This window comes from Eutrema salsugineum, unplaced genomic scaffold, assembly GCF_000478725.1.
Source record: "Eutrema salsugineum unplaced genomic scaffold, Eutsalg1_0 scaffold_11, whole genome shotgun sequence".
NCBI classification, from domain to species: domain Eukaryota; kingdom Viridiplantae; phylum Streptophyta; class Magnoliopsida; order Brassicales; family Brassicaceae; genus Eutrema; species Eutrema salsugineum.
In genome coordinates, this window is record NW_006256901.1 from 5,734,735 (window position 1) to 5,851,349 (window position 116,615).

The window sequence follows — 116,615 nt, forward strand, 5'->3', positions numbered from 1 at the left end:
AGAGGGAGAGAAGAATGATAGGGAGGGACATAGGGAGAGAGAGAGTTAAGATTTTCAGGTACATATATTTGATTGATATTAAAGATTAAGGTAAACCAGAAGACCATGAAGTCTCAGAGAACAAAGAAGATGAATGTGATGAAGAAGAAAAAGCATAAGAGGAAGATAATGAGGAGAAGATGTGGAAAACACAAAGAAGAAGGCATGACAAAGAAAAACTTGAAGAATAAGAAGTAAGAGAACACATAGAGAATAAAGAAGAGAAGGAAGAAGAAATACCTGAAGAAGAAATTAAAAACGAAAGAAAATGTGAGAGAATAAGGAGAAATAAATGTGGAAGAAGATGAAAAAAATTAAAGAAAAGACGACAAAGAAGAAAAACCAAAAGGTAAATTAGAGAAAAATAAAAGAAGATGGCAAAACGAGTATAAACTCATGTTTGTCTGTTCAGTTGGTTTGTGAGTTTCGTACATTTATTTACTATTGCATTTTGGATTTTTAATCTTGGATCGTGTTTACTCTTTTGGGTTTGCTCTATTTTTCTTTATGTATGTCTTAAATAGTTGTTAAATTTTATTTGGTTTACAACATAATATTTTGTTTCATATTTTTAAATAATAGTTATTTTTTAGGTGCTCTTACGATTTGTTGTAGACTATTTGCTCTGTTTAAAAGTTTCTTACATATTATGTAATTTTTCCTGTAAAATTTATGTATTATTCTCACCAAATTAAATATTTACTAGTGAATCAACTTCTAACTATATATTTATCTATATGATTGCGAAGAGTGTTGAAAATCTCTTGATCAGAAACTTTATGATCATGATCAGAGAGCTTTTGACGATAAATTTTATACAATTAAAAAATGTATTCCATAATAATTTTAATACCACATAATCAATTCGTTAAGATTTTGAAACCCCGGGTGCGAGCAAACTATCTAGTAAGTAATGACGCCTAAAACTAAACCTACACCAGACGTTGCAAAACCTAGAATCATAAGGATCTGGTTTTCATGCGAAACCAATATTATAATGGGTAGACATCTGAATTTTGATGATAGTTTAATTTAAATAATTTGACAAAAAAATTAAGAGTATATGAATACATTTTTTTGGTAAAGGTCTATGAATACATTGTTACAATTCAGTAAAAATTTGAAATAAGAAAAGAAATTAAAGAAAATAAGCATAACATCAGAAAAATATGAGCAAAAGCGGATAAAATAATAATAAATATTATCATCTTTTTATATATATATTCTCATCTTTAATTAAGAATGATAATAATTCTATGTACTAATTAATAAGAATTGTAAGAAATAATATTGTATTTTTCTGGAATGACCCGGTTTTGACATTAGGGCTCAGCATACAATGTATTTTTATCAGCTTTTGCTCATAGTTACACCAAAATTACAAAATTTGGTAATAGTTCAATTTTCATATCTGACTTGATTTCTTGTTAGTAAGTAAACCAATATTTATTCAAGAAAAAATCACAAAAATTTATTTTCGAATTGGAACGTATGGAGTAAGTTTTGCCCTTTTATTTTCTGTTATCTTAACTTTACATTGGTGATATGATACTGTACATAGTTACACTAATGTATGTACATATCTAAAGGATCAAAATTGAACCAACGCAAGATACACAAGTATAGAAGGTTAAAAGGTCAGACTCTTTTGGTCACATATACCACTGCATTACCAAAATAAGTAAACGACTCTGTATTTGCGTGTCTTCAAAGACACAAACGTACTGTGTTCTGTTTAGAAAAGAAGAAGAAAACAAAAACAATTACTTTCTTTTTCAAATAAACCCAAGTTTTGAAATTAAAGAAAATAGATATATGAAATTCTCATTACCAAAGCAAGAGATAGAAAGAGAGAGCTCAAGGAAGAGAAAATCTTGTTGCTAATCTTAGAGACAGAAGATTAACAATGGCTACAAACCCTGATTTTCTTATGTGCAAAGAAGAAAGGAAGAATGAGAGCTTCTTCAAAGTTCTTCAGGGTGCAGATATCTATTCAGAAAACATGGTAACTCTGCTTTAAACCATTCCTGTTTCTTAAATTAGGCGACTTCTTGTTAGCTTGTCAGAACGTGTCTGGAAAGTTTGAATCTTTTTGGTTCATTGTTAAAATGGGTCTGAGAAAATTGAATCTTTCGGTTCAGCGGGTCTTAAAAAAGTTCAATCTTTTGGTTCATTGTAACAATGGTTATTAAAGATGTCGAATCTCTTAGTTCTGTGTTTCAAAAGTTGATTTCTTTTGTCCTCTGTCTTTCTCAAAAATGGCACTGGTTTACTCTCTTCAACAAACTTTCTTCATCTTTTATTTATGTGTTTGAGAAGTTGAATCTTTTTTATTTCTGTAACAATGGGTTTTAAATAAATTGAATCTGGTTCACTGTAACAATGGGTTCAAAATAAAAGTTGAATCTTTAGGTTTACTGTAAGTCTGTAACAATGGTTCTTAAAAAGTCGAATCATTTAATTCTTTGTTTCAAAAGTTGAATCTTTTTGTTCTGTCTTTTACGGATATCAAAATTGTCACTGATTCTCTCGCTTTATTAAACTTTCTTCATCTTTTAGTTATGTGTGTAAACAGTGGGTCTTCAAGAAATTGAATCTGGTTCACTGTAACAATGGGTTTAAAAAAAATTGAGTTTTTTTAGGTTTCACTGTAACAATGGTTCTTACAAAGTCGAATCATTTAGTTCTTTGTTTTAAAAGATGAATCTTTTTATCTCTGTCTTCTACGGATCTTAAAGTGTCGCTGATATTCTCTCTTTAACAAACTCTCTTCATCTATTTGCTCTGTGTTTGAGAAATTGAATCTTATTATTAGCTTTGTTTTAAAGATGGGAACTTAATTACATTACCTCTTCATCTTCCTTGTATAACCACAGAGAACAATTCCTTATGATTTTCATGAGAAGCGTCTCCGAACATGAGCTCTCTGGTAAGATGAAGATAAGAGCTGAATGGGGCAGCTCTTGGGATATAGGAATCTCCAAAAATCCGAGATTCTACTTCATGGAGAAATCGGGATGGGAGAAGTTTGTAAGGGAAAATTATCTTGAAGAAGATAATTTCCTTACATTTACCCATAAAGGCAACATGGGTTTCAATGTAAAGATCTTCAAGAAAGATGGCTTGGAGATCATCAGTCCTCCACAATCCATGGATCTTCAAGAAAGATGGCTTGGAGATCATCAGTCCTCCACAATCCATGGCTTTCTTTGCTTCTTCAAGTAAGATTTTGAATTTTATGGTTATGAATCAGTCAACGTGATGAAGACATTGATTCTTTGCTCTTGATTGTGAAACAGGTCAGGTTAAGAGAGAAGGAGGTGAGGTTGTGTCTCCTGATCTTGGCCCGACAGCAACTGAAACTAATAGAGAAGGAAAATTCAAGAGGAAGGTTAACTCTGGGAAGAAGAAAATTAAAGAATCAGAAAGTTCCCCGTTGATCAAGGAAGCGTTTAGTGCCCGGAGAGATTGTGCAGGCGCTTCTTCCTCTTCTAGTGCAGAATTTACCGTCTTCATCAAGGGATCACACCTCAAAATACTGGTAAGATAAGACAAAACAAAGAGTAAACACTAAACAGTCTTTCTTTGCGTTTTGATTTTGATTTTTATAAATGATATGTGAATTGAAAAAATTTGTTTGCCTTTTTTTTTTTTCAGAAGATCTCGGTATCTGCTTCAAGGAATCTTTTGCCGAAGGAGAGAACTACGTTTAAAATACATCACCCAGACATGAAGAAGTCATGGAATGTGGTTTACATTCCGAGGCATGAACAGGGTTTATCTGGATACTTCTCTAGTGGATGGAGAATTTTAGTGCAGGAGTATCCTGTCTTGGTTGGGGAAGCTTGCAAGTTTACGTTCCTTAAACCGACCGAGCTGCTTCTCATTGTCTCCAAACGCGCAAAGGAGACTCACTAATGACATGTGAGATTGTTTTGGAAAAGTTTTATGTAATGACTTAGCTACTGAGTATAAAGACTGATTAATGGTTTAAGTTTTATGTAATGACTTAGCCTGGTTGTGTAAGTTTCCAATGGATGGATCTTTGAGCTTAATGTGTTTGGACCATTATTAATATGTTGTGTTTGTTGTTTCCATGAGGCTTTAATCTGCCTTCTCTCTACTCTTAATTATATTCAGGAACCAAAATGTGTCGAATTTGTTAACCAGAGTAACCACTAACCAGACTCAGAACAATAGAGTTTCTCAGGAAAATTTGAGTCTCAAACGACCAAGTTTCAGTATTCATCACAAGTAGTACAGATCATTCAAAGCTGTCATGATAATGATGAGAGGTTATGGCCTAAAGCTTAAAAATGGTCTTTAGTTTAGCTTGCCATGATCAATCAAGTATCAGACTTTTCTGCATTATGTTCCAAATTAGACATTGCCTCAATTACAGAGCAGTAGGTGCTGTCATTAGGAGTAATCCCTTCACTTTTCATTTCCCGAAGCAATTCTTCTGCGAGTTTCCCGTCCTGGTTCTTACTCAAACCCTTCAACAGAGCATTGTAGGTGAGAAGAGTGGGATTAAACCCCAGACTCAACATCTCATCCCGAACCATGAAAGCATGCTTTGTATCCCCTTTCTTACTATACCCACTTATAAGAGTGTTGTAACTAATGTGGTCAGGTTTGATTCCTCTTCTCTTCATCTCTCCCATCAGCTCACGAGCTTCATCAAATTTTCCTTCTCCACAGAGCCCCCTCATCAAGCAATTGTATGTCACATCATCAGGATCGATTCTCATCTTATCCATCTCCGCAAGAAGAGAAAATGCACGGTCCATGTTGCCTGTAGAACAGTGACCATCCATCAAGGCATTTATCATCACAAGATCAGGCTTCATTCCTTTGCTTACAACTTTCTCGAACAACTTATCTGCTTCCTTCGTTTTCTTTCTTCTACATAGGACATAGATAAGCGATGTATAAGTAAACTGCGTAGGCTGAATCCCATCGGTCATCATTTCGTCATGCAAATCAAATGCTTTCTTTGCATCTCCATGTTGGCAATACCCATTTATGAGTATGTTGTAAGTGACAGCATCCAAGGCAATACTTCTCTCTCTAATCTCCTTTATCAATATCTCAGCGGCTTCGATCTTGTTCTCCATAAATAAACCATGAATCAACGTGTTGTATGTATAAAACGTTGGCGTGAAACCTTCTTTCACCATCTCATCCCTGCAAGCAAAAGCTGACTCCAAATCTCCTCTGTTACTACAACCACGGATCAAAATATTGTACGAGACAGAGTCCGGAACCAAACCCAACTCCTTCATCTCCCTCAGAACCTCACTGGCTCTTCCTTCATTACACATCCAAGAAAGAATCGGGTTGTATGTCTGCAAATCTGGTTTAAAGCCTTTTGATTTCATCTCATTGATAACCATCCGAGCACCTTCGACTCGTCCTCTCGACGAATACCCTTGAACCAGAGTGTTGTAAGTGACGATGTTAGGCTTAACTCCAAAACACTCCATGATTCCCAACATTCCCTTGGCCTTTTTCAACTTCCCTTCCTTGCACAACACGTTGATCATAATGTTGTAAGTGTATAGATTCGACTTAATATCCATCCTATACATATCAGCGTAGAAGACCCAAGCGCTCTCTGTTCGGTTTAGCCTCGATAACGAACTCAGAATGCAATTACATGTCTCAGTTTTTGGAACAAAACCTTTCTCCTTCATCAAGTAAAAGCACTCTATACTTTCTTCAACCATATTCAATTGACAGCAACACCTGACCAAGAAATCGAAAAGAATGGTGCTTTTAGTCTCTAATTTATCACGAGCAAGCACCAATTCATCGAAAACGTCTCTAACACTAAAACTGCTCTTACTTCTACTAACAACGACTTCATTAAGTAGCTGAAGAGCTGGTTTGGGAGAAGATAGCTTAGAGACAACAGCAATGGCTAGGCACTGTGTTGAGAAGTCCAGGAAACGAAGATCTATGTGTTTGACGAAACTGAGTGCTAAATCTGGAGTCTTGACGAGGTTTAGCAGAGTTGTTGATACAACGGAAGGTGTGATCTTGTCCGAAAGCTGTTCGACGAAATGCCACTGAGAAGATCGTACTGATTCAAGCAAAATATCAGAACTTATCGGTGGTTGTGAGGACTCCTCGGTGGTGGATTTTAGGGGTAAAGAAGAAAGACGTGCGGCGATTCGAGAATTTCCGGCGCCGGAAAGAATTGAGATTCGGTGGCGTAAACGACAGGGGCAAGTGAACTGTCTCATGGCTAGGATTAGTTACACAGAGCACAACAAAGTTGGATATGTCGATAGAAAGGTTTTGCTTGTCTGGAGCAAATTGAAGAAGAAGGAGGGGTGTTATTGGAGAGTTGATTTATAAAGATTTTTAGAGTTTAAGATTCTATAGTTATTGGTTGGTGGATTTTTACATTCTTAATAGATTCCTAATCAGTTGTTATTGATATGATGATTTTTATAATCTAATCAAAATTTATTATTATTTAAAAAGTCTGCTTTTAAATGATTCTATGATTCTGTTATAATCTAGTGTTATTAGCATAATGATTCTTTATAATTTAATTCATAAATCATGATTCTCAAAATACTATCTATATCCTTTGATTTTTAAAATCTTTCATATTAAAAAATTCTTAATAGATTTTTTAAATTCATAGAACTCTCTCTAAATTTTACAAATCCAACAAAACTCTTAAAAATTTGACAAATTTCATAATTTTTAAAATCAACTAAAATCTTCATAAATCTAACTCACAATAACCCCGGGAAGAAGAATGGATTTGAAGAGTGACGACGATACGATCCCTTGGTCGAATTTGCGGTATATCGTATAACTACGGTTTATAATTGGAAGTGGAATTTCGGTTAAGTTTGGTTCAATCGGATTTCGATTTCGACTTCGGTTACTACAACTGATTTGACTTTGTTGTGGATATTTTCAATGAGTACAAAGTATTACGATCTCTTGGTCGAATTTGGCAATTTTTCGGTATATGCCGTATATGTACGTATAGCTATGGTTAAAATTGTAATTGTTTATTTCGGTTTATTTTGGTTTAATCGGATTTCGATTGCTTACATTGGTTAATTCGGATTTAAAGGGTTTAGTTTGGTTAATTTGGATTTCAATTTCGGTTACTACAATTAATTTGTAGGTTGAATGAAATAAACAAAATGTGTAGGTTGAATGAAGACAAAAACAAATATAACTTCATTTTATAAAATTTATGGCAAAGAATCAGAATATTATAACTACATTTATAAAAACAAGATATTACAAAACAACCAAGAACCAATGTTACAAGTTACAACAACAACAAGAGCTACAAAACCCAAAATTATGGGCACAAACACGAAGTATCAAGTAGAAAAAAAAATGCTGAAACCAGAGAGAATCCGAGAAACCATTATAGTCCTTATTAAAGTCCAAAAAGCTTTGAATCAAACAATCAATCTTCTTCATTCTCTTCTCTCTCTCTAGGCACAGCACCAAATTCTTTGACTAGAATCTCAGCCACCAATGGAACCAAATCCGTAACACGAACACCTTTCTTATAAATCTCTCCCAAATGTGAGTCGCTTCCTATTCGTCCTCCGACGTACACGTCAGCACCCTCCACAGGCTTCCCGTTCTCGCCACGTGTTAAGCATCCCATGAATCCGATATCCGCCACTTGGACTTGACCGCATGTGTTGGGACATCCTGTCCAATGCATCCTCACCGGTTTTGTCACAGCTACAAGTCTCTCCACTTCTTCTGTTACCTTTAAAGCTCTTTGTTTGGTCTCGATTATCGCTTGCCCGCAAAACTGGTTACCGGTACAAGCAACTAAACCCTTCATCAAGATCGATGGTTCAGGAGAGAACCGGTTCTTGAGAAACGGTTCTTGAAGCAAAGCTTCGGTTTTCGAGGTTTCCACATTTGGAATGATGATGTTTTGCTCTACAGTGAGTCTCAGCTCGCCTGAGCCGTAAGTGTCAGCTAACCGAGCAAGCTCGTCCATGTCATCGGCTTGTAGCCTACCAACAGGGACATGAAGCCCCACGAAGCTAAGACCTTCTTGTTTCTGAGGGTGGACACCGAAATAGTCTCTCCTCTCCCATTGTTTATTCACAAGATCCTCTGAAGATCCTCTCTCGAGTTTCCCGTTTGGCATTCTCTTCTCAACTTCAGCTCTAAATCCTTCAACACCCTTTACAATTTTGGCAGAGAGAAAAAATCAACTATCAAGAACTTCAATACAAACAAATACGCAATCTAAGTGTTACTTACAAGTTCGTCGATGAGCCACATCATTCTTGTTTTCTGTCTGTTTCCTCTAGTTCCAAGATCTCTGTACGCCTCAAGAACAGCTTTGCAGAGTGGAAGAACATCATCAGCCGGGACCCAAGCATCGAGAGGAATAGCTTCTTCGCATCTTTTGGGACTGAAGAATCCTCCCACAAGCAAATTAAATCCAAACCGGCCATCTTTAGTAGCAGGCATGTAAGCTAAATCATTGATATGTGGATGCTCATAGAGATCATGAGTCCCAATCACACAAACATTCCACTTTCTCGGCCTGCAACAAAGAAACCCTCTTTAGCATATTCATTCAACACAAACTCAATAATTAACATCAACAACGGAGATAACAAAAGCTCACAAGTTAGTGAAATCGGGATTTCCACGGGAATTAGCAGTGATAAACTGCGAGAGAAGGTTTGTGTAAGGCCTTGTATCGACGATCTCTTCTGGGTCAATCCCAGCTAGAGGATTCCCAACAGGGTTCCTCACATTATCCATTCCACTCTGGAGACTAGTTAACCCTACAGAAGCTAAGCCTTTCAAGATCTCAGGCACATCAGGCAACACAACACCACGGATCTGCCAGTTCTGTCTTGTTGTCACATCTGCACATCCATCTTCACCATACTTCCTAATCACACTCGCTAGGTAACGAGTCTGTGCACTTGTGGTCACGCCATTTGGTAACTTCAACCTCATCATAAACTTTCCATCTGTAAACAACAACGAGCCAAGATGAAAACATTTAGTTTTAATCAATATCAAGCATAGATTTCACAATTTTAATCACTAACTAGAACACAAAATTTAAAAAATTTCCCATTTACATCACAAAAATCAAAAGAGGATCAGAGAAGAAGATGAATCAAGAGATTAGAGGCTTTAGATTTTCACTATTTGGTAACTTCAACCTCATCATAAACTTACCATTTGCAAACAACAGAGAGCCAAGAAGAAACCTTTTTAATTCTAATCAAGAGAAAGCATAGATTTCATAATTTTAGTCACTAACTAGGACACAAAATCTTTAATCTCAATCAAAAGATGAAACCTTTAGTCACTCACCCTAAGTTCATCACCAAAAGAAATCGAAAGAGGGATTTAGAGGAAGAAAAGTCTACATACAGTGATGCTTCCTGCGATGGAACAAACCAAGCCACTTGAGTCTAACATCGATATCTTCTTTGGAAGACTTTTCGCTATCGATCTCTTCCATAGATTTCTTCGCGAGCTCTTCGATCCCATTCTCCATGAACAGCTTCATCGGCTCTCTCTCGATCTTAACCTTTTCCTGTGGATTGATCCCTTTTCGAAACTTCTCCTTGAGAATGAAGAACCCATCTCTTAATTCGACTCTAGGCTCGAGCCGATCCGCGTCTAGGGCGGGTGAAGCGGTGGATTCCGCCGGAGGAGCGGTCTGTGCGGCGACGATGACGGATCTTCTGGGTTTTGAAGGGAGAGGAGGAGCTGTGAAACGGAGAGAGAGAGAAGTAGAAGAAGAAGAAGCCATGGCGGAAGAAGGAAGTGGAAGAATGTTGGAGACGTGCGGCCATTTTTGTAGAGGGAAGAGATGAGCTCTTGAGCAATCCAAAGGGTCAAGTCTCTTCTGATCATCTGTTGTGAGGAGGAAACAGACACTTCCCGATTTCTATTTGTTTTTTTTTTTTGTTTTTGGTTTTAAAATTACACTGAAATCAATTCTTTAAAAAATTTGAATGATTTTTTTCTTTCATTTTCTCCATTGTTTTTTCTTGATAGACAGCTTTTGACTTCGAACCAAAATAAGCGGTATAATTTGTTTCATAAAACTATAATATTTTTTTTTTCTTACGTCAAATGAAAAACCTTGCGGACATTACTGTAGACACAAATATTTATAGTTCAGTGGACAACACAACACTGTAATATATTTAAATATTCGAGTATTTTAGTTAAACTATAAAATATTCACACTTCAACGTCTCTGAGATATTTATGGTAATTAATATTAATCATTGCTAATTACGATTAACGATTAGAGAAGACTCAAGTTTGATGTGCCTTCATTAGGAATTTTATAAAGCAACGTCTTCATTAAGCTAATAAAACAAGTTGTGTAGCATCTTAGTCGTAGGAAATTATGAAGCCTAAACTATGAATGGCCTAACTTTATATGAATAAAAATTATAAAATTATTATATATTATTGATTGTTTGACATAGGCGTTCTTTAGCGTTATGCTAGAGACATGAACAAAAAATTATCTCAACGTGTTTTATTTTTTGTCGACATCACTAGGTCTGGGCAAAATGTTAGATTTGCTTCTATCCATTATTCATCTCAATTTAATAAAAAAGATTCAGATATCCATAATTTTATAAAGTAAAAAAATACTAAAATTTAATATCCGTTAAAATTAGAATAAATCATAAATACTAAAAAAAATAAAACGGATATCCGCTCTGCTCCGGTATAAGTATATATATATATAATAATTTATATAAACTATATAATTATATATATATATAATTTTGTGAATTTTTATTTAGAAATTTGATTATTATAAATATTAAAACTTAATAAGTTTAAAAAAATATTTTTTTAAAGAAAATATTGTTTTTGGCTAAAGTTTGAAATTTTTGTATTTTTATTTTAAATATATTATTATTTAAATATTTTTATGGAGCGGATCAGATATTTGACAAATATTCGGATTTTGGCGGATATCTGAAAAGCATATATCCATATAATTATGGAGCAGACGGATTGGAAAATGATAATCCAGACATAATGGAACGGATTACGAATATCCCCAAAATTCAGGATATCCGCTCTGCGCCCACCCCTAATCACAACGTTATATTAGAGGTGGCATGGAGTGGATATTCTATTTTTTGAATGGTATTCATGATTTGTTCTATTTTTATTGGATTAACAATTTCTAATTAGTATTTCATTCGCAACTGATTGAATATTTAGCCGGATATGTGATCTATTCCGTCAAAATTTATTTAAAGTATAATTAAAAGCTTAAAAATATATATAAAATCATAATATAACCCAAAATGGTAATATACTTCGTTAAAAAGTTTCATTCGTAAATTATTATTTTTAAATAAAACTAGCTGTTTTCACAAATTTGTCTTATCTGTTTATTCAAGAACTTTATCATATTGTTTACCTTTCCATGTAGAGCTACAGATTACAAATATTCACTCTCTGTCTTGTAAAGATCACTAAATATCTACCAATTTCTTTATTTTCTAAACAACTTTACTATCCTATATATTAAATGAGAATGTAGTTTAATGAAAAAATCCGATTTGTTTTAATTTGATTGGCTTAGAAAACCTCCCTTGCCAACGTCAATGATGACGTTTATTCCACGTCAAATGTGACATAGCAAGGTCGCTAGCTCTGCGCAATTTCATTGGATGATGATGCTGATATGTAAATTCTGTCCAAGTTTTTTATGATATAAAATAATTAAGAAAAGAGAAAATCACAAACGGATAAACACGCAGATCTTTATACCCGATCCGGCCCAATTATCTATTTTTAAGAATATTATTTGGCCCTATACGTCTGAGAAGCCCATTTCTAAAATTATTGAAATTATTGATTTTTAAAAACTTTTCCGCGTAAGAAAATAGAAATGATTCCTAAAATAGAAGATTACATTAACTATTAGCAGGATTTATCGGAATTAATGTAACAAAATATACAGAAATCTTAATTTTTCAAAAAGAAACAAGAATTTATGTTACAGTTTAATACTAGACATCAATTTTGGCAATTAAATCAATTTAAATATATTGATTCTCAAATATTCCCGCAATAATACCTATTTCTACGCACATTCCGAATATCCATATTCTTCATTTCATTCTCTTTTTCAAAATAATTGAAATCCCGCCTAACATCATTTTAAAAATGTTTTCATTCACTTCCTCTCCCTATATATACCACCTATCGTGAACCCTAAAACTCTACCATTCTCATTCACTAAAATGGCTTTAGTCCGCAGACGTTCAGCTGCTATAGTTCCATTTGCCAAATTAGATCAATCAAGTGAAATTCAGAAAGTTAGAGCTACTGTATTTTCACTTTGGAAAGTCAAGAATAGGCAGTCTGGCTTTGTTATAGAAATGGTATTGGTTGACGAAGAGGTTTGTATGCGATCTTACGTATTTTTCTTATTGTTATTTTAATTAATCTATAGATTATATAGTAATACTATTTACGTGTGATTCACAGAGCACTAGGATTCACGCTACTGTTGATGAAGAATTGATCGCAAAACATAAAGGGATCCTTATAGAAGGAAAATCACTTTCTATTAATTGCTTCATAATTAAAGAATACTATGGTGATTTTAGGACGACTCCATTACCATACAAGATCGCTTTGTGCAGGACAACTCGTGCTAAGGAGATTAATGATTTTCCATCAGATTTGCCAGAGAGAATATTTGTCTGATTTCAAGTCAATCAAGGAAGACAAACTCGACAAAAACATCCTCATCGGTATGTCATCATCTTGATTATGAAATTTATATTATAATAATGTACATATTTATCATTGAATACAAATATTTTTTCTTGAAGATGTCATTGGACAAATTATCACCGTTGGGAGTATGGAAGTTATAAAAACTAAAAGAAAAAGTGGGATCAGCGAGAAATTGATGGTAACACTTCGGGATACCAAGTAAGTGGTTATGATATCATACCAATATAAACATAACAATATTTTTTAAAACTTTAACGCTAATATGTTTACTGATGAAGCGATGTCCAACTGAAATGTACACTATGGGGACAATATGCTAAAGCAACTGTTGAGTACACTGATAAACATATGGCTGCTATTGTTGTGTGTGTAATGCGATTTGTCTGTATAAAAGAGTACAAAGGTTAGATCACTATATCCCTATTCATATATATACAGTTTTTAGAGATTTAGGGTTTGGATTAGTTTGTTAAATTATTCTTTTTTTATGTTTTCCGAATATAGGTGACATTTCAATATCAAATGCTTTCAACTCCACCAAATTTTTTTTTGATCCTGACTTCAAGATCGTGAAAGACTTCAGAAAAAAGAATGTTATGTGACAATTTAATATCATTTTAAAATTGTAGAATTTATATAATTATATGGTTATCGTTTTTGTAGGTTGCCAAAAAATAATCAAATGATTGTGCATGCTGAACAGAGTTATTCGACTTCTTGGGGTGGTGCTATTGACTACCGTGAAGAATTTTTAAGTGTGAAAAATAGGAGGCGGACGATAGCTGGAATTCGTGATACAAAAGTGGTATGAGCTATATATTTTGAAAATGGTATAAATATATTTACATTTAACTATATACTTATTAATGGTTTTGTTTAGTCTGGCAAGATTGTAACATGCGTTACGGTCAAAGACATTGACACTTCAAAGCTGTGGTATTATTGGGCATGCAAACCTTGCAACATCAAAGTTTTAGAGCATGAAATTATGTCTGATGATGAAGATTACAATAAGAGGATTCCTCTTTTCAGTTGCAAGAATTGTGGTGATATTTATTCATATGATACCATCGTCGCAAGGTAATACAATGATTTGTCCCATAAAGTCAAGAAAACATTACTTATTTCATTAAGTATTTCTTAGGTAATATATTTAGCACATATAGCAGAATTATAAATATTGACTTTCTCTGATTGACTGGATTAATGTTCGCCTTATTTTATTACATTGATTCGTCTCATCATACATTTATTTCGGCACTACATTACATGTTTATGATTGTAACGTTTAAATAACTCATTCTTTTATTATATTTCAAACAATGTAGGTACTACATTATATTATTTGTAACTGATGATTCAGACGTCGATGTCCGCTTCTTGATGTTTGATGACACTGCTTAAAGGTTGTTAGGTCATTCAGCTGAGTCTATAATGGAACAAAATGATGAGGTTAGTTGTGTAATAATTTTGTACATTATGCAATTTTGACATTTCTTAAATAATATTAATACATTATATATAATGTTGCGCAGGATTTACCAAGAGGACTCCCTGATGGCTTGACAAAGCTCCTAACTATGAGGATGCTTTTCAAAATAACAGTTTCAGAAGAACATATAAAAGGAAGTCACTCTCCGTATGTAGTAGAACTATGGTCTCAAGATGTCGACATTATGACTGAGTGGGATTCTCGATCAGAGGTAATATATGATAAATTTTTACAAACTTCTAATGCTCGCTTTTTTCATCGTTTAGTTAAATTAAGACATCGACAATGTACCTATGTATCCAGCAACCGTTGATGCTTACGAGTTCAGACGAACTTGAGAATCCATCGTCTGGATCTTCACTCACTCCTCCTTCTAAGAAGGTAATTAAGAGTCCCGACTATTTGGATGAAGGTGAAAGATCTGTTAACAAAAAGCGACCGAAGCAAGAGATCCCAATGAAGTTATGAAGAAGCAAGACATCGTAATGAACTTATTGCAGAAATGCATTGCTGGTGATTGATTATTGCTTTTGATATTTGTAACCAATTTGTCCCACGGGTGGATAACGTTTGAACTCTATTCCTTATTTTGTTTGGGGTATTTGTGGAATCTTTTGGCGTATTTTATTTAATCGTGGCAATTTAATGTTGCCCTAGATTGTTTTTCCCTAATTATATTTTTTTTTGAAACTTTTTAATTTGTGATTTTTTATTTCCAACCAACTGTCATAAATTTACACGAGAGTTTCAATTAAGACGACATTAAAACAGTAACTGTTTTACTCCATCACATAGAAAACTATTCATTTCCTCATACTCTTTCATCTTCCATCTTCACAAAATTATTAAAACAAAGAATGTCTCCTTGTGAAAGACTTTCCGATCTTCAGATTTCAAACGGTGGGTATCGTATTTGTGTTCAGACACTGAGAGATTATTATGATTATACTTTCTTCGATCGACCTAATCGGATGTTAGTTCTTGCGGATGAATTTGTAAGTTTTTCAAGTTTGAAAAGATTTACCGTTTATATGTTTTAGGAATGTTTTCCTAAATTATTTATTTTTATAAACCGTGTAGGGCAATCGCATCCTGTCTACTATTCAATATGATATTATGGACAAAGTCGAGTATGAATTGGTTGAAGGAGATTGGGTTTTTCTTTGTAATTTTGAAGTTACTGACAGAGTGATTCGTCCAAGTATATCATCAAACAACTATCATATACATTTCCTCGAGGATACTATTGTTGAGAAAACCGATCCGAAGTCTTCAAGAGGAATATACTCTTTTTATAATTTCATGAATATTTTATATAGATTTATTCATACAGATAGATATCTTGGTGTGTTTCTTACAACTCTTTTTAAAAAAATTGTTTATCTAAGGAACTCCAACATGTATTTAAAGGCACACCTTTATTGTTGCAGTTGATCTTCTTGGCGTTGTCACATTTGTTCAGAAACTTCAGTTAGGAGTTCCTATGTCCGATACATCGGACACACCCACGGAACGTCCATTTATTCGTTTTAAAATTCAAAATTTCAGGTCTGTATAACTTATTCTGAGAACATCTGTTATTTGTATATTTTTTATTCTGAAACTAATTTTAAAGTATAATAATAATGTTATAAATGATGTAAATATACAGTGGAGAAACTTTGAAATGTATTGCTTGGGATAACTTGGCAAGGAAATTTGAAGATCTTTGGACGAATCGTGAAAGGTCTTCTAGGCATATTATTGTATTGCGATTTTTCTCTTTCACTAGATGGAGAAGTAACTATCTACCTCATTATTTGATATTTTTAATTAATTAAAAGTTTTACATATATATTTTTTCCAAATAGTGAGTATGTCTATGTATTTAGATGAATGGATAGTTGAATCGGAAAGATTCATATATGATATTGTCGAGGATCCTCCTACCCCAGAAGTGGAAAGTGCAAGGTTGAGGTATGTTTATTCCATCTTTGATATTGTATCCTATATTATAATCTTTCTAAATATATGATAGTTATATTTCTTATATTGACATAACGCTTATAATGATTAAAAAATCCTAATATTATTTCAGGCTTGCATCCTTAAATGATTTTCCTCCGGTCAACGATGAATATGAAGACCAGTCTCAGTAAAAGAAGTTGTTGTTCCTTTTTTCTTATTTTTATAGTGTTAAAACATACTTTAAAATTATTCTGATTGAGATAACTTATCCAATGAAAATACTTTATATTTTTTAAATAACAATTTCATTTTTTTGGGTATATTGTCGAGAATCGTACTCTATTATTTTTATTACAAAAAACAACAATGATATTCAAAATTTGGATGGTCCGTGATTTTTGTCTGTATTAACAAATATAATACATAAATTCCGGTTTTGTACTCTCATTAATGATTTGTAATTAATGAAATGAAGTAATTAACTTAATTAAAAAGAAGTAGTCAGTACAAGATATGACATTTTCCTACAATATTTACATATTTCACTATATATATTTAATCAATATAAAAGTCAAATATACCAATGAATTGAATGTAACCATTTTGGTTTGTTCGTAAGTCACTTAATGCAATAAATGTCAAAGGTTGCTATTTATTCGGATTTTACAAAACGACACAACCTTTCAAACCCTATACTTTCTATTGTTTTCCTATACATATAAAAGGACCAAGTAGAAAAACTTCTCGTCATCTTAACAAAAAACAAAAAGTCCCAGAAAACAACCACTTTCCTCAAACATGCCTCGCTATTGTACCATTGAGTATCTTTCTCCCACAAAATCTGACTTCAGAATCCTTATAAAAGTTATACGAGTTTGGGAACAATTCAACTACCGTAATCATCGCGAGGAATTGCATCTTATCCTCGGTGACGAAAATGTAAGTTCATATTTTAAAATTTTTTTATTCTGTTGCATGTTATGAACATTTAAACACATGAATATCTGAAATAATTATTTGGTTCACAAATTTAGGGTTACAAAATAGAGGCATCGATAGATCAGGATCTTATTCCTTCCCTCGGTCCAAAGTTTAAAGAAGGAGAATGGAATTATGTCAAATTCTTCAACGTTGTCAATGCGTTCGGATCTTTCAGAAATACTATAAACTACCACTTCATCAACATGAACGCCGATACTGTTGTAGAGAAGACGTTTCAAGTCAATTCTAAGCATATGATGGATTTTATGCCATTTGATGCCATTATTCGAGGGAATTTCACTACTGAGTACTCTATCGGTTAGGCTTCTCACCTTTATTCAATTTAATGTATAGGGTTACAAATATTTTTAATGTTTCTTTGTAGATTTGATTGGCGTAATCATCTATGTTGATGATGATCTAAGTACTGACATTGATGACCCATATGAGATGATTTTCGGACCTTCTCACAAATTGGACATTCAGATAAGGGACATGAAGTAAAACATTTTATATTATCATCTATATATGTAAAGGCCAATCTTTTTGTCTTATCATTCAGAGTATTTATATTTTAGTTAATGTTGTTGTAATATAATTTTTGGTTTAGTTATAATGATATGGATATCGAACTCATTGGAAAGACTGCTCTGTATTTCTGGAAAAAGTGGGAAGACATAGGTACTTATGAAACAGTCTTGACTTTGCTCATATTTCGTCTGACCTATGATTCCGAATGTTAGTAATAAAATTTTATAATCGAGTGGGAACATTCATTTCGACTTTGTTTATATGTTAGTTTGGCTTCTAACATTTCTGCCCTTTATATTTCTAAATCATACAGGGAGATATCGTATAAGGAATGCTGGAGACCATTCTGTAATACTTTTCAATCCTCACATAAAAGAGGTTTCTGATTTTCTTGACTGGTAATTTTCTAATTGGTATTAATGTATATAATAAGTTTTATGGGTTACTTTATTCTTTTTTCAATTGTTAACTTGACATTTATTTTCTGTCAGGCTTCCTTTTACCGATATCCATGGAGATCCGAGCTGGCCATAACTTTTATGCCTCTACTTATATTTTAATACCAACTGTTAAACGTTCAAACATTATGTAATATTTACCCATAAAACTGGAATGTATTTGAACCTATTTTTGTATATTTGTAATGAAATATTTAGTATTTATTTAACTGAGAAGGTTTAATTGCCATTTTACTTATGTCCTTTAATATCATTGTATTTATTGTTTATATATTTTACATGTATATATGTATAGTTTTGGATAAAACATATACCATCTATATATATATATAATTCATTTGAATTTAGAAATGTTACTTCCTTTATAGACATTTTCTTCCATCCAATATTTCACATTTCCATAATAATAAGATATTACCAAATTATACAACTACAATATTTTAATGGCCATTTTTCATATTATGCCAAATTTAGTACTATACTAATTTGTTACGGTAGACTTGGAAATTACATTTATTAGGAGCCTTTATGAGTTTAACCGAGAGATGTTTATGTCACGCGATGCAATTATAACGTTTCTTACGCAATTGACAACGTTTGCTCAGTATTGATTTTCTTTTTCTTTTTGGTCCAATGCTCAAAATTGATCTATTAACAACTTTACATGTAAGAGTAATTTTAAATTAATTTCGATTGACGTTTGCATTTCAGTGCTGACAACTACTGTTAAGCTTTTCTCATTACCTTTGGACTTGAGTGTAAAATATTATATCCTGTTGCCTATGTTTTAATGTTTGTGGATTATAATCAATGTTTAAGTTGAGCTTATAATCTTACGGATCAATACACATATATGAGAAAGTGAATTGGGAGAATAATTAATTTTATTTTATTGAAGATAATTAAGATACAAAAAAAAAACAGAGATAATATTAGCTAAACTTCGAAGTTTCTCTTTCCACGTTTATTCTTATGTGCCTACAATATCCAAAAACATATTATGTAGTTAACTTCAAACATATTAGTTAAACAAATCAATGTATTAATGGAATATTAATAGCTTACCCACGGAGATGTATCTAGGTAGCGGATTTCTGTCTTAACGACCGCATTCTATACATTTCAAACCTATCTCCAGATCTAGATGGAGATCGTGTTTTCCGTTCTTGCAACGTTCCTTTGGATCATGAGTCGATTTTTCTTCATTAAGCTGCAGATATTACATATTGATATGAACATCCAATAATACAGAAATCATCAATAAAATGGAATAATTTAAAGTTTAAATTACCTCAGAAGGAACCTCGATGGCTTTCGCAGTTGATTTGCTCAGGAAGTCATTCATCTCTTCCCACATATTATTTTGCTCCATCTCTGATTCAGAAATTGGAGGAGATGATGGTGTTTCTTCGACACCAAATCTCATGTTCAATGGTGGTGGATTAATTTTTAGTAATCCGTTTTCATCAAAACGTTTTTCTTGGTGATTTTCCATTTTTGTCTCATCTCTTATCAGGCGTTTAGGATTGCAGAGTAAATTTTATATGTATTTTTGTAATAGAAGCTACCTCATATTTTATATAGGATATGGTAGTTATAAAATATTCAATGTCACCACATTTCTATGTTTTATTGGGAATACTGTTTCAACCAACCTGTTTGACTTTTTCACTTTCGCTTTTGATAAATAGACATAATATTTACTCAAGTCTTCTTCGTCTAATTCACATAACTTGTCTCATACAAAAATGTTTAAAAATTTGGATTTTCCTCTTTACAGTTTGATTTAAACCGCAATATATGGTAACATAATTTTGTGATCCGATAATTTCGAACTAATATTCTTATGAAGCAATTATTTATAAATTGAATTATCTAACCACATATTCTGGATTTTTAAAAATATAATATGAAGGATATTAATATATTGTTATTACTTTCTATAACGAGATGCATATTGCAATCTTTAACTTATTCGTATATTCGTGTATGCCCTATTTAATCTATCTATATATTCACATCATACTTTTGTGAACTGCAACTTCATTTGTTACACTGAAAAAAAAATTCTCAATATCCTCCATTTCTACTGCTATGAATAGGATATGTAATCCTTCTGCGTCTAACTTTATTCTATTAAGAATCCTTGGTATAGAACTATAGAGACTAAACCTTTATAACTTCTTATCATACATTATTTGTTTCTTTTTAAGTGTTTTAACAAGTTCTTATGATTGTTTCCAGAAATTATTCAATTTCATCTACCAAGAACAAATTCTCCCAAGCAAAACAAGGTGGACAAACTAATGAAAAATACAAAATTTATTGCTTGGATGAAGTGTAACAAGATATACCCAACTACCAGATTCCTGCTCTACACTGAATTATTTCATCAATTTTTCTGGAATGCCACATTGCATGAGTGGAGGCCATGAGTGAAGGGTTCATGAAATCCAACTATTCTTCAACAGTATTCAATTTATGATGGGGAAATTTTTTATTTGAGTTGTCTGTTGAATATCATTAAAGGTCCTCGCAGTTATGAAGATATCCGAACAGTTAATGGTGTTGTATACGACACATTCAGAGAAGCTTGCTATGCAATGGGCTTATTCCCGGTCAATTAGATTTATATGTCTTTTTTAATATTAGTTTTAAAATTGCATGCTGAATCTTTATTTCAATAAGTTACTTTCATTTTGTTGTTTTTCATCGTCTTAGTTTTTTAAATTACCTTTTATTTGAATATCAGAAATAGTAAGGTAAATCATCTACTAAATACTACATTTTCCATCGTAACATATTACATAATTAATACAACAGTCAACCAATTAAATTTCATTAAATATACCGTAACTTATAATTTATAATTTAGTTAATAAACTGTTATAATTGTAAGTTTAATGTATTGTTGATGCGGATTAATCGTAACTTAGTTGTTAATAAGATAAAATATATCTCAAATTTTGGAAATCTCTAATATAATTTATAAACTTTTTAAATTTCAAATTTAAATGAAATACATAATATAGAAAAATGTGATTTGTTGTTATTTTAGATAATTGCTGCGATGAGATATAAAAAAATCTAACATTCCTGATAATTTGGAAAATTGTAATATTTTCAAATTAAAAAAATATCAATTAAAAGGTTTTTATGTCTTACACAATATTGGATCTCATTCGATATAAATAACAATTTCCTACATAAAGCAAGGACAGTTTTTCTTAAAAATTCCATTGAATAATAAAAAATCAATAATAGCAAAAACTTATGGAAAACGGTATACATTTCTCATTACCTACTGATCAAAATTACTTGTATTTCTACTCTATTCAGATTTTGGTATAAAGTATTAACAGTATACTTCCTGTCGAAAGTGAGCATTCACAAGTAATATAATTATAATAACTCTGTGGCGACACAATGAATATAACAACTTTTTCTGATGTGATTCTCGACAGATGCACAAGAAATTTTATGTAGGAAAAAGTGTATTTTTCTTTCATGTAAACATATTTTTTGTACGTCTGTCTGAGGATCACATCAGAAGAATAATTGAAGTATGGGTTTTGTTTGAGTAAGTAATTGTTTGCTTGGTTAGTTGATCAAAATTTTCTTATGGGGTGTATATATAGAATTCTTAGAGAGTGATTCCTCATTTTTCTTCGCTCTGTTTCATATTCCCCAAAAGTCGTTTATAATTACAACATATTAAATAACATTTGACTGATTTATCACCATTTCCAAATGAATTTACATTTCCAAATAAATGAATACATCTTCACATATAATTTATAAAATATGTTCATATATGTCACATTTCGATGAATAACTTACGATTTACGAACATAAAATAATGTTTGTATTCATAGTTACATGTATTCTTCATCTACACTTTCTTCATTATACATACCTAATTATAATTACTTAATCAGTTATACATCACTTATTGTTTATATTTACATCAAACAAATTATAGCCAATTGTAAGACACAATCTAATTCTTGAACTAATAACATACCATTCGACCCAAATGTGGTAACATTGTACCCACACAACACTGTCAATTATCAATTTTATAAAATTTGACCCAATAAACTTAACAATATACCCAATACAAATAAAATTTATAAAAACATTCAAGCCCGCACCAATATCCTATTTTTTGTTTATGATTTAAACATCGAGAATTCATTGAATAACACTATATTGTACCAAAATTTTCTTATCATTATTCTCTATACAAGCTCTTTTTCATCCATGCAGTGTTCAAATCTAATCCATTTTTTTTTTGTAGCCCTTATCAAAAAATGAAGAAAACAAATATAATTATAGTAACATGTTTTTTTTTTCCTTTTATAAACTTTGGAAATTCCGACCTAGAATCTCTTCCGGTGCCATTAGAATTATTAAAAAAAGTTGTGTACCATTTTTTCACTCTGATCTACACCAAGCTAATCAATTAATAGTTTTTTTCAGTTTTTCTTTCCTTTTACATCTGAGTTTTATATACTAATATTTTCGACTAAATTTGAATTAAATTTCATATAAATATATCATTCAAAACTACTTTGAGGGAAACTACTTTTTTGGGTGAAGATACAAAGGGCTGTTGGTTTTAAACTTATAAAACGTTTAGTTTAGTTTTTTTTACAAATTAATCAGATGAAAAGTAATTAAGGATTAGACTTAATAAGCCCAAATGGATAAAAAAAGAGAGAACATTATCATTTTGTAATATCCAAACTAAAATCTGCAAAGACTAACTATCGTGAAAATTTCACATCGGTAGTTAGAGAATTTATGAGATAATATATTAAAGGTAAGAGCCAATCCATTTATTGTCAATTGGTTTTAATTTGAAAGCCCATAAATCCATATTTAACATGGTATCAGAGCCACTCAATCTTTTGGTCCTTCCAGATTGGAGGTCTCCCCGTGGATGCTTGTTCCCACAATGTTGAAGTGGACCAATAAAAAGTTAAAAAGTTTCCGAATTCTATTATTATTTTTGAAAATTATTAAAAATAAAGAAGTTATATATAACATTTCTATTAATAATAAAAAATAAAATAAATAATATTAAATATGAAATTTTAAATTTAAATTAGATATATACACACATATTAGAGACTCTTACATTAGCATCCAATTTTTCTCACATAACTATAATAAATTTTAAGTTTTTTTTTTCTGTGTGTGCAACCATTTCAAATAAAACAAAATATTTAGGTTTCACTAACGAAAGAGTCATTACAACGTAAAAAACCAATTTGACTAAACTATATGTTTAACTATTAGCTAAATTACAAGGAATATAATGAAAAAAATATATAAACAAAACCACTACAAACCGCTTTAATATTGAAAAAACCATAAAATTTCCAAAATTTGGCCACCGAATTTGAGAAAAACTATACATTCCAAGCAGATAAACACTTTTGAAAAACGAAACACTGAAAATAGAGAAAGAGGTTATGTCATTAGGAAGAATGAGACTAAGATATCCAAGGAAGATTTTTGAAATAACATTGCATATGATAGAATTTTAATAACCAAACCTGAACCACAAAAGTAACAATTATCTGATCAAGCAGCATTCAAATACATTCGGTAAGCCTCAAAACAAGGAGGAGAGACTAACATCACTTATCGCAACGTGCCTCGTGTGAGATTTTCTAGCTTTAATTTATTAATCTATTACTAATAAAAGTTAAAGATATATGCCTCTAAGAGTGTCCACATATGATTTAAAAATTCAATTATATTGGTTCACATGAATATTTAAAATTAAAAAAAATATAATTTAAAATATATTGTTTAACAAAAAAATATATTTAAAAAAAAATTAAAGCTATATGCCTCTAAGGACATCCACATAAGATTTAAAAGGATAATTTGATTAGTCCACATCAATAACTAAAATTAAAAAGTTTCTAAATTATAAATTTACATTGTTAATACAAAATAATATAGAAAAAATTGTTAAGTAAAATTATTCTATTATTAGTAACAAGTTAAAGCTATATTATTTTCAAGACATTTACATCAGCATTTAAAAAATTAATTTTAGTCATATATATTAAAATTGTAAATTAAAATTTTTTCATAATTCTAATATTATGGTTAAGAAAATAAATTTAAAAATAAAGAAATCTTTATTAACAACCAAAAAACTAACATGATATTAAAATATCAATTTTCACTGTATAAGTTACAAATTTAATTTATTATCAAGAAAAAAATATATGCTACTTATACAAGTTTAAGTTACTTGATTTTAAAGTTTTTCACGTAAAATTTTAAATAACTAATAATTATGATTTATATTCATCTAATTTTTTCACATATGCAAAACATATTTCTACATAATCTCATGTAATATATTATGTAAAAATGATCGAAAAATACATTTTGTATATTCGACTTGGAATTGCAATAGATTAATGTAGAAGTTCTTAGTTTTGAGTTGTTCAATTTGTTATTTCATTTTTTGAAATTTGTATGTATTAAATTGTACCGGTTTCGCCTACTTAATAATTAGTGGAAATGAGAATGAAAATGATGAGACTAAATATAATCATACAAAAAGTCTTTAAAATAAATAAATATAATATATTCAATGAAAAAACAGATATAACAAGAATAAAAGTGAACAAAATGAAACAAAACATTCTTATTAAAAGAGATGACGGATAATCATTGAATTTTTTTTTAAAAGTTTACACAACCAATTGACAAAAATATATATTTAATTTATAAAATTTGTGTGATTTTATTCATTTCATATTCAACTTTTTGTTTTGGTTAAAAATTTAAAGTTGTTATTAATCTAAAAAAAAACATTTTATTTATTATTATTTTTTTAAATTTAATATATTAAAATAAAAAAAATTTATTGGTTAAACAAGAGAACAAAAAAGATTAAATTTTAAAATTATTATTTTTCTTTGTTTTTAAAGAACACATATATAATTGGAATAAAATAAAAATGATGAAAAAATATATCTTTTGATTTAAAGAAATGAATGTATAATATTTTATCATCATGTCAATATTATGTTTAAAAAGTAGCATTTGATTAATTTAGAAAATTTTTAGTTGGTTTGGGTATACTAACTTATAAGTATTTAACCAAATAATACATTTTTGAAATATGAAATTTTGTATATAGATTCAAAACAAAACCGTTAAAACTTCATAATTTATTTAAAAAATTATTAGATTAACATCATAATATTTTTAATATATTATTAAAACACTAATATATATATATATTTATTTTAATAAATATAATTAATTGCATATAAATTTTATCAACAAAATACCTACACATAGCATGACAATATTTAGTGATATATAAAGGGTAAGAGTCAATCCATTTATCGCCAATTGGTTTTAACACTACCAACATTTTTTAGACTGGATATTTTAATGTTAAAAAATAGCTAGTGGCCCTTCTAGCTTTTAGAATCTTGACGAGGAATTAACTTCTCACGATGACTAAGAAACAAAAAAATAAATGAGAAAGACAGTTCCCGGTTTGGTCCAAACCGGCGGCATCCAAATTATCCTTCACCGATACTTCACCTGTGGCTTCCAGACGCCTTCTCTCTCTCTCCTATATAATCCTACTCGCGAGTTAACTAAATATCACATCTTCTAAATAATTGATCGAGTGAATACTGTATGTCCATAAATCAAATCCAACAAAACTAAACTACAACCTCAAATTTTCACATATCTACTCTTCAGTGTTTTAATATCTGGATTAGTCTTCGATTAAACTTGTATATCTGCTAATCTGCTATCTAGTTGATAATTCGATCTGGTTAGATTTTCTAATTTTTTTTTTCAAAAATTTATGACAACTTCACTATGTGCGGTTATGTTTTCACATATTTTAGTATAATATTGCAAGGTGACCTTTCAATCACTCACAAACAATTTGGCTTGAAAAAAATAGACTCAAAGCATGGTAACTGTTCTAAAGATAGGAATCAGCTATTTAAGCTAAGAGAGAGTGTTAAAAAGGGAGTTTAGCTCAAATATATTTAGTATCCACAAGTTCATTCAAGCATGCATCATATGATAATTTCAAATCAAGTTAAAACTCTACTTGCTAAGACTGAGTTTAATTCACAGTTTTGCTTTAATCAAGACCTAAACAATGGTGTACAAAATCCAAAATTTGTTCATCTTTAATTTTAATTTCTTGAGTGCATTAGAAAACTAAGAATTTGAGCATTGTACAAACTAGCTAATTGTGGGTTGGAGAAAAAAAGAAAGCACAAAAATGTCGAGTGTCGAAATACTGAAGGCCAAGTTCAACGCAGCGGTAGCTGAGTTTATTCATCATGTCTTGGTCTCTTTTGACGAGTATTTCTAGGGATAGACAGATCTAACCGAAGCCAGGGAAGCCATATCCACATTACGGAATGAGATAAAATTGTCCTCAAGTTTCAGGGCCATGAGTACTTCACCAAAACTCCGTCCTCCATCGATGTTTCTCTGCTAGCTCCGGCCGATGGTTCTCCTCTAGCTCCAGCCGACGGTTCTCCTCCAGCTCTAGCCCAGTGAAGGATTTGTGACGGTTCTCTTTTTCTTTATATGAAATAATGGTGTGTGTGGCTTTTTTTTTAATATTGAATAAAATCTGTGACTTTTTATGGAAATAAAAACTAGCTAATTGTGATACTTATGCATGGACAACTCATCATAACTCCCAATGCATAATGCAAATTGTTGATATGTAATATCACACTAAGGGGTAAAATAGTAATATTCGAATCAAAAGTCTCGTTTTATTAGAAGATAGTTCGGAAAAATACAACTTGAGTTAAGGTCGTCGTAATTCCGACGACCTCGTTAGCAAAGGAAGAACTCGAAATAAAGTTGACGATCTCAAAGTTCTTCAAAGGTCTCTCTCTGCTGTTGATTTGCGGATGCCTCGAATGAATGAAATTCTCCCCTATTTATACGAATTCTAAAGCGGTTTGAGAAGAACTTTCATTTTCCTTCTCGATATGGGATTTAACATTTTCTTCCTCGATATTTTCGGAAATCCTCCGTGAAATTCGGGAAAGTCGGCCAATTTTTGTAAATTGGGCTTTAATGGGCCTTCTAGAAAGTCGTATGTCGGCCCATCCGATTTAACGTCGATTCCAATCTTCGTAAACCGAGGTCTCTCCGGGCCGGTCTCGATTAATACCGAGTTAAACCGGGGGTGCGAAGTACACCACCAATAGTAGGTCCCCCCCTCAGTTCGTCGAAGGAGTTTTTTTTATATGAGTTCGGCGAAATTCATGGATTCTTTTAACTCGGTTTGGATTGAGACCGGAAATAACTTAGCGGAAAAAATCTCGTACCGCTTTTATCTGGTGCCACTTGGCATAACCTCCATCTTTTGACTGCTTCCTTGTACGGACTCTATTCAGTGCGGGCTTTCTAACGGGCCTCAATCCTCTATAAATACTCCTCTTCATTTTCACTTCTTCACTTCTTCTCCACCATTTAAGGTATAAAGTTCTACCTTCTCTCTAGAATTTTCTCTCTCTATTCCTTTTTTTTTAGTTCGTTTTTCTTTAAGTTCGGCGATTTTAATTGTTTGTATCACAACCCAAAATGGGCGACCTGCCCCATTTTCTTTTAAAGCTTAGTGGAACTCATTTTATGAAGCCCACTTTGTGAAGCCCAATACCGAAATGGCTGACCTTCATTATCAGCGAACTTACAACCCAATATTTCCATCCGACCTTCATTTTGTGAAGTCCACTACGTTGGAGCCCATTTCTTTTTTTAATTTGCTGACCCTTGCAACTTGCCAACTCCCTTTTTTGATATAATTATGCTGTCTCCTTTTTCCTTTATCTACGTCGCCTTTTGTCTTCAAAACTAGATTTACTTTTTTTTTAATGAGCTGTCCTCCACTTCCACTTGCTTTTTCCTTTTTCTTTTTTACAGAGACTCAACTCCTTTCTTCAATGATAATGATCGCCATTCCTCTTTTTTTATTGAGCTCCCTTCTTCAAAAATGATGGCGATCTTCTTTTTTTTTTTTAAATAGTGTCATCCTTCTTCTTTCCTTTACCTAAGTCGCCTCTTTCTTCAAGACCAGATCTCCCCTTTTTTTTTAAATGTCGCCGACCCTTCCTCCCTTGTTCGCCGAGTCTCTCCTTCATCTTAATTAAGCTCACCTGCTTTCATTGAGGTCAAAGCAAATTATCCGACCTACTCATCGCTGCTATTTTTAAAGTCGCCGGCGACCTCTTTGGAGCAGATCTGCCTTGTCCGTTTTTGAGATCTCTAATTACAGACCGACCTCCGTTACATTCAGCTGCTGCGGTTCGACCTGCTATCGAGGTGTATGCTTATAAATTATCTTTTCTCCCTTCCCTTTTGTATGTTCTTCCAAAACTTTGCTGAACTTGCTCCTATATCTGACCTCTCTATTATTTTTTTTATCCGAGCTTGAATCCATCCGATCTGTCTTCTGTTTTTTTTTAAAACTTGATTTGCTCAAGTTTCTAGACTGATCCGATCCCCTTATCGGTCTTCTTTGTTAAGCACCACTTTGAAATCAGCGTTTTTTTGTTGTTGAGTTCCATTTCGCCAAAATTGATTTGTTCATACTTCCAGAACTCTCTTCCTCACCAGCTTATGGTCTCCATTTTTTTGTCGACCTTGTTTCTACTTACCCCGAACTACTGTCCAATGAAACCTTCTGATGTTTCCTCTAAATTTCATTCATCGATTCTCACAGATGTCTCCAAACTCGACCGATTCTACCAGTTCTTCCAGTTCAGATTCTTCAAGCTCTTCCAGCTCGCCTGATTCCTCGCCGAGCCAGAGTGGTCCTACTGAAAAACGAGTGGCTTCTCCTGCACCTGCTCCATCCGATCCGACTTCGTCTAGTTCCTCCAATTCTTCTCAATCCTCGCCGAGCCAGAAAGATCCAAAAGGAAAACGTGTAGCTACCTCGGGTTCACCGTCCTCGTCTAGTTCTTCCCCGACATCTGAGGAGGTCAGCCCATCCCAGCCTAATGACGAGATTGGAGTGGGCCAAGTCTCTGACGATCTTGACAAGGCGCTTAATGTCGAAGTGAGTCAGCTTAACTAGACGGAGAGCGAAGGAATGGTTCAGTTGGACGGAGTTGATCTTGAAGCTTGGCGAGAGATCGTCTTAGGTATTCTTGCGATTCGTCGTCAAATTGTTACTCCTACGGTCAAAGCCTCTTGTTCTGATAATAAGAGCATTCTTAGAGCTTTAAAGGATGCTGGGGCTTCAAAGATCGGTGTCAAGAAACCAAAAGATTTCCAAAGACCATGGGATGCTCCCGAAGGTTACATATACGTTTAAGAGGACTATTTCCGAACTTGCGGACTTCGCTTTCCAATTCCCAGTCGATTGATTGGATATTGTAATCGTAGAGGAGCCGCCTTGTCTCAGTTGATGCCGGCCTCTGTTACTAATTTCGTTGGACTTCAGACCCTTGGGTCAGACATCGATTTTGAGGTCACAATTTCGGTATTCGAAGACTTGTGTCAAATGAAGAAGAACAAGAAACCATGGTACTTCTCTGCCTGTACGAGATCGGGTTTCAATCTTGTTACTGGACCTAAGAGTAGCAACTACAAGGATTGGGAATCAAAATACTTATCTTCGTGTTGATTCTTCATCCTTCGAGAACCCTCACACGCGTTTTCGAACCGATTGGACGACTTCTATTGGTATCTGATTGTTTGACTGTTTTTCTTTGTGCTTTAAATCGCTTGCTAATCTTTTGTACTTCTTGCAGGTCGCCATCAGTCGAGCTGGATTAGTCACTCTGGTGTTACACAAGCGGTTATCGATCGTTTTAGTGCAGCCGGGAAGAAACGTTGGCCTGCTGCTTACGAAGATTCGATAGCTCATCGGGAAAAATGTCGTGGTAAGTCTTTATTCCTCTTTGCTTTATATGGTCGGCCTGAAATATTAGAACTAACTGGGTTTCTAAATTTTTGCAGCGCAAGCAACTCAGAAGCCAAAAACTTCCAAACCTCACAAATCCTGCAAGAAGATGAATCTTGACAAAATCCCTAATCTCTTTGCAAAGAAATCAGACGAGGCTCTCGCCGAGACCGTTGTTCCAACCGGTTCCGAACAGAAGAAGGAAAGTCTGAAGAAGACGAAGAAGTTGAGAAAAGCTACTTCATCCAAGAGGATTGATGACGAAACAGCTGCTGAGGCCAATGTTGGGAATACTGGCGTCGAAGGTGATCCTACCGATCTTCCTACTCTCGAGGTCTCAAAGAAGAGGCCATCTCGGAGTGATAGATCCGGGGAACTTCCGCAGTCTGATCGTGCTGAGAAGAGGACGCGAACACTTCCTCCGGCGAACGCTTTCTTTTTCTCGGACAGATACAAGACGATTTCCAAGTTGTCTTCTGATGTAAGTTTAAGTTCTCATCTTTTCTTTCTTCCACTTTGTTTTTTTTTTTAGTTTACTCACCTACTGTATTGACATTGCTTTCAGCTTACCGCTCGGGCGGACGAGATCATTGCTGAGTATGACCATGCTTCGACTGTCTCGAAGACTAAGATCTCCGAACTTGAAGGTCGTGTGGCTAACATGAAAAAGATTGCCGTGGAGAAGAAAGCAGCTGCTTCGAAGAAACCTCTGAGTTGCAAGCCGAGATTTCTGATCTCAAGGGACAGATTGTCGAACTTGACGCCAAACGAGATTTGCTATCAAAAGAGTTGAAGGAAGAACAAACACGGCTTAGAGGGGCTCGGAACAGAGCACTTCGAGGGTGGAAAACGGCGACTGAAAAGTGCCAAGTTCGAGTCGAGAAGTCGAACCGGCGTCGTTCCGAGATTGAAGCGCAAATGGAACCATATCTCGAGTATAACCAGCTTTGCGGGATTCTTAGTTTTTGTGATGAATACGGTCTGAAAGGCGGTGCGATTTCTCCATCTGTTATCAGCGAGCTTGAGAGGCGCAAGGCAGACATTATGTTATGAGGTCGGATTTTCTAGGATCTTGTGCTTTTCATTAAATACTTGTGCTCGAGTTCAGTTTAATGATTCTGAACTAGGGAGGATTTGACTTTTCGAACTGTGAGTTCGGCCTATTTTGCAAGTGTTGAAAACTTGGCTTACATTTTGCGAGTGTTGAGAACTCGGCTTATATTTTGCGAGTGTTGAGAACTCGGCTTATGGTGCGAATCTGAGGTGTTCGGCTTAATTTTTTCGAGTTCAATGAACTCGGCTTGAAACCCAAGGGATCGAGTTCTCTCGTGCTGGAAGGACGGAGTTCGAAAGAAGCGTTTCCTTGTAAACACACGATAAAACTCCAGGTTTCCTAGATCGAATCGGAGTATGCGGGATGAGCCCGGCTTATTGTTCTCAGATGACCTAGGAGTAAGTAATGTGGGACTGGCCTCGGCTTTAAAAATTGTGGATTCTTTCACCACGGCGCCATGTGGACGCTTGCGAGACGGATCTCGGCTTTTTGAGGTTGCATTGTTGAGAAATGCTATCGAATGTCTGGCCAGGACATCGATGTAAATACCGATGAGTTTGGTTGCGACTGCGAACATAGGAGTTCGGCTTAACAGATACTTAGAAAAATTAAATTTTATTGATATCATAGCTGAACTCTTGACGAGCTGCCTACGTACCCGCGAAGGGATCAAGCCATTCGTAGTTCATGTTACAATGTTTAGAGCTCGTAGAGTGTTCTTTTTTTCTTTTTTTTTTGATCGGGTTACCGACCTAATAGTAGACCTAATAGTAGTATCTCTTCAGATTCATCGAATTCCACGATCTCGGAATTGAAGTTCCATCCATCTTCATGAGTTGATAAACACCTGGTTTTACGACCTTCATTATCTGATACGGGCCTTCCCAATTGGCACCGAGCTTACCAACGTTTTTTTCCTCGAACTTTCTTGTTGTAGTATCGCGCCGCCATGTGTTGATAATTCTGAATTCGGAGTAATGCTTGGTCGCGTTGCTCTTCTAGTTCATCAAGTTTGTCGTACATCATTTGGTCGTTAGTTTTGGGATCTTGAGTGAGCATTGTCCTTCTGATGGTCGGAATTGAAATTTCAGCTGGGCAAAGAGCCTCGACACCATATGCTAAGGAAAAGGGAGATTGTCCTGTTAATCTTCGAGGTGTTGTTCGATGCGACCATAATACTCCGTCGAGTTCGTCAGACCAAGTTCTTTTCTTTTCAGCGAGCCGTTTTTTTAGGCCGTATATAATAGTTTTGTTTGTCGCTTCTGCTTGACCATTGCCCTGAGGGTACCTAGGTGTAGAGAAGTTCAATCGAATTTTCCATTCAGCGCAAAAGTCTTGAAAAACGGCCGAAGTGAACTGAGATCCGTTGTCGGTGTCAATCTCATAAGGAATCCCTTGTCGACAAATGATGTTTTTCCAGACTAATTTCTTGACCTCGTTTCCGTGTATTTCTGGGTAGGCTTCGGCTTCGACCCATTTGGTAAAGTAGTCCGTCATGACGAGGACGAACTGCTTTTGAGTAGTGGATCGGCAAAAAGAGCCTATGATGTCCATCGCCCATCGCATAAACGGGTAAGGAGCTGTGGAGGTTGTTAACAGTTCGGTAGGAAGGTTGATTATTGGGCCATGCCTTTGGCACCTTTCACACTTAGCGACAAATTTTTCGCAATCTGAAACCATAGTAGGCCAGAAGTAGCTTGCCTTCTTTATCTTCAGGGCGAGAGACCGACCTCCAGAGTGATTCCCACCTGATCCTTCGTGAACCTTTTTCATAATTTCCTTAATCTCTTTGCTGGATACGCAGATGAGAAGAATTCCTGCTGCGCTCCATCGGAATAGGCCGTCCTTGATCATCATATACCGAGCCGCACACATTTTTAGTCGGCATGCTTCCCATTTGTCCGGTGGTAGCTCTCCATTCGCTAAGTATGCTATAATTTCTTGCGTCCAATCTGGAGGTACTTCCTCATCGTTTTCGTCCACATTTAGTGGGTCGTGACGACCTTTGGAAGGAAGTTGAGAATCGCAGAAAGCGTGAAGGTGTTGTGCGCCGATTTCCTTTGCAAGACGGAGGCCGGCGATAAGTGCCTCGTATTCGGCTTCGTTGTTAGACGCTGGAAAGTCTAAACGAAAGGATTGTTCCAACAGTTCGCCGGTCGGTGTTTTAAGCCGAATACCAATTCCAGATCCTTTGTAGGATGACGATCCATCAACGTGAAGCACCCATTTTTCAGCTTCGGTTAAGTCGGCTTTGACGAGTTCGGGTGAAAGTTCAATCAAAAAATTGGCTAACACTTGTGATTTTGCGCTAGTCCGGTTTTTGTACTCAATGTCGTACTCGCTTAGTTCGATAGCCCACTTCGCAAGACGTCCTGACTGGCTAGGATTGTGCAAGATAGCGCGGAGCGGTTGGTCGGTGAGCACCGTGATGGAGTGTGACTGAAAGTAGGGTCGGAGTTTTCGTGCCGAGGTGACAACAGCCAACGCCAATTTTTCTAAGGTCGGGTATCGTGACTCCGCGTCGTTGAGTGCTTTGCTTGTGTAGAAAATTGGCTTCTGCTCGCCACGATCTTCTCTGACACGAACGCTACTGACAGCCGAGACAGATACTGCGATGTACAAATACAGGGTCTCGCCGTCCTCTGGTTTGGCTAAAATCGGAGGAGTAGACAAGTATTCCTTCAATTGTTTGAATGCGTGTTCGCAGTCGTTGTTCCACTCAAGATGCTTATTGCCATGAAGGATTTGGTAAAAAGGTAAGCATTTGTCCGTTGATCGAGAGATATGAATCTATTTAGTGCAGCAATTCATCCTGTAAGCTTTTGGACTTCGCGCTTCGTGGTCGGGGATGGAAGCTCGAGGATCGCCGTTATCTGTTTTGGGTTAGCTTCGATCCCTCTCCGAGTCACAATATATCTGAGAAATTCACCGGACGTAACTCCAAATGTACACTTAGTAGGATTTAGCTTCATGCCAAGTATCTCGAAACAGGTTTGGAGATGTCGGACATGATCTTTGGCGAGAAGAGACTTGACGAGCATGTCGTCAATGTAGACTTCCATGGTTCGGCCGAGCTGACTGGCAAACATTCGGTTAACAAGTCGTTGGTAGGTCGCCCCGGCGTTCTTTAGCCCAAACGGCATGACTTTGTAACAATAAATTCCGCGATCCGTGATAAAAGAAGTCTTTTGGTGGTCTTCTGGATGCATAAGTATTTGATTATAATCGGAGAATGCGTCCATAAACGAAAGAAGTTCGTTTCCTGCGGTCGCCTCTACCAGACGATTAATATGTGGTAAAGGGAAACTGTCTTTGGGACAAGCTTTATTCAGGTCGGTGAAATCAACGCAAATTCTCTATTTCCCGTTCTTCTTTTTGATGACGACGGGATTAGCAAGCCAATCTGGATATCGAACTTCAGTGATAGATCCTGTTTGAGTCGCTCGACTTCGTCATTAACGGCTTGTGCCTTTTCAGGTCCAAGTTTGCGTCTTTTTTGTATGACGGATTTGAAAGTAGGGTCGATATTGAGTTCGTGGCGTGCCACCTTTGGATCTATGCCCGGCATATCGCTGATCGACCATGCGAAGGTTGTCACGTGCTTGCGGAGGAACTGAAGTATAATTTCCCTGATTTCTGGATCCAGGTCGGCACCTATACCGACCTATCTTTCAAGGAAAGTCTCGTCGATGCTGACCTGAACTACCGTTTCTTGTGGTGGCTTCTGCTTTTGAGTTATTGGGTCGGACTTCGCGCTGATGGCACACGATTGATTAGCAATTCGGAGCTTGCATTCATTAATGTAACATGATCGAGCTGTAGCTTGATTTCCACGAAGTGTATAAATTCCTCCTGGAGTTGGAAATTTGACGCACTGATGATAAGTAGAAGCTACTGCCTTCATTGCATGGAGCCAAGGCGTTCTGAGGATGGCGTTGTAGATTGCTGGTGTCTTCATGATGAAGAACTTAACAGTGTTTGCAACACCCGCAACGTAGATCGGTATTTTGACTGTACCGACTGTCATGGTTTGCTCGCCCGTGAATCCTGTTAACGGTTCGATGTCCGCCTTAATTTTTTTCTTAGGAAAATCCATCTGCTCGAGTGTATCTCGGAAGATGACGTTAACCGAACTGCCAGTGTCGATCAAGACTCGACTTACTTCGACATCGTCAAAGAGTAGGTCGACTACCAGAGAATCGTTGTGTGGCATTTGGAGACCGATTGTATCCGCTTCTGTGAATGCAATGGCTGGTCCGCTCGTCGTTGTTGTGCTGAATTTCGACGCGGTAATCGCCTGTCGACTATACTCTTTTATCCCCCGAACTGAGTAGTTGCACATCTCGAGTTTGCCCATGATAAAGTTGACTCGTTTCCTAGGTTTTGGTACATGGGTGTCTGTGTTGTTGTTTTCCCGACCTCGTTTTTGCTGCTCGGGTCTGGCTGGTTGTGGGTGATCTGTTTCGGTTGTACCAGCGGTGTCTTGGATCCTTTCGTTTATGACTGTATTAGGTCGCTCTTGCTTTTCATTGTTGCGTCGGACTGGAGTTCGGCGAACATCGTCCATTGAAATTGATCCTTTTCTGAATTGTTCTAGGAGGTAATCTTTCAAGTGTCGGCATTCTTCGGTGCTGTGTCCTTTACGGTTGTGTAATTCGCAGAACAATGTCTCGTCTTGATCGTCATTACCGCGAATCCATTTGTTGTTCCATGGTCGCTGTGGTTGAGCCGAGTTGACATTGTTACTTGCGAATTTTCGTCGATTGTCGAATCTTCTGTCGTAGGTCTGACGTGGCTCGTTATTGTCATTTTTAGGTCTCTCTTTTGGGTCGACCTGCTTTTGTGAAGATTTTCTCTGATCGTAGGCAGCCTCTCTTCCTCCTCTGCAATATATGAGTTCGACCGATGGAGTGTGTCCTCGAGTGTAAGCGGTGGGTTGTGTATGATCGCTTTGTGAAAAGATGACTTAATCCGAGTTGCCTTGTGCAAACACTCGAGGGCGGCCTCGTCGCTGACCGTGCAATGGGCAACAACTGACTTGACACATTTGATGAAGTCGCGGAGACTCTCGTTTTCTCCCTGAACCATTCGCCATAGTTCGGCATTTCGCGTCTTCTGCCCGATAAACATCGAAAAATGTTTAACGAACGCTGTCGAGTTCGGCGAAACTGTTTATGGAGTTCGCTTCAAGTCGAGTGAACCAATCGAGAGCAACTCCTTGGAGATTTTCAACGAACAACTGACACCTTACTGCATCTTTTTCTTCTGTCGTCCGGAACTGAAAGCGGTTCATGACGATGCCAAAAGATGTCAGAAAATGCTTTGGGTCGGAATCTCCTTCGTAAGTTTTGAGTTTTAACTTCTCAAGATGCCGGACAGGAGTGTTAGCGATTCTAGGAGTGAATGGCGTCTTTTGTGCCTCTTGGATAACGCGATCGATTTCGGGAGCGGCACTGGTTGCTTTGTGAATCTGTGAGGTGATTTCACGAAGTTTGACCTTCATGGCTTCGAAATCATCGCGATTGAAGGTGGATTGAGTGGCTGGGTTGCCAGTAGATCCTAAGGCTGTAGATCGGACTGTTCCAGTTGGGGGTTCCTCTGAGTTGAGGTCGCCAATTAAGTTACGACCTCGCAATGGAGTTTGCGTTTGACTGAGTTTTGCGATTTGTGCCGCCATGACGTCCAAACGTTCATTGTTCTGTTTTGTTATTTCTTGAAACTGAGCTGTTATTGCCTGTAGAATGGCGTTTTGGTCGAACTGTCCGGAGTTCGTTGGAGTTTCCGTATTGTTCGGGTCAGTTCTGTTGGGATTTTCCGGAGTGCTATCGTTGTCGCCATTCCTTGTTTCGGAAGCAGTTAGGTCTGCCATTGCCGAACTTGTTCTTCTTTATCGAGCTAGATTGAAAATATTACTGTAATTCCCCACAGTCGGCGCCAATTGTTGATATGTAATATCACACTAAGTGGTAAAATAGTAATATTTGAATCAAAAGTCTCGTTTTATTAGAAGATAGTTCGGAAAAATACAACTTGAGTTAAGGTCGTCGTAATTCCGACGACCTCGTTAGCAAAGGGAGAACTCGAAATAAAGTTGACGATCTCAAAGTTCTTCAAAGGTCTCTCTCTGCTGTTGATTTGCGGATGCCTCGAATGAATGAAATTCTCCCCTATTTATACGAATTCTAAGGCGGTTTGAGAAGAACTTTCCTTTTCCTTCTCGACATGGGATTTAACATTTTCTTCCTCGATATTTCCGGAAATCCTCCGTGAAATTCGGGAAAGTCGGCCAATTTTTGTAAATTGGGCTTTAATGGGCCTTCTAGAAAGTCGTATATCGGCCCATCCGATTTAACGTCGATTTCAATCTTCGTAAACCGAGGTTTCTCCGGGCCGGTCTCGATTAATACCGAGTTAAACCGGGGATGCGAAGTACACCACCAACACAAACCTATATGATATGCATTCTACACTCAATTTTAATCATGTAAATGCAATTAAATAATTTTTTTGTGGAAAATTTTCAAATTTTTTGATTTTTTGTGTTTTTTTATGCAAATATATGAATGCATGATGAGACTTAAGATGCAAAAATAGAAATAAAATCACAAGAAACATAGATAACAAACACTATCCCTCACACTTAAATCACACAGTGCAATATTGCATGATTAGTTGTCTTTGTAGATTATCCATCTTTATAATTGCCTTTTGTGTGAGCAAACATATGATGAAGATAAAAACTATTAAAACTAACATTTACATTATCAAAATTTATATGATCAACTATTACCTCTAGTACATATATTTAGCCCAATTTCCAATAGCATGAGTTCTTGAGTGATCAATCTGAAGAAATAAGAGATTTGTAATTACAAATTAATTAAAAGTGAGCAGACCCATTTAACATTCGTATTGTTTCTCAATTTTAAAAGTTTTCGAAAATGAAACAAAAATATCTAATCTCTTCCTCTTACTGATGTCTCCTAAACTGACTTTAAGATTATATTGTCGAAAATTTCCTTTTCTGAACAACAATTTTTTTCCTAGCTCTTATTAAATACAACTCCTTTGAATTAGATTTGTGGTTGAAGCTCAAGATCTATCTGAGAGCTTTTTGTTTGTGGTTAAATAGGTGAATTTGTAGATTTAAATGTAAGAAGTGTTCATGAAACCTACTTTTAATGAACCTTAGATTTTCATCTGCGCGCCTATGAGGGATAATTTTTTCATGCAATATTTTCAGATTCTGGTCAGACCTGTTACTCCGAGCAAAATATCCTCACGTCCGCATAGTATAAGTTTTTTTTCTTATACATAATTATTGTATTAAACTAAATTTTACTTATGAAAATTCATTATGTAGACATAATTTTAAGAAATAAGAAACTGATTTATTTTAATATAAAATTATTGAAATTTAAATCTACATTGAGTGTGAACAACATATTTGATTTGTTTTTATCTTTTATATTTTTTTATTTTATAAAAATTTATATTTATCATATGACATAAATAATAAAATTTACTTTTCAGTATCCAAATTTTGATAGATTTTGTAAACTTTGGTATTATGTGAATTTATATTTATATTTAATCAAATTTACATTTATTAATGTTAAAATTGGCTTACATGTTTTATTTTAATATGCCTCGAGCTAGTCAGCCTACTTTATTAGATTTTTTGACAAATTAAACCGCAAAAGCCTGTATTAATAAAAAATAAGTCTAATCCATCCATTATATTATCATTTAATATAAATATTTACTAACTTAAAATATTTGAAATTTTAGGCTTATTGATTATAATAAAAAAATACAATTTAAGATTCTGAGATTATTATTTAAATTTGAATATTTAAGATATTCAAATATTTTAATTAGCTCTATTTAAGAAATCTAAAATAATAATATTTCAAATTTTGGAATTAAATTTCAATATAATTTCGAAATTTTAAATATTATTTAAGATTATTTTATATTTAAATAATAACTAATTAGAATATCTATATATAACCATAATTGTTTTTTTTTAGATTTTTTTTTAAAAGTACTTGTTTGATAACAAGAATAGTAGTTATCAAGGAAAGCCTAAAATAAAGTTTCCTTGTTTGGACATAAAAAATCTCTTTTCAATAGTATAGATTTCCCAACAAATACTGCCAAGAAAACATTCAGGAAATTTTTTCATAAACTAAAGAGTTGGATAAAACATAGTGTTTTCTAAGAGACCATCAAATTTCGTGTTAGGAGCATTTTGTTGAAGTTCGAAGGAATTAAATATAAACAAGTCGCCCATGACTTTTACTGACCATGCACCAGTCAAAAATCAAGACTCGGATCATCGTCCCCCTCAAGATTGTTTCATAATTAATGAATTTTGGAAACAGGGTTGGCCATAGATTAAAGCAGGTAAAACCTTTGCTTTAGAGCGCCAAAAATCTATATATAAGTTAGGGGCATCAATTTTGAAAGCACATTATAGTGCATTGGTTGACTGTTAAAACCATGAGGTTTTTGTCTGTGGTTCGAGTCTTGAAACCGCTATTTAGAGATGTTTTTTTTATAATAAGGCAAACAAAATTTTGGGTTTTAGACATCAAAATCTATTGGGTCAGTCATCTTTGGAAAAAATCTCTAAACCGAAGATTTTAGCTAGAACCAATGTGAACAAAATGATTTGCTCCTTCTAGACCAGCTCCAACCCTGAACTTTATATTGGGTTCATGGGCTTTTTTTTTTTTTTTTTTGAAGAATCATCTCTTGAATGAACCTGGTGGCAAAAAGGACTTCCAACCTTGAACTCCATATGAGGTTCATTAGAATTAAATATATTTTTTTTGAAAATATTTTTTTTTTAAATAACAATTTAAGAAATTTGATATATTATGAAATTAAAAGATTATTCATTACTTAAAATTTTAAACATAAGAAAAAAAGATATTCAACAACCCACTTTTTTTATATCTACGAGTCTTAAATACAAAAACATGTATACATCAAAACATAAACATCATATATATAGGCATTAATAGTTCATAATTTTGAGCATTAAACTCCATAAGCCTCACTTAAGCTGGTATTTGTTTAGTCATTCAGATAGTGACTGGCGTTGTTTCTTGTTGTAAGTGAATGCAACGAAAAGACTTTCTGGTGAAACGGAGTCTTCATCACAATGGATGTCTCTTCAACGAGAAAATCGGTTAGTATTTTAAATGCTGCTTGATGACTATCTCCACCAAACAAGTTAAGACCAAGCGTCTTCACGAATCTGCAAAAGAGAGAGTAAGAATCAAGAAGAAGCTATAAACAATGCTTGCCAGAAAAAAAAAAAGAGATATTCGTGAAGAAGTTTCATTACTTTTTACCGCAGCTACCTTCTAGCTGAATCTTGTATCGGTTGTAAAGAGCCTCTGCGCCTACTTCTAGAATCCGTGTTAGCATCTGTACAAGGATTGCAGCAACATCGGTGAAGTCATAAGCTTTCTCTCCAATGTCATCGCAAGCTGCTTGATCATCAATACGCATAGGAAGCATTCCGGGTGAATCTAACAGATCCAGATCTTTCCCAAGCTTCACCCATCTGTTTACAGTAAGATATAAAAGGCGACCAATGGCAATGATCAACATAAGATAATTGAATGTGCTTGCGAGAACTGAGTGAAGGTTTTAAAAAGCATAATTACTTCATTTCTCTAGTTACGCCTGGTCTTGGAGCTGCAGTGCAGATTTTGCGCTTCAATAAACGATAGATCAAAGATGATTTTCCAACATTAGGGTATCCAATTATTCCAGCTCTAACCTGCATCATCTGAACAGATATAATGGATCATGAAACATTTTACTCACTGATCTGGGGAGAAGTCCTTTTTCTCGTCGTTTCCCATTAACATCACCTGCTAAAGTTTTTGCTAACCGACCTAACTTCATAGCTCCCTACAACCATCACTCAGAGATTATTAAACCAATAAAAAAATCAACCCAAAAGCAACGACTAAAGTTATAGAAACCATACCATCCCAAGTTTGCCATTAGTGAAATGACCTTTATTCCTTGCTTTGCAAAGTATCTAGCCCAATCATTTTGATCATCGTTTGATATCATATCTTCTCTATTTAAATACTCTATTAACCCTAATTTGATTGTAACAAAAACCCCAAATTTTTCCCCCAATTCACGAAATCCTAACTCGACAAAACACAACAAATCATGCAAAATCAAACAGCAGAAAACGACCACACAACTTACCTTGACCTCGCGATTCGATGATCCCTTCCGATTTCGACAAAGTCTCAATGATTTCCCGTGGAAGATTCTCGCCGGAGGAGATGAAACGGACTCGTCGAATAGAAAGAGAGAAGAAAATTTTCCGTCGACAAAAATAAACCCGACATGAAAGAAAATTTTCTCCAAATCTTTCTTTCTCTGGACCAACCAAAACAAAACATGTGGCCATGAACCCCAAGACGAGACGGGCTCTTCAGGTTCTTCTTGAAGGATCAGTTCATCCGAGTTTAGACTTTTTTATAATATTTTAATTTTAAAAAGGTGATAAACCCCTTCCTTAAACCCGCGATGAGTCCGCGTTGGAGGTGGTCTCATAAAGACGACTTTTCTCAACGAGCATGACTACACATGTACGACTTTTTTCAGGAAAGTTATGGTCTAGTGGTCTAAAAATTTTACAATAAAAAAGTCAAACTATATGAAGTCATTGTTCTCTAGGGTAAAAATGGACATACATTCGTAATAAATGAACAACGTGTCAAGCCATACCTCGAAAAAGAAGAAGAGAGAGAAGTAATGCTCTTGACGGATCCACCAGGCTAATGCATCAACAAAGTCAAGCTAATAATTTTAAGCAAGCGCTTACTGAGAGACAACCCATTTGGTATTTTATCTATTCCCTTAAAATTGCATTTTCTATTTTTGTTGCTTTGTTTTTGTTTCTTTTTATTTCAGATTTTAGAAGAAGAATAAATAAGAGACGAGTGAAAATCACAAACTAGAAAACACCTCATCACCGCGGCTGCGCACAGTTCACCTGCGGTGGAGCCAAGATCGACCAGTCCCATGACACTCTCCATTTGGGTGCACTATTATAGTCACACCTCGTGAAGATGATCAACGATAATGGTAAGATCAATCATAACACACTGCAAGGTAAGTACACCTAAACACTCCAAAATTTTCAATCCATTTATATCCCGTCATCTCATAAATTTTTCATACTGGAGACAATATGATTTAAGCCTGGCAGAGGATATTCATCCATTACTAACAAAATTTGGTTTGTTTTAAATTTGTTTTTCATAAAAAAAACTCCCACAAAGACAGAAAATTTCAAAAGGTTTTCAAAGTAGGAACATAAGAAACAATTCTATGATAATTTCGACCAATGTGATTCTACGTTATTTGCTCATGATTGCTCTTTTGGTGATTTAGAACTAGATTAGGCGGTAGTTATAGTACTTGCACTACGTACTCCCACAAGAGGATTTTTATCAATGGAGATTCTTTCTAACATGATATACTAGCTCATTTTAGTTGAACTTAATTTGATATCTATTTTTCTCATCATTGGTTATAGGCAGACATCGCAAGGTACACACTACAAGAAAACAATCGTTTTCAAACGGTCTGTTACGACGGTTTAAAAATTATGGCAAATATACAACGCTTTTACGACGATTTTACGAGGGAAAAACAAAACATCGTAAAACCGTCTTAAAAAATAATCGTCGTAACTTCGATGTATAATTTACGATGCTTTACGATGATTATACATCGATAAAGAGATATTGATATTTATTGCAAAACCATCGTAAATTGGATGTAACATTACGACGAATTTACGACGATCAAAATCCGATGTATAGTTACGACGATTTTACGTCGACAAAGAAGGTAGGTGAAGAACATTTAAAACATGTTTACCTAACAAATGTCGATAAAATATTTTATCGCACAATCGACGTAAAATCGTCGTAATATGAAGGTTGGATGTAAAAGCGATGTAAAAAATCGTCGTAAAAGCGTCGTAAAGTCCGAAATTTTGTTATAAATACATCTTCATTCCTTCTTTCATTCACAACACATCATCATTCAAACATAAGAGCATCAGCATCCTGGAGACCCATTTTAGGTCTCTTAAACCTTAGTATAGTGTTGTAAATTATGATATATTGGGTTGTCCATTGCTGGAAACCCGAATTAGTAGTTATTTCTTTGAAAAAAAGAAGTAATAATATTAAAAAGTTTACTCCATTCACATGGCTACACGTGACACAAGAGACCGTCTCTTTTATTGTCCAAACAATAGAAAGAGATATATAGTATTATTGAGTTTGTTTCAAAATGTCTACATACGAGCTAAGAAGCTAGATGTATATGCATAAAGATTCAGATGGGGTGTTGACAGAAGAATTCAAGAACGGGTTAGAAATATTTATGTATCAGGCCACAAATATGGAGAGAATGAAAGATAGCGGGAAGATGTTTTGTCCTTGTTTGAAATGCAAGAATACGAGGTATACACTAACTAAAACCGTGTGGACGCATTTATTAAATAGAGGGTTTATGCCGCAATATTTTGTTTGGTATCTACATGGAGAAGGATATGGCAGTAATACTCATGGGAATACTGGTAGTAATAGTAATTATCAAAGTCATGTTAATTTTGATGAATCGAATTATGGTCATCAGCCTAATCAGTATCAATCTGATCAAGGTCTAGATCATGATAGGATGCATGAAATGGTGACTGATGCATTTCATGAAACGCATACTGGTAATGTTGTTGAGGAACCTAATGTAGATGCCAAACGATTTTATGATTTGTTAGACAATGCTAATTAGCCAATCTACGAAGGATGTAGAGAAGGTCTGTCTAAATTATCGTTGGCAGCTAGGATGATGTCAATTAAAACAGATCATAACCTGGCTGAGGTTTGCATGGATGATTGGGCTGATCTTCTGAAAGAGTATCTACCGGAGGATAACTTGGCAGCGGCAACATACTATGAAATACAGAAGTTGATTTTTAGTCTTGGTCTATCTTCTGAGATGATAGATGTATGTGTTGACAATTGTATGATTTTTTGGAAAGATGATGATCAGCTGGAGGAATGTTGATTTTGCCAAAAACCAAGATACATGCCGCAAACTGGTGGGCGTAAAAGGATACTGTACCAACGTATGTGGTATCTCCCTATAACTGATAGGTTGAAACGGCTTTATCAATCTGAAAGGATAGCTGCATCAATGAGATGGCATGCAGAACATACACAAGTAAATGGAGAAGTTGTTCATCCTTCAGATGCAAAGGCGTGATAACACTTCAATACGGTATATCCAGATTTTGCTAAGTTCAAACGGAATGTCTATCTTGGTCTATGCACTGATGGTTTTAGTCCATTTGGTATGTCTGGTAGACAATATTCATTATGGTCAGTAATCCTAACCCCCTATAACCTTCCTCCAGATATGTGCATGCAAAGGGAATTTCTTTTCCTTAGTATTTTGGTTCCAGGTCCCAATCATCCGAAGCGAGCTCTCGATGTATTTCTACATCCACTCCTACATGAGTTGAATCAGTTATGGTATACCGGCGTTCGCACATATGACTGTTCAACGGGGAAAAATTTTACTATGCGGGCTGTGCTTATGAGGACAATAAGCGATTTCTCCGCTTATGGTATGCTATCAGGATGGACTACACATGGGAGGTTATCTTGTCCTTATTGTCTTCATCGAACTGATGCGTTTCAGCCAAAACATGGTAGAAAAACCTGTTGGTTTGATTGTCACCGGAGTTTTTACCGGATAATCATCCATATCGGAGGAACAAGAGGTTGTTTAGGAAGAACAAAAGTGTATTTGTCCCTCCACCAGTAAATTTAACATGAGCTGATTTACATGCGCAAATCGAGCATTGGGGGGCAGAGGAAACAGTAACGCGTGGGGGAAACTGGCACACTCCTGCAAATATGCATGAAGGTTATGGAGTTCATCATAATTGGGACAAGAAAAGTATCTTTTGGCAACTACCATATTGGAAAGATCATCTGCTCAGAAATAATCTTGATGTCATGCACATTGAGAAAAACTTTTTTGATAACATCATGCATACAGTTATGAACGTAACGGGAAGAACAAAGGACAATGCTAAGTCAAGATTGGACTTGCCTGATTTATGCAACAGAAGTGAGTTGCATATACTGAGAAACGGGAAAGCACCAGTTCCTGTATTTCGGTTGAGTGCAGATCAAAAATCAGCATTGTTCAAATGGGTTTCATCTGACGTTAAGTTTCCTGATGGGTATGTTTCTAATCTTTCTAAATCTGTTGAGAAGGGGGTAAAGTTTATAGGGATGAAAAGTCATGACTGCCACGTGTTTATGCAACGATTATTTCTATTTGCATTTGCTAAACTCTTGCCCAACAATGTCCATGAAGCTGTTGGAGGCATTGGTGCTTTTTTCCGGGATCTTAGTACATGAACATTATCAGTTGATGTAATAACACAACTGGCATCGAATATTCCAATCTTATTGTGCAATTTGGAAAAGATCTTCCCCCCATCATTTTTTGATGTTATGGAACATCTTCCTGTTCATCTCCCTCACGAAGCAGAACTCGGTGACCAGTTCAGTACAGGTGGATGTATCCGTTCAAGCGTTTCATGAAGCATCTTAAGGGTAAAGCCAAAAACCTAGCTAAAGTGGAAGGTTCAATTGTGGCGGGAAGCTTGACGCAAGAGACTTCGCACTTCACTTCGTACTATTTTGCACCAAAAGTATGAACACGCAAAAGAGCTACTCGTCGATATGATGATGGAGGAGTTGGCCAAACATATGCAGTTGAGGGTGTACCTGACATATTCTCGTTGATCAGACGTCTTAGTGGAAAACTGAAGGAAGTTTGGTGGTCCAATGAAAAAGATTATCACAGTGCACATTTGTATATACTGCTAAATTGCGAAGAGTTATCATCGTATGAGAGGTAAAAAATGTCCACTATCGATATATATCTATCTGTCAATTTTAATTAATTATTAGTTGTTTTTTTCAGCACATTCGTTGATGAAGTTAAAGAATGCATCTCCGGGGTTTCTGAAACTGAAACCAATGATCGTAAAGATCTACACTATGCCCAGTGGTTGAAAGCGCAAGTACGTATAATATATAAATTTAAAGACTTTGATATGGTTGCATGCATATTTGCAAAATCAAGAAAATTAAAGCAAGATTGTTTCTGATTAGGTGGACCCGAATGGTCCGGATGAATTTCCAACATGGTTCCATGAGTTACTACTTGGTCCGATGGCAAAAATAACGACAGCCTCCATGTATTTCACTCGGGGCTATGTTTTTCACACATACCGTCACGGTGCAAAGCGGGCGACAACTAACTATGGAGTTTGTGTGAGGGGTGAAATAGATTTTTATGGAGTTCTGCAAGAAATAATTGAAGTGGAGTATCCTGGATTGTTAAGGCTGAAAACTGTTTTCTTCAAATGTGATTGGTTTGATCCAACTGTTGGAAGAGGGGTACGTCTAAACAAGTTTGTAGTTGTTCACGTGAACAAATCACGACGGTACAACAGGTTTGAGCCATTTATATTAGCTTCTCAAGCAGAACATGTAACATTTCTGCCATACCCCCGAGTTCGATCAACAGGAATATCATGGTTAGCAGTAGTTAAAGTGGCTCCGAGGGGCAAGATTGTAGGGGTTGAGGATGTTCCACTGCAACTGGACACTTGCGTAGATCTGACTGAACCAGATGTTGATGAGGATATTTTCTTAATTGACCCTTAAAACAGGCAAGTTGAAGATCTTCCCAATGTTACATAAGAAGAAGGTGATGATGAGTTTGCTGAAACCGATGATGACGATTTGGCGAAAGACGACGGTGATGGTGACGAAGTAACAGAGGAAGATGAATTTGATTGATTTTCATGCTTGTTTTTAGTGAATGTTTGTTATTATGTAATTTGTAATTGTGTTTGTTTAAATTTTTTTAATGATAAAAATATCGATTTTACGACGGTTTTACGATGATTTTTGTAAACCCTAAACCCAAGTTTAAGTTTTATACCCTGAATGAATAGGGTTTAAGTATTACGATGACTTTATGACCATCCGTCGTAAAATCGTCGTACATTTACGACGATTTTACGACGCGTTCACAAAATTGTCGTAAAATCGTCGTAAGCTTGAAATCCAAGATTTTGAATCTTTTATATTTGATTGGTTTTTAGGTATTTCACAAATGTTTTTGATAAGTTATCTTATTTTATATGAAAAGTATTCAATCTGATCAAAATCAGAAATTTGAAAAAAACATACATATTTACAAGTTCATGCATGTTTTTTTAAATGTTAAGTAAAAGGTTATATATTAGATAAGATGATTTCAATATTTATTATCTCATGTACTAAATCCGTCATACATGCAAAGTTATGAACCTATTGTTATATGTTAGTATATAATAAGCTTTGCGTAGTTCTTTATGCAATAAGCCTTTTGAAAGATTTAGGGTTTGATAACTTTTTTAAAAAACATTGTAAAACCGTCGTACAAGGGTCGTAACATTACGACGGTTTTATGACAAATGTTTGTTAAACCGTCGTTAAACCGTCGTAACGTTGATAACGATCATACATCTAACAGCCCCCGGATTGGCTCCAGATCCGAGGTACGAGGTTATAAATGTTGGCCTATTACGACGGTTTTACGACGATTTAATGAACATTCGTCGTAAAACCGTCATAATGCTCAAACGCTGTGAACATGACACATGTCGTGTCATGCACTGGTACGATGGTTATACAACCAAACTGTCGTAAAATCGTCGTAACGTTACAACGATTTTACGACGATCACAAAATCTATATAAGGGACGCGAGTTTTCCTCTTTCGTCGTTCATTCCTCACTTCTCTCTCTCTCTACAAAACTCTCTCTCTCTAGCTCTCCCTCCTCTCCCTCCTCTACAGCTACTTTGTAAGTTTTTTTAAAAAAATTTTCATCATAATTTATATTTCGTTTAGATTTTAATCCTTAGATAGATATAATTAGGGGAATTAGTTAGATTCGGAATTTAGATAGGCACGGAATTTAGAAATAAATTATAGAATTAGTAATTATATTTTTATCTAATTTTGTAGATTATTCAGATGGCTCCCTAGAGCAAGAGGTTCCACTACCAGCAGATGCTTGATCCGGACGCTACCGCTCCGTCCGCCTCAGCTACAGGGTCCGCCATCCCGGAGTCCTCGGGAACACTACGAACGGTTTCGCAACCGGTCGTTGTACCACAGCCTGCATCACCTCCACCACCACCAGCCGAACCAGCAGCCCCAGCACCAGCCGCAGCCCCGATACAGCTTGAACTGTATGCCCAATTTACGGTTCAGGATCTTCTACGCCAACCGGGTCGTGAGAGTATGAACAAACTCGATCCGGATCGAGCCCCAGGGACGTTTTGGTATGAATTTTTTTTTTACAAATTTTTTTTTAAAAGAGTAATATTTATAATTAATTGAAATATCTAACTAATTTTTTTTTATACTAACTAATTTTATTCCTAAACCCTAAACCTTTAACCCAAGCATTTATTTTCGAACCTCATGCATTCTCTTCTTTAGTCTTATTAGCATATATGTGCAAAAATGCCAGAGATGGAAGAACGACACAGTTCTCAGTCACTCGAGAGAAATACTGAATGAAATTGTGGAAGAAGTATGCCAGCAACTTATCTAACTTCATGATGCCTCAGTAATCTTATTCTTATTGGTAATTTTCATGCTATCTAAGACTATATGTAAAGGTGCTTCCAAAAAAAAAATTAAAAAAAGAAAAGAAAGGAAACAAAAACCTAAAAGAGTTTTAGATGGTTGAAACTTTTTGAGCCAAGAAAACTATCTATTCTATCAAAACATAAGCACTTTTAGTGCTTACTTCCAAACATTCCTAAAACCTTTTTAATTTTTTTTTTGAAATAATTTTAAAATTATCCTAATTTATTACAATTTATTTAAAAAACACCTTTTCTTTTTATATGTAAATTTAATTTCAAAAATTAGATAATAATTTAGATAACTAAATATTTCCTTAAAATAGGTTATATTTAATTTAAAATTCAAGATATTTTATTGTATTTAATTCTAAAAATTAGATATTAATTTAAATTACTTTAGACTTCTTTAAATATAGATCAAATTTAATTTTGCATTTGAAATTTAAATATTTGTTTTAAAATAATACATATCATTAATGAATATCTTATTGTATTTTTAATCATATTCAATCAGACTAAAATTTTACATATTTAAAACTGATAAATATTAATATTATATTGTAATTTGATTGGGCAGGTTATGTTTTTTATTTTATAATTATGGTCTTATGCGGTTTAGGTTATGCAAGATATTAAGATAAAAATTATTTAAAAATTAGTAAATATTTATATCATATAGTAATATGAATGGACGGGTTAGAATTATGGTTTTATAACCACGGTTCTTTTCGGATTAATAGAATGAATGAGTTAGAAATACGTATTTATAATAACGGTCATTTTTTGATTAATAGAATGACCGGATTAGAATTATGTTTTTATGATCGTGGTCATAATGATACTAGAAATGTTTTTAAAAAAAATATATCTAAACACAATTTTTTTTGTTATTTATTAAAAAAGTTATATCTATAAAGAAAACATAAATTACATTACCAATTTTGATTAAAAAAAATTATCGTGCATATGCACAGGGTAAAATCTAGTTATTCATTTATGGGAGATATAATATTATGACCTAGACAAAAACCTAAGTCTGGGGGAGTTATGAAAAGAACTTAAAAAAGGTCAGAGAGTTTGTGACAATGAGGAAGTGACTGGAAACGGTGGATCTCAATAGCTCCATCATTTCTTGCTGTTTTTTATAATATCTTGCTCCATCAGAAATTACGGTAACCCTAAAACCCTCTAAACTCTAAAGCCCTTTGAATACCTAGCCTTGATTACCTTGTTTATTCTTCTTTGATGAGAACCACTGAAATTTTTAATGAATTTTAAGAGTTTGTTGACTGGAAGTTAGTTTTAAGTGATTTTTGCATGACGGATCAACAAACTAGTGATGCTTATATTTTGGTGAGAATTTTCTAGATTAGGTCCCAATAGAGGCATTATGTTGGTTATGGTTTAGAAGGATGATCACTGAAATACTGTTTAGTTCCTGAGATTTTAAGATTCTTTCCTGACTTTTATTTTTGTTTTGTTTGAGGACAAACAAAGGTTTAAATCAGGAAAAGTTGATAACACTGTCGTTTGACCATTTTTATGGATAATTTTAAGATCTTATGCAGGTGCTATAACTTAGTTTTAAATGGTTCTTAAGTGATCCATGTTTAAGAGTTTCAAAATAATTTTCAGGATATCTGAATAAAATGAATATATTGTGGAGCAAAAGTACATTTTTGGATAAATTCAGACCGTCAGAGATTTCACAACGAATGAAAACATTCTCACCATCTGATCATTCCCAAATTTAAAAAGAAGAGAACCATATTTCTAACGCAATTAGAATAGAAGCAGTCCAATGGTTAGATCTCTAGATATCCTCAGTGCACTGAAGGCATACGAACTCAGTCTCGGAGGCGAGATCAGGCTCACTCGCGGCCTGGAGAAGGTTTTTCCGCGGGTGCAACTTCAGAAACCGCGATGGGCTTAATTTTGAACCTCAGAAGCCCATTTTCAAGTCATTCCCATCATTATTCCTGCAAACCCTAAACGTTCTCGAAGACTCCAGACACTATATATACCTCTTTTATATCATTCAGAGATGGTGTGCCTGATTTTACCAAGAGTCTTAGCGAGTAGCTGTTTTTTCGAAGAGGAGCCACTGATAGGGGCACCATAGGATCTCCATCTTTACCCTATTTTTTGTTCTTTACTTTTCTTTATTTCAATTTACAGTAACCTTAAATATTTTTATGATGTTGAACTCAGCTATGTTTGAGTATTTTCCCAGCGGAGTTTAAAGAGATTTTTTAAAAGGAATTTCATGTCTTGATTTGATGAATTGTTAGATTTAGGGTTTATAATCTTCTAGAAGTCTTTCGTTCATTCTTATTCTTAATGTATGTTTATTTGCTGGCCACTTAGAAGCTGATTTTATGTTTAATTGGAGCCACAACAGTGTTGTATCAGATTACTTGACCTAGAAGCGAATGAGTAAAATTGCTGTAAGAGATGAAAACTACCTATAGAGTATTGTGAGCATAGATGAATTATGTTTAGTTAATGCATGATCTCATTCGCGGTAAGAGACAAAAGCTACTTTTCTCCAAAGTAAATCAAGTCATATAAGAAGATAACATAAAACCCTTAGATATTTGATCACAACTGGAGTAATCTCCATAGATTACATAAAATCAGCTGATAACCTAAGAGACCCATTTACCAAGGGTCTAGCTCGTGATCAAGTTCTAAAATTATTGAAAGGAATGGGTTTAAAGCCTATAACTTAAGAAGATGTTTGAAAGGGAAAACTAAGTCAAACAAAATCTAACGCACTGAAAGACTTATTATTTTTACCTAGTTCCCAAGATGATAAACAATACTTACATACAATGCTCATTGTATATAAACAAGGATAACCATTGCTTTTAATGATAAGACCATACCTTTGATATATCAGTGGAGTGTTTAAAATATTTCCTAAAACACAGACTATTGGCAAATCACATAGTGAGTGTGAAATGAGGCTGCTTCTAAGAGAATGAAGAACAAGCTATGTTCTCCAATTTCACTCATGATTGACCAGACAAATTCAAGACCACATTGAACACAATAGAGAACTGATAAAAAAATGAAATTGGGTTGTACTTGTTGTCTCAGTATAACATCAAAATCCAGGTCTGGCCAACTAAGCCCGACAGATATTAACATTGAGTGGTTCAAGGTTGAAACACACTACCATCTCAAACCCAGTGACTTGTCGCTTATACTCTCGAGAATCTGTCTAATCTAGCCAAGTCGCATCTAGTCTAGTCAAGTCTAGTTTATCGAGTCAGTCCGGTCTTCATATGTTTAGAGTCATTTCTATTCATGTGGGGAATTGTTAGACCAATTTTTATTGGAGCCCAGTGGCTCACTAAAATGTGATGACATATCAAAAGTCCCACATTGGAAGTTTAAGAAAAGTTGGAGTGATATAAATATAGAAATTATTATGTTTTTAATCAAGCTCTGTGAAGGAGAATCAATAGACCCCACACGCACACCTTTGGCCTTGGATCTTGGGTCATGTGGGCCTTTGACCCACAAAAGATGTTTTTTAGGCCATGTTTTGGCTAACATTTCTGACCCAAAACATAACAGTTGTTGTTTCAAATTGGAATTGAATTATAGACTTAAACAAGTCAAACGACAGTTCCAAAAATCTCGCCAAGTATCTTGCCCAATTGATGAGTCATTAACATGCAAACTAATTGTGAATTCTTCCCCACGCTCTTCTCTCTTTGGCTATATAAATGAGCCTCTCTACACTCATTTCTCTCTTCCTGCTCTTGATTTCTGATATATTCATATCTTTTCATATTTATGGTGCATTTTTAGTTCAAGAATATAGTCTCATGCATGCATTTTAGATAAATTCTTCATGTTTTGTCCTTGTGAGTTTTAGGACTTTGCATTAGGTCCAAGTGAGTCTTGCAGGTTTGGAGTGTCTATTAGATACTTTGGAGGTCACTTGGAGTAGAAAAAAGTGAAACCAGGTGAAGAAATGGGGAAAGAAGGAGCATAAATGATGAAAATGAGGTTTAAAGGCTTATAGGTGTTTTACCTTACCGCATGAAGTTTTTTACCGGCTAAAAATCCTTCCCGGAAAGCTTTTCTTGGCTAAATTCACGTACCGGATCGAGCAGCATCTGCAAAATTTCTTGTCGCGGGAAATAAGTTTTATCGGCTAAAATGTTCTTCGGCCGTACATGAGTCTCAGCCAAAACGTGTACCGCTATACATATTTCTCGGCCAAAAATCCTTGTTCGCCGATATGCCCCAAAGATGCCTTTACCGGAAATATTTCCTGTCCGATCCAGTCTCTGGTGTCTTCGTAAAAGTTTGAGAGCATTGAGTCTAGTTTCCAGTACACTTGGAGTCAGAAGATTTAGAGCAGTGAGCTGAAAGTTATCGCAAACGGGAGAAGGATTTATCTCAGAACCATTTCCCTGATTAATTCAATGCACCTCGAAGATCACCTCAGACGGAAGCCTTGCTGACCCCGAATCGAGTTTGACCCTTCTTTAAAAATGGAGAGCACTGAATCACCTTCCTAGGACGCTTTAAATCTATCATTTTGGAGTATTGAGATGGGAGATAACTCAAAAAGAGAAGGAACATGTCTTTCCCGAATCCTGAGTAGTCTTGAAATTGTCAGTGTACAAGTGAAGGTTATGCCTTGCAACAATGCCTCGACTCAATCCAAATTGAGGCATGTCTTCTCAACTCTCTTTAGGAATGCCTCGACATGAAGGCCTCGACCTGATCAACCCGGGGCAGTCTCGTTCAGCAACTTCATCTCCAAAACAGCTAAGTGTCAAGCTCTATACTTCATCATGTGTTTGGATCTCGAAATGACTAAGTGTCAGATGAGACCTCAACCTGTATGCCTCGGTCTACGCCAACCCGAGGCACCTTTTCATACTCAGCCTCGACATGCATGCCTCGGCCAAATCCAACCCGAGGCCCTGTTGAACGCAAATACCGAATGGAAACATCCAAAGCCTCAGGTTCACCCCTCAACACGATTCTAACCCGAGGCCAAAGTCGAACAAAATGGTACAAAACGTCGACCTCTGGCCTCGACATATTCTACCCTGAGGCCTTTTCTTTTCACCATTCCTGAGCAAGAATAGACCCACCTCGACATGTAAGCCTCGAGGAGAATCAACACGAGGCAAGTGCATGTTCTTGAACTTTTACCCAGATTTTCATGCCTTGACATGTATGCCTCGACATGGGAACTGAGACTTGACCTGAGGCATACCTATTTTTACCCAAGAAAACCGGGTCAATACCCAGTTTGTCCTGGGCTGACCCGGTTCGTTGCCTTTGACTATATATACATTTTGGGGCTGAAAACCCTACTTACCTTTTATCTACTTTTGTTTCTTGCCTCTTTTGTGAAATACCCATCATTTGTTATAATCCTCTTTGAGTTTAATCAAATTTAAAGTCTTTTCTTTACATCTTATCATCTTTTTCATTATTCAAAACTTCTAATCATGATTAACAACACACCTTGCAAAGGATCAAGTGTGTTAATTATGATTAGTGAGTAGTCACCTCATTAGGATTCTAGATATGTAGGCTAGGGTGCATCAGGGTCTAATCAAGGAGCTAATGACAATGATGATGAATTATCTCAGCAGCTAAGGATTATTTTCAGCATAGGCCTCGACATGGATTCAAGACCGAGGCATTCAACTCAAGCCATTCAGCCTTTGATTAACTGGATTTAAAACACCATGCCTCGGGTTAAATCAAGTCGAGGCCTCATGTAGAGGCCATCCAAACACTTAGCCATTTCACATTATTTTCCACCTCCTGGTCATCTTTGCTTTAGATTACAAGGCACAAACACCACCTAGAACCTGAGACCACTCAACAAATACATCAAAAACATCATAAAACATAAAAAAAAAGATTAAAAGACTACGTACAAAGATAAGTTTGAGGTGTTTCCCAAGAGCACTTGGTTTTAAGTCACTAAGTTTGACTTTTCATATCCTTTAATGGGTTGGGGGATCATCAAGAGGGACTGAGGTAGCTCCTTCCTTGATTTCACTGACCAGATAGGGCTTTATCCTTTGCCCATTCACAACAAATCCATTGCCATCTTTCCTTTAAGAACAACAGCTCCATAACAAATCCATTTCTATGCATGGCTTCTCACCTACAAGATCTTAAAAGGGCCTGACCACCTAGACTTTAACTTGCCAGGAAAGAGCTTGAGCCTTAAGTTAAGCAGCAGCACAAGATCTCCTTCTTTGAAGTCCCTCATCATTATCTTCTGATCATGCAAGGTTTTTATCCTTTCCTTATAGATCCTTGAGCTTTCATAAGCATCAAGCATTATCTCTTCAAGCTCATGAAGTTGAAACAGCCTCTTCTCCTGGGCAGTCTTTATGTCAAAGTTCAACAGCTTGACAGCCCATAATGCATTGTATTCAAGTTCCAAAGGCAAAAAAGCCAGCTCTTCCCATAAAGGAAATTGAAAGGAGAAGTACCAATAGGAGTTTTGAAGGCTGTCCTATAAGCCCACAATGCATCATCCAATTTTTTGGAACAGACTTTCCTTGATGAGCTCACTGTTCTCTCTAGATTGGCTTTGATCTGTCTGTTTGAAACTTTGACCTGACCACTTGTCTGAGGGTGATAAGGGCTTGCCACCTTGTGCTTGACCCCATATTTATTGAGAAGTCCTTCCAAAGTCTTGTTTATAAAATACTACCTCCATCACTAATGACAACCCTGGATACTCCAAACCTTGGAAAGATGATGGTTTTAAACAGCTTCACCACCATTTTGGCATCATTTGTAGACTTGCCACAACTTCAACCCATTTTGAGACATAATCAACTGCCACAAGAATGTACTGGTTCCCATGTGAAGATATGAAAGGCCTCATGAAGTATATACCCTAACAATCAAAGATCCACCTCCAAGATTGGATTCTGAGGCATTTCATTCCTCTTGGAGATGTTTCCAGCTCTTTGGCAGACATCACACCTGATAACAACTTCTTGTGCATCTTTGAACATGCTGGGCCACCAAAACCCTGATTGTATGACCTTTTCCACAGTTTTGAAAACAGCATTGTGGCCACTATAAGCAGATCCATGACACTCCAACAACATCCCTGGAATCTCTTCCTCAGTTACACACCTTCTGTACAAATGATCCTTGTTAAGCACATACAAGTATGGCTCATCCCAGAAGAACCTCTTGATATCCTTGAAAAAAAATTTTCCTCTGATAGTTGCTTATTTCAGAAGGCTCTACTCCACATGAGATATAGTTCACAACGTCAGCAAACCATGGCAACCCTCTTTCTTTGATGGACTTGATTTCTTCCAGCTCATTCAAAGCCTTCACTACCATGAGCTGCTCTTCAGGGAGAGAATCATTAAGAGGGACATCAGCTTCCACTCTTTGTCTAAACAAGTGATCAGCTACTCAATTTTCAATACCCTTCTTGTCTTTGATTTCCATATCAAATTCCTTGAGAATAAATACCCATCTTAGCAGCCTTGGCTTTGTATCTTTCTTTGTCATCAAATATCTCAAAGCTGCATGATCTGTGTAGACCACCACTTTAGACCCCAACAAATAAGATCTAAACTTGTCAAAAGCATAGACAATAGCCAACATCTCCTTCTCAGTTGTGGCATATTTCCCCTGGGCAGTGTCCAATGTCCTACTTGCATAGTAGATGACATAAAGCTTCTTGTCTTTTTTTTTTGTCCCAGCACAGCACTAACTACAAAATCTGATGCATCAGTCATGATTTCAAAGGGCAAGCTCCAATTTGGTGCTTGAACAATGGGAGCACTTATCAGAGCTTGCTTGATCTTCTCAAAAGCTTCATGACACTCTTGATCAAAGAGGAATTCCACATCTTTGCACAGAAGCCTTGTCAGGTTTTGCTATCTTTGAGAAGTCCTTAATGAACTTCCTGTAGTACCCAGCATGTATCAAAAAGCTTCTGACTCCTTTCATTGAATTTGGAGCCCCCATATTAACCAAGACATCCACCTTGGCCTTGTCAACTTCTATCCCAGCTTCTGAAACTTTGTGCCCTAATACAATGCTTTCTTGCACCATGAAATGGCACTTCTCCCAGTTCAGCACCAAGCTTGTCTCCTCACATCTCCTTAGCATCTGAGACAAATTAGATAAACAAGAAGAGAAAGAGGGTCCATAGATGCTAAAGTCATCCATAAACACCTCTACTTTCTCCTCTACCAGGTCAGAGAAAATTGACATCATACACCTTTGAAAGGTGGCTGGTGCATTACACAAACCAAAGGCATTCTCTTGAAAACATAAGTGCCATAAGGGCAGGTGAATGTTGTTTTCTCTTGGTCTTTAGGGTCTATTGGAATTTGGAAAAATCCTGAGTATCCATCTAGAAAACAGTAGTAAGGGTGATTGGCAAGCCTCTCAAACATCTGATCTATGAAGGGGAGTGGAAAATGGTCTTTTCTTGACGCAGCATTCAGCTTTCTATTATCAATGCACATACTATGCCCTGTCACAGTCCTAGTGGGTATAAGCTCATCCTTATCATTCTTTACCACTGTCATTTCACCTTTTTTAGGCACCACATGGACAGGGGAAACCCACCTTGAGTCAGAGATAGAATATATTATCCTAGCCTCAAGTAGTTTCAAAATTTCTTTCTTGACCACCTCCTTAAGGTTTAGGTTTAGTCTTCTTTGGTGTTCAATGGAAGACATAAACTCTTCTTCAAGATGATTCTGTGGGTACATAAGCTAAGATAGATCCCTCTAATGTCATCTAAGGAATACCCTATGGTTTTTCTATACTTTCTAAGCTCATGCAACATGGCTTTCTCTTCATGCTCTAACAATCTATCATTGATTATGACAGGATATGATGCATTTAGTCCAAGAAAAGCATACATGAGCCCCTTTGGGAGTGGATTAAGCTCAACATATAGAGCTTTGTGTTCATCCCAGTCTCCCATGAAGCTCTCTTGATCAGCCTGAGCTTCATTGCTGTTTTTTTCCTCAGCCGGTCTAGTATCTTCTTCGGCTTTCAAACCCACGGCCATGCACTCTTGAACCAGTCCCTGACTTGTACTGAACCCACTGATACTCTGAACCACTTGGTCGCTTGTCTCCAGCTCCAAAAGCTGAGTTTCTGATCCTGCTGGCTTTGTGAGAATCAAGAAGCTTCATATACCCAAGGGTGTCATCCTCTAAGTACCCATACTCACCATGCTCTTTGGTTAAGGCAATTTGAAGATGATCTTTAGTGTTTAGCTCTTCAAGAAGCTCATCAGCAAGCTCTTCCATGGCTTCTATATAGAATACCTAACCCTCAATGGTAGGTTTCTTCATGACTTCATTGATATCAAACTTGAGGACCTCTGATTCTAGATGGAGATCTATCTTTCCTTCTCTTACATCAATTATGGCTTCTGTTGTAGCAAGGAATGGTCTCCACAAAATGAGAGGATCTACAGGCTCTTCATCCATCTCAAGGACAATGAAGTTAGTTGGGACTTCAAAGTCTCCTATCTTAACAGGTATATCTTCAAGTAGTCCAATAGGGAGCTTAACTGATCTACAGCAAGTACCAAAGATATCCTTGCAGGCTTGTAGACTGTGAACCCCAACTTCTTTGCAACTGAGAAAGGCACTAAGCTCACTGATGCTCCAAGATCACATAAACAGCTGGCAAACTTAAGAGGACCAATAGTGCAGGGCAATGTAAAACTCCCTGGATCAGATAACTTCCTAGGGATTGTCCTTGAATTATTGCACTACACTGATGGCTCAAGACCATCATTCCTTGTAGTTCTCTTGACTTGTTCAAAAGAGCATCCTTTAAGAACTTGCCAAGTTGGAGAACCATAAGAAAGGCTTCTATAATAGGCATGGTGAACTGAGTCTTCTCCAATTGGCTTATCAAAAACAGCTCTAGCCTTCTCTAAGAGCTAATTCTTGAATCTTCCTGGAAAAAGGAGTTTGGGCTGATAAGGTGGTGGTGGCACATATGGTTTCTCAGGCACCACCTCCTTTGCCACACCTTTGCCCTTGTCATTCTTTACAGCTTCATCATCTAGTTCACTCCCTTGAGGCACCTCCCCACCAAGTTGCTCATTATCCTCAATGAGCACAGGTTTTTGTTCTCTTTCTGGTAGCTCTTTGCTACTTCTGAGTGTAATGGCATTGGCATACTCCTTGGGGTTTGACTCAGGTTTCCCATGAAGTGTACCTTGTTGTCTAGAAGAAGAAGCTTGATTCTTTTGAAGATCTTTCAGTTGATGTTGCATATCTTCATACTTTGAACTCAGATCAGTGAAACTGTTCTCAACCCTTTGCTGACCCTGAAGTATATGGTGTAAAACCCCACCTAAGTCTGAACCCATCTGCTGAGCCTGCGACTGCTTTTGCTGTCCAAAACTAGGTGGAAACTTGTTCATAGGTGGCTGACTAGTGAAGTTACTTCCTTGATTCTGCTGAGGTTGCTGAACATACTGCTGAGGCTGCTGAACATATTGTTTCTTGCTCTGAAAGTTCCCCTGAAACTGATTCTTGGGAACGTAGCTCTGCTGAGCTTGTTGAGAGGGATAGACATGATCCTCTGGATTAGCTACATTTGGATTTTTGTATGACAAGTTCTGATTGTTGAAGTTGTTATACCTCTGGAACTTGTTTTGATTTCTAATGTAATGCAGCTCCTCTTGTGTCAGTCCCTCCTCATTCACATTCTCAAAGCAAGGAGTTTGTTCATCAAACTCTCCAAAAAAATGTATTGGCTTCTGAGTAGCCACAAGTACCTTATCCAGCTTGCTTTGCAGCTCTTTGATTTCCTTTCTCATCCTTTGTTTTTCACAAGAACCTTCTTCTCTATTGGCTCTATCATAGTCTTTACCATATGTGTCATTTCTCATAGCCAAGTTCTCCACCAACTTCATTGCTGCATTGATTTATTTGGAAAGGAAGCTGCCATTGGAAGTTGTATCAAGTTGATTCCTGAACTTGGGAAGAGCACATGTGTATAGAGTGCTAAGTAGAGAAGCTTCTGAGAACCCATGGTGAGAGCACTGGTTGGTATAGCTTCTGAATCTCTCCCAGGCTTCACCAAATGTCTCATTGTTGTGTTGTGTGAAGGAAGAGATTTGATTCCTGAGTTTGTCTGTTCTTGAAGTTGAAAAGAACTTTGAGAGCAAAGCCTGCTTACATTGCTCCCATGTCTGAATAGAACCCCTAGGCAAATTCTTCTCCCATTGGCGTGCTTTGTCTCCCAAGCTCAATGGGTAGAGTCTCAGCTTGAAGCCATCCTCTGATACCCCATTAATATTTGTAAGGTTGCAAACCCTGTCAAAGTTATCAAGGTGATCTAGAGGGTACTCCATAGGCAAGCCATGTAACTTGGAGTTCTAGACTAGATTGAGGAGTGAGGCTTTGATTTCAAAATTTTTGTTTTCAACAGGTGGAGCCTGGATACCTTGCCTATTCTGGTGAGCATTTTCTCTGTCATTAGCACCCACAAAAATCAGATTCTGTATTTGAGGCTGGTGATTCCTTTGCTGGTGTTGGTTCTCTTGGTTCACATGAGCCTGATGCTCATTTCTGGCCGTCTGGTTCTGGTTGATCTGAGCCTGGTGCTCATTCCTTGCAGCCATGTTTTGGTTGACAAATGCTTGTAGCTTATTTCTGGCCGCCTGGTTTTGGTTGTCCTGAGCCAGGTGCTCTGCTTGATCCCTTTGCTGATCCATACCCAACTGCTGAAGATGTTTTGCTCTCTCTCTTGCTCTTCTACCTCTTATATCAAGCAGCTGAATGTTGTCAATAAATGGCTGCAATGGGTTACAACTTCTGCTTCTTGTTCTAGGCCTATTTCTCATAAGCCTGAAACTTACAAAGACAGAACTAAAGAGTTTTATCAGTAAAACAAAAGAAAAATGCTTGATCTCAAGATGGATTCAAAGACCAATACTAGATGCAATCACACAATGGCAACGGCGCCAAATTGAAACAAGATTTTTTTTCAAGCTCTTAGGGTTCAATTTCCCTTGTCTATTGTAGCACAAAGAGTGTCAAATCCAATGTGTGATATCTATGTACTAGAATGTATGAATTCAGTCTTAATACAAGCAAGCAAATGAGTTGATTTTGTGACAAGTGATGAAATGAAACTAAACAAGATTAACTAAATGATTAAGGACAAACAAAGCAAGCAAACAGATGATGAAACATAGAGTTCTAGACATGATGGTGAGCTAGGATGCATCAGGGTCTTATCAAAGAGCTAATGACAATGATGATGAATGATCTCAGCAGCTTAGAACTCCGAAAATCTCGCCAAGTATCTTGCCCAATTTATCCATCATTAACATGCAAATTAATTGTGAATTCTTCCCCATGGTATTCTCTCATTGGCTATATAAACGACCCTCTCTACACTCATTTCTCTCTTCATGCTCTTGATTTCACAGAGACAAATTCTCACACATCCTTCCATCTCTCTCTCTTTTGCTTTAATATTTTTTTTTCAAAGTAAATCCGAAAGTATATCATAGAACGATCAGTTCGTCGATTTTATAATCGGATGCTGCAATTATAGTTTTACAGTGTTGTATCTTGAGATTCGTTACCTCATATACCACTATACTATAGGAGATATTTCAGATTAAAAAAAGTCATACTCACCTTTACTTCTCATATTTTTTTGTTAATCATTTTTTAGAAAATGTTTTTATCTGAAAACTTCTCTATTTATTTTTGTAATTTTTTTTGCTAATATTTTACGCCTACAGCTACTACATATTAACGTTTTACATACTATGATATAATGATCAAAGTAATGACTTCTTTCATAATTTAACTTTGACTGAATTAAAAAAAAAAAGTATTTTTCCAGTGATATAATGATCATATCCTTCCTACTCACGAGAAAAATGGAGGAAAAAAAGAAGGAAAGAAACATCATACAAACCATACCAAAATAACAATAGAGGATGTTATAGTTTTGATTTACATTGATTTTTCACTAGACAGTGTCCTATCCACTAAGACACTAGACACTACACAAACCTCACTAACTAACATTGAAGAGTTCGAGTTTAAGTTCAAGCAGCATTATATTACAAAACTGCCATTACATCACTAGAAGAAATCTGAAGACCATCAATTTGGTTTACCCGAGAACTGCCGCACTGAAAACCCGACCACCTGAGCCCATTGCTTCAGCTTCTGCTTCATCGTCTTCCGATCATCACCTTTTTGAGAAAAAAGACGATCAAAAATACAGCAAAAAAATAAATAAATAAATATATATATATATATATATATATATATATATATTCAAGAATCCACCAAATTCATCACATACCTTTATTGACGATCGTGGTGGTGCTAGAGCTGCTGACGTCACGGTCTGACGCAAACGACGATGTCCGGGACAAATGATTACTAAACTGTCTTTGAACGGCGAAATACAAATCCAGAGCCGGGATTGTATCGGAGAGCCTTGGGTTCAAATCAGGAGAATCTGGCTCAAACCCAAACCCTAGGTCGATGCAGCCTTTAAGCTCCTCTAGATCATCATTCGTGACGCTCTTGCTACGACGAATGAGATCCAATGGTCGTTTCTTTTTCTTCCGCAGCCAAGCCTCGTTGCGAGTTACATCATGCGACCATGAGTGCTGCTTGGTCAGATTTCTCGGCAGCTGTGGCGCGTTGTGGCTTGACATCGTAGCTAGTGGCTAGCTAGGTGTTTTTTTTTTTCTTTTTCTTTTTGATTGTGTACCACAAATATATTGTCTACTGTCTACCAGAAAGTGTAAATTTTGTAAGAAAATAGTGTACGTTTCGGAAATAGAAAGGGCCTTATAATTTGTATATTAACTTTACCAAATTTTACCCTTTTATAGTTTTATTTGGATAGAGACAATTTTTGTTCAAAATATGGATAAAGCCATGTTAAAATCAGTATTTGGGGGGTTGTTTTAGTATTCATAAGAAGTAGGTTCGCAAGTATATTCCATTATTTGATCTACGAACTGTATCTCTAGATTTTGTTAGCACTAATGGAAAATCTCTTATTTCTAAATATCGACAGATGAGGAAAGTATATTAAATTTTAATAGATTTTATTAGACCAGCATAACATGTCAGAAATTATCTAAATAATCTAATATAATAATTAACAGCTTGTAAATAGCATAAAATCTTAACTTTTTTCATTTAGCTATTTTTTTTTTGTTTTTTAGGAAAGAAACAGATAAATGCATTCTTATTAGTATAGACATGTTTTGTTTCGTTTTTTTTTTTAAATGTTGAGAATGTATATATTCATTGATAAGTGGGTTATGAGTGTTACTTAGAAGAGTTCTAATCGGAAATAGTAATAAATTGGAAAAAGTGAAGGAGAAAAAAAAGTTAGGTGTGAAAATATTAGGCAAGTGTTTCTTTGGAGATTTGTCCATTAGTTTTTTCGCTTAGATTGATCTTATTCTAATTTCATGTATGATTGGTCCGGTATTTCTATCGTAATCGATCTCTCTCTCAGTTAACCAGATTGATTGACTGTTCAGTTGATCATGTTACTTATCTCCTCTCAACCTTGTGATGATGGAATAATTAGAGCTTAAATTTGTTTTAAAGCATCAACTAAAACAGATGGATGAACTGTTTATGGAGTATATGCGATGACATAAAATACCTGTTGGTATACGGAACTTAATTAGCACATAGCCGGGGATTTAGTGTACCCGATTGAATCTGAATCAGTGTATTCTGTATATTTGGCACGTACACCTCACTTTCGCGCATACACAATATGTTGTTTTGTATACTGTTTTGTGTGTAGAACCGAAAACTATTTAATATTTTTTTTCATTTATGGAATTCATTAATTTTAGGCCAATCACAACAGCTCTTGAAAAAAAAAGGGCAGTGACAGAGACCAAAGGCATAGTAGCTCTTTGTGCGTCTTTAGAAAAAATATCAGACCGCGTCTAACTTTAAGATGCCAAACATAAGCTAAAATATAAGGCAAGCATTACAAAATGGACAGTATACCTTCCAAAATTTGCCTACAATCAAATTGTCAAGAAGAGGGCACGAATTTCACACTCTCAAACAATTCTTGAAGTCATGTACGATATCCCGTCGCAACATAAGACTGAAGACAAAGATCCTTCGTGACACGTAGAACAATGAGCTATTTTTTTTCTTCCACTTTCCATTCTTTAATTTCGGCTAAAAAACAAGATTTCATGATGCTTAATAAAGAAATGAAGGCAAAAAACTGAGGTCTTTGTACAGCTCCAACTAGTTCCACTGCTTCAATTTTCCAAAGATTATATGGTTAATTTTGTCCAAAGATTATATGATAGAATTATGGAACCGATGGAAACAAAGGACGAGGTTAATACCAAGTTACCGACTCAAAGGATGTTCTAGTCGTGCTAACCGGTCCAATGACCAGGTCACACACCAAAATACTTACGGGAGCGATACAGCGCATGCTTACCGATCTTAGGAGCCAAGACCAAGTAACAAACCCAACACCAGTTCATAAGGCCATGACCATAATCATGTACTCAGGTCCAAACTAACCTGGTTGGGGTGCTGTTTTAATACTCTTTTTCCTTCTATTCGGGTTTGTCCCACTGGGTTTACCGAATGGGATTTTAACGAGGTTAAGGCACACCCATCTCACAACCACGGTTCGATTCGCTGCTTGGAATAACGCCTAGAAGCTCAAGAGTTTAGCGAGAGGATGCGAAGGGTCATTCCGGAAGTCTGATCGTTATTCAACGTTCTTCATTTTCATTTATTGTCTTTTATTTCCCTATGTATGACCGATGGTCTTTTTAAGCCTCTATATAAAGGCTTTGTGTACTCAGACGGAAATCATCACTTTTCTCTTAATAAAATTTTCCTTTGAGTTTTCTCTTTTGTTCTTCGTGAACTTATCGATATTTGGTGGTTAACCATTTGATCGTTCTGGTTATCAAGTAGTCTTCATCTTACTTGACGCAGCCTTCACTAACAAAGAGTGAGAGAGAGTTCGTAGTCATATCTGGGGCTTAGGGATTTTCGGGACTTATCTCACACCCTAACATCCGATATCGCGACCCTTGTCCTTTCTTTGTCCATCTCCTCGTTTTCATTCTTTCTTTGAAATTGGGCCTAAGGATATTCGAGTTTACACTCACGCCTTAGCATCTATTTCTCCGAAACAATCTGGAATCAAAGATCTATCAACCTCCACCGAACCAAGTGTGTGACAATTCTAGGACGAATCTTATCATTATATGGTTCGACTTAGTTGCTCATTAGCTGTTGGAACCCAATATTAATAAGCAAATGCTCTTGTAAAAGTGAAATCTCTTGCATGTATATGGTCTTATCATAAAAAGGGTTAAACAGCTTTGTGGAAGTAAAAAGATCTAATGCAAAAACACCTACCTACGCGAGCGCCGTCGCCGGTGCCGGTGTCAGGCTCAGGCGCGGGCTCGTGCTCATTGCTCATTGCTCATTGCATTTTTAATTGGCTCTTAGGGCTCTTAGGCTCTATATAATTGGGCATGGGTCGTGGGTTTCTTGATTCCTAGATAATATTTTGCATAGTGAAAAGATAAATCTTAAATAATTAAAAATTGCGTCCAGATAATTACGGAAGACTTCTAAATCCTTTTACTCGCGGAAAAAGGAGAATATCTCACAAATATTCCTCCCGACTATTGTTTTTCGTCAAAGCTTATTCCTTGCGGATCAAGTTGAATCTTCCATACAAATAGACGTCTCCTCTCTTCTCATTCGACACACCAAAAAACACAGAAAATAATACTTTACAGCAAATCCCTCTTTTTTTAATATCCTAAGTGTCTCGAGAGTTATAGTGTAGTTATTTCAGTTCGTAGATTCTATTATGGGTGTTGCATAATAGTCTCATCTCAGTTGTATCCTGGAATTCAAAAGTCACTTCATACGGTTACACATTACCGGCGATTTATTGAGTTAAGGAAAGATATCATATCTCGACTCCGTGTTTCGTCTGTTTTCAATCGGTTTTCTAAGTCTCGTTTTCCTCTTTTACCTTAATATATCGTTTATAATATTATTATTTTCATTCGTAATTTCGATCCGGATTTTTGCGGTTCTACAATCTTAACTCAATAAATCCTCTTCCTGTTTATCGCTTGAATCAGATTGAACATTGCGAACAATATTTAAAAACAAGTTTTTTTATTAAATCGATTTACAAAGTCTCTGCAAAAGTTTTTTTAGCTATTTTGTAAAAAACTTTTGATCTTAAAAGACGAATCTTCGGAAACAATTTACGCGACAGTCATAGACAGGTCCATGAAACGATCTATTGATCTAATAAAAATATTGTTTAAGCACGTCTTAAGATGATTACGGGAACTATTTTTGATTTCTAAGAATACCTATTGGTAATATTTGTGGAAACTCGTAGCGAATCCTTTTTGGAGAACGCTGTATAGAGCGACTTAATTGTTTTAATTGCTGTTTTGAATTCTGTTTCTCAATACTAACTTCAGTTATTTTGTGTGAACAGATTCAACTATGACTAACGGTGATATCAACATGACTGTCAATAGAAGCTCGGGTGAAACCATGGTGCCAGTGTCGGTAACTGTGGGACTTCAGCCAAAAATTTTGATGGTTCGAACTTCAAGCAGTGGCAAGAAAGGATGCACTTCTTTCTGTCATCGATGCAGCTAAGCAAGTACCTCACAGAAGATCCTCCAGAGGTATCAGAAGGAAATAAAGATCCTGAGATTCTAGCCAGTGTCAATGCATGGAATCACTCAGATTTTCTATGCAAAGGGCACATCAAAAAAAGTCTGGTGGAGCAGCTGTTCGACGTGTACAAGGTCAAAACTTCCAAAGAACTCTGCGATGCTTTGGGGAAGAAGTACAAATTGTACAACGTCATATCTGGAAAATTCGCTACAGCGAAACTCTTCAAATTCGAGATGGTGGATTCTCACCCCATCATGCCACAAGTGCACGAGCTGGAGCTAATCTTTCAAGAGATTAGAACTGAAGGAATGAAGCTGTGTGAGACATTCACGGCAAACTGCTTCATTGAGAAGTTACCTCCAAGTTGTGCAGACTTCCAGAACTGTCTTGCTTACAAGCAAAGGACCTGTCTCTTGCAAATCTGATCTCCAGATTGCAGAATGAGTCACTAAAACGTGACAGAGTTGGAAAAGAAGATGGTCAAATCATGACCCATGATGCAAAGGTGGCTGAGTACAGCAAAAAGGGCAAAGGCAAACCAATGAACAACAATGGTGCGCCTAATAAGTTTCCTCCACGAAATAACACTAGCTTCAAGAAGCAAAGTCAAGCACCCATGAAGAACAAGTTCAATGAGAAGTGTAACTACTGCAACAAGCTTGGACATAAGTCTTCAGAGTATCGCTGAAAGGATAAGTCTGAGAACAATCAAGCTCACTTGACCAAAGCAAACCTGTGTGCGATGGTTACACAAGCTAAGTTGGTGGAAGAAACCCCCAAGGCGTGGTGGTATGACACAGGTGCTACTACCCACATATGTATTGACAGAGACATATTCAGTATCTATCAGAAGTGCAAGGCAGCTGAGTAACTGAAGATGGGAAACATCTCCCAAAAGTTGTGTTAAAGATGACTTCAGACATGGAGGTTACTCTCAACAACGTGAAGCATCTTCCAGACATGAGAAAGAATCTGATATCTGGTACCCTAATGAGCAAACGCGGCTTTGCAATCAACTTCGAGTCTGACCAGCTGATACTTAGCAAAAATGGTGTTTTCATAGGAAAATGGTATGTTAAGTCAGGATTCATCAAAATGTCTGTAATGACAATCCTGAAGGAAAAATAATTGTACCTGATTCCAAAGATTTAATTAGTAAGAATCCAGTTGCTTATGTTGTTGAGTCTTCTAATATTTGGCATAAACGTTTAGGACATGTTAATTATAAGTCTATTCAAAGACTGATGAATATGAACATGATTCCAAAATGCAAAATTAACAAAGACAAATGTGAAATTTGTGTCCAAGCAAAACTCACGAAAACACCATCACCTCATGTTGAACGAACTAACGAACCTTTTGGATTAATCCACACTGATCTGTGCGATTTAAAATATCTACCATCAAGAGGTGGTAAAAAGTATTTTTTTCACTTTCATTTATGATTGTACGAGATGTATCATACGTTTAAGTGAATACTATTATGGAATCAAGGAATGCATCATTCTTTGAAAACATATTTCCATATAAAGATAAGCAAACTACTAAATGCATTCCTGAAGAAAGAGATGCGACTACTTCTGTGAATGAAATGAAGGTAGAACAGGTTGAAGATGAACCTAGACGCAGCAAAAGAGCTCGTAAGAAAAAATTTTATGGTGAAGATTTCACATTGGTCTTTCTTATTGAGAATGAACCGAGATCTTACACAGAAGTCATGTTTACACTAGAAGCTCCTTATTAGAAGGATGCAGTCAATAGTGAGATGAATTCTATAATGCATAATCATACCTACGAGTTAACTGACTTACCTCATGGGTTTAAAGCACTAGGGTGTAAATGGATCTTCAAGACCGCGCTAAAAGCTGATGGTTCAATAGATAAGTACAAAGCCCGCCTTGTGGTGAAGGATTAAGACAAAAATAAGATCTAGATTTCTTTGACACTTATTCTCCAGTTATGAGAATAACTTTGATCAGAATACTGATTGGTGTAGCAGCCTTGCAAGGTTTGAAAATCCATCAGATGGATGTTAAAATTTCCTTTCTAAATGGAGATTTTGAAGAATACATGAAACAACCCAAAGTTTTTGAGGTTAAGGGTCAAGAACACAAAATGTGTAGATTCGTGAAATCCTTGTATGGACTGAAACAAGCTCCCAAACAATGGCACGCATGTCAAATGGTTTCAGCATAAACGAATGTGATAAATGCATCTAATACAAAAGTACTCTAAATGGATATACCTACTATATCTGTATGTAGATGACATGCTTATCATAGGCAGTAACAAAGATATCATTCAACAAACCAAGAACATGCTAAATGGGAAGTTTGACATGAAAGACATGGGACTTGCAGCTGTCATTATTAGGATTTAAATCATTTGGACTTCAGATGGAATCACTCTATCTCAAGATCATTATGCCGAAAAGATCCTAGAGAGGTTTAAGACTTACTCGAATGGAACCGCAAAAACTCCAATGGATATGCAAGCTCACCTGACCAAAAACGTAGGTGAACCAGTATTGCAAGTGGAGTATGCACGTGTAATTAGAAGTCTGATGTACTTGACCAATTGCACAAGACCTGATCTAGCGCATGCGGTAAACGTGTTAAGTCACTACACAAATAATCCAGGTCATACTCATTGGAAATCCATAACTAGAATATTGAATTACCTCCGATACACTAAGAGTTATGGGCTACACTTTGGTAAAGAACCAGCAGTGTTAGAAGGGTACAGTGATGCCAAATGGATTTTAGATTCTTCAAACTCCAAATCCACAAGTGGATTTGTCTTTACACTCGCTGGAGCAGCAATATTCTGGAAATTTTCCAAACAAAAACTCTTGGCCATATCAACCATGGAGTCAGAGTTCAAAGCTTTAGACAAAGCACCAGAAGAAGTAGAGTGGCTTTGGAACTTCCTGGAAGATATCCCGATGTGGGAAAAACCAGTGCCAGCATTATGTGTATGCTGTGATAGTCAGTCAGCTATCTCTCGGGCACTTAATAATCTACACAATGGCAAGTCTTGTCACATACGAAGACGACATAAGACCATTAGGCATATGATCTCAAGTGGTGTACTCACCGTCCATTACATCAAGGCAGCATACAATTTATCAGATCCTTCACCAAAAGCTTGCCGCAAGATCAAATCATTAAATCATCTAAGGGAATAGGCTTATTTCCTTCTGAGGATGCTTTGATGTGCAAACACTGTGAAAGGAAGCATTTTGGGCGCTGTGGGATAATCAAGTGTTTTGTATGTGGAAGAGGTGGACATCTCACTAAGGATTGTCGAGCCCAAGAAAAGAACAATCAGTGTTACAAGTGTGGACAGCGTGGATATTTTACCAAGGAGTGCAAGGGTCCTGTGGCTAACCAACAAGCTCTCACAGTTCATCATGGACCACTGCCAGGACCGCCAGCTAAGAGGCAAAATGCTGGGCCGTTTGTGTATGCGCTCACGAAGAATGAAGGAGCAGCACCGATCGCTGGTACGTGAATAAATTGTTTTATTTAAAAGATGGTCGTGATACTTATGAATTTGCATGAAATGGAAATTTTGTGCTTAGACATAAGTATAAAATTATGTAGGATCGGTCTCCGTATGGAAAGTGATGGCTTACACTTTGCTTGACACTGGTGTCATTCATAGTTTTGTGAGTCCAAGGTTGACTAAGTGTTTGACTTTTACCGGAAAGCTCATACCAAAGTCGAAAGCAATTGAGACTGCCAAAACTGAATAGGTGAAGTCTATCGATGTGCACGAAGATGTGCCAGTCCTGTTAGAAGTAGTAGAGCTTCCATGCAATTTGGTGGAGATGAAGCTGGATCAATATGATGTGATTTTTGGAATAGACTGGTTGAAGCACTATCAGGTCATTATGGACTGTGAAAAGACACGAACCTACATACCACAACCAGAAAGAAGATTGATCTTTCAAGGAATAAAGACGGATACCAGTGTACCGATAAATTCGATGATTCACGCCACAGACTTAGTGAAGAAAAGATGTGAGGCATATCTGGCAACGATTTCCATGACTGGAGAAGGAGAAATGGAAAAGTTAGAGGATATACCAGTGGACAACAGGTACGCGGACGTATTCGAACCGTTGATTGGACCGCCACCATCTCGAGGATATGATTTCACCATCGAGATAGAACCCGAGATGACCCATGTTTTGAAAGCTGCATATCGACTAAAACCAGCAGAAATGGCTAAATTAAAGAAGCAGTTGGAGGACCTTATGGACAAGGGTTTCATCCGACCAAGTAGTTTGCCATGGAGAGCACCAGTGTTGTTTGTGATGAAGAATGATGGGAGTTTTCGCTTTTGTATCAATTATCGAAGGCTGAATAAGGTGACCATTAAGAATAGATATTTGTTGCCACAGATCAATGAGTTGTTGGACCAACTGCAAGGAGCTTTGTGGTTTTCTAAGATTGATTTATTAACAGGGTACCATCAGATTCGGATAGCTGAGGAGGACATCAAGAAGACGGCATTCCGAACCCATTATGAATATTACGAGTTTGTTGTGATGCCGTTTGGATTAAAAAATGCGCCAGCTGCATTTATGAATTTGATGAACAATCTTTTCCGAGCATACTTGGACAAATGTGTGATTGTTTTCATTGATGATATTTTGGTCTACTCAAGGACAAAGAGGGAGCATGCTTGGCATCTGCAGTTAGTGCTTGAGGGGCTGAGGAATCACCAGCTTTTCGCTAAGTTGAGCAAATGTAGTTTTTGGCAGCCGAAGATTGAATTTCTCAGTCAAGTTATCTCAGAAGAAGAAGTAGCAGTGGATCCGAAAAAGATTATTGCTGTAACGGAGTGGCCTGTTCCTAAATATGTCACAGAGGTCTGTAGTTTTTTGGGACTAGCCGGATATTACCGCAGGTTCGTGCCAGAATTTGTGAAGTTGACAAAGCCATTGTCAAGTTTGGTCAGGAAGAGAATTTTGAGTGGACCGAGGATCGGAATAGGAGTTTTGAAGAGTTGAAGAAGCGTCTAACCAAAACTCCATTGTTAGTACTTCCAAAGCCAGGAATACCATATGAGGTCTACACTGATGCCTGCGGAGTATGTATAGGTGGTGTGCTTATGCAGGAAGAGAAAATCATAGCATATGCCTCGAGACAGTTGCGGAAGCACGAACTGAACTATACCACTCATGATTTGGAGTTAACAGCGGTTGTGTTCGCTTTGAAGATCTGGTGTGCTTATTTGTACGGGAAGAAGGTGAAAATATACATGGATCACCAGAGTTTGAAGCATGTATTCACCCAAAGCGATTTGAATTTGAGGCAGCAAAGATGGATGGAGTTGTTAGCAGATTATGATTTGGATATTGCCTACCGCCCAGGGAAAGTTAATCAAGTAGCAGATGTTTAAGTCATCACAGAGGAGATGTTGCTATGGGAAAAAATGGAGAATATAACCGCAACATTGGTAAGTCTTCAGTTGTATGTGATAGAGGTGGGAGAGAATTTCACGGGATTAGAAGAATAAGAAAATACATATCTTCTGTGGAAAATTTGCGAGGAGCAGAAGAAGGATGAGGCTATAAAGGAAATCGTTGAGAAGCGAGTGGCTGGGTACCACATGGCAGATAATGGAGCTTATATGTACAAGAAGCAATTTTGTGTTCCGAGCAGCAAAGAGTTGAGGAGAGAAGTGTTGAGCCAGGCTCATAATTCGAAGTTCTCTAGTCATCCCGGGAATACTAAGATGTATCGATACCTGAAGAGATACTACCATTGGGGAGGAATGAAAAAGGATATAGAAAAATGGATCTCTCAGTACGCAACCTGTAACCAGGTGAAATCAGAACGCATGGTTTCAAGTGGATTACTTCAGATCTTACCACTACCAGAATGAAAATGAGACATGGTAACTATGAACTTTGTCAGGGGCTTACCAATGACATAGGATAAGAAAAACGCAAGTTGGGTAATTGTGGACCGTTTGACTAAGTCTGCTCATTTTGTGCCGATAAAGAAAACTGATGGAGCATAAACTTTGGCGCAAAAGTATGTGGACGTGATTGTGAGGCTGCATAAAGCTCCGGTCAGTATTGTGTCAAATAGAGATGCAAAGTTCACAGCTGCATTTTGGAAGGCGTTTCAGAAAAGCGCTAGGGACGAAAGTGCATCTAAGTGCGGCTTATCATCCCCAGACCGATGGTCAATCGGAAAGGACGATCCAGACCATGGAAGATTTGTTGAGGCATTGTGTTCTGGACTGGGAAGGAAATTAGGGGAATTATCTTCGTTGGCAGAATTCTCCTACAACAATAGCTATTATTCTAGTATCAAGATGGCTCCGTACAAAGCACTGTATGGAAGACTGTGTCGTACACCTCTCTGTTGGACTAGAGTGGGAGAATTGAGTGAAATAGATCCTGAGTTGGTAAAGAACGCCGCCGAGCAGGTGGAGTTGCTTAAGTCAAGGATAAGAGAGGCTCATGACCGTCAGAAAAGTTATGCAGATGTGCGCCGAAAGGATTTATCACTTAAGGTAGGAGATGAAGTGTACCTGAAGTTGAGAGCTTTTAGAGGAATTGATAGGCACCAGAAGTTGAAGAAGCTTAAGCCAAAATATATGGGCCCATACCTTGTAGTCGAAAGGATTGAAGAAGTAGCATATCGACTGCAGTTGCCCCAGGAGTTGTCTGAACTTCATGATGTGTTCCATATTTCGCTACTTAAGAAGGTAGTGAGAGAACCAGAGTTCATTTTCCTGCCCCACCAGCCAACCTGGAAGGAAATCTGTCAGTTCTGAGCAAGCCGTCTGAAATTTTGGAATTATGGGAGAGTAAGGTTGATAATAAGAAGACCAAAATGGTAAAATTCAGATGGGAGAGAGATGGTATTCGCAAGGAAACGTGGGAGCCGGAGGAGCAGATGAGAATTGAGTACCCTGAACTGCTTTCAGCCGGAATGGAAACCGATGAGGAGGGAGTGAATTCGGGGATAAATTCTTTTCAACAATGGGAAAGTTGTGACATCCCAGTCCATCCAGAGGTCCAGCAGGAGGTCCCATCCCCAAAGTCTTCTCCTATAAAAGAGAAAACCCTAAGGAAAGAGTCTCATTCCCTGTAAATCAGCCCCCAACCGCAGAAAGAAAGAGAGAAAGAGATCGACCAGCAGCAGAAAATAGCCACCGCCACCGCCACCACCGATCACTTCCCTGCCGTCTTTCGAGCCTTCGCCGAGACTTTCAGCACCGCCACGAGTCGATCCCTAGCCGTAGAAGAGCCGCCGAGAGCCTCTTCCATCCTGTCGTTTGTTTGATTTGTTTAATTCTCAGTCTCCTTAATCCAGATCTGCAAATCGGCCAATGTGAGGAGTAGATATAGGCTTTCAATACCTTATTTGATTATTTTTAGTATATTGAGTCTAGGATTATACAAGTAGATTACTTGATGCATCTAAGGAGATCATGAAAAAGTGAAATGGATAAGGAAATCATTAGATGAAGCACCAGCATAATTGTTTGTCCATCTCGTTGATTGCCTGATGATTGTAAAGTAGCTAGAGATAGGTGATCGACCTGTGATAGGGCACCGTGGTTCGATCATTGATTATTGGAAGAAAGGATGATCTACATCACTTGGTGGTTGAGGCGAACCACATTAAATGTCTTCGTGACCAAAAGAGTTTGCCATGTCTTGAACATGATGAAGAGTTTGCCATGTCTTGAGCATGAAGGAGTTTGCTATGCCTTGAGCATGATGATCCCTTGTGTGTACTTGTTTGTGTGATTGTAGAGCACTGCTTGTTGCTTGTGTAGTTTTAGGCTTGATATGTTAGAAATAAATATATAATGTAAGGAGAGTATGGACTTATTTCTCACTGAGTAATTTTCTCAAATTACTCATCCATTAATCTTTCTTTTCAGGTGAATATGAAAATTATGATTTGGATGGTTACGAAGAAGAGTAGTCCGAAGTGGTGTGTATTGGGACGGGTTTTCTAAGCTTTATTTCAATTTCAGCATTTTTTTTTAAAAAAAACTTTTTGCATTTTACTTCGATTTTATTTTTAAATTTAAGTTATTGATCTTAATTGTAAAACTATGGTTTTATTTAATTGAATAAAAGTATTATTCAAGAAATGTATTTAATTTATTTAATTAGAGTAGTAAAGTGATTTAAAACGAAAAGTGAATAGTCTGGTTTGTCTGATAGACGGGTCGGAGGTTTACAGAATTCCTCCTCCCTTTTTTTTATTATTTATCTATAGTTATTCGACTTGGTTGAAGAAGAACTTTGTTAACAAGGTAAGTGATTTGATCAGTAATAGTGAATTTATGTTTTGAATCCTAAAAGCTAAAACCATTTCATCAGAAAATAGAAAGAAATATGACGTTACAACTATTGCATTTAGTTCCAAATATCCATTCTACAGTAAGGGCAATACACCTTGGTGTCTAGCCAAGGCAATACACATATGGAGTGAAACTTATGGGTACATGGTAGGTGAACCAATGTCTCACCCGTCTTGAACTGGTCTAGACATATAGCACAATCTTGTTGTTGCCGGATTCGCCACCCGAACCACTCGATTAGCTTTCCTCGGCTCTTCTTCAACCCAACCACCTCCCTCGGTAACTCTCCGTGAGATTTACCTTTCTTTTGCTCCAATTTATCGATTTTCTCTTGCCTGAACTTTGAAATTTAAAGCAAAATTCAAGAGAAGTAATGTCAAATTTGCTAGTCTTGGAAGCTGCCTAGTGGTTTCCGGTAAAGTTTCCACTATAAAACAACAAAACAAAAGACGCAACTTAAAAAGTAAATAGATAGCATTTGCTAAACTGCGCTTGGCAGAGAGAAAAGTGGGGTTTTAACACTAAGGTGATAAAAAATAATAATAATTGTCCGACAAAAGGCAATCTCAAATTATATGCTCATGTGATACCACATGTTTTGAAATAGAATACATCATCATGCGTCCTTATCATAGAATAAAAGCAAAAGGCTTTGAGCTGGTTCGGCGCATTTTAAGGTGAATTAGGACTTGGTTTGCTATCATACGCTTGTTTAACCAAATCAAACCTTTTTCGCGGGTTTCTGAGCCGCTCATCCAGCCTCTCCTTAGCCTCTTTGGCCGCTCCGTCAAGCTTCTCGTCGTTATGATCTTCTCCGTAAGATTTGTTCCTAACATTTCTCTCCTATAATTTCATAAACATATTAAAAAAAGTTCAAGAAAGTGTTCTAAGTTCTAAGCTTTGTTGTTGTTATCATTCAAATCTTTACCGAGAAGGAGACATAGGCTTGGTGACTCTCGTTATTGGTAGTGTAGAGAGAGAACGATGGTCGCCGAGTCCAGACGTGTCTGGCAGCTGCCGCCACAGCAGCCGTGTTGGATAAGTCAATCGGTGGACCACCGCCGTGAAAACGCCGCCTCCTCGCGCACTCAACTCCGGGAAGCATACCAGCCATAGCTTTATAATTCTTGTTTTGTTTTAGTTTGCTTAGAGAGAGGGAGAGGAAAAAATGACCGGTAGCTACAAATATTTATATCACTAATAATTGAGGAGAGCAATATTGGTATTAAACATACTTGATAACGATATATAGATGGGTTAATTAGGTAGATACAGCAAAAGTTAGTTTTATTTTTAAATTAGGTAACTATTTATTTCTTATACATATTTAACAGAAATTGCCTTTTGCCTATCTTTTAGATCTCGGCAGTGAAAAATTTTAATAGAGAAAGCCAAATTATTTAATTTGAACCATAACGGAAAAAAGTATTCATCATTGCAACTTGGATGCAATAGGCTTGTTTACGAAAAGAGCATTATAAGGTATTAACACTTGACTTAAAGAACTAATCCAGGGAATTGTTTTACCGAACACAAAAAATAATAATAATCGTAAATAAGAGTATATAATTTGTAAAGGTAAAATAATTCTAAAACATTTTTAATACACGTAAATAATGTGAGCGTGGCAGAATAAGTAAGGAAAATACATTCGCTCTGTTTTTTATACAGAGAATGTGATGTTTCGCGTTTCGTATATAACGATAAAACTAAAAACCATTTTAGTTAATTTCGGTTAAAACGTTTTACAAAAAAAGACACATTTTTTCACGTGAAAGTCCAACACATTTTTTCGCATTTAATTAAAATATATTTATAAACTAAACATTTTTTTTTTGGAAAAAAAAGCTCATAATTGATTCCAAATTAATAATTTAAAAAACTTTAACGATATGACATCGAATTAATGTAAAATAAAGAGTTGACGATGTTGCATCTTTCAAAGTTAGACTGTTTTTAAACTTACACTATCAAATTTCATAAAATTCACTAATCATTTAACATTAAGAAAGAACTTTTTTATTGAAATCTGATTATAATTCATGGGATAAATAGTCTATGAATTCTTGCAAAGTTGTAATCGAGTTTGTGACTCATCGTATAAACACGTGTACTCAAAATCGAAAGAATTACTGTGAAAAAACTTTTAAATTATTTTCTTGACTATTTAATTTATTTTAAAAACCACGGAAAAAGAAAAGAATTACTAATTATGTAAATTTTGGACCACAGATATCATATATGGACAAGAGTATAAAAGCTCATTGCATTTCAGATAATAATGTGAAGAAGATTGACTGTGGACCAAGAAAAAAGGACGAAACAAAAAATGAGGAAGTTTCGCGGCAATTTACTTTGTCTCCTCCTCTATCATACAAACCGCACAACACAATTTATGCATTTATCTAGATCCATACGTCTCGTTCTCTAATAAATAACCATAGGTTTGATTGGTAAACATTTACCAATAACGATAATAAAATGCAGAACTTAATTACCATTATTTTTTTCCGATAGATAGTATCTATTAATTTTTTCTTTTTTCTTTTCACAATCTTCTTGTAGCATATACAATCGGTTCTCACAAAATTTTGGTGGGACAATAAGTTGGATAAGCAAAAAATGAGTTGGATCTTCTGGAATAAGCTCACGACCCCAAAAATTGCAGAAGGGCTTGGATTTTGAGATAATCAAAAATTCAATGACGCCTTGATGGCTAAGATAGAAGCTCGCCTAATCTTTTTCTAATATAATAACAGCAGACAGTAAGGATCTTGAACATTTTGTTAGCAGGTACATTTTGATAAATATAAATATAAAATTTTATAAAACAATAAAGATACAATTATAGATTTACTGGTACTAATAATAAATATATGAAAGGAATTAGCGGGAATAAATTTAGTTTCATTGAAAAAACTTTTTCTATCTCTTATCATTATCTCTAACCGTTTATTTCTTTCTGTTATAATCTATCTATTACCAATGTTTTTATATCCACGATCCACATTGCTGCTAATGATCGTATGAAGCACAAATTGCAATAGGAGGACTCACAATGTACTTCGGGAAAGACAAGAGTGGAGGAACATATATTAACAAGATGATTTTTATCAAAGACTTAACTGAAATGAGTTAGAGGAGGGGAGGGTATTGCAGAGGCCACGTCAGCAGAAGGGCGACATCGAAGGCGATTTCTTCCTAGGGTTTTCAGCTTGTTTCCTGCCCACGGCTTGGGTAATTCCGGCATGGCGGCGCCAGCGGTGGTAGATCATCTGATAGGTGGTGATGAGGGGACCTCAGAAAAGCAGCTGGAGGGGTCTCATGGTTTGGTCATCTCGGTGGAGGAGAAAGGTATGGGAGAGGAGGAGGGGATCAAGGGTTCGATCTCGGGTAAGGAAACAGAAGTAGGTTTGGACGCAACGAAAGCAGCAGGGGAGTCTCAAGGGAAATCATGGGCGTCTGTTGTCTCTAACAAGTTAGGGCTTCAAACGTTCCCTATCGAGGTATAAGAAATTGATGGGGTTGATACGATCCGGATCCCGGATAACGTTTTTGAAAACGCTCCACCCCTTTGGGAGGACTGCATCATAGGCAAGTTTGTGTCGAAGGCTCCACATGTAGGTGTGGTGCATATGACGGTGAACAAAATCTGGACCTTGGGTGACAAGTCGGTCAAGATTGAGGTATTTGTTGTCAACGAAACAACGATCAAATTTAAGATCTTGGATGCGGCAATTCGATCCCGGGTTCTGAAGCGTGGCATGTGGAGTATTAAAAATATCCCCATGATTGTTTCGAAATGGAATCCTGTAATTGAGGAAGTCCAGCCAGAGATCACCTCTATCCCAATGTGGATGATTCTCAGGAATTTTCCCCGATCTATGTTCTCCTGGAAGGGGTTAAGTTTTCTCACCAGTCCACTTGGTGATCCCAAGAAGCTTCATCTGGATAAATTATGGGCGAAGAATTTTGATGAGGCAAAAGTCTTCGTTGATGTTAACTTGAACAAGAAGTTACCTGAGGTGCTTAGTTTCAAGTCAAAGAAGGGAGTCGATTCCTTAGTGTATTACGAGTTCCCATGGCTCCCTCCAAGATGTAATTCTTGTTCGAAGTGTGGTCATGATATAGGAGAGTGCAAGGCAGTCCCGAGAGACAAGGTGATTCTTCGAAGGAGTGAAACACAATCTCCCGTGAGGGTATCTGAACCTGTTAAGGAGGTCGCTCCAGCTCAGCGTTTAAACAAGGTTACAGGGAGAGTCAGACTTCTCCGAGAGTTGTTGCAGAAGTTTCTCAGAAGGAAGCACCTACTACTCCTCAACCAAGTCGTAAATCAGTTCCTTCGGATAATTGGGAAGTCGTCAAATCTCCAGCAAGACGACAAAGGCTAGAAAACAGTGAGGAAAGAATAGAGGTTTGCGGCTCTAGTTCAAGATTCGAGACTTTGTTACAGGTCGAAGATGCTTTGGACCAAGATCTTTGCACTGAAGTGGTAGACAGCCAACACCTGTCTGAACAGGAGAATGAGGTAGGAAAGAAAGGGGAGCAGGATGTAGATGGAGTATTAGACACAGCTCGGGAACAAAATGCAGGATCGGTGCAGATTGCTCAGCAGAATCTGCAGAAAGAGGTGAAAAAGGTGGCAGAAAGTCAAATCCCACTACCGCGTGGCTCAAAATCTGCTCACAAAGTGATCAATGTTTCTTCGCAGTCGACCTCTACGGGGACACCTAGCAGAGGCTCGAATAAGAAGAGCAAAAGGCAAAACAAAAAAACAAACCTTAATGTCTGGTTTCTTCTAGAACATTAGAGGTTTTAATAAAAAGAAAAAGCATGAAGTGGTGAAGAGTTGGTGTAGGGAGAATAACTTTCTGTTTGGTGCGTTGATTGAGACTAGAGTAACTGAGAATAAAGCAGCAGATATTGTGTCGGCAGTGTTCCCGGGATGGTCATTTCTTCATAATTATGATCATCACAGATTGGGTCGACTATGGGTTGTCTAGAGCAATTCAGTTCGTATTACCCCTGTCTTTAAAAGCAGTCAAGTAATAACGGTTTTGGTAAAGATTCAATCGATGGAGGATGAGTTCTTATGTTCGTTTGTCTATGGATCAAACTTTATAGAGGATCGCAAGGAGCTATGGAGTGACTTGAGAAGTCATTTTTGTTCTCAAATTTACAGAAGGTTGAGATGGCTTGTAATGGGTGATTTTAATGAGATTTTATCTCATGAAGATCATCCTGGCGAGGGTGTGAGTCTCACAGGGTCGGGTGGTGCGTGGGATTTCTAAGAGGTGGTCAGAGATGGAGAGCTTACTGATATGGGTTCTCATGGACCGCATTACACTTGGTGTAATAAACGAACAGAGGGTATTATATGTAAAAAGATTGATCGGCTTCTCATCAATGATCACTGGCTTGATAGTTGTCCACAGTCTTATTGCGTTTTCAAAGCTGGAGGTTGCTCGGATCATGTTAGGTGCAGGTTTTATGTCAGTGAAGAAATTGGAAAGCCAAAGCGTCCTTTCAAGTTTACAAATGTAATTGCTTCTTTGTCGCAATTTAAGAGTGCAGTGCGGGAGTTTTGGGAGGAATCTGTTCCTCTATTTCATTCCACATCGGCTTTGTATCGTTATTCAAAGAAGCTTAATGCTCTAAAACCGGTAATAAGGCAGATCTCAAGGGAAACATTGAGTAACATATCGAGGAGAGTTCAGGGTGACTATGAAACCCTCTGTGAGAAGCAAGAGAAAAATCTGTTAAATCCGTCGGAAGATGCACAGAGAGAGGAGACTGAGAATTTCGCCAGATGGGAAAAGTCATCGTACCTTGAGGAGAAGTACCTGCTGCAAAAAGCCAAGCTTAACTGGCTAAATACTGGAGACAATAATACTAAAGTCTATCATCGGGCTGTGAAGGTGAGGGCAGTCAGGGATGCTATTAGGGAGTTGGCTTTAGAGAGTGGGTCAGTTGTTACGGGAATGAATGAAATTAAGGATGAGGCAGTTAAGCACTTTGACAAGTTCTTAAATTTCCAGCCAAATGATCTTTGGGATGCTACGGTTAGTGATTTACAGAGCTTATTACAGTACCAATGCTCAGAGGAGGTTAAGCAGGGTTTAATAAAGGAAGTAACAGAGCAGGAGATAAAAGAGGTGATATTCGCTATGTCTGCAAATAAAGCACCGGGGCCTGATGGGTACACAGTTGAATTCTTCAAGGCAAGCTGGCCGATTGTTGGGAAAGACTTGGTGGTGGGAATTCTGTCTTTCTTTATTAAAGGTTTTCTTCCTAAAGGTGTTAACTCTACCATCCTAGCGTTAATACCAAAAAAGGAAGAGGCGAAGCATATGAGGGACTACAGACCGATTTCCTGCTGTAACGTGTTGTACAAGATAATCTCCAAGATTTTAGCGAATCGCCTGAAAATCATCTTACCTCAGTTCATTGTTCCGAATCAAACTGCGTTTGTACAGGATCGTCTTCTTATTGAAAACGTTCTCTTAGCTTCCGAGCTAGTTTTAGGGTACCATAAATTTGCTATCTCACCAAGATGTGCTTTCAAGATTGATATATCTAAATCTTTCGATTCGGTGCAATGGAGTTTTTTGTTGAGGATTCTGGAAGCTTTACACATGCTTACGGAGTTCATCCACTGGATTAGGCTATGTATTACTACGGCATCTTTCTCTGTCCAGGTCAATGGAGAGTTAGCTGGATACTTTGGAAAGTTCAAGAGGATTGAGACAGGGGTGCTCGCTTTCACTATACTTATTTGTTGTCTGTATGAACGTGCTTTCTCGGATGTTGGATAGGGCAGCAGAACAGAGACGTTTTGGTTTTCATCCAAAGTGCTCTAATTTAGAGCTTACCCACTTGTGTTTTGCCGATGACCTAATGATATTCACCGATGGCACCTTGCGATCTCTAGAGAGAATCATGGTGTGTTGGACGAGTTTTATGAACTTTCTGGTTTAAAAATAAGCATTGAGAAGTCAACAGTGTACCTTGCAGGAGTTAATGATTCGGTTAGAGCTTCCATATCCCAACGATTTGCTTTTGCGATTGGAACCCTCCCGGTTCGGTACCTTGGATTACCGCTTTTAACAAAGCAAATGAGAAGTATTGACTATACCCCTCTTATTGATCGAATCAGAAGTAATTTTAGCTCGTGGACGGCAAGACAACTGTCCTTTGCGGGTAGGTTGCAACTTATCTCCTCAGTTATATCTAGCCTCACCAATTTTTGGATGTCAGCTTTTAGGCTCCCAATGGCGTGCTTGGGGAAAATTGACAGTATCTGCTCAACTTTCCTTTGGTCGGGTCAGACCTGAATCCAAGGAAGGCTAAATTAGCATGGGAGGAGGTTTGTAAGCCAAAGCAGGAAGGAGGTTTGGGACTACATAACCTTAGAGTGGCGAATGAAGTGTGTGTGCTTAAACTCTTGTGGAGATTGATGACAGCAAAGGATTCACTATGGGTGAAATGGTGTTACTCAAAGCTCATTCGTGGGACGTCAATTTGGTTAACTCCTGCTCCATCAAATCAGTCCTCTGGGTCGTGGATGTGGAGACAGATATTGAATGTCAGGCAACGGGCAGCTACTTTTCTTAAGGTGGAGATCAGAAATGGTCGATCTTCCATGTTTTGGCACGATTCCTGGTGTTCTTTAGGGAATCTGCTATCTCTAGTAGGAGCTTGAGGTATTATTGACCTGGGAATCAGCTCGGATGCAACAATGGAGGATGTTCTCAACACTCGTAGGCGAAGACGGCATCGCTCCACTGTAATAAATAGAGTGGATGAGGAAATACTTCTGTTGAGATCTCAAAACAGGACTTTGGAGGATGATCGGTTTTTCTGGAGATACAAAGGAGACATCTTTAAAACAGAGTTCAATACTAAAAGCACACGAGAGCAGATCAGGGAATCATCGCCGAAGGTCCCTTGGTTCAAAGCTGTATGGTTTCAACATCATACTCCAAGTCATAACTTCATAACTTGGCTCGCGGTGTATGATAGACTCGCGACTGGAGATAGAATGCAGTTGTAGAACACAAACGTTCAGACGTCATGTGTTTTTTGCCAATCTACTCTGGAGACCCGGAATCACCTCCTGTTCTTTTGCAGCTTCACGAAGCCGCTCTGGACACATTTAGCTCAGGGAATTATGATCCAGAACTTCTCAACGGATTGGTCCTCTCTTCTGACCACACTCTCATCGTCTTAGAGCAACCGTCTAGCTTGCTTCCTAGCTCGTTACCTCTTTCAAATGACTATTTATGTCGTTTGGAGAGAGAGGAATGCTCGAAGACATGGTCAACAGCCAACTTCGCGGACAAGACTGATTAAGTACATTGACAAAGGCATAAGGAACAGACTCAGCTCACTTCGACAAAGTGGAGACGTCAAATACGAGGATGGAATGCAACTCTGGTTTGCATCTCGACCACCATCCTAGAGGCTCAATCTAAAATTTTTTTTTGGCTTGTTCTCAGTTAAAATTTCTTTGTAAGTGATTATGCATTGATGCTCGCACTTCTGGTGTAGAAACGGTTTTTTTTCGGTTTGAATAATAAATTAACATTCATCTAAAAAAAAAAGAAATGAGTTAGGGAAGACATAACTTCTCATAAATGCAAACACTAATATAAAATCTAACCAAATAATAGAAATTTCGAGCACAGACAAAGAAACGATCTTCGGAAACCAAATCCAACTGCTACATAGTCTCCTAGACTTACATGAAAACCTTAATACTAACTGCATGTAATTGGATATGGTTTTCCAATCAAACCCCATTTAATTCAAACATGGTAAGTCTAATAATAAGCATCTTTAGATCTTTGTAAAAGTGAATCAAGATCCAACCAATATTGAAATTGACGAGTTATATGAATATTATTTCCATAAGGAATCACATGTATTTAACAAAAAAAAAAAAGAATCACATGTATGACTCTAACCAGTACTTTCAACTCACCAACTTTAACCAGCTAAAATAGAACTATTAATATAGCAAGTAAACGCTCTTAACAATCAATTTTATATGATATGAGCGCAAACATATAAAAGAGGAATATAAGACTCAAAACATTAACCAATATAAATCTCCATGACATTTTGAAATACAGAAACTGTTAGTATAAGCAAGTAAAGGAGCATTAAACTTAGCAAATAAATCTAGAAATGATATGAAAAAGAAACATATAAAACAGAGACATAAGACAGAGACAGAGAAAACAAGTTAAAGGCATAAACACTATATGATGATGCGTGAAACATGAATAACAACATCTAAGATATCATCAAGTATGGCTGTATCCCAAATAACAAAAGCCAGACCATAACAAGAATAGGACCAAGAAAGAATAAAACTAGATAAACTAACATGAAACTATATTGAAAAACATATATCGATCAATTTATAAAACTAACAATTGAAGCCCATCAATTGGTCAAGTGTGTCAAATATATAGATCATTTTCATCATCAATCATAAGAAACAATGTAACAAGGAAAGCATAAGATAAATATATTCTAACGGAAAGTATTGAGAACATTTGTTTTAAAGGAAGAAAGCATATTAGAACTGGAAGTATCCAGAATTAATCAAACTTCGGAAACATTTATAAGTAAAACACATTATAAGTAAATCTTCTCGCAAATAAGTATGCGAGACAAGTTTCAAATTACGTAGTGATACAGTGGTAAGATCAGGATAGGTTTTATATGCACTCAACAATTACTTTTTCTTATGAAAGGAAATTCTGTACCAAAGACTATACGAAGTTTAAGAGATAAATTCAACATCGAGAATAGACAATACAATTTTTTTTTAAAAAAAAACAATAACTCATAGTCTAAATAGGGATTCAGAAAACTGTAATTAAAGCAATCGGTATTCAACAATATTAACGTTAACTGAATGAAAAAGTTTACTTTTAGATGTATTCAGCAATATCTATCGTTAACTCAGCATGGATATCAATCTTCTGCAAATTAGATTTCTTTAATTCCAGCTGCTACATAGTCTCCTACATAGTCTCCTACACTTACGTGAAACCTCCAATAGTAGCTGCATGTGATTAGATGGTTTTCCAATTAAACCTCATCTAACTCAAACGTGTCAAGTCTAAGAAATAAGCAGCTTTTGATCTTTGTAAAAATGAATCAAGGATCCTAGCCACCAATATTAAAATTGACGAGTTATATGAATACTGTTAAATAAAGAATCACATGACACTAACTAATACTTTCAACTCACCAAACTTGAAACTTGGACACACAAAAGCTAAAATAGAACTATTAGCATAACAAGTAAAAGAGCGTTGAAGTTAACAATCAACTCTAAATGATATGAGCGCAAACATATGAAAAGAGAGATATAAGACTCAAAAAACGAATCAAGGTAAAAATTTACATGGGATGGTTGAATCCCAAATTACCTCGAGTTACCTACAATATTAACCAATACTTCTACTCTCACAAAAGTTAGATCTCTATGACATTTTGACATATAGAAACTATTAGCATAAGCAAGTAAAGAAACTTTAAACTTAGCAATGAAATCTATAAATGATATGAGAAAAAAACATATGAAACAGAGACATTAGACATAGAACACAAGTTAAAGGAAAAAAAACTTTATATGATGATGCTTGCCACATGAATTGAAACATCTAAGATTTCATCAAGTATGGCTGAATCCCAAATAACTAAAGTGATGCAGAGCATCCTTATCAAGTTTTACGAACCATCATTGGTGTTTGGTGTTTTGGTGACTGTGTTCTTTTTTTTTTTTGCTAAACTGTAAATATCATTAGAATAATGAAAGAAGATTTACAATGCAAATCTAAGAAATGTTACTACCTCGGCAAAAAGAAATAAAAACAAGGTAGAACCCAGAGATGGGGAGATACAAAGGAGTCATCTAATCCAGAGAGACATAAGATCGCCGAAGCCTTTCCAGATATAGTGTTACACACATCACAGTCAATAGTCCTGAACAAACTGGAAGTAGGAATGATGATGTTGTTATGGAGCACATTGTTCCTTTGTTTCCACAAATGGAAAACCGTGGCATGGATTGCTAACTTGCGGAGGATGGACGGCGCAGAACCATTGCTCAATCTGATCCAGGATAGGAGTTCGGGCCAGCTGTTGAATAATCTATGATGAGGCTTGAGTCTAAGAAGAACAAGCTTCCAAACCACAACACTATATTCGCATGTGAGAAAAAGGTGATCACGGTTTTCCACAAGCGAAGAGCACAGACAACACGATAAAGGGACATGAAGGCCCCAAGAGGCAAGACGGGATCTGGTTGGAAGGCGATTAAGGTTGGCTACCCACATTGTGAAAGCAAACTTCGGAACTGCACCCTTGAACCAGATTAGGTCTGCCCAATCTTTCTTATCTGCTCTTGGTCTCAATACATCCCAAGTGCGAGACGAAGAAAACAGGGCAGAACTTGAGCCATCAGCAGTAATCCATTCGAAATGGTCATCTCTCGCATCATCAGTAGGCAGTTGATGGTACTTAGGTATGCATGAAGAAGGGTGGCTTCGTCAGATATTGGGTTGGCCAAACACCAACCATGGCTGGTAACTGCATCTCTGACCACGGCATTTAAGGGGATACGAGCATCTCTAGAGCCCCCGGGACCCAAGAACTGAATTAGTTGCCCAAACGGAGTCCAAGCGTCGTACCAGAAACTGATGGTGATACCTCTTCCCAGAATTGCTTTCGAGAATCTGATGGCGAGAGGTCGGAGCTTTAATACCTGCTTCCAAGTCCAAGAGTCATGAATAGATTCTTCAAGAGCTCAAAAACTTTTTCTTGCGAGATGGAAATGCCTGTTCCATTTGGCCCAGAGGGAGTCTGTATTGGAGAAAAGAAGCCAGACAAAACAAAGACACAGCACCTTGTTCCATACTGAGAAGCTTCGTAAACCAAGGCCGCCCTCCTCTTTAGGCAGACAAACCGTGCTCCGTGCAACCTTAGCCACTTTAGCTCTATCAATATTTCCCGAACAAAGAAACATAGCACAGAGGGCCTCTATCTTTCTGATACATCCTTTCGGAAGAATAAACGCCGAGATCCAAAAGTTTACTGTCCCCGAAATGACCGTGCCGATAAGCTGCAGACGCCCTGCAAAAGATAACGATTTAACCGCCCACAGCTTAATTTACCAGTGATCTTATCCAGCAAGGGAGTATACTCGTTAATCTTGAGTTTACGACTCATCAAAGGCAAACCGAGATAACGTATAGGGAGAGAACCCACCGGGAAACCATAGCTGTTGATAGCAGTAGATTCCTGGCCGTTCAACCCTGCGTAGAAAAGCTCCGTCTTATGCCTGTTCATATGTAACCCAGACCAACTCGCAAAGTCGTCCAGGCATTCATTTACCCCGTGCAATGAAGAACTACTTCCATTAAAAAACACCATTACATCATCAGCGAACATAAAATGGGTTATCTTCAGACCAGAAGTGCGGGGATGGTAAGAGATGTAGCCCGAATCATACCGAGAGACTAACAGTCTTGAGAAGACCTCCATAGCAAGGACAAAAAGGTAAGGAGATAATGGGTCTCCCTGCCTTATCCCCTTAGTACTTTTGAAGAAGCCGCCAGTGGATCCATTAACAGAGATAGTGAAAGTAGGGGTTGAGATGCACTCGGCGATCCAGTTAATAAATCGTTCTGGTAAGCCGATGGCTCTGAGCACACCAATGATGAAATCCCAACGAACAGAATCAAAAGCTTTCCTCAAATCCACTTTTAGCATAGCTTTAGCTTCTATTCTCCGAGCATTATATCCCTGAACTAGATCACTAGCCAAGAGGACATTTTCCACAAGCAAACGACCAGGCATAAAAGCAGTTTGGGAGTCAGAGATAACCTGGGGGAGAATAACTTTTAACCGGTTTGCAAGCAGCTTGGAAATAACTTTGTAAACTGTGTTCAGGCATGATATTGGTCTGAAGTCTGAAGTGGACGAAGCATTTGTGATTTTTGGGATAAGAACCAGTGTTGTGGAGTTCCATTGCTTTAACAGCTTTCCAGATTCAAAAAATTCAGCCACAGCTGATGTAACCTCCGGTCCAACAATCTCCCAACACTTAGTAAAAAACTCCGAAGAGTATCCATCAGGCCCACTTGATTTGTTTTTAGGCAAAGAGAAGAACGCCAGTCTTATGTCCTCAGAAGAGAAGGGCTTGATCATGCTATTTTTCTGGGCTGGCGAACAAGAAAACTGAAGAAGCAATTTAAGATCATTCTGTTCGAACATCGGCGGATCAACTGGACCTCCAAGAAGGTCTGAGAAATAGTTCACACATAGGTCCTGGATTCCATTCTGCGTTTCAATCCGTTTACCATTTCCATCAACCAGGTAGTGGATATGATTTACCGCCTTCCTCGTCTTGACCATCTTGTGGAAGTATGCAGTATTGCTATCACCCAAGCCTAGCCAGTTAATGCTAGATCTGTGATGGAAAAAAGCCTCCTCTGCACGTGATAGCTCAGCCCATTGTTCATGAGCTTTCATCTCTGACTCTGCATTCGCAATGGAAGGGTTAGCCAGCATCCGATTTTGGAAGAGCATGAGCTTTTCGTGGGCCTCTCATGTTCTCTTTTCAATACCAGAGTAATTGTCTTTACTAAAATCCTTGATGGTTTTCTTCAACATTTTTAGTTTTTTGGAGACCTGAAACATCGAAGAGCCAACGACATTGAATCCATACCAGCTGGCCGCGATACAGTGAATAAAGTCTTTGTTACGAAGCAGCAGGTTGAAAAACTTAAATGGATTTTCCGGCTTCTCCAAGAGAGGATCTAACACAACTGAGTAAGCCGCATGATCTGAGAAGTCCGGACTATCAAAAACGGCAAGAGCAGATGGGAAGAAGTTATACCAGGCGTCGTTTACCATCACGCGATCCAATTTTTTTGCCACTAGGCTAGATTTCCTTTTGTTCCACCACGTAAAGGTACTACCCCTGAAGTTCAAGTCAGCTAAATCGGCATCCAACAAACAGTTTCTGAACTCCCGAGTTCTGCTATCCACATTCAGGGACGATGGCATTGAGTGCTCCTGCGGACTCAAGACCTGATTAAAATCGCCAAGCATAAGCCACAGTTTACCCTGGATAGAAGGAGAAACCGCGAGGTCAGCAATCTCCTTCCACAAAACAACCCTTTCCTCTGCCATGTTAGATGCATAGATTATTGAAACAATGACCACGTTTTGCGAGTTTAGCCAGGTGAGTTCACACGTAACCATTTGAAAGGATTTAAAGATGACCACAACTTTGACACTCGGGTGCCAGAGGACCCAGATCTTCCCCAACTCCGAAAATTCATAGTTGCATTCAAAAGACCAGCCCGGAAAGATAGCATCTATAAACTTCTTTTCTTTCGGCTGCTTGACATGAGTCTCTAGTAAGCCGCCAAAAATGGGTTTGTTAATATGAAACCACTTCTTAAAACCGCTGCGATGACTATATACATTGAAACCGCGGACGTTCCAGCAAAAAAAGTTTTTACACATAAACTATGGATAGATGGGGCCCTTGCCCCTTGATCCACGCGTTACCATACTCTGTTTCTTCGGGATGGCTTTATTATTCCTTGTCTTTTCGATGATTTGGCCCTCTTCATGGTCGTCCTCCTCTTCTTCGGTTTCTGACCCATTAGAAAGAATATCATCAGAGTCTTCATCAGGTTGCGAAACAACGACATTCTTGATTTCTAGTCCTTTCTGCTTGACAGCTTTATCGATTACGGCCTGAGCAATGACTTTACCAGCACTAGATTCACCAATATTGAGATCCTTACCCTTTCCGATATCAGAGGTTCCTTCAACAATCTTAATATTCGATGGCGCAGCAAGAACATTCTTTCTGTCAGAAATCTCTGTCCACACTTTGCTTTTAGATCGACCTCTTCTTGTTTTCTTGCCAACACTTATACCCTGCTTAGCTTTACGACAGTTGTTAAGATCGTGGGTTGAAGAAGAGCAGGACACACAGGTGATTGGGGCTTTTGGGCACCGCTTAAGATTATGCCCTATCTCCTTGCAGTGACTACAGACAGGAGGCATCCACGGGCTTGACACAAGAACTCTGCTGATCACTCCCGACTCAAACTGAACGTTTACCGCTTCTGGAAAGGGCTTCCGGGGATCGATGATTGTGAAGACTTTAGCCACTTCCAGATTAGTTTTGTTTGCCGTAGAAGGATGGAGAAACTTTGGATCACCAACCATACCCGCGATTTCTCCCAGAGCCTCGTCATTGAAGAATTGAAGCGGAACGTTTCTCAGTTCCAGCCAGATGGGGGCAGATGAGAGTTCTGGTTTAGCAGGGATAACACCAGGCTCCCATTTAGCAACGAACATAGTTTGACCTTCAATTTGCCATAATCTCTGATTGATGACCCGGTTCCTGGTGAAAGCACTTGGAATTCTGAATAAGAAAGCGTTTCCCTCCATCTTTGATACTGAAATATCCCTGTATTGCTTACTCCAGATACCATTAACTATGTTGTGGATAATACCTTGAGTAGGAGGGTCCGAGTAGAACTGACCGATAACAAAACAGTCCCATGATTTCCTGTGCCGCTCTATGACGGAATTTAGAATCTTCACACATGATTCCCCTGACGGAAGAGTGAAAGCTTCTCTCTTTGTACAGAGCGGTTTTGCTGTTCCTTTGACGAGGGCGGACCATGAGCTTGCCGAGTTCGCAGCGAGCTTGCTAGCGTCATTAGCCGCATCAGTATCAACTTTAGCGTTGACAACTGGGTCAACATCGAGTGAGGTTTCTTCAGTTGTAGCATTTGAAACGAGCTTGCTAGCGTCACTAGCCGCATCAGAATCGACTTGGGTTTGTTCTGGATCAGCTATAGCCATAGCGATCTCAGTTACAACAATGACCTCAGATTTGGTGTTGGGGGCCAGATCTGGGGAATCGGAGCTAGCACAGGGGGCCAGCTCAGAAGGAGCAGAGGAGGCAGGCGAGACAACTTCCTTGGAAGGCTCAACCGGCGACGGGTCAGCTATCGGGATCGACTGATTTGAAAGAGAGGTGCCATCAGCGGAGGCATCAAGCGAAGGCTTGGACAGCGGAGGTTTTTTTGGAGGGGATTTGGGTTTTTTCTTCTCCATCAGGAGGGGAGGGCCTGAGAGGGCTGAAACGGACGGCGGCCGGCGAAGGTGCCGCCGGAGGGCGACCACGAAAGAGGGCACTTTAGTCGCAAGGGAAATCGCACTTTTGGAGGAGAGAGAAAAAGATATTTTTCCGATGAGTCCTTGTGACTGTGCTCTTTACGTTTTATCTTTTCCTTTTCTTTAGTTCTTAATTAAGCTGGTTTTAAGTCCTTTTCCTTTTCCCTTTAGGATTCTTATTAGCCTTAGGTCGGTGTTAGTGGCTATATAAGAACTCATCGTATTGTGTTTTGCATCATCTTTGTTTTTGAAAAAACCCAATAAAAAACCAAAAAGAGGAAGTCTTAACTTCCCAAAGAGCTCGTGTCTACACAAGCACTGAGAGGATATACTCTCAAATCCATTATAGAAGTCAATTCCATTGATTTCTCTAATTCTGTAAAACCCTCGCTCCCATCATCGTTCACCCAAACGCTCCGTTTCCAATCTTAAGCTTCCGCCTCTCCACCAGTTGGTATCAGATTACAGGGCCTTTTCTGGGTCATACGTCATCTTGTCATGCCTCCTAAGAAAGATCTTCCCGAAGGCATCTCCATGGCAGACCTGCAACGCACGTTGGCAACGATGCATGAGAATTTTCTGAACTCGTTTCAACAATCGATGCGTACGTTAGGAGAAACGCTCGCTCAAAATCAGCAAGCTTTGATTGCCGCAGTGACCAATAATAACAAAGTCGTAGCTGCTAACAACAACAACGACAACAATAACGACAACAGAGGAGAAGAGGACAATAATAATCCTCTCGCAAGGAATCAGCTACAGCAACGACAACAAGACACTAGACCGAATCAACAACAGAATCAAGGAGGTGATCGTCGCTGGGAATCTGGGTTAAAAGTTGATATTCCTGAGTTCCAGGGTAGTGTTCGTGGCGAAGATCTCTTAGACTGGCTCGTTGCCGTGGAAGAAGACCTTGAGTTCAAACAAGTACCACCTGACAGACAGGTTCCTTTGGTTGCGACGAGATTCAGGGGACTCGCTGCATCATGGTGGCTTCAGCTCAAAGCTAATCGAGCTCGCGCAGGAAAATCAAATATTACGACATGGACAAAGTTGCAGAAACACCTTCGGGAGAAATTTTTACCACTCAATCATGATCGTACAATGTTTACAAGACTGCAGAATCTGAAGCAAGGAACACGGACCATGGATGAATATGCCGAAGAATTTTATACACTTCTGACCCGTAATGACCTTAATGACACTCAACTACTGCTGGTTTCACGATTTATTGGTGGTCTTCGTCTGCAATTAAAGAATTCGTTGCTCCAATTTGATCCGACGACATTAGCTGAGGCTCATCAGAGCAGTGGCTTTTGAGACTCAAACACATGCTGCTACACCTTGGAACAATTCAAATCATTGGAGGAACCGTTCTTCTAACTCTGATTCCGAGACTGGTAACCTTCCTACTCAGACGCGCGACACACCGGAGTCCTCTGCTAAATCACAACAAGGGAACCGCGTGATTTCTGGTTTTGAGGATGCCACTTTGCGGCATTCTTCACGTCCTCCTGCGCTTAGATGTTATGCTTGTGGAGAGACAGGTCATCGACAAACGGCATGTCCTAATCAAAACCGTTGTGGTCTGATTATTGATGAAATCGACCCTCTGCTGCACGACGAAGATGACAACGATGAACAACTCAAAATTGCTTTTACCTCTGGTGATACAAATGCTCATGCACTGATGATGCGCCGTATTTTATTGGTTCCCGTAGGATATGAGGAGCCATGGTTATAGACAAATATCTTTCGCTCCACATGTACAATCAAAGGCAAACTGTGCAACCTTGCTATTGACTCTGGAAGCTGTCGAAACATGATCTCTGAGACAGCAGTCAAGAAACTCAGTTTGAAACGGGAAGACCATCCAGCTCCGTACACACTTGCTTGGATCTCCGAAGGAACAGAGGTTAAAATTACTCACCGTGCTCTTTTTTCATTCTCGATAGGGACTATCTACAAAGGTACAACCTTCTGCGACATTGCACCTATGGATGTTAGTCATCTTATTTTGGGCCCTTCATGGCAGTATGATCGTGATACATGTCACCATGGCAAGAAAAACACTTACAGTTTTGTTTTCGATAATCAACGTATTGTTCTGCTCCCTACGCCAGAACCGTCGTCCCTTCTGATAGCAAAAACTGAAGTGGCTATACAGCCTAACACTTCGAACGAGACGACGCCTCAATCCTTATTAATTTGCTCTCGTGTACAGTTTGAAAAAGAACTCAAAGATGTTGGGTTTCTCTTAGCATTTCTGCCTTCATCTCCTTCTCCAAGTGGCACTACTAGGTCTGTACCATCAGCTTTTTTGGCATTATTACAGGAGTTTGAAGACATCTTTCCTCCCGACTTACCTTTGGGTTTACCGCCTCTTCATGATATACAACACCAGATTGATCTTGTTCCCGGTGCTACACTTCCTAATCGACCTCATTACCGAATGAGCCCTCAAGAACATGAAGAGTTACGTCGACAAGTAGAGGAATTGATCGCTAAAGGCCATATTCGAGAGAGATTGAGCCCTTGCGCTGTTCCGGCTCTGTTGATACCAAAAAAGGATGGCTCTTGGACGTTGTGTGTTGACAGCCATGCTATTAACAAAATTACGGTTCACTATCGTTTCCCAATTCCTCGTTTGGACGATTTATTGGATCAGATTGGAACCACTCAGATATTCTCGAAACTTGATCTCAAAAGTGGCTACCACCAAATTCGTATCAAACCCGGTGATGAGTGGAAAACAGCGTTCAAAACGCGTGAAGGGTTATTCGAATGGCTTGTCATGCCCTTTGGGTTGTCTAATGCCCCGAGCACTTTTATGCGAGTTATGAATCAGGCTCTGCGACCGTACATTGGAAAGTTCATTGTCGTCTATTTTGATGATATTCTGATTTTCAGCGCAACACTTGAGGAGCATATCGAGCATCTGCATAGTGTTTTGGACATTTTGCGACGAGATAAGTTTTTTTATCGCCAAGCATAAATGTGAGTTCGGTACTGATCATTTTCTTTTCTTGGGGTATGTGGTCTCCAAGGATGGTCTTGTTGTCGATCAGAGTAAGGTAGACGATGTGCGTTCTTGGCCTGAACCTCATTCTTTGACAGAAGTTCGGAGTTTTCATGGACTTGCATCCTTTTATCGTCATTTTGTTCCGCACTTCAGCACTATTATGGCTCCCATTACGGATTGTATAAAGAAGGCAAATTCAATTAGAATCCTGCAGCTACAACCGCCTTTCAAGAGATCAAAGTTAAGCTCACGTCAGCTCCCATTCCGGTCTTACCTGACTTCACGCAGGCATTCAAACTTCACAGTGATGCATCTAAGTTGGGTATAGGTGCAGTCTTAAGTCAGCAAGGTCGTCCAATTGCGTATTATAGTGAGAAACTCTCTGGTGCTCGCATCCGTAATAGCTTTTATGACATTGAATTCTACGCAGTCATTCAAGCCATCAAGCATTGGCGGCATTATTTGTTTCATTGCGAGTTTATCCTGTTCACTGACCATGATGCTCTCAAACATTTGGATAGTCAAGCTAAGGTTTCATCTTGTCATGCTACTTGGATCGCGTTTTTGCAGCAGTTTACATTTATAAATCGCCATCAAGCAGGAAAACTTAATCGTGTGGCTGATGCATTAAGTCGGCGTCATACATTAGTTGCGACGATGCACACGTCAGTCCTTGGCTTTTCCACATTCTCCGAATTGTATTGCTCTGATCCCTAGTTTGCACGAATTCTGGGTGACGTTGCAACAGGCGCTTCTTCAAAGGCAACCAGCTTTGCATTCCAGAGTGTAGCTTACGTCTCCGCATTATTAAAGAACTACATGACGAACACAACAAGAAAACACCCGCTTTCAGACGACTATATCCGTTGGTAATCCGTCGGAAAACGCCATTCTAGACGGAATTCCGACGAAAACAAGCCGTCGAGATCATCTCGTCGGGAAAAAAATCCGTCTACTGAGGACTCCAATTATTCGACGAATTCCTGATGATTCAACTTTTCCGACGGATTCCCGAGGACGCAACTTTTCCAATGGATTCCGGAAGACGCAACTTTTCTAACGAGTTTCCAATGATTTTGGTTTTCTCGGGGTTTAAATTCCGACGGAATACCGACGAATTTGACGGTTTTTTTTTTCTGGCGAATTTCCGACGAATAATCATTTCTGACGGATTTCCAACGGTCCTTTTTTTTATTACCGACGATTTTCCGACGGTAAAAAAAATCAAAATAAAAAAATAATTTAAAAACATTAATTCAGAGATATAACATTGTAAATTAAATATAAATAAAACTGAAATTTATAAATATAATTAAAATATTTTAACAATTTTTAAAATTCAAATATTCAAATAACCAAAAAAAACTAAATCTAGGTTTCTGGATTTTCTGTTCCTAAAATTCCAAATTTCGGGAAGTCGGAGAATCTCGCCTTCATCCAATTTGCCATGGTTGCGACTACCGATCTGGTCGTAGTGAGCTCCGATTTGGTCCTAGTGAGCTCCTGTTGTGTTGCATCCAACTTGTGCTCCAAATCCGCTGCTTTTGCCTTGAGCTCTTCGTTTTACTCGACGATATCTTCGGGATAAGAAGAAGAACCAAAAAATTCTTGACTCGAGACAACATTACCCAGACCACGTCGGCATCCTTTCTTCAATGGAAGTTCCTGCACAATTAAAACAATAAGTTGTTAATACCAACAGCAAATGTAGACAAAAAAATAAAGGTAGACAAACCAAGAAAACTTACTTCGCGAACCAAACGGTTGATTTCCTCGTGCGACAAAAAGACGGGGGATGAGGAGTCACCTTGTGACTGTTGACTGCTCTCGACGGTCTGCGTCACCTTCTCATAAATTTCATTCATTAGAGGATCATGAATCACATTGCTCCTCTTCTTTGTGTGCACCTTCTTCATCACCTGAAGAAGATCTGGACGCACTCCTCCAGCCTTTCTACTCTATTTTTTTTTATAAAAAAACACTTAAATGTTATAATAAAAAGTGAACAAGTATTGTAAAATCCCAAAAAAAGATAAATTTTTTTTACCATTTGGTCTTCTTGACTCAAGAAGCTCGTCGATCCGGAGTTGTGAACATATTGCCCTTTACTTTTTCGGTTCGGTTTGCCTTTCCCCTTCCTCCAATTCTGCTTCCACACGTACATGTTTCTTGAGAATTGCATAGCACACTCAGCAAGAAACAAGCCCTCCACCTTCCTTGTGCGGTTTGGATGCCATGTAAACTCTTGGTGAAAAATTGTCTGAAATAATACTAATTTAAGAAAAAATTTGAGTATTGAATAAATTGTTTGAAACTTACCGCAAACTGTTTGAACCATATGTTTTTCTCTTCGATAGGGATGTCAGAAAATTTCTTGTGCGGTTTCTTGAGGAGTGAATGCAGCATTCTCAAAATGTACTTGCTAATCCTGTATATCCAAGCCTTTTAAAAAAAAAATCTTGTTATTTTTATAAACATATTTTTAAAAGAATAAAATGATAAAAAAAAAATAATTTGTTACCAAGTCGCATCTCCTTGCCGAAGTGGATCAAGCGGTGTGCATAACTCTTGTCTGGACTCACTGAGTAAATTGTTAATACTTGTGTAGAATGCATCAGACGACGGAGGAGCACGAGAAGAACTCTCCGGAACCGCGGGAATCTCTAGGATATCATCCAACTCCGGAAACTCCGGATTATCATTAGACTCCGAGATCTGCGTATCCGTATGAGTCCTCGACGAAAAGCTCTCATTGGTACGTCCTCGTCGGGATTGAGACGACGTACCAGATATATGACTTTGATATTCTCCATAATCCCTTTTAAAAAAATTATCTAAAGTTAAAAACTTATAAATTGTAAAAAAAAAAAAAAAGACATTAAGAACAATTTTTTTAAGAAAACTTTAATGTTTTAAAAAACATTTTTCAAAATTGTACAAAAGTAAGTACAAAATAAAGTAATAACAAAATTTCTTATAACAACAATTTTTAAAAACACATTATGTATCAAAAAAAATTGAAACTCCGGTCGCATAAGATTGGGCCAGTGGAAGTTTTGAACGCATTAACTCAAATGCGTATCGGGTTAGTCTTCCACCGGACATTCGCACAGCTAACGTCTTCAATGTGAAACATATTTTTCCTTATCATGGCGAAAATAACGTTTCAGATTCGAGGGTGAATCTCCTTCTACCCGGGAGGACCTGATGCAGAGCATCCTTATCAAGTTTTACGAACCGTCATTGGTGTTTGGTGTTTTGGTGACGTGTTCTTTATGTTTTATGTTTTCCTTTTCTTTAGTTCTTAATTAAGTTGGTTTTAAGTCTTTTTCTTTTTCTCTTTTGGATTCTTATTAGCTTTAGGTCGGTGTTAGTGGCTATATAACAACTCATCGTATTGTGTTTTGCATCATCTTTGCTTTAGAAAAAATCTAATAAAAAAAACCAAAAAGAGGAAGTCTTTAACTTCCCAAAGAGCTTGTGTCTACTGTCTACACAAGCAGTGTCTACACAAGCACTGAGAGGAGTACTCTCAAATCCATAAATGAAATCAATTCCATCGATTTCTCTAATTCCGTAAAACCCTCGCTCCCATCATCGTTCACCCAAACGCTCTCTTTCCGATCTTAAGCTTCCGCGTCTCCACCATAAAGTCAGATCATAATAAGAATAGCACCAAAAAAGAATAAAACTAGAAAACTAACATGAAACATATTAAAAAACAGATACCTAACAGATCATTTTCAACATCAGTCATAAGAAACAATGTAACAGGGAAAGCATAAGATAAATATATTCCAGCGGAAAGTATTAAGGACATTTGATTTAAAGGAATAAATAATAAAGAAAGTATATTAGAACTGGAAGTATCGAGAATCTATCAAACTTAAGCTGAAAAATTTAGGAAATTACATACAGCATCGCCAGTATGATAAAAACACGTTATAAGCAAAACATTTCTCAAGTAAGTATGTGAGACAATTTCCAATTACACAGTGAAGCAGAGATAAGATCAAGATGGCTATTATGCACTCCACAATCAATTTCTTAATACGAAGTTAAAGATATAAAATCGACATAGAAAATACATAATCTATTATATTAAAATAAAAAAACAATAACTGAAATGTAAATTCAACGGAAAGTATTGAGGACATTTGATTTAAGGGAAAAAAAAGCATATTAGAACATAAAGAGATATATTCAACATCAAAATAAGTTCAACATAGAGATAAAATCAACACAAAAGTATTCAAAAATGTTTAACATTAACTGAAATGAAAGAAATTTAAATTTAAAGGTATTCAGTAATATCTACCATTAACTCAATCAACATGGATATCAAACTTATGCAAATAGATTAAAACAGTGTAAGATATATATATATATCTTAGTTTCTTACAGAGCTAGAGAAACTAAATGTGAAAGCAATATGCAGTTCCAATTCCTTAGAATAGATTCCGAGTAGAAAAGTAACACAAAACTCTAGTAAAGGAGTGGAAAGAAACCGGAGGAGAACTACATGCAAAGAAAGATATTTGTAAGCTTGTTTGCTATGTCTTGTGCACACAATAAATTTGTATCATAAACAGAAACAAATAAGCTCTAGAATAGAATGTACGTCTAGACTAAATAAAAAATAAATGATTATATATAGAGAACTAGAAATTCACATACCTGAAATAGATGAAAGAAAAGTAATCTTACAAATATTGAGTCATAAGTGGCGTACTTACCTCATTTCTTAATACACATACACTTAGAACCGATATGATTGTATTTAACTCAGCTGACTAGGAACCGATCATTCCAAGAGGCTTACCCTGGCGATTAGACCAAGACAAGGCCTTTGTTTTTAGCTCGAGTGACCGAGTTATTCAAAAAGGCGGTGTTTCGAGGCAATTGTTTATAGCTCGGTGAATAGGAAACCGAGCTATTCACATAGGCGGGACAAGCTCATTTGTGATATGTGCATCAGGGAGATTTCATAGAGGTAACTAAGTTCACCTCACTTGGAGGCATTTTTTTATAGCTCATTGTGATCTGGCATCAAGGAACGTTATATTCTGACGAGGCATTTGTTTATTGTTGAGAAACTAGGAAATCGTGGGATAAGCTCATTTGTGTATGTATCAAAGAGGCTGGACAACCTCAGTTGCATCCTAGCAACACAAAATTCTTTTAGAACTTCCTTTAGCTTGAGTGGCTAGGAACTCAAGCAATATCAAGAATACGACAATGCATTTGTTATATAGCTCAGTGACTAGGAAACTCATAGATGTCGAACAAGCTGATTTACGTTCTAGCATCAGGGACGTTTTAAAGTGGTAATTAAGATTACCTTGATGTTATAGACAAGGCATTTGTTTAATGCGGAGAGTCTAGGAAATCAGGGACTTTAAATAGAGGTAATTAAGATTACATTGGTGACTAGAACCGACGCGGGACAAGCTGATTTTTTTTGTTTTCTGTGACATTAGGGACGTTTCAGAGAGGTAATTAAGATTACCTGGTTTAGAGGCATTTTTTATAGCTAAGTTACTAGGAAACTGAGTCAAGTTCATTAGTGATCTGGCATCAGGGACGTTTCAGAGAGGGTTCATTGGTGATCTGGCATCATGGACGTTTCAGAGAGATAAGTAAGATTACCTCGTTTATGAACAGAGGCATTTGTTCATTACTGAGAGAGACTAAGAAACCATGGGATAAGCTCATTTGCGTTCTGAATTTGAGAAGTTTCAAAGAGGTAATTAAGATTACCTCATCTCTTAATAGCATAAAGTTGGAACAACACGAGCTTATTCGAAAAGTGAATCAAGAAATAAGAAACTTAATTATCCGTATTGCCATCTTCATTAGCTGAACCTCTTGTGGGTAGCCTTGAAACAAGCTTGTCTCAGCGTCTTTGTCTTATCTTCAAACTCCAAATCCGGAAACTCTTCTATCATCCTCATCTCCTTCTCAAGCACGAGCTTATTTCAAAGAGACAGGACAACCTTGGTAGCATTTTAGCAACATGGGAATTCTCTTAAAACTCCATTAACTCCATTAACTTCAGTGGCTAGGATCTCAAGCAATTTTAGTGTCTCATGATAGCGTAGATAGAATGGGACGAGGCATTTGTAATATATCTCGGTGACTAGAAATCGAGTTATTCAAAGAGGCAGGACATGCTGCTTTACGTTATGGCATCAGGGTTTGAGAGGTAATTAAGATTACCTTGATTCTACGATGAGACATTTGTTTATTGCTGAGATACTACATCGTGTGCACGGCAATCACTTGGTGGTACTGAGGTCAACCTGCATAGAAAGAAACAGATTAAGCTTTGAAGTCCTATGTATGTCTAGACTCAATTGATTAAGACATAAACCATCATATACAGAGAAATATAAAATCACATACCTGAAATAGATGAAAGAAAAATAATCTTTAAAAGTTTCGAGTCATAAATGGCGTAATTACCTCATCTCATAATAGACATTCACTTAGAACCGAGATGATGGTCTTTAACTCAGATGACTAACCCAGTAATTCCAATAGGCTTACTAACCTCAGAAAGGTAATCAGGGTCGTTCTTTTGTTTTTCTCTTTTCCCTTTGGTAGCTTCAGAAAGGTAATGTCCTCCATACTTGAGACGGCTTCATCATTTTCATTCTAGCATCAGGGGCGTTCTTTTGATCTCTTCATTAGAACCGGGATGAGGCATTTCTCTGTTTAACACGGGTGACTAGAAACCTGATTAGTCCAACGAGGTGAGACAACCTCATTGCATTCTAGCATCAGGGAATTTTATTTTGGCTTTTCATTTAGCTTGAGTGACTAGTATCTCAAGCAATTCCATAGAGAGAAGAGAATCATAATTATTCTTTCTCTTCATTTTAACCGAGACAAGGCATTTGTGTGTTTAACTCAGGTGACTAAGAAACCTGAGTAATATAAAGAGGCAGGGACAACCTCATTTGCGTTTTGGCATCACGGACATTTCAGAGAGGTCATCATTAACATTAACTCATTTGTAGGAACGAGGCACTTTTTTATAGCTCAGTGACAAGGAAACCGAGTAAATCAGGGAATTGGGAAAATTTCAATTACGTTCTGGCATCAGGGACATTACAGAGAGGTGAGACAATCCCATCATTTGGATTCTAGCATCAGGGACGTTCTTTTGGCTTTTAATTTATCTTGAGTGACTAGTATCTCAAGTGAATCCAGAGAGCGAATCATAACTATCGTATCTCTTCATGAGGCATTTATGTGTTTAACTCGGGTGACTAGAAGCCCGATTAGTCAAAATGGTGAGACAACCTCCTTATTTGCACTCTAGTATCAAGGGCGTTCTTTAGATTTTCATTTAGCTCGAGGGACTAGTCTCAAGCAACTCCAGAGAGATAATCATAAATATTGTATCTCTTTATTATAACCGAGACGAGGGATTTATGTGTTTAATTAACTCGGTGACTAGAAACCTGAGTTATTCAAAGAGGCCAGGACAATCTCATTTGCGTTTTGGAATCAGGAATATTTTAATTAACATTACCTTGTTTCTAGGACGAGGTATTTGTTTATGCTGGACTGGGAACCCAAGTAATACAGATCAGTCTTGGAATAACCTCTTTTACGTTCTGATAGCAGGGACATTTCACATAGGTAATTAGGATTACCTCGTTTATGGGACAAGGCATTTGTTTATAGCTCGAGGACTTGGAAACTGTGTAATTCAAAGAATTAGGACGATCTCATTTGCGTTCTGGCATCAGGTACATCTCATAGAGGTGAGACAACTTCATCATTTGCATTCTAGCATCAAGGACGATCTTTTGGCTTTTAATATAGCCTAGTGACTAGAATCTCAAAGAGAGAATCATCTTATCTCTTCAGTAGAACCAAGACAAGGCATTTAGGTGTTTAACTCGGTTGACTAGAAACCTGAGTAATCCAAAGAGGCAGGGACAAATTCATTTGCGTATTTTAGCGTCAGGGAAATTTCAGACTGGTATTTAACATTATCTTGTTTCTCGAGGCATTTGTATTATAGCTCGGTCACTAGGAAACCGAGTAATACAAAGAATTGGGACAATCTCATTTGCGTTCTGGCATCAGGGACATTTCAGAGAGGTAGCTAAGATTACCTGGATTATTTCTGGAATGAGGCAGTTTTTTATAGCTCAATGATAAGGAAACTGAGTTATTGGAAAATTTCATTTGCGTTCTGGTAACAGAAACATTTAAAAGGGGTAACGAACAAGGCATGTGTTTATAGCTCGGTGACTAGGAAACCGAGTTATTTGCTTATCAGGAACATTTCAAAGATGTAATAAATATTAGCTTAGTGACTAAGAAACTGAGTTATTCAACAATGGGAAAATCTCATTTGCGTTCTGGCATCAAAGACATTTCAAAGAAATAATTGAGATTACCATGTTTATAGTATATCATACAGTGGACGATGCATTTATTTATAGCTCAGTGTTTTTTATAGCTCAGTGTTACCAAACTGAATCATTCAAAAAAGTGGGAAAGCATATCTACTTTTTGGTAGCAGTGACATTTTAGAGAGGTAATTAAAATTACTTTGTTTCCAAGCATTTGTTTATAGCTCAGTGACTAGGAAACTGAGTCAGACTCTTTGATGATCTGACATCAGACCATGTCCATTGGAATATTAGATGAGTATTATGGCCCAGTATCCTATGCAAATAAGCAAAAAATAAATAAAAAAATCCAGTTATTGATTATACTGTCTCTTAATTAAGGGTTTGAGCATACTACCTTTAAGTGACGTGGTAGCTCTTGGTTGGCCCATGATGATTTTGTTTGTATGCCATTTTCTTTTGTATTGTAGTGTTTATATCTTCACTATTCACAAGTTATGAGGCTGAACATTAATGAAAGGGCAAAATAAAGAAAGTATATTCACTGTTAAAAACAAAAAAAATAATAAAAAAGAAGTCTAAGAACCTCAAGGTTCACTAGTGGACATGCTCTCAAGGACATTTCAGATAGGTAATTAAAATTGCCTTGTTATAGGAGTGGTGGGGAGTCACATAGAGGACGGCTTTTAGCGAGGCAGTTTTTGTGAGCAGGCATCTAGAAGAAAGATCAATACACCATAACATCATGTGTGCAATGCTTCTCGATCAAATTTCAAATGATTTCATCAAAGAAAAAACGTATGAGATTAGAGTTTAATAGGCTCTTTATTGATTACTTCAAAATAAGATAATCAATAAATGATACATATTTATATCATGAAAAAATTGAAAAAAAAGCCTAAGGTAAATTGACGTGGTAGCTCTTGGTTGGCCCATGATGCTTTTGTTTGTATGCCATTTTCTTTTGTATTGTACTGTTTATATCTTCACTATTCACAGGTTATGAGGCTGAACATTATTGAAAGGACAAAATAAAGAAAGTATCTTCACTGTTAAAAACAAAAAAATTAATAAAAAAGAAGTCTAAGAACCTTAAGGTTCACTAGTGGATATGCTCTCAAGGACGTTTCGGATAGGTAACTAAAATTGCCTTGTTATAGGAGTGGTGGGGAGTCACATAGAGGACGGCTTTTAGCGAGGCAGTTTTTGTGAGCAGGCATCTAGAAGAAAGATCAATACAACAGAATATCATGTGTGCAATGCTTCTCAATCAAATTTCAAATGATTTCATCAAAGAAAAAACGTATGAGATTAGAGTTTAATAGGCTCTTTACTGATTACTTCAAAATAATTCAAAATAAGATAATCAATAAATGATACATTTTTATATCATGAAAAAATTGAAATAAAAGCCTAAGGTAAATTGATGTTGGCAAAAAAAAAAAAGAAAATGATGTTAGCAAATTTCTACACCCTTAATCCCTTATGAACCATGTATGATAAGTTGATAACAATTGAACCGGCCTGGTTCTGCAAAACCACGTGATTAGAGTGTGACAATAGTTCGGTGTACTGGGACCCACCTCTCTCAGATCTGTCAAATAATGGAATTATGGAATCAAATTCTTCATTTTCTCATTTTCCACAAACTTTCTAATTTTTCTTGACGAAACCCAAAAACTCTCCTCTACTTCTCAAATCACTCTTCAATGGCGGCTTCTTCTTCTTCGTCATCTATATGTTTCAAGTCCACTGGATTTCCCTCAGCACGACCGATTTTTTCTCCGTCGCGTCTCTTCCCAGTCACCAACATCTCCCCTCGCTCTCTACTTCTTAACGATAGACGATCCCTCTTGTCTTCCTCTGGTTCTCGCCTCCGATTCTCTGCTCTCTGCGTGCATGATTCTAAAGGTAGGTATATTGATGATCTTGATCTTCCAGATAGTTCTTCCGTTCCCTCGATTCTTTACATGAATCATGAGTATTTGTGTGGTTCTTCAAGTAGAAATCCTGGAATCTTTTACAATCGGAATCTGTTATCTTCAAATCTTGATTAGTATTTTGTTTGATTGATTTACAATTTGATTTATTGTGCTTCGTTTAACTTGATCTTGATCATCAATGTAGGTCGAGCTAGTTTTCTTATTGTTGATCAGAGAGAGAGGGGGATGGAATAAGAAAAGTGTGAAGATCTTGCAGGTTGAGATTAGAAACTAGGATAGTTGTTGTCAAGCTCCTTAATTAGAGCTCATAGATTACAATTAAACTAGGATAGTTGTTGTCAAGCTCCTTAATTAGAGCATGAAATGTGACAAGAAGTTATTCTGTGAACTTGGAGGTATCTGTGAGAGTCATGAATCCACACCTGTCAATTGATTAAGAAAGAAATGGAATATGAGTAGTGTGAAGATCTTGCAGGTTGAGACTTGAGAATATCGAAATCCGCTTAAAAAGTGGTGAAGGAAACTAGGTTAGGTATGGTCTCGAAGCTCCTTAGAGCTCATAGTTTATAAATGGGCATGAAATGCAACAACTAGAGCTTATTTAAATTGATATCTAACCATTTATTTTGATGGAAAAAAACGTAAGATTTTTCTATCGAATAACCAAAACATGTATATGAGTATAACTTATATCATACCACTATTGTGATGCTCATAAATCATTCTTACCCTTGGCTTACACTGTTTTCTTCTGGTTGTTTGACTTTGATACAACTCTAGTCTACTTCCACAGCTTAGCACAAAACCCAAAAAGATTAGAAATGTAGATGCTTACTTTGACATGTTGAAGTATTTGTCAGCATTTTTTCAGTTACACAGGAGACAGGACACTGCTTATAGTTCTTTGTGATGGTTTTCCTCTTGTTTTGAAATTCTTATGTCCTTTTCTATTTCCGGTTTGACTATGTGCAGCAACTGAAGTTACAGAAAGATCGTGGGAGAACTCAGTCTTGAAAAGCGAAACCCCGGTGCTAGTCGAATTCTACACGAGTTGGTGTGGTCCATGCCGAATGGTTCACAGGATAATAAACGAAATAGCAGGGGACTATGCGGGAAAACTAAACTGCTATGTACTGAACGCAGACAGTGACTCGTTGGTGGCTGAAGAGTATGAGATAAAGGCAGTACCAGTAGTTCTGCTCTTCAAGAACGGGGAGAAACGAGAGTCCATCATAGGTACAATGCCCAAAGAGTTTTACGTTTCCGCCATTGAAAGAGTCTTGAACTCGTGAAGAAGGTAACACCATCATTGATTAGAACTCTCTCTCTCACAAGCATTTTTTTATCAAGATATTGTTGGGAGATTAAGAAAATCGCTCCATTTCGATATGGTAAATATCTCCTTGAGTCCTAAGGAAGAGTGTTTTGTCTCAAGTCTGAACCTCTATGTTTTTGTCTTTCTTCCTTTTAGACTTTGTGAATATAACTGTTGGCTTTGTGGAAAGATGGCTACATGGATTATTGTGAATAATTTGAATTGCTCTTCATTCTTCAGTGCTCTAAGTTTTCTTTCGTTTCGATTTGAATTGGGGGGTTTCAGAAATTAAAGAAAAAAAATTGTGAGATGCAAAGTTTCTAGAGAATTGGCTATGTAAAGTCCAGTTATGATGGCATTAGAAGAGAGAAGACGACAATGTTAATTCAAGCTTTCGAACAAAATCCATTCGATCTGCAATTAACATGAACAAAAAAAATGTGGCAAATTAACCATAATACTAAAGAAATAGAATATGAGTAATATTTCAAAACTCTAAATAAATGCAAGGAACTACAAGGACATAGTATTCTCAACATGGTCTTAAACAGGTCATATGGATCCTAAAATCCACTCTCAAGAGTTTAGTGTTTGGTTTAGTGGAAGAAGAATTAGGACAAGAATTCTGGTAAGAATGATGTAAAGTAAAAGATTAAGATCGACGAATTTGGATTGTATTGATGAGACTATAAGTTTACAAGAATGTTTCTAGCTAAAAATTGGATCCACATTTACATGGAAATGATCTACTATTTATACTAAGTAGACCGATGCTAACTACTGCGAGATTTGCGAGGTGTTACGATCTCGAGCTCTCCGAGATCTTCGGGATCTTCACTTATCCACTCTTCCTCATTCTCGTAGCTCATCACGTCCTATCGAATATCCTTCCAAGATCCTTCTTTCTTGCGTTTATGGGCCTTAAAGCTCAGAAAAGCTTGTGTGGTGATTTGTCCGAAGTATGGGCCGGATCTATGCTAAATCCAACACCAACATTTGCCCCCCAGCCCGTTTAGTGAGCTGCGAACTAAAAGGGGCGGACTAATATGGGAATACTTCGACTTTCCCTCTTCTCTTGAGATTTTGTTCGTACGGTTCAGATCGATTCTCCCATAAATAGAGGGTCGAGATTTACTCAACCATCAGGCTAAGATTTTCCTCGATTCTATGTATTCTAATCTTATTGAGATATGGTAAAATCTTGTTCGCAGATAGAGATGAACGGTTCAGATTTGGTATTGCGAGAATTACATCAATCTCAATAGCAGTCATAATTGTCACTTTATAAAGATCAACTTCCCACGTCTTTTCACCATAACTGCACGCTTCCCACTTTGCTTCAAGGTAACTTCTCCCCTCCTGTTTCCTTTAACTGCTTCCTTTGTTTTAAATTTCTTTCTTTATCCAAGAAATATCGTTTCGACCTCGTTTCAAAACTTCCGAGAAAACTCCTTTTCACCGAAATTCAGCGATGGAGCATCCCGATATTCCGACGGTTTCAATCATTTCGCCCAAAGATCTCGCTCGTCTCCGGCGAATCCACGACATTCCTTCTTCGATCGAGCTCGTCGTTCCGGATAGGGGAGAGACGCCGAAGACGGTTCGCGCTGGTTACAGCATCGCCTACACTCCGTTCTTCGACGCATGCGGGCTCTCTTTCCCCATTCCACCGGGTCTCCGTACGATATTGGCAGATTTGGGACTCGCGTTTCCCCAAATGAACCCTAACTTTGTTCGTCATGCTTTGGCATTACAGGTTAGGGCAGCCGAATCGGGAATCCCCTTCGGAATCGAGGAACTCCACAGGGTGTGCTCTATTAAGAGCAATTCTTCCTTTCCGGGATCTTTTTATCTCTCTCCTCGAAAAGTCGCAGTGTTTTCGAAGACATCGCGGCTCGCGATGATCGTTGGAAAGAAAAGTACTTTTTCTTCCGGATTAACGCGCACTCCGTCGGATCTTTCGACTTTAGTCGGCTGCCCACCATCTGGGCTCCGAGAGTTGGTTAGCATTAGGGTGTTTGAATTATTAGTTATGTCACTAGTTTGTTGCTGACTACTTGTTTTTCTTTGTTCCACAGTTGTTCCGATTAACACCGGCTTTGATAGAGCACTTATTGCTACTCTGCGGAACGGCGACTGTTTGTGGTCCAATTTTACGAGGGAGAGAATTCGCCGCGCGCTTGGAACAGATACCCCGCAGCTCGCTGTTACTCCGAATCTTGAGATTGACCAGTTGAACCCGCCGTCTATCAATCGTCCAGCTAATTTCCACCAGATCCCGATTGGTTAGTTCGAGCGTTTTGTTTTGCCCAAGCTACGCATTCGATATGGCGAGCTATTACGTAGTTCATTGTTTTTCATGTTTAGGTACCGGCCGCTAGGACGTCCCAGACGCCACTTCTTCAAGCACCTCGCATCAACCTCTGATCCGCAAGCCATCTCAAGGAAAAATGACTCGAAGACCGTCAGCTCGTGAGGCCGAGAAAGCGAGGAAGAGCAGGGCTCAGGCTGGGAGCTCGGGTCCTGTTCGCACTGGCGAGATCCATCGAGCTGTGAGTGATGCGCTCGAACAAGCCTCCGGAGCTTATGAAACTCCAGCCGGAGGTCTTCCTGCCGACCCGTCGTCCAAATCTATCTTGCTCAGTTCGCGGGATTCCGAGAGGACTTCGCATCCGAAGAAGCAGAGGGTGGAGGATCCGGCTCCAGATAGGAGGTCAAATTCCTCGAATGGGTCGGGGGGAACAATCCTGTATGGTTGGACTGATAGATAAGACTTTTTATGGTCTCAGGGCTATCAATCCCCTTGTCAATGTAGCACAAAGAGGTTTATCAATCCAGATGTGGTGTTAGACACTAAGCTATATGATCAAGTTCTTAATTCAAGCAAACAAGAGTGGGTTTTGATTAATCTAGAGACAACTACAAACTTAAACAGGATTAAGGATTAATGAAATGCTTAAACAAGAACTAAACAATGACAAATGATGAGAATGTATGAATGATGATAAGAAAGGTCTTAGACATGATAGTGGATTAGGGTGCCTTCAGTGATAAACTAATGAGCTAATGAATCATATGATCAAGCAAGCCATTTAACATAAACATCTCTAACTAAGCTAATCCTCTCATGAAGGCATTAACTCCTATGCTAAATCAGTTCCAAACCCAATCATCATCAGTGAAACATGAGTTAACAAGCATTAAGAATCAGTTTAATCTGTCATTTAAGCATATAAACAATCATTCCCATGATGAATAACACTTAAACCTCTAACAACTTTGGTTCAGGCATTTCATCAAACACTTTTGGTGCATGAAATGCCCAGAATCTAGACCACATATGATTTGTATGGATCTAGCATAGAGAACAAGTTGTAGAGAATGGAATATGCATGATCTAACCCCTAAGCTCGCTAATCTACCACTTAAGCACCCTAATCTACATATCTAAGACCTTAATATGGGATTACTCACTAATCATACTAATCTCTCTTAAACCTTTGCAAGTTGAGAAGATTAGCATGATTAATGATGAGAAATGGAGATAGAGATGATAGATTCAAAAGTAAACAGCTTTAAACACCCAGATCTCTTAAAACTCTCTTGATTAAACACTCAAAAATAGATATTTCTCTTCTTAATGGAGTCTTTTCACAAAAGAGGCAAGAGACAAAGGGAATAAAACTTAGTTCTCCCCCCAAAAAACCCTAAAAAGTATTTATACCTTCTTAAAAACGAACCGGGTCAGCCCGGAACAAACCGGGTCCTGACCCGGCTTTAATGGATAAAGTGGGAAAAGCTGCGGGTCGGTTCAGTATGTCCCAGGCCGCACACCTAAGTCGCAGTAGATGAAGACTTGTCTTGTGAGGCTTGAATCGCCTTGTCGGAGCCGCACGCCTATCTAGGAGTAAATTGCGAGTGTTTCTGCGGCATGGTCTCCTTCCTCTCCAACTCGCAGGGCTGAGCCGGTTTCTGGGGGATGTAGAAACTGTGCGGGTTGGTCTCTATTGCACTTAGGTCGCAGGCTCAAGTCGGAGTGAATTCCGAGTGATCGTGCGGCATAGATCCAGGCACGGATGACTCGCATGCCTAAGTCGCACGATTGTGGACTTAGCATTTCTCTTGCTCGGGAGCTCCAGACCTCTTCCAGTGATAGTTTACCCGCACATTTCAACTCGCAGCATCAGCATTCAGGCGTTCATCTTCAGGCCTGCGGGTTAACCAAGTCGCAAGACCATCTCGCAGCATCCAGAGCAGCTTAGATCACTTCGCATTCCGGAGAGTGTAACTCCTGTGATACTTGTCCGAATTGAATGATTTCGGTTGCAGAAGACAGACGACTCATTTATCTCCAACTTTTGTGAAGGAAGTTTCAGTGCTTGGGAGGTGGAAGGCTTCCTGGAGGGCACATCTTTGCAGTGCATGTATACGACCAGAGAGAGGCGTCTAGACATGTGTCCATTCCGGAGGCCGTATCTTCCTGCTCATAGATCCGAATTGAATGCTCTTGGACGTTCTGGAAAGAAGACTCAAATGTCTCTGATTCTCATGAAGGACCCGGAAGCTGAATCGGCCTGGAAGTGCACCGTCCTTCGCATCCTTCAGAACTGATCTGCTCGGTCCGGAATACCTGCGAGACAGGGGTTTCTTCCGACGAGCTTATCTCTCTGCTCACGCGTCCGAATTCTACGATTCCAATTGATATGAGACCATGCTTCAATGCTCTCCAACTTCTATGAAGGACCCGCCATCTGAATCGGACCGGAAGGCTCCCCGGACAGGTGATTTCTGAGACTCGTTCGCACCCGGAGATTTTGGCCGATATACTTAATTCGCGGTACGTGAAAATGGCCGGTAAAGCTTCCCGCGGTACATGAAAATGGCCGGTAAAACCTTCCTGGCCAGCGAGAATGGCCGATAACCTCCATAGACTCAAGTTTTCCACTTTTTCAAGCTCTGCTCACCATTCCACCTCCTGGATTCATCTTTTCAGCTCCATAATCACCTGATAGACACTCAAAACATGCAAAGACTCATTGGGACCTAATGCATCTCCTAAGTTCTAAAACAAACCCTAAGGACCTAAAATACATGAAATAAAACATGATTTGGAATGATTTATGCAACCTAAATGATGCAAATTATGAACATATCAACTCCCCCACACTTGTCCTTTGCTTGTCCTCAAGCAAAAAGAGCAAATGAGAGAAAGAGGTTGTATGCAATGGGAGTTCACATTTTCTTTTTGAGAGAAGTGATCACAATGAGAATTCAAGTTCATGCTCAATTATGCAATGCAAAGCCATACTCAGATATATGTCAACTCAGCAAGGGATCTCCACAAGTTCTTCTCTCTCTCAACTCTTTCACATTCATTAAGCTTTTATCAGGTGGATCTCATGATGCAAGGTTTAAACAAGCTGGCTTGGCTAGGGAGAGGCTATGAGATTAAAATGATCTCATCAGTGTTCAAGTGGGTTAAATGCAGCAAAGGGATCTCTCTATGAATGATCAAACTTTGGCAGAATGCTAAAGGTAAAAAGCAACCTATGCATACAAGGGCAAAGACTCATCACTCCCCACCCTCTACTCAAAGCTTCCTCTCTTGCTCAAAGACCTCACTTTTCACACTCATTTTTCTCTCACTAGGGGATTTGTTCTTCACTTTCACTCTCAAGTCTTGGAACTCAAACTTTACACAGCTCTTTTTCTTTTACAACTTCTAGCCTCTTCTTTCTTTCTTATCAAAACATTTGAGCTTTTGGCTTCTTTTCTTTCTTTTTCACTTAGAGGCTAGATTTTTCTTTTCAACAAACCAGAGCTCACTTTCTCAAAACACCAAGACTGACTTCTTTTTCTTTCATTCCCCTAGTTATTTTCACTCTCTCTTTCCACTCATCTCACCTTTTTCCACTCACCAAAAAGTCTTTTCCCCCACACTTATTCCTCGCCAAAACTCTCAGTTCCTTGATGTTGGAACACAGCACTCAATGAGACCTGCCCTTGTCGCTCTAAACCTAACACTTTCTGCTAAGTTTGATCCAAGGTGGCCTTTCAATTCTCACACAAACATTGGCTTAAAAGAAGGATGGGTTCAAGGTATGGGAACTGATCCATGATGTGGATTCAGTTACTTGAGCTAAGGAAAAGAGTGGTAAAAACAGTGGTTCTAGCTCAAGTATGTATATTGGTATCCACAAGCTTTTTCAAACAATGCATCACAAGATATTTTCAAGTCAAGTTCAAGGTTCCCACTTAATTAGAGTTGAGTTTAATTCAAACTTGCTTCTCAGATTCAAATCATTTCAGACTTTGCAAGCATAGAAAAAGATTCACAAGCATATTCAATTCAAGTTCTCAAAGTGATGTACTCTCTAGAAAACCTATCATTACTCCTTGCAAGATGCAACCTATATGCAAATGCAATCTAGACTCAATCCTAAAAATGAGAATGCAACTACATGATCATTTTTTTGTGAAAATTTTTCAGATTTTTCCATTTTTTTGGTTTTTATATGCACTTAGATGACTATGCAACTAGAATGTGACTCAAGACTCAAAGTGTAAAATGAGAAAATAGAAAACATGGTTAGTAAAGGATGAAACTCCTCCCCCACACTTAAATAACACAGTCCCTTGTGTTATAAAAGTATGAGAAAGAAGTGAAACCAAAGCAAACAAGCAAAATGCAAAAGGAAAAGAAAGTCTATATGCTATTTACAAGGTTTTGAGTGTTACCTAGTGGCTGTTGAAATCAGACCCCAATGAGTAGGAGGGGTTCGATGTGTGGCCTGACGGTGTAGAACCGGAAATAATTTTGCTGCGGCTTGGCCATCCTTTCTCCTGACCCGCACAACCATCTCGGAGTGAATTCCGAGTCTTGCTGCGGCCTGGCCATCCTTCTTCTGACCCGCACAACAATCCCGCAGGTTTTGGGACTTAAACTCTTTGGGTTTCCTTCCTTTCTGTGCGGCCTGGCCATTGTTCTTCTGACCCGCACAACCATCTCGGAGTAAATTCCGAGTCTTTCTGCGGCCTGGCCATCTTTCTTCTGACCCGCACTCCTATCCCGCAGCTTCTGGGACTTGGGAATTTTGGGTTTCCCTTCTTTCTGTGCGGCCTGGCCATCGTTCTTCTGAGCCGCATAACCATCCCGCAGTAAATTCCGAACGATCGTGCGACTTAGACTCCTTGGGTTTCAGGCCGCAGCACCAGGTCGCACGGTTTAACACTTAGAACCCTCGGCCTTCTTCTTTTTGGTGCGGCTCAGCGTCTACGCTCCTAGGTCGCACGCCCAGGCCGGAGTAAATTCCGAATAGTCGTGCGGCCTAGCTCCCCCTCTTCTGACCCGCGCACCCATCCCGCAGTAGATGGGACTTAAACGTTTCGGGCCTTCTTCTTTCTGTGCGGCTCGGCCTTCCTCTTTCCAGGTCGCACGCCCAGGCCGGAGTAAATTCCGAACCTTGCTGCGGCCTGGGCTCTTCTCTTCTGACCCGCACTCCTAGGCCGCAGCTTTTGGGACTTAAACGTTTTTCTGGCCTTAAACACTTCTCTCAGCTCTCTCACATGCTTCTTTCCATTCATCACTGAGCTATGTCCTCCAAAGATCACTTAGTACCTGAGACCAACTCATAAAACCCATCAAAAAGTTCTAAAACATAAAAGAAAAGAGAAGAAATCAGAAGAACTATGTACAAAGATAAGCTTGGGGTGTCTCCCAAGAGCACTTTGTTTAAAGTCTCTAAGTTTGACTTTGAGAACCTGGTTAACAGGCTGGTGGATCAAGAAGAGGAACTGATGTAGCTTCCTCTTTCCCTTGTGAAACTAAGTAATGCTTGACTCTCTGTCCATTCACCACAAATTCCTGACCATTTTTCCCTTCCAAGACAATGGCACCATAAGGCCTCACTTCAAGAACTTTGAAAGGTCCAGACCACCTAGACTTAAGCTTTCCTGGAAACAACTTAAGTCTGGAGTTGAAAAGCAAGACCAAATCACCACACTTGAACTCTCTCTTTAAAATCTTTTGGTCATGCAGGACTTTGGTCTTCTCCTTATAGATCTTTGAGCTTTCAAAAGCCTCAAGCCTAATCTCCTCAAGCTCATGGAGTTGCATGATTCTTTTCTCCTGAGCTGTCTTGATATCAAAGTTTAGAAACTTCACAGCCCACATAGCTTTGTACTCCAACTCCACAGGAAGGTGGCAGCTCTTCCCATATAGCAGACTGAATGGTGATGTTCCAATTGGAGTTTTAAAGCAGTCCTGTAAGCCCATAATGCATCATCCAGCCTTTTGCTCCAATCTTTTCTGGTTGAGCTGACAGTCCTTTCCAGAATGGCCTTGATTTGTCTATTAGATACCTCCACTTGGCCACTAGTTTGGGGATGATATGGAGTAGCTATCTTGTGTTTAACTCCATGCTTTCTCAATAAACCTTCCAGAGTCTTGTTCAAAAAGTGGGATCCTCCATCAGAAATGACAACCCTTGGAACTCCAAACCTTGGAAATATGATGCTCTTAAACAGCTTGACTACAACCTTGGAGTCATTGGTAGGGGAAGCAATGGCCTCAACCCATTTGGACACATAGTCCACAGCAACAAGTATGTATTGATTTCCAAAGGATGAAATAAAAGGTCCCATAAAATCAATCCCCCAACAATCAAAGATCTCCACTTCTAGAATGGGGTTCTGAGGCATCTCACTTCTTTTAGATATATTTCCATGCCTCTGACAGGCATCACAAGCTGAAACCACCAATTGGGCATCTTTGAACATTGTAGGCCACCAGAACCCACTTTGAAGAACCTTTGCTACAGTTTTGAATGCCCCCATGTGACCTCCAAAAGCAGAACCATGACATTCCTGCAACACAGGTTGCATCTCCTCTTCAGCAAGACATCTTCTGTATAACTAATCCTTGTTCAGAACATAGAGGTAGGGCTCATCCCAATAGTATCTCTGGACATCTCTGAAGAACTTTTTCCTCTTGTAAGCATCCAATTCAGGAGGCTCCACCCCACATGCAAGATAGTTCACTATATCTGCAAACCAAGGCATCCTCCTTTCTTGAATGCTTTCTACTTCCTCAAATTCCAAGTAGGAATGGAGCACCATGAGAGACTCTTCAGGCAAAGCATCATCTATGGGGACTTTTTCTTCAATCCTCAGCCTTGAGAGATGGTCTGCAGCACCATTCTCAATCCCCTTTTTATCAAGCACTTCCATATCAAACTCTTGGAGCAATAGAACCCATCTCAACAGCCTTGGCTTGGCATCTTTCTTGGTCATCAAATACCTAAGGGCTGCATGATCAGTATACACAATGACCTTTGATCCCACCAGGTAGCTTCTGAACTTGTCAAAGGCAAAAACTATTGCCAGCATTTCCTTTTCTGTTGTAGCATACTTCTCTTGGGCAGAGTCAAGTGTTCTACTGGCATAGTAGATCACATGCAGCTTCTTGTCTTTCTTTTGTCCAAGTACTGCTCCAACAGCAAAGTCAGAAGCATCTGTCATGACCTCAAAAGGTAGGGACCAGTCTGGTGCCTGAACTATTGGTGCACTAACCAATGCCTCCTTGATCAACTTAAAGGCTTCTTCACATTCAGCATCAAAGGTGAAATCCACTTCCTTACACAACAGTCTTGTTAAGGGCCTGGCAATCCTTGAGAAGTCCTTTATGAATCTTCTATAAAACCCTGCATGACCCAGGAAGCTCCTTATCCCTTTAACAGAAGTGGGGGTTTGCAGATTTACCATCACTTCCACCTTTGCCTTATCAACCTCAATGCCCTTTTCAGAGATCTTGTGCCCAAGAACTATCCCTTCTTGCACCATGAAATGACACTTCTCCCAGTTCAGCACCAAGTTGTGTTGCTCACATCTCTCCAACACCTGTGTCAAATTAGAGAGACAATCCGAGAAGGAGGAGCCATAGACACTAAAGTCATCCATGAACACCTCAACTTTCTCTTCAATAATGTCAGAGAAAATGTGCATCATACATCTTTGAAAAGTGGCCGGTGCATTACATAAACCGAAAGGCATTCTCCTATAAGCGTAAGTGCCATAAGGGCATGTGAATGTTGTTTTCTCTTGATCTCTTGGATCTATGGGAATTTGGAAAAATCCAGAGTACCCATCGAGAAAACAAAAATAAGGATGATTAGCTAACCTTTCAAGCATTTGATCAATGAATGGTAAAGGAAAATGATCTTTTCTAGAAGCAGAATTCAATTTCCTATAGTCAATGCACATGCGGTGGCCAGTTATGGTTCTTTGAGCTATGAGTTCATCCTTATCGTTTTTCACCACTGTGATCCCACCTTTCTTGGGCACAACATGAACAGGAGACACCCATCTTGAGTCAGAGATTGGGTAAATTATCCCTGCCTCAAGAAGCTTTAGTATCTCCTTCTTAACCACTTCCCTAAGGTTGGGGTTAAGTCTACGTTGGTGCTCATAGAGGACATAGATTGGTCCTCTAGGTGGATCCTATGGGTGCAGATGTCAGGAGAGATCCCTCTAATATCAGCCAAAGAATACAATATGGCTCTCCTGAAAAAGAAAAATCATTCTCCAAAACGCAATGAAGC

General features: G+C 37.6%; 11 protein-coding genes and 1 non-coding gene across 13 annotated transcripts; 6 read left to right on the forward strand and 6 right to left on the reverse strand.

Moving 5' to 3' along the window:
• Positions 1-2,938: 2,938 nt before the first annotated feature.
• LOC18025867 (B3 domain-containing protein At2g35310) lies at positions 2,939-4,012 on the forward strand. The gene is made up of 3 exons (XM_024160826.1): positions 2,939-3,260; positions 3,339-3,580; positions 3,697-4,012. Exons 1-3 carry the CDS (start codon positions 3,158-3,160, stop codon positions 3,955-3,957), a joined length of 606 nt encoding a protein of 201 aa, XP_024016594.1. The 5' UTR covers positions 2,939-3,157; the 3' UTR covers positions 3,958-4,012.
• Positions 4,013-4,349: 337 nt separating this feature from the next.
• LOC18025868 (pentatricopeptide repeat-containing protein At2g15630, mitochondrial) lies at positions 4,350-6,287 on the reverse strand. The gene has a single exon (XM_006409475.2). The coding sequence runs from the start codon at positions 6,285-6,287 to the stop codon at positions 4,386-4,388; it is 1,902 nt and encodes a 633-aa protein (XP_006409538.1). The 3' UTR covers positions 4,350-4,385.
• A 981-nt stretch (positions 6,288-7,268) lies between these two features.
• Positions 7,269-9,918, reverse strand: LOC18025869 (ferredoxin--nitrite reductase, chloroplastic). Its single transcript, XM_006409476.2, has 4 exons — positions 9,454-9,918; positions 8,687-9,041; positions 8,314-8,602; positions 7,269-8,233 (listed from the first exon to the last, which is right to left on the reverse strand). Exons 1-4 carry the CDS (start codon positions 9,836-9,838, stop codon positions 7,490-7,492), a joined length of 1,773 nt encoding a protein of 590 aa, XP_006409539.1. The 5' UTR covers positions 9,839-9,918; the 3' UTR covers positions 7,269-7,489.
• An 18,263-nt stretch (positions 9,919-28,181) lies between these two features.
• Positions 28,182-36,355, forward strand: LOC18025870. Its single transcript, XM_024160659.1, has 4 exons — positions 28,182-28,593; positions 30,030-30,161; positions 30,238-30,662; positions 30,747-36,355. The coding sequence occupies exons 3-4, from the start codon at positions 30,291-30,293 to the stop codon at positions 30,972-30,974; spliced, it is 600 nt and encodes a 199-aa protein (XP_024016427.1). The 5' UTR covers positions 28,182-28,593; positions 30,030-30,161; positions 30,238-30,290; the 3' UTR covers positions 30,975-36,355.
• LOC18025872 (putative protein TPRXL) lies at positions 28,994-29,350 on the forward strand. The gene has a single exon (XM_024160525.1). The coding sequence runs from the start codon at positions 28,994-28,996 to the stop codon at positions 29,348-29,350; it is 357 nt and encodes a 118-aa protein (XP_024016293.1).
• On the reverse strand, positions 32,136-34,378 carry LOC112089770. Its single transcript, XM_024160526.1, has 2 exons — positions 34,064-34,378; positions 32,136-33,962 (listed from the first exon to the last, which is right to left on the reverse strand). The coding sequence occupies exons 1-2, from the start codon at positions 34,376-34,378 to the stop codon at positions 32,136-32,138; spliced, it is 2,142 nt and encodes a 713-aa protein (XP_024016294.1).
• A 3,816-nt stretch (positions 36,356-40,171) lies between the features above and the next one.
• On the reverse strand, positions 40,172-41,701 carry LOC18025871 (DAR GTPase 3, chloroplastic). The gene is made up of 5 exons (XM_024160856.1): positions 41,481-41,701; positions 41,082-41,168; positions 40,919-41,034; positions 40,594-40,815; positions 40,172-40,503 (listed from the first exon to the last, which is right to left on the reverse strand). Exons 2-5 carry the CDS (start codon positions 41,160-41,162, stop codon positions 40,320-40,322), a joined length of 603 nt encoding a protein of 200 aa, XP_024016624.1. The 5' UTR covers positions 41,163-41,168; positions 41,481-41,701; the 3' UTR covers positions 40,172-40,319.
• Positions 41,702-60,084: 18,383 nt separating this feature from the next.
• LOC112090001 lies at positions 60,085-60,191 on the forward strand. The gene has a single exon (XR_002901360.1). It is a non-coding gene; the product is annotated as a small nucleolar RNA R71 (small nucleolar RNA).
• A 1,996-nt stretch (positions 60,192-62,187) lies between these two features.
• On the reverse strand, positions 62,188-62,753 carry LOC18025873. Its single transcript, XM_006409480.1, has 2 exons — positions 62,393-62,753; positions 62,188-62,279 (listed from the first exon to the last, which is right to left on the reverse strand). The coding sequence occupies exons 1-2, from the start codon at positions 62,751-62,753 to the stop codon at positions 62,188-62,190; spliced, it is 453 nt and encodes a 150-aa protein (XP_006409543.1).
• Positions 62,754-69,262: 6,509 nt separating this feature from the next.
• LOC112089771 lies at positions 69,263-72,192 on the forward strand. Its single transcript, XM_024160527.1, has 5 exons — positions 69,263-69,813; positions 70,014-70,285; positions 70,386-70,450; positions 70,538-71,659; positions 71,749-72,192. The coding sequence occupies exons 1-5, from the start codon at positions 69,263-69,265 to the stop codon at positions 72,190-72,192; spliced, it is 2,454 nt and encodes an 817-aa protein (XP_024016295.1).
• Positions 72,193-75,152: 2,960 nt separating this feature from the next.
• LOC18025874 (probable E3 ubiquitin-protein ligase RHY1A) lies at positions 75,153-76,347 on the reverse strand. Of its 2 annotated transcripts, none has more exons than XM_006409481.2 (3): positions 76,058-76,347; positions 75,857-75,972; positions 75,153-75,464 (listed from the first exon to the last, which is right to left on the reverse strand). In XM_006409481.2, the coding sequence occupies exons 1-3, from the start codon at positions 76,241-76,243 to the stop codon at positions 75,185-75,187; spliced, it is 582 nt and encodes a 193-aa protein (XP_006409544.1). In that variant the 5' UTR covers positions 76,244-76,347; the 3' UTR covers positions 75,153-75,184. The 2 variants fall into 2 exon arrangements, with proteins under 2 accessions (XP_006409544.1, XP_024016452.1); XM_024160684.1 differs by having other exon boundaries at positions 75,156-75,469.
• Positions 76,348-104,388: 28,041 nt separating this feature from the next.
• LOC18025875 (thioredoxin M3, chloroplastic) lies at positions 104,389-106,241 on the forward strand. The gene is made up of 2 exons (XM_006409482.2): positions 104,389-104,670; positions 105,675-106,241. The coding sequence occupies exons 1-2, from the start codon at positions 104,469-104,471 to the stop codon at positions 105,992-105,994; spliced, it is 522 nt and encodes a 173-aa protein (XP_006409545.1). The 5' UTR covers positions 104,389-104,468; the 3' UTR covers positions 105,995-106,241.
• Positions 106,242-116,615: the final 10,374 nt, after the last annotated feature.

Excerpts from the sequence above, each read along its gene's own strand:
- LOC112089770 (XM_024160526.1), bottom strand. The coding sequence starts at position 34,378 with ATGCCGTTTGGGCTAAAGAACGCCGGGGCGACCTACCAACGACTTGTT. Across the intron at positions 33,963-34,063 it reads CCCCGACCACGAAGCGCGAA|CATCTTGAGTGGAACAACGA; the intron begins GTCCAAAAGCTT and ends CATGGCAATAAG.
- LOC18025875 (XM_006409482.2), top strand. The coding sequence starts at position 104,469 with ATGGCGGCTTCTTCTTCTTCGTCATCTATATGTTTCAAGTCCACTGGA. Across the intron at positions 104,671-105,674 it reads CTGCGTGCATGATTCTAAAG|CAACTGAAGTTACAGAAAGA; the intron begins GTAGGTATATTG and ends GACTATGTGCAG.
- LOC18025868 (XM_006409475.2), bottom strand. The coding sequence starts at position 6,287 with ATGAGACAGTTCACTTGCCCCTGTCGTTTACGCCACCGAATCTCAATT.
- LOC18025872 (XM_024160525.1), top strand. The coding sequence starts at position 28,994 with ATGTCTCCAAACTCGACCGATTCTACCAGTTCTTCCAGTTCAGATTCT.
- LOC18025870 (XM_024160659.1), top strand. The coding sequence starts at position 30,291 with ATGAATCTTGACAAAATCCCTAATCTCTTTGCAAAGAAATCAGACGAG. Across the intron at positions 30,663-30,746 it reads TTTCCAAGTTGTCTTCTGAT|CTTACCGCTCGGGCGGACGA; the intron begins GTAAGTTTAAGT and ends CATTGCTTTCAG.
- LOC112089771 (XM_024160527.1), top strand. The coding sequence starts at position 69,263 with ATGGATATGCAAGCTCACCTGACCAAAAACGTAGGTGAACCAGTATTG. Across the intron at positions 70,286-70,385 it reads AGGAGCAGCACCGATCGCTG|GATCGGTCTCCGTATGGAAA; the intron begins GTACGTGAATAA and ends AAAATTATGTAG. Across the intron at positions 71,660-71,748 it reads TTCCTAAATATGTCACAGAG|GAAGAGAATTTTGAGTGGAC; the intron begins GTCTGTAGTTTT and ends AAGTTTGGTCAG.
- LOC18025867 (XM_024160826.1), top strand. The coding sequence starts at position 3,158 with ATGGCTTGGAGATCATCAGTCCTCCACAATCCATGGATCTTCAAGAAA. Across the intron at positions 3,261-3,338 it reads GGCTTTCTTTGCTTCTTCAA|GTCAGGTTAAGAGAGAAGGA; the intron begins GTAAGATTTTGA and ends ATTGTGAAACAG. Across the intron at positions 3,581-3,696 it reads GATCACACCTCAAAATACTG|AAGATCTCGGTATCTGCTTC; the intron begins GTAAGATAAGAC and ends TTTTTTTTTCAG.
- LOC18025869 (XM_006409476.2), bottom strand. The coding sequence starts at position 9,838 with ATGGCTTCTTCTTCTTCTACTTCTCTCTCTCTCCGTTTCACAGCTCCT. Across the intron at positions 8,603-8,686 it reads AATCCCGATTTCACTAACTT|GCCGAGAAAGTGGAATGTTT; the intron begins GTGAGCTTTTGT and ends TCTTTGTTGCAG. Across the intron at positions 8,234-8,313 it reads TGTGGCTCATCGACGAACTT|GGTGTTGAAGGATTTAGAGC; the intron begins GTAAGTAACACT and ends AAAATTGTAAAG.
- LOC18025873 (XM_006409480.1), bottom strand. The coding sequence starts at position 62,753 with ATGTCAAGCCACAACGCGCCACAGCTGCCGAGAAATCTGACCAAGCAG. Across the intron at positions 62,280-62,392 it reads CACCACGATCGTCAATAAAG|GTGATGATCGGAAGACGATG; the intron begins GTATGTGATGAA and ends TTTCTCAAAAAG.
- LOC18025871 (XM_024160856.1), bottom strand. The coding sequence starts at position 41,162 with ATGAAGTTAGGTCGGTTAGCAAAAACTTTAGCAGGTGATGTTAATGGG. Across the intron at positions 40,816-40,918 it reads GGCGTAACTAGAGAAATGAA|ATGGGTGAAGCTTGGGAAAG; the intron begins GTAATTATGCTT and ends TACTGTAAACAG. Across the intron at positions 40,504-40,593 it reads GAAGGTAGCTGCGGTAAAAA|ATTCGTGAAGACGCTTGGTC; the intron begins GTAATGAAACTT and ends TCTCTTTTGCAG.
- LOC18025874 (XM_006409481.2), bottom strand. The coding sequence starts at position 76,243 with ATGGCTGGTATGCTTCCCGGAGTTGAGTGCGCGAGGAGGCGGCGTTTT. Across the intron at positions 75,973-76,057 it reads AAGCCTATGTCTCCTTCTCG|GAGAGAAATGTTAGGAACAA; the intron begins GTAAAGATTTGA and ends ATGAAATTATAG. Across the intron at positions 75,465-75,856 it reads CTCAGAAACCCGCGAAAAAG|GCAAGAGAAAATCGATAAAT; the intron begins GTTTGATTTGGT and ends TTCAAAGTTCAG.